Source organism: Rutilus rutilus (assembly GCF_951802725.1).
Source record: "Rutilus rutilus genome assembly, chromosome: 23".
Lineage (NCBI taxonomy): Eukaryota > Metazoa > Chordata > Actinopteri > Cypriniformes > Leuciscidae > Rutilus > Rutilus rutilus.
The window spans coordinates 9997148-10109359 of NC_140233.1; the positions used below are offsets into that span (position 1 = coordinate 9997148).

Sequence of the window (112212 nt, forward strand, 5' to 3'; positions counted from 1 at the left end):
ACACTTAACAACTTGCTGAAACATTCTAAGACTGAACTGAACACACTTTTCAACGACTGGAGCAGATTTTAAACAACGACTGAACGCAACTGTCTCTGACTCGGTACGTTTGGGCATGATCAGTCTTAAGTATTGTGGAAATGCAAATTTATTAAAATGTTTAATTTAGGTTTACATTGAATTTAGCATGTTAAGGTTAGGTATAAATTATGGTTATCAGAGTTTTCTAGCAAAAGACTCTGGTCAGTCCTGTTTTACTGAAACTCTTGGAGTTTGTGTTTTAGCAAGAAAGTCCAGCCAGTCCTGTACTCGGGTCTCAGTGTTTGAATAGATATGCTGAGTGGATTAGGGTGGGCAATGCTCTCAGTCTAAAACCGGTTCCTAAACCTGTCTTTTTCGGTTCCTGCCCCTAAATGTATATAAACTGCAAGAGAACATTCACGTCAGACTTGGTGAATGCAGCTACCGACAGCTCGTGTTCTCAATAAAGAATCCTGCTGAAGAAACAACCAAGTCTCCTGGTCTTTCGATTCTAAGTTCACAACAGTATCAAATTACGCTACATTTATAATCGGCCTTACGTGTCCCTGTCTTGTGTCCCTGGCTTAAAGGGGGGAATATTCACTCCTATTTTTACCAAGTTTGGTGTGGAAATGGTGTGTGTTTGAGTTTTTGTGCATTACTGTGGTGTAGGCTATATGAAAATGTTACATTTTGGGGGGTTTATTATTTTCTTTTGAAGTGTTATATTACCCTCTGTAGTTACTTGTAGGCCTAATTCTATCTTTTATGAGCAAGTTTGGCCAGCTTTTGAGTGAAATCAAATGAGACCAGAAGACCATCCAAATATTTAATAAAAGTATTTTTTTTTAAAGTAATTGGCTATAGTAATAAAATAATGTAGGCCTATAGTGATAGCCTATCCTTAAATGTTGTACATATTAAAGTGCTGAAAGTAAAAACATGAAAAGGAGAAACTCCTCTTGGTGAATGATCTATAAAACCTTTCTCCTATTATCAACCAATCTAAACAATAATTACACCACAAGGCAGTACAGTTTACTAGCATTACAATAGCACACACAGTGCACATCTCCTTGGAAATTTTCAGCCAATATGGACAGAATTCTTTTCATTATCATCATTTTACTTCCAGCAGCTTCACCAAGAGGTAAGTGTTATGATATATAAAATATTTCATGACACGTGCGTATAAATTTAAGGTGACTTTAGCACAAATAACACGATCTTCTTACTTATATGCTTTTTTCTTGAATGCCTTCCGTTACCTTGAGTATTTTATTTTTATATGTTGTATTAGACATCAAGAAATACATTTTGTGTTGTTGCTGGTAAAGAATATTCAGGAAGATTTAAAAACTGAAAGTGACAGTCACAGCTAAGGTGAAGTCAGGTGAATTGGGCTATAAAAGAATAGGTCAGATAAGGTTGGAGTGTCAAAGTCTTTTAAGATCCAACAGGAAAAAATTAACCTGACATAAATTTGCAGATTTAGTTTCCTCAGCCTCGATCAAGTCCGGGTCCTGAGGCTTTTCTTTTTTTTTTTTGCTTTTTTTGGGGCGATAATTACCAAAAATCAAGGGTATTGCAGTAAATGATCTAAAAACATAAAAAACACCCATCTTTTCTTATCGGCAAAACATCTTTAAAACATAGGCCTATGTAAACAATCAGTTTTTTTTTGCCCCATGCTTACATTTACATTTACATTTATGCATTTGGCAGACGCTTTTATCCAAAGCGACTTACATTGCATTCAAGATACACATTTTACATTTTTGTCAGTTCTTGCTTTCCCTGGGAATCGAACCCATGACCTTGGCATTGCTAGCACCAACGCTCTACTGTTTGAGCTTGACAGTGACACCATATAATTTGTGATATTAAATGGTTGCTCGACCTTAATGATGACTAGCTAAAATGAAAAACTCAAAAGGGCTTTTCACACTTGAAATAATTACTGTAGCCCTGGGTCATTCTAAATCCTGTGTAAGAATCCTGTGTTTTCTTGCTTCACGTTTCACGTTTCACATTATTCATAATTTATACCCGCCTGGGGTTAAGCACAGTGTGAAAAGCCCTAATGAATATAATTCAGTTTTTGAAGTTGAAATAACTGTTGGCTATAATGGCATTTTATCCCATTCTAGCTTTCGAACAGTTCAAATCTTTAGTTAATAATCTACCTTTATTATATAGGCTAGGTGTGGTTTTATTGTGGTCACTTGATTACCCAACAACCCATTGTGTCTTACAATGTGTAACGTCTGTTTTTCTTTTCTTTTCTTTTTTTTTAAATTCATCATATGGCAAATAATAATAAATTCAAAACGTAAAAATAAGCTACTACACTTGTTTGTGTTCTTTTAATTAAGTCATGGGTTTCAAATCCTGCTCCTAGAGGGCCAACGTCCTGCAGTATTTAGCTCCAACACACCTGACTAGAAATTTTGTTAACACTTTACATTAAGCTTCTATTTGAAAAGGGTTTTATGAAGGTGTTTTCTTATGACTAACTTATTACAAATGCAAATGCATTTACAAATGCATTATAAATCGTTGATAAGCAGTTATAACTGAATGTATAAAAAGGGTGACTTTAACGCAATACCTGCCAAATAGTGAGCCATTTTTAACTCGACTGAATGTGACTGATGAGAAACACACATGAACTTAAATACCAAAGATATTGAGGTGCACACACCTGAACAGAATGACAACTCATAGGTAACCATGACAACAAAGGGTAAGAGGGAGCTGATATAAAGGAAAACAGGAACTACTAAAAACAAGCTATGAGACCATGAAAACGAAACTAAGACAAGAATGTCTGTTACAATTTTGTGGTTTTCTCATTAATATCGCATGACTGTCACCTTTCTTACTATGTTGCTTACCAGAAATTACCCATGATACTCTGCAAAAAGGTTATGATGCCTATCCACAGCAATGTATAAAAACTGATTCTGTGAGACTAATCAAACAATGAGAAATAAATGGAAAAATAGGTCACAGAACAAAAACGAGATAAACCCACCCAAAAACAAACACAGATAAACCCTGACATACCCGCCTCTCATTTAATGCACAAGACCATGGTTTAATAAAAATGATCTTGTCCCCCCCGGTTATTGCTTAATTTTTTTTTACAGGTTCTCACTCTCTGTGGATGCTTCTAACTTACATTGAAGGAGAAACACAATTTCCAAAATTAACTGCCACATTTATGTTGGATGACATCACAGTAGGATATTATGATTCTGAGGCAAGAAGCTACGTCGCAAGAGGAAATACTACAAATGAAGTTGATGTGGTGGATCCAAATCACCTCAATACCATAAGTAATTATATGATTGCTCATTTTATTAGAAGATCACAATATCTAAGACCCATCAACCACACAAAAAGTAAGTCCATTTGGCTACATTATAGTTTTAATAAAGTTTCTTTTCGTAACAAATACATAAATTCTCCTAATGAACTGAAATGTTAAATATTTGTTTATAATGTCTAATAGTCAAGAGCTAGACTCAAGTTTCTAAATGGTTCCTGTGGCCAGAAGTATTGACACATCTTCTTTTCCATTGCAAGGTCAAGTAGTTTATCAGGTGATGGGTCTTTGTGAACAGCTTGAAAATGATAAACCTGGAAAAATGATCACCAAGAATGCATATAGAGGCTCTACAATTGATGAACTGCATTTTTTGGATGGCAAATTCACATATCAGGGTTCTTTAAATTACACGGCGCAACAAATTAAACCCTCTCTGGAACTGTCCATGTGGCGCCATGAGATGATATACTACCCAGCCTGCATAAAAACCCTGAAGAGTTATCTTAAAAAGAGAGGAACTCAAGTAAACAGAAAAGGTACATATCCATGTATTTTCTTTGATAAAAAAAAAAAAAAAAAACAGTGAAGTTCAATGCAATGATACTATAAGTACATACAGTAACCATTCATGGTTACACTTTATTTGAAAGTGTCTTTGTTACAGTTGAATTATACATTTATGTACTGAGTAATATTAATTAACTACATGTACTTACTATATGGTTAGGATTCGGATTGGTTTAGGGTTAGTTGCATGTAATTATGCATAATGTATAGTAATTACTATAAAAAATAAATAAAGCAATTATAACTACATGTAACATGTAACAAGGACACTGTAAAATAAAATGTTACGCCATTCATTTATATTTATTGGTATATTATCTTATTCATTTTTCTCTTATTGTTTCCTTCTGCAGTGAAACCGCGAGTCAGACTGATTCAGAAAGCAAACTCAGATTCTGGAGGGTTTCGTGTGAGTTGTTTGGCAACAGGATTTTACCCTCGTCACATCAACCTGACCCTGTTCAGAGATGGACAGCCTGTATCTGATCATGAGATCACTGGAGGAGATCTGCTGCCCAATGGTGACGGGACGTACCAGATGAGGAAGAGTCTGGAGATCAGTGCAGACAAACACAAATACAGCTGCTCTGCCACACACCTCAGTCTGGACAACAAACTCCACGTCACTTTAGGTAATAGGATTTTTCAGAAAACATAATTTAACAATCAAAACAAAAATAATTAAAGTCAATATCTCAATCTGTGGTTCATATTTCAGAGTATGATCACGGGGAACCATTTAAATCAGTGATTCCTTCAGTTCTGACGGTTTTGGCTCTGATGATGGTGTTTGGAGCTACAGCTGCTGTAATTGCATGGAAAAGACGAAGTCCAGGTATGATAAGAATTCAAATATATATGGGTTTAGAGAACAACATAATGGAATTTTTAACATAATGGAAATTTCAACTATTCCTTTTAGACAATATATATCCTATACATTTGCTATATATAGTATTTTAATTTTGCTGTTTATAGCTATAGTATAATATTGAATTATTTCTTCATTTGGTGTTTAGATTCATCTAGAAGTGGTTATTCTACTCCATCTAGTAAGTACTTCTAGTTACTTCCTTATTTGTTAAACAGTGTAGTAGTGGAAGTGTAGTAGACTATCTCGCATGTGGCATGATTTTTGTAGCAAAACTGACGCTCGCCGTATGGTGGCGCTTGTGTAAAACTAAACACAGTTTAACTCCACTTTTAGACATTTGCTGCATCCCAATTCGCCTACTCATACTACGCTCTAAAAGTATGTACTCTTCTTGGGAAGAAAGTACATACTTTTTGAGTGTGTAGCAGAAGAGTAGACAAGCATTGGGACATATGATGTCATAAAATAGCGTCTTTAATGGTTGCTCTCTATCGCTTAGTTACAGTTACAACTGGCATGTCCATCATTTTGTTACAGTTAACATCCTCCACATTTCATTTAGTTTAATTTCCTATACCATTTTGGAGAGAAATGCAGTAGCATGTTGATCTGCCAGTTGTGTGTCTTTCATGCGGAGACTCTCCTATTAATGCATAACAATGCATTTAAAAGTTAATGGCCAAACAAATCTTTATAAAAGTTTACATTGTTGTTGCAGATGAAATATTACATGGATAACATTAAATAAATATTTTTTGTCAGCTTAAATGTTGATTATTAGTCACTCAAACCCATTTATCTAAACCTCTCTTAACCGTCAGTCGCACACATCCGCCATTTTTTTTAGTTTTTGCTCACTTTCACTTTTTACTCGTGTTTGCAGTTCTGAACTGAATCCTCCTCCAGAGCGCAATGGGTTGTGGGCAAAATTAGCCATTATAGTGTGCACAGATTCAAACTTCCGGAAAGAGTAGACCATCAGGGGACTTCTGGCTTACTCTTTTGAAATATTCTTTGGAACACATTTATTTTAATCTCACATACTATTTAGGATGGATAGTATGGACATTGGGACCCAGTAATACACTCCTGAACTTCCCTAAGCACTTCCCCACCGCCATTTTGAAGAGCATACAACTTCATCAAGTGGACGAGGGAAGTTTATTTGGACAGAGCCTAACATTTGCATTTACTTCCACATCCCTTCCTCCAATAAAAAGCAATATTCAATATCATGGGTTCAGTTCAGCATTGTAATTTCTTGATTATTGGTTTTATTGTTAAAGTAATATTAAAATATTATGTTAGTTTTGTTTTTCAAAATTTACTGATGTCTTACTGCTAGATTAAGGTCATTGACTAAAGACTTCCAACTTTATTGTGTACAGTAAAATGAGCTGTAATTTCTCATGAACATTCACTAAGAATTATATTTCATTTTCAGCATCTGAAGAAAGCGTGGAAACTAACTAAAAAAAATGATGTGATATCCTGACCCAAAACAACATGGATGAGTGGAGAAACATCTTCAAACAATCAAAATATATAACATATACGGATAAACAGTCAGAAGAATTAAAAAAAATTTATCGAGAGACCTCACACTCTGTTACAGTATTTTTCAAATTAAATTATAGTTACTAAATTAATGCTACACAACTCCCACTATAAATCACTTGTTAAGACTTAAAAGTTGTGTCTTTAATTATATGTCTGCAGTCAGTGCTTGGTAGATTACTTACAAATTGTAGTTGGTTACTGATTCCAAATTTGATGACAACAACTGTAGTTCCCTTTCAACACGGTTCACTCGCATTGTGTCAGTTATCTGACCTGAAGCCTGGTTGATTCTGATTCTGTTAATTTCACAGACAAATGGCATTTCAGCCGGCCAAAACAGGTGGGCTTGGCTGCCTGTTTTGCATAAAATGCAGAAATGCCCACTTGTCAGATCTTTCTCCTTCAGCGCGAAGATCATCTCGCTGCTCCTAAGAAGACTGAAGCCTCTCCACTTGCCTCTTCTCGCCGATGAATCGTGCTCTCGCAGCGGATTAAGACGCTCTGCAAGCAAGATGACTCAGCAGTTCTCTGCTACAGCTGACTGCTTGGCAAACAGCTGATCCTCATCGTTCAGCGGCTCATCGCCGAAGCAGTCCTGAGGCCTCAGGATGGAGGAGAAAGGAGTTAAGTTTCGCAGAGGCCAGACCACCCCCAAAACATCCCTATTTACCAGTGCCTTCATCAGTTCAGGGCGCTGGAAATGCTGAAATTATTGCCGGTTTTGGGACCGCCCTGGCATTTTGCATCCAAACCGCTTCCCGATGTTATAGCAAATAAAAATTAACCAAATCAAATTTTATATTTTCACAAAAAGAGCATTTTTCCTCCTCTCAAAGCTGAAGCAGGCGCTGTTCTCCCGCAACAGAGAACAATTCACATACTCGATTATCTCGATGATTGGCTTCTCATAGCCCAGTCAAAACAGGAGTTATGCTCCCAGCTCCTCAGTTATCTGAACGAGCGGGGCTTCAGGGTCAATTTTGGCAAGAGCGTGCTGCTTCCCAGCCAAAGAATTTTGTTCCAGGGTCTTTGATTCTGCTCAGATGATGGCTTGGCCCTCACAAGAGCGTGCCCTGAAAGTCAGGGGCATGGCGACCTTCTTCAAAGTAGGGTATATTCAGGCCCTCAAGAGGTTCCAGAGGCTGGGCTCAGTTTCCAGGAGGAAAGTGGTCGTCACAGATGCCTCCAAGGCGGCCTGGGGTGCCCTGTGCGACGGTAAGATAGCCTTTGGCTCATGGGTGACCCCTATTGAAATCAAATCATCCAAACTGAAACATCAACCACCTAGAAATGATGGCCGTAGTGGTGGCCTTCAAAGGGTTCCGCTCAGTACTCAGGGGCCATCTTCGGTCAAGCAGATGTGGATCTCTTTGCGACGGAAGAGAACTCCCACTGCAGAATGTTTTTCTAGTAGGAAATTGACACGCTGGCCCTGAAGTGGCTGCGCCAATGCCTTTATGCCTTCCCTCTGGTGGCCCTGCTTCCACAGGTCATCAGTCGAATTCGGGAAGAAGCACGTGCGGTCCTCCTAGTGGCATCACGTTGGCAGAACCAGCCCTGGTTCCCAGAATTGGTACAGCTACTGTCAGCAGCTCCATGGTCATCCGGAGATGTGGAACCTGCATGTATGGCCTCTGGACGGAAGCCGTCAGGCCTTACCCAAGGAGTCATGAGAATGATCACAGAGGCGAGGGCCCCTTCTTCAAGGCGCCTATATGCCTAGAAATGGTCCTTTTTCTCAAGCTGGTGCTCAGCTCGGAAAGTAGACCCCGCTGAATTCGGTACAGAGACAGTTCTCACATTTCTTCAGGAAATGCTGGACAGTGGGCGCGCCCATCCGCTCGCGGAAGACAAGCAGGCACCTCACCCTCTTTGTCCCGTAAGGGCCCTCATGGTGTATACTTACCGCTCTAGCCAATTTCTGCAATCAGAGCAGCTGTTTGTCAGCTTCGGAGGCCGCACTAATCGTCTGCCAGTCTCGAAGCAATGGATTATGGACACGATTTCACTGGCTTACAAGTCTGTTGACTTGTTATGTCAGGTTGTTCCTCCTGGGCATGGTCCAGCGGGATTTCTATCGCCGACTGGTGCTCGCCGTCCACCTTCATCAGATTTTACAACCTGGACATCCCTGCTCTACATGCATGGGTGTTGTCAGTTTAAGATGCTTATAGTCTTTGTTGCAGGCTCCGACCAGCGGTCTGAGCTCTCCTTTTGTTGCTAGTCTAGGGGCTGTCAGTCGAGTGCCCCCTAGCTGTCGGCTTACAGAGCGGCTTCTGTTCTGCGCTTGGATTAAGTTCCCCATAAGCGTCAGATAACTGACGCAATGCGAGTGAACCGTATCGAAAGGGAACGTTAATGGTTACTCAACTTGGTTCTCTGAGATAATGGGAACGAGCATTGCGAGTTTTGTTTTTTGGGGTTTTTTTGTGAGAGGCATCTATTCTCACCACTGATCTATATAAATCAGTAGCAGTTTCTCAATATGCATTCTTGTCTGTACTTGTGTTCTTGTGGACTTGTGAAAGATTTCATTGGTCATGTCAATCACACTGCTGATTTCCTACACAATGCTATGCTACAACTAATGCTAACCCCTAAACCTACCCTACACCCTAACCTTAACCAGTGAAATTGACTGCAGGGCGGGATTTGCACTGAATAGCGTGCTAAAGAAAATGGCAGTTTAGGAGCCGGGCTGTCCGTAACTCCCCAACCAGACCTCACCAGACAATGGAACCTTTTTAGTTGCACTCAGCATCACTACCCCCTTTTATCCTGCAAATCTTGAGCCCGGGACACCCCCGTTGCTTAGAACAGAGCGATAGAGTAAAGCGTTCCCATGTGCTGCACTGGGATGGCTTGTGGTGTTTTCCCTCATATTGTTGAGCAGAGGATCAAACTCCGGTCCGAACGGACCAACTGACCAACATTATAGACTATATTGATCTCTAAAAGCTTGAATATTCCATATGTCTTCCTTTGTTTATTAATTTGAAACAAAATTATTCAAAACTTGAAAAAATCTACACTGATCCTATTAAGTCAGCTTCATGTTGATTTAATTCAGTTCAATATCAGTGAAAATGTTTCAAAAATAATCAATTATGAAACAAAGTTGATTTGGCTATAAAGCACCTCTGCAGAAAATACTGGTATCATCATCCTGCTTAATTCAGTTCAAGTTTTGTACTCATCCAAAAGTGTCAGTGCAGTCATCAATAATAGGCATAAGTGTCTTTTAATTAAACCCCAGCTAAGCAATGCAGAGGTGACCGTGAAACCCAAACGCCCCCAGGTGACGGAGACAGAGAACTGTTATCTTGAGAAGTATTATTTTGTGTTTGATTTAATTAAAAATAACTTCCTGCAATTTGATCCAGCTCTTCTATTTTCATTCTTGCTGCAACCGCTGTTACGTTTATTATTATTTTTTACAATAGGCCAATCATTACAAAATATTTTATGAGTTGAAAAATAAATAACTGCATTTGTCATCTCTGAAGAGTGTTTTCATTCATATAAAGCATGGAACCTATTTCTCTTAAAATTATTTATGATATTTTACACTTGCTTTTAATCTGTTACTTTTCCAAAATAAACTTTTTGTCATTTACTCACTCTCAAGTTTTTCCAAACTGGTATGACTTTATTTCTTCTGTGGAACACAAAATAACATATTTTTTTAGAAATCTCTTAGCATTTGATGAAAGCATGAAGCCAGCATCTTAAAGTTTATTGAAATTCTGTGATCTTTAACTGTGTATTAATAAAGGCTAGATTAATACAAATGTTCAAAGTGTTGTGCAATAATCATTAATCTATGGTTTATGTCCTAAATTTGTTCAATTGATTTGTGCTTAAATGTTAAGACATCTTTAATCCCACCAAATGTATTTTGTTGCAGTGACAGTAGAAGGCTATTCGACAGGATGATTTTTCTAATTTTGCATAGGCTAAATATCTTTTTTATTTTATTTAATACTGCTCTTCAGAACATATTTTAAGTGTTTCCCAGACTACAAAATAAGTACAATTTGCCCTGACAACCAGATATCCCCAATGTTTGTCTTCACTCCCTGCTAAACAAAACTTATGCTGACACCTGGTGGTGTGGATGCAGTATCACCAAACGTTTTCAGTATGTTCAATATAGTATGTTGGATGACGTCAAAGTTGGATATTATGATTCAGAGACGAAAAGCTACATTCCAATACTACAAATGAAGACGAGGAGGTATACCGGTTGATCACATACGTTATGGCATTAGGGAATTTGTAACCTTTCATTCTGGGAAGACTTGCAGGAAGGTTTGAGAACAAAACAAAAGGTGTGTGCCACTGGAAAACATTGAGTGACATTGAAACAAATTTTGAATGAATTATGAATCATGCATGCTATGCTGTAATTTCTTTAAAAAAAAAAAAAGTTATAAACATACACTGAAATGCAAAAATGTGGGTGGTATTTGTTTAGAATATTCTTCTCAGTCTTAACAAGCCCTGTGGTTCATCAGATCAGAATTTGTGTGAGGTGTCAGACAATGACAAACCTGAGCAGTTGATCACAAAGATTGCTTTTGATGGCTCCACTACAGATAAAATACATTTTATTGATAACACATTAACATATCAAGGCATGGATAAACTGACAACACTACATCTAGAGATGCACAAATGGCGTTATGCTACTGTTTACTGCATGTTGCACAATAGGTCTCAGAAAGTACCTCAAAAAGAGAAGAACCTAAGGAAAGAGAAGAGGGAAGTATCCATTGTGTTTCTCCCATCTTCTGAGACTGTAAAAAAGCCATTTTTTTCAATGCAAAATTGAACCTAAAAATGGCTTTTTTCACGAGTGAATAAGTGCTTATAACCTTCAAAAATGTTGATCATCAAGCTCAGGAGATCAAACTAAATATTACTTGTAAGAATTAATAAAATGCTGTGGAAGGAGTCTAAATTCTGTTTCTTCAGTGAATACAAGTATTGTATCATTCATAATATGAATTCCCATATTCATGAGTCATTTTTCCCAAGTGAAACCCAACGTCAGGCTCCTCAAGAAAGAACCTGTAGTTAATGTAGGCTCTTGTTTTGATCATGGTTTCTGACGGAATGTCACAAAAGACTATTTTGGCATCTTTTTTTGTTGTTGTTTGTGCTAAAATAGCCTACACCGAGTTTCTGTTACGAAAAGCTGCAATGAATGCGCACGATGAAAGGAATTGAGAAACAGAAACTGTCTTTAATATCTCCACAGGGATAACTCAGGAGAAATCAAACACAACCAGGTTAATACTGACAATACAGGACAGAGGAACTAAGGAAACACAGGGCTTAAATATGTATACATGAGGAGCGTAATCAGTGTAAAAAACAGGAAAACTAAACAGGGAACACAGACATGCAGACAAACAGGGGAACCAAACACTATGATATGACCAAAACATTGTTCACTTATTTGTGTGGAAGTGTTTTATCTCGCATGTGGCTTAAAAGTCACAGTGCAGGGGATATTTATACCGCTTTCCCATGTGAACATGTTGCATTTACTTCCCAATCTCATCCTCCAATGCAAGCACATCTTTAGTGATCCAATATCTCGGGGTCAGTTCCATTTAAACTTTTTCTTTTTTCTTTAATGTTTTATCATTATGCTATGAATGTTTCTGACAAATGTGAAAGTCAAGTCCTTTTTGTGGTTCAAAGTTTGTCAATCAGATTTTTTTTTTTTTTTTTTTAATGACTGGCTAAATATTAAAAGCTGTGAAGCTCAGTGAACAATTAATATAACTACACAAGGGTGGAACGAGGGTTTATTTCAAAGCTGATCATCTGCCAGTGAGTTTTATTTTTGCCAAATCTTCACACCAAAAGTGAAATGAAAAAGCCTCAAGCTGAAGGAAATACAAATTCACACCTGTACAGTATAGGGCGCTCAATACTCTTAAAAAAAGAAAGAAAGAAACACAATATGTTATGTTTATCTAAAGTAATTTTTGCTTGTTAGTATTGAATTGGATCATTGAAGGTCAGCAGCAAAGACACTGGTTAATAAAGTTTGATTAAACACAAAGTATATTTGTGTAATTTAAGATATTTAATGGAGTTTCCATTTCACTGTTTTTATTTTGAGGAATACTGAATCTGTTTTTGTTCAAGTGAGATGCATGCTCACATTTACTCTAGAACTACAGCAACCATCATGTTTACGCACAACGCCTCTGGACCTTACTTCCGATGTCTCTCAACATGGCGACAGGAGAGCTGTCAGTTAATAAATGGGAAAGCAAACTTATTTGAGTAATGCAAGTTGCTTAAAGGGTTACTTCAGGATTTAGCATTAAGCTTTGTATTAGTAGAAAACCATAGTATTTTAGAATTACCATGCTTTCCACCCTCATATCCCCCTGAGAGGAGAGATTTATGTATTTTTTGTCTGGAAAAAATCCTCCGATGACGCAAAAATCGTCATTTTGCGTCATCGGAGGATTTTCTGGCCAGAGGCTAAAGACTACAGCCAGTAGATGGCGTTGTTCCGCATGTTTTCAGCCCGCCCATACAGGGTGGGATCTCACTCACAGAATGTACACAGTGTCAGCCGTCTTTCTTTGGAAGCTAAGCTAGCAGGCTCTTGTTCTGTGGAGAAAGCTGAATAGTAGGAGAAAGCTGAGTAAGTAACCATCCTCCTTTTCCCGGACTTGTCCGGCGGGCGAGATCGTTCAAAATGTACGGGATTCAGCTTTTGCTTTCTGCGGTCGCTATTCCTTGTTTACATGCACACCTTTTGTTTCAATCTAACTGAATTCATTCCGATTGGTGAATTTGAATGTAGTGTTTACATGAACGCTAAACAAGTGATCGGTTGATGTGCGTTTTACCATTGCTAAGAAAAATTCCCGCTCCTCCGTGAGAGATGGGAGACCCGGCGCGTCTCAGTAATCATGCCACCGGCCTCGCGCTGTTCTCCCGCGGCCGTCAGCCTCGTCCTGCTCGCCACAGTAAACATGATGAATGAATGGCGACTGTAGAACGCAAAAGCCGAATCCCGGACATTTTGGGCTATCTCTAAATCCCTCGCAAACTCATCACGTAGGCTAGCTTTGTTGTTTTCAACAACTGCGCACTCTTACCGGTAGGCGTGGCCTCCTAAGACAGAGAAGCAAGTGCATTCTGGGAGTTGTTGTCTTTCATCCACATAAGCCAAAAATACATTTTCTGGCTTTTCTCGGTCTAGAAAGCTCCAAATTCAAACATTTCTTCACATTTCTTCTACTTAAATGACCTATTTTAAATACACATTCATCTTCCCAGAGGTGAAGTATCCCTTTAAGTATAAGTAACTAAGATATTTTGTTGTATATTTAAAAGTAATGAGTTACTTTACTAGTTACTTGAAAAAAAGTAATCTGATTACATTACTTGCGTTACTTGTAATACGTTACACCTCCGACTTGAAATTGAATATGAATCTGCAGCAGTCAGTTTATACAGAGGTCACGTACAAGTCGGAATTCTCAGAAAATTCCCAGTCTACAAGTTCTAATTACGAGTTCTATGAGGACATGAATGCTTTTTACAAGTTGTAATGTCATAATTACGGTAATTACGATATGGCGTGAAGTCCGTGAACAAATCTTAAACTCCCTACACAACTGACTGCAAACTGCCTCCAACGCCTAGCTTCCTATGATCAACTCCTGAGGATGAAATCGAGTCCCTCCCTACATTTTTTTTTCTTATTCATGTAGCCTTTCCACTCAAAAAAATATTTCTATTTCATGCTGACTTTTATATACAGTTTTGTTAATTGTGTTGTTGTTTTCCATTTCATGTTATATCATAGGCTCTCACTCTCTGTGTTTGCCTGAAATGTACAATAGTCACTTTATGAAATCAAAACTGACAATTATTTTCTGATTGTAACATTTTGGAGAAAGATTTGTAAATGTAATTGTGTTTTAAATTACCTTTATCTCGCCGCAAGGTGTAACCGTTTCTCTTACTGTTCACTCAAACTAAATTTTTATTTAAAATAAGAAACAGAGTTAAAGGTATAGCGGAGGATTTTCCCGAATTTTAGAAAAGAACCGCCCTCTCCACTTTTTGAAAAAATGCACATGCGCAACACTCTACCTGCTCCCGAGAGGGAACGCCTATTAAACGTGTGCACGAGAGAGCAAATTGAGAAGTTTACCGTGTCTACGCGGTGCGTGACTTGTGCCAGGGCTAGCATCGCTAATCATAGCTTACATTAACTTTTACTAGCAGTGATTTTAAATGGATTTCTCCAAATAGCATGCCAAACTTTACCTGTCGAGTAGAAACTTCGCGACTGAGGCATCAGTGGGAAGCCCAACCTGTGTTTTGAGCGCACGCCATCGTGTGAATGAATCTCCCAAAAACACACTGGTCTTGTTTCTATCTTCTGCGGCCTTTCTCTTCTTCTCATACACCTCGTAGACTTTTTTTCTCTTGCGACCCTCAGCCATTTTCAAAGGAATGGCTGAAACCGTAGCTCACCACACATATACACCTGAAAGTGCGCATGCGCAGAGAGCAAAAACTACCTAGGGACGAGCACGTACGACGGCTTACGTAAACATATCACCAGAATGATTGACACTTAGGAGGACCAATAGTCTTGATGATCCACCCGGAAAAAGAAAATCCTCCGCTATACCTTTAAGTTAATTCAGACAGGTTTTTTTTTTTTTTTTATGTTACTTGCACTCGTGAGCGGTCAGGGATTCACTGTCGTCGTGGTAACACTCACCGGGTAACTAAAACCAGCTCTACTTTCATGCCTCTCATATATCACACCGCTCTGGATTCATGATTTCATATATAAACACAACTACCGCCTACAATGGCAAGCAGTTTTAACTTTTATTCATTTCCAGGATATGAATTGTTGATATCAAGAATTTACTTTCTTGATATCAACAATTGAATTCTTGATATCAACAAATGTATGAACAATTTAATTGTTGATATCTGTAATTATATTTTCACTAGTGAAATGTCACCATAGGCTGCCATTCAAAATCAATTGTTGATATCAAGAATTGATTTCTTACTAGTTAAAATGTGAATTACTGATATCAAGAATTCAATTGTCACTAGTTGAAATGTCTATTCTTGATATCAACAACCATCTTGCGCATCTACTTGTGCCTTTACCTGCCCTTGTTTTTTTCTTTTTTTTCTTGACCCATCTCAACAAAGAAGAAAGGTAAGTTTTCTTACTGTACATTCATTAAAGTAAAATCTGAAGAAAATGTTTAAACAACACAATAAAATTTGAATGTCTCGACACAAAGCAACATATTAGTAGATGAGTGGAGAAATAGGCCCATACTCTTTTAAACTGTCAGTAAAATCTACCAGTGGTTTGGTCTGGTTTCAGACAAATGTGAAAGGGGAAGTCAAGGCCTGTTTATGGTGTAAAGTGTCTATTCCAGAAGCATTCTTTTTTTTTTCATGACTAGCAAAACATTAACAGCTGAAAAGTTCAGAGAACACACTCTGCCAAAACTGTCGATTATTTCAGTGTTGATCATTTACAGGTGAGCGCAGACTGACAGCATACAGTATGTGTGTCAGCAATATGGACAACATTCTTCTTTTTCTGCTTTCACTTCCAATGGCTGCTCCAAAAGGTAAGACTTCAAAATACTTATTTAATATTTTACTTCAGTTGGAATATGGAATATGGAAAAATATAGTGATCAAGAGCTAAACAGAACAACAATGTGGCCTATTGCAAGTCTGAAAAGCGCAAATAAAGAAATTTGGATGAAAACAAAACCATATGAATAGTCTACGTGAGCTAGACATTTGAGTTTTTAATATTTGATGTTATTTTTAAGCATGTGATTGACTGAGTTAAGAGACTTAAACCTTTTTTTTATAGTGCTGCCTGCTTAATATATACAGATTTGTTTGTACAGATTTGTCAGTCAAAGACTGAGTAAACGAAACTCGTGAGTAAATGTACATAATGGCTTCAAAATTTCCTGGTTGCATAGCAACTGTTCATTCCATAAAGAACTTTGTGAGGAAGCAAAACTTCTATCTTTTCAGTTGCGGTTGATCAAGGCATATGTATTTGTACAGTCTTGTGTATACATATTTTAATTCCAAACAGCAAATAAAAAAAGGACAAAAAAAAAAAAAAAAAACATTATAACATTTCATATATAAATTGGAAAATGTTTCCATCCATTCAATGCATTTTATGTTATTTTCCACAGGCTCTCACTCTTTGTGGATGCTTGCAACATACATTAAAGGACAAACGCCATTTCCTGAATTTAGCTATGTAGCGATTGTGGATGATGTCACAGTTCTGTACTATAACGGAGAGACGAAGACTCTCATTCTAAGAGGAAATACAACAACTGAAGACGACATGTTTGATTTAAATGCTCTCGTCAGAATAAGTGACAACATACAATCATCTTTTATGGAAAAATTGGTAGTAGCAACAAACAATTTAAATAAAACTTACAGTAAGTACAATCAAAAATGTGTGACATATTAATGGAAACATTTTATAAATTATACAAAAGCAGTCTTTTAGGCAATAATAATAATAAAGTATTATCATTGTTATGAATCACTATGATTGTTGTTGTTGTTTTATGATTTTTAATTGACACTACCTTAAAGCTTTATCTCTTCATTAAAGGTGTTATTGCCCTTCAGAGGCTGGTTTTGTGTGAACTGAGAGATGATGGTGAACCGGGACAAATGATCACACGAGATGCAGTCAGTGGCTCCACCACAGATGAGTTGCGATATGTTGATAAGAACTTCACATACCAGGGTCGTTTAAACGTCTCGACCCAAGTGCTGAATATTCATCTTGAAATCAGCAAGTGGAATCATGAACATTTATACCAACCATTCTGCATCAAAACACTCAAGAGGTATCTTGAAAATAGGAGAAATCAAGTCAATAGAAAAGGTACGAGGACCAGCTAAATGACTGAATAACAAGTGTTCTCTTTTAGATTTAGAATTTTTCAGGTCAATATAAATAATAAAAAAATTCTGTTACCTTTTTTCCACAGTGAAACCCAAAGTCAGGCTCCTCCAGAAAAAACTGTCTTCTGGGTCTCGTGTGAGTTGTTTGGCAACAGGATTTTACCCTCGTCACATCAACCTGACCCTGTTCAGAGATGGACAGCCTGTATCTGATCATGAGATCACTGGAGGAGATCTGCTGCCCAATGGTGACGGGACGTACCAGATGAGGAAGAGTCTGGAGATCAGTGCAGACAAACACAAATACAGCTGCTCTGCCACACACCTCAGTCTGGACAACAAACTGCACGTCACTTTGGGTAATAGTATTTTTCAGAAAACATAATTTAACAATCAAAACCAAAATAATTAAAGTTAATCTCAGAGTCTGTGATTCATATTTCAGAGTATGATCACGGGGAACCATTTAAATCAGTGTTTCCTTCAGTTCTGACGGTTTTGGCTCTGATGATGGTGTTTGGAGTGGCAGCTGCTGTAATTGCAAGGAAAAGACAATGTGCAGGTATGACAAGAACTGAGATATATATATATTAGGTATGACAAGAACTGATATAATATATATATATGTGTGTGTGTGTGTGTGTTTTCAAGTTTTATGGGGACTTTCCAAAGACATAATGATTTTTATACTGCACCACAAACTCTATATTCTGTCCCTTAACCCTACCCTAATATATGTGTGTGTGTGTGTGTGTGTGTGTGTGTGTGTTTGCTCAGTACTAAGCCTATATACAGTACACACACACACACACACACACACACACACACATATATATATATATATACTGTATATGCTTAGTACTGAACAGTCAGTCAATCAACCAATCATTTTTGGGTTTTAGATTCCATTAAAAGTGGCTATTCTACTGCTTCTGGTACGTAGTTTAATACGGTTTTAATATATATATTTTTTTAATATACAGCACTGAATAAAATGAAATTAATTATAGTAAGATTGCTTTTTTTTCATTCATTGTACACTCATTAAACATTCAATTTAATTTTCAGCATCTGAATAAAAGTGTGACATCAACACTTGTGTCACACTCAGTGTCATGAGACAAAACAACACTACTGAGTGGAGAAACGTCTTTTAAACAGCCGACAAATTATATTCTGGCAAAGTGTCATAAGATTTCTTTTTTTCAAGAAATCATATTCTCTTTTTTCCCCACAAATTATGCTCCTGCACAGTCCTCACTATAAATCACTGATTGCATGAAGCCTATAATGTCAAGACTATGTCTGCAAGGGTCATTGTAAATGCTTTGATTTGTTGTCCTAAAATGCAAAGTTGTACAAATGTATATAAATAACCATTAGTGCACTCACCAATAGTTTTAGTAATTTAATTGTTGGTGTTTTTATGGTGTAATATCTGTGCATATTATCTTTTAATGTCATACATTTTATTATTGGAATATAAAAAGTTCATGCTTATAAAATAAGTCATGTTTGGATTGCAAATTCTGAGGAATACAATCACATTGGTATAAATAAAGTGAATTTATACATACATTTTTTTTTTTTTTTTTTACTCTAGGTTAATGCTCATTAAAAGCATAATTTTTATTTCATGTTATTTTATTGATAAACCATTACCTCTTATAAATTCCAGAGGGAAGCCATGATGTATTCGTATGTATTCATTGACGTACAGACTGAAAACTCTGATTCTGTCAAAATCTTGTTCAGTTTGCTTTCAGGTTCTTGGACTTTGTTTTGTTTACATTCATCACAAGTGTTCATTGTTCTAGTTTCCCACCACTCATCAGTCATCATGGACACTAACACCAATCATCACAGCTGTTCGTCTGGTAGTCAATCATCTCTGTGTATTTAAGTTCCTTCCTGTGTTCTGTTCACTGTCCTATATTGTTCGTGTTATGTTTGCACACGGTTTTGCATGTTGGCCTTACATTCTGACTTTGTAATAAATCTGATGTTATTTGGTATTCATCTTGTCTTAAGTGTTACAGTTTCTAGCATTGAAAAGAAAATAAGATTTTTTTAAATAAATGTACGTCTATATCACATGTTGAAAACATGGCACATATTTCGCTTAAGATTATTTACAATGTTTTACACTTTGCTATTAAAAATTACTGTATTTTCTCAGTTACCTTAATGCTTCCTTCACAATTATCCCAGTCTGTGCTGAGATCCGAGATATAAATAAAATTTTGATTGCCACCATTTGTACATTACGTGCTTTAAAGGGGTCATATAATGGTACATGCACTTTTACAACTTGATTGTACTGAAATGTGTGTTGGCAGAGCCTGTACACAACCATCATAAAATGATACAAATCCATCCAGTGTTTTTTTTTTAATCTTCTTATATTTTTTCCCCCATCTCAAATCAAGCCGTTCGATTTTGTGACGTCACAAGATCGGACGCCCCTCCCACGATTGTTGATTGACAGCAGCGTTTCAACACAGACCCGCCCTCGCTCGTGAGCAAGCTGTCAATCATAGTCGGCGCGGTCATTGTTGATACGCTGGAGCACTGTCTATGAGCAGAATGGCGTCTAAGCGATTGTGGTGTTCTGTTCTTGGGTGTAATAAGGAGCACAGCAGTCATTTTGATGTTCCTAAATCCGAACCGCTGAAGACGCAGTGGCTGAGTTTGTTTTCGAAGGGAATATTCCCCACGATCAACAGCAATGCTTTGTTTGTGCAAATCATTTCACACACCAGACTGCTTTATAAACGAGGGTCAGTAACGTTATAAAGCTGGTTTTGCTAAGAAGCTGCTCCTGAAAAAAGGATCGGTACCAACTATTCGTGTTCCTGCTGCACCTCCAGAATAACTGAAGTGAGTGTAATGTTTTATTAACCTTTATATTAATATTTATATTAATCTTTGCAAATCGCTTGCTGCACGCTTCAAGATGAATGCGGCTGTTTACACTCAGGGTACATTACGGCATGTTTTCTTACATTACTAATGAGAATTTTTAATGAAAGTATATTACAAACTTTTAATTTAGACCCTAAAGAATCATATTAGCTTGTACAAAAATGGCATTATATGACCCCTTTAAAAGTGAAACTGTGTGTAACCTTAACATGACTGACGTAACTCTCAATTTAACTGAGGTGATTACAGGAAAATACAACTGGTTGGTTTCAGGAAATACACATTTTTTTTACTTGTTACAAAACTTGTTACGTGACACATACTGAAAATATCTGTAGAGAAAGACAATTTTCACTAGCTATGAGAACAACATGAAATTGTTAGTTTTCCTCTGTGTGCTGTCATTTCCAACAGCTGGTCCTATACAGGATGATTTTCTTTAAAAGCAGGTGCATTCAGGTGTTGTGTAATTTAATTTGTACATGGTTCATTTAAACATTTACAAAATGTTATTGCTTTAGTTTTGTGTAGGATATTAACAAACTGACTGTTTCTCAGATTCATTTGTTCAGTAATTTGATTGCAGGTAAAGATGGCTTTTCATGTTCTCTTTTCTCACAGGTTCTCACTCCTTGCGGTTCCTCGTAACTTACATTGAAGGAGAGATGGCATTTCCTGCATTTAATGTTTTATATATGTTGGATGACATTACAGTTGGATACTTTGATTCAGAGACGAACCGCTACGTTCCAAGAGGAAATACAACAAATGAAGATGAGGAGGTTGATTTTATAAATTATAGTATAACTGAATTTATGCGTCCTTTTATTTCAGGAAGACTTACTGGAAAATGTCATAACAAAACAGAAGGTATGTTCATTTGAAGAAGAAGAAAAAAACAACTGACACAAAAAAGTCAGAGCTAAGCACTGATCTTGGGAATCCTGAAGTCATGAAATAAGATGCTGGAGTGTGTTTTGACATCTGATATCCTTCTCGATCTAAACAGGTCCTGTAGTTTTTCAGATGCTGAGTCTGTGTGAAGTGTTGGACAATGACAAACCCGGGCAAATGATCACTAAGATTGCTTTTAATGGCTCCACTACAGAAGAAATGCGTTTTTTTGATGACATGTTTACACATCAAAGCATAGATTAACCATCAACACTACTTCTGGAGATATACAAATGGCCCCATGTAAATATAGGTTACCCACGCTGCACAACGAATCTCAGGAGTTACCTTAAAAAGAGAGCAACTCAAGGGAAGAGGAAAGGTACTTTGCCACTGTTTTCTCTCCTGCCGTTAAATGCACTGTCAGAGAAGCCATTACATTTTATCTACAGTATGTGTGGTTTTTGAGCCACCTATAAGGAAAGGCACACACAAAAATACACCTTAAAAATCTGTCTCTCGTTTCTTTTTCTATGAGTGAACAGGTGCTTAACCTTAACATGAAGTTCAGGAGGTCAACTGAATATTACTTGTACGAATTGTGTCCTGTAGAATGCTACTAAAATTGTATCACTTATGATATAAAAGAGTGTATTCTCATATTCATGATTCATGTTTTCCACAGTGAAACCGCGAGTCAGACTGATTCAGAAAGCAACCTCAGATTCTGGAGGGTCTCGTGTGAGTTGTTTGGCAACAGGATTTTACCCTCGTCACATCAACCTGACCCTGTTCAGAGATGGACAGCCTGTATCTGATCATGAGATCACTGGAGGAGATCTGCTGCCCATTGGTAACGGGACGTACCAGATGAGGAAGAGTCTGGAGATCAGTGCAGACAAACACAAATACAGCTGCTCTGCCACACACCTCAGTCTGGACAACAAACTCCACGTCACTTTAGGTAATGAGGTGTGAAAATGTAAAATGTACTACAGAGCTGTCTTTCTAATCTGACAGTTTTAACATGTTTGTTTCAGAATTTGATCCTGGTGAACCATTTAAATCAGTGATTCTCCCAGTGCTGATAGTTTTGGCTCTGCTGTTGGTGTTTGGGACCGGAGCCGTCATATATAAATACAGGAGGAGACGAGCAGGTAGGATCTACAAATTAAAATGAGTCTGCAAGATGTGATAGACATGATGCAAAAGATAAAACCAAAATATATATATATATTTTTATGTCATTAAAAAAAATCTTTTTTTTGTTTTTGATGTTCTAGCTTCATCTAAAAGTGATTATTCCGCTGCTTCAAGTGAGTATTTAGTTTTCAATATCTCATAAAAATTTCTTCTCACTTATTAAAATGAAAATGAAATTTTATTTTGTTTTCAGGATCTGAAGAGAGTGTAGAAAAACCACCAATGCATAAAACACAGCAGGAAGTCACAGAGATTATGAAACATCTTTAAACAAGTAAATGAATGATAAATAATTGTGTTTTCAATACATATTTTTTTTAAAGATTGTACTTCCAATAGATCCAATATCTCGGATTTTGTTCTGTAAAATCAATGTTTGCTAAAACACACGGTCACAGACTGACATCTGTCTGGAGGATCAGACATGTTTAAAACATGTCCACATATCTACATTGCAATTTTATATTAGTTTTAGTGTTATATTAATATTAAAATATTATGTTAATTTTGTTATTACAAATGTTTCTGATGTCTTACTGCCATTAAGGTCACTGACTAAAGTCTTCCACCTTTATTGTGTAGCCTACAATAAAATCCATATAATGAGCTGTAATTTCTCTTGAAGAAGATTTAACATTAAAATGCATCATAAAAATGTCTTGCCCCGCAAAACAACATGAGCAGAGAAACATGTTCAAACAATGAACACAATTTTGTCAGTAACCCAAATTTACTATTTACTACAGTAACTTTATTTAAAATAAGAAACAGAGTTAAGTTAATTCAGACAGGTTTTTTTTTGTTTTTTTTTGTTTTTTGTAACGTTACTTGCACTCGTGAGTGGTCAGGGATTCACTGTCGTCGTGGTAACACTCATCGGGTAACTAAAACCAGCTCTACTTTCATGCCTCTCATATATCACACCGCTCTGGATTCATGATTTCATATATAAACACAACTACCGCCATACTTCTGCGTGCCTTTACCTGCCCTTGTTTTTTTCTTTTTTTTTTCTTGACAAATCTCAACAAAGAAGAAAGGTAAGTTTTCTTACTGTACATTCATTAAAGTCAAATCTGAAGAAAATGTTTAAACAACACAATAAAATTTGAATGTCTCGACACAAAGCAACATATTAGTACACTGTAAATGATTTCTGTTGTTTTCACAGCATTATACTGTTTTTCTCAACAGTTTCTTGCTGTATAACAGTATGTTACTGTAGATTTTGTTGCTTTCACAGTATTATTTTGTATTTTCAACAGTTATGTACTGTGCACACAGTTGACAGTATGTTACTGTATATTTTCAATGCATTCTGGGAAATTATTAGTTACTGTAAATCTAAATACAGCAGTGCAAATTGACCGCGAAAAAACCACACACAATTCCACGAGTAAAATTGCTAGCCTACAAACGTTATCCTTACATAAAACATTTTCAGGACTGGGTGACCATTAACAGTCTTAATTTCTGTCAGTGGGGGGTGCATGAGAGCGCATTTGAATGAGTTTTTCTGTTGTGTCAGTTGTGTCAGTCTTTTCTGCCGACCTGGAAGGCTGGAACTTCAGCCCGGTGTTAGGAACTTCGCCATATGGTAAGTAATAAATCTTAATATTTGTATGCATGGATTCTAGCTAATAACTTTAAAATTATTTAGAGAGTATGACCAGGATTTAGATATTTAATTTAATTTATTCTTAACATTTTACTATCAGCTGTGTACAATATGATAGGCTACTCTAGGTTTCAATGTAGTTTGGGGCATTGGTGTTACTGTAAATTTAAATACATTAGTACGAAATGACCGCGAAAAATAACCACAAGCTGCCGTTTTATGAATAACTCTTCAGTTCCCTGAGTAACGTTGAGGGCGCGCAGGCCTTTGCATCGCGTCGCTGTGTCTGTCGGCGAAGTTTTCGCCATAAATATCTGGTTAGTGATGAATCTTTATATATTTTTTATGCAAACTAAATAGTAGCAGGTTATGTTAGTTTAGAAGAACTGCCCGCGGCTTATGTTCTATAACGCCTGTAACGCGGATTTCATCATGTTGATAGCTAGCCTACTTGATTATTAAATGTAATTTTATAAACATAGATTGCATATGTAGCCTCTTATAAGGTCAGAATGATCTAATAATTGTGTTATTTACCATTTTAAGTCGGTGGAAGCGCCTGCGCGTTCATTATAGATATATATATCATAGGCTACCGTTGGGAATTGAAAATCGATATCCTGAAATCGGATACCCAAGGTTAGGATTCGGATTCTTGTTATAAAATTTAATTTTCGATTCCTCTTATTGATTTATTCGCGCTTATTTTTGTCTAAATCAGAATATTCTTTTACACGTCTGTGAGGACCTGACCTGGCGATCTGCCAGGACCTTGTTTGTGCAGTTACCTCAGTCTATGTTCATTCATACACTTTTGTTACAAATTGATCTCTATTAGTAACACCAAGGCTTTTTATTTTGCACAAGTGATGGTTTAGAGCTTTGACTTAGAGCTTATTGTGATGTGACTTATTACAGATGATGCTACATATTGTGATCACTCTTGATTCAGTTGGAAAATATATAGGCTATATATTTTTTTTGTGTTTACAGATTTCTTGTCAGGATAAATCCTGAAAATTCGAAATGAACATCACAGTTCCAGGTGAGCAGAAAGAGTGCGAAGGTTGTTCGGAGGAAGACCATGGCCTTGAATCAGGGACTTTGCAGAATATGATTGGCAAAATCATTAAGGTAGGCTAAGAGTAATATTAGGGATGTGCAGCGGAGCCCATATCTTTAGAAATGATTTGTGTCTGAATCTGTATTTAGAAAAATCCAAAAAGGGTGGAAATGACTTAAACCATACATTTTTCAAATTGATAGTCTGTTTTATAATGTAATTATGTTCCCTTCACAGTTTCCATTTAACAAATATGCCTTGTATAAGTCAAATAATTTGTATTTTTATATTATAATTTTTACACCTCTTTAAATAAGTTTTAATTAAAACATGAAATGGTAAAAAATAGGGTTGAGTGATATGGTCAAAAATCATCTTGATAAAATGTTTCATATCAGTCAGTATTGATAATTATCACAATCAATGTCAAATATTTATTTATTTTAAGTTTTAAATGTTCTCAAACATACATTATATAATGAAGACAACAGGTAAAGTTAAAATATAATGAAATGTAATAGGGGTGGGAATCTTTTTGATTCAACGATTCGATTCAAATCGATTCTTTGGGTCACGATTTGATTCAAAAGAGGCGGTACTTTTGAATTTGGGAATTCTCTTTTGAATCAAATTTCATTTTGATATATGCATAGAATAGATTTAAAATCTATGATCAAATCTAAAATCAAATCTATGCATATATCTAAATGAAATTTGATTCAAAATCGAGAATCGAACAGAAATGATCAGCAGCTACTGTTAGCCCCAATCAAGTGCATTTCAAGCACAGACACATTTCATTTATAAATGGCCGTGCCCACTCTTCCGTGAAAAATAAAGTGGATACCATAGGAAAAAAAAATTCTCCTAAAAAGGTGTTGATAATGTGAGTTAGGTTTTTTTTTATTATTAGTTTTGCCTCTGATTGATTTGTGCTTATCATTCCTTGCAGGATTATCAGAAGTGTTGTCGCTCCTCTACCACTTGACACCATCACTACCCTCCTCACCTGGCCTTCATCCTCACCTGTCTTGCTTTCTTTCTAAGTTTCTTTTTTACCTGTTCAGGATCATTTTTGCATGAATTGAAATACATGAATTGTTCACTGATCTTAATTATTAAATATATATTGTTCATTAGTCTTCTTTTAAAACAGATTTTTATTGTTGTATCATATTACATTATTATTACTAATGTATTGTTTAAAAATACACAATAAACCTTGTTGTGCAGGTAAAGCTTCAATTGTTCTTTTTTCTATTTCCCATTAACAGTTAAAATAATATTCCTACAGATTTTCTACATATTCTACAGGTAACACAGTAGCACTATAAAAGTAATAAAATAAAATAACATTTCATAACTGTATAATACTATACAGTATTATTAAAAATCAACGGTGTAATACTGTGTTTTAACGTGGTAAAAAATTACAGTAAAATAATGTATTTAATTTTACAGTATGCTTAACAGTACTGTATTTAGTGTTACAGTAATTTTACTGTTGAATGAAATACAGCAACTACTGGATAATTGTTGCCAGTAAGTTACTGTTAATTTGACAATACATTTTTTACAGTGTAGATGAGTGGAGAAATAGGCCCATACTCTTTTAAACTGTCAGTAAAATCTACTAGTGGTTTGGTCTGGTTTCAGACAAATGTGAAAGGGGAAGTCAAGGCCTGTTTATGGTGTAAAGTGTCTATTCCAGAAGCATTCATTTTTTTTCATGACTAGCAAACATTAACAGCTGAAAAGTTCAGAGAACACACTCTCTAACTACCCACGAGTGTAGATTATTTCAGTGTTGATCATTTACAGGTGAGCGCTGACTGACAGCATACAGTATGTGTGTCAGCAATATGGACAAAATTATTATTTTTCTGCTTTCACTTCCAATGGCTGCTCCAAAAGGTAAGACTTCAAAATACTTATTTAATATTTTACTTCAGTTGGAATATGGAATATGGAAAAATATAGTGATCAAGAGCTAAACAGAACAACAATGTGCTTCCAGTGGCCTATTGCAAGTCTGAAAAGCGCATATAAAGAAATTTGGATGAAAACAAAACCATATGAATAGTCTACGTGAGCTAGACATTTGAGGTTTTAATATTTGATGTTATTTTTAAGCATGTGATTGACTGAGTTAAGAGACTTAAACCTTTTTTTTCTAGTGCTGCCTGCTTAATATATACAGATTTGTTTGTACAGATTTGTCAGTCAAAGATTGAGTAAACGAAACTCGTGAGTAAATGTACATAATGGCTTCAAAATTTCCTGGTTGCATAGCAACTGTTCATTCCATAAAGATCTTTGTGAGGAAGCAAAACTTCTATCTTTCAGTTGCAAGGCAAGGCAAGGCAAGTTTATTTATATAGCACATTTCATACACAATGGCAATTCAAAGTGCTTTACATAGAAGAAATAAAAATAATAAAAATAAATAAGAATAATTAAAACAGTACAGTACAAACAGTCGGACGAACAGCGGCACAGTGCTCATTCAGTAAATGCATAGCTAAACAGAAGTGTTTTGAGTCTGGATTTGAATGTGACTGCAGTAGGAGCACATCTGATCTCTTCTGATCTGATCTGATAATAGCTAAAAGCAGATTCGCCATGCTTAGAGTGAACCCTTGGTATTTCCTGCATGGTTCTGCTCAGAATCCTGGCGGCAGCGTTCTATGAGCTGACACTGTCTTATGGTCTTTTTGGGAAGGCCAGTGAGGAGTCCATTACAATAATCCACCCTGCTGGTGATGAAAGCATGCACAAGTTTCTCTAAGTCTTGTCTGGAAACAAAGCATCTAATTCTTGCAATATTTTTCAGATGAAAGTATGCTGATTTAGTTATTGCTTTGACATGACTACTGAAACTAAGGTCTGACTCTAGTGTCACACCAAGATTCCTGACTTGATGTTTAGTTGTTTGACCCCTAGAGTAAAGGTATGCGTTCACCTTGAGAACTTCATCTTTGTTTCCAAACGCAATGACTTCAGTTTTGTCTTTGTTTAACTGAAGAAAGTTTTGGCACATCCAACTGTTGATTTCATCAATGCATTTGCACAGGGAGTCAGTGGGGCTGTAATCATTAGGCGATAGGGCTAAGTAGATCTGTTGCGGTTGATCAAGGCATATGTATTTTTACAGTCTTGTGTATACATATTGAAAATAAATTAAAAATATAGTTACAAAACGTACTTAATTAAATTAACATATTAAACACATGCAGCAAATAAAAAAAGGACACAAAATAATAAAACAGACTAACAACTAGATTGATAAAAAACATTATGACATTTCATATATAAATTGGAAAATGTTTCCATCCATTCAATCCATTTTATGTTATTTTCCACAGGCTCTCACTCTTTGTGGATGCTTGCAACGTACATTAAAGGACAAACGCCATTTCCTGAATTTAGCTATGTAGGGATTGTGGATGATGTCACAGTTCTGTACTATAACGGAGAGACGAAGACTCTCATTCCAAGAGGAAATACAACAACTGAAGACGACATGTTTGATTTAAACGCTCTCGTCAGAATAAGTGACAGCATACAAAAATCTTTTATGGAAAAATGGGTAGTAGCAACACAAAATTTAAATAAAACTTACAGTAAGTACAATCAAAAATGTGTGACATTAATAGAAACATTTTATAAATTATACAAAAGCAGTCTTTTAGGCAATAATAATAATAAAGTATTATCATTGTTATGAATCACTATGATTGTTGTTGTTTTATGATTTTAAATAAACTCTACCTTAAAGCTTTATCTCTTCATTAAAGGTGTTCTTGCCCTTCAGAGGCTGGTTGTGTGTGAACTAAGAGATGATGGTGAACCGGGACAAATGATCACACGAGATGCAGTCAGTGGCTCCACCACAGATGAGTTGCGATATGTTGATAAGAACTTCACATACCAGGGTCGTTTAAACGTCTCGACCCAAGTGCTCAATATTCATCTTGGAATCAGCAAGTGGAATCATGAACATTTATACCAACCATTCTGCATCAAAACACTCAAGAGGTATCTTGAAAAAAGGAGGAATCAAGTCAATAGAAAAGGTGCGATGACCAGCTAAATTACTGAATAACAAGTGTTCTCTTTTACATTTAGAATTTTTCAGGCCTATATAAATAATAAAAAAATTCTGTTACCCTTTTTTTCCACAGTGAAACCCAAAGTCAGGCTCCTCCAGAAAGAACTGCCTTCCGGGTTTCGTGTGAGTTGTTTGGCAACAGGATTTTACCCTCGTCACATCAACCTGACCCTGTTCAGAGATGGACAGCCTGTATCTGATCATGAGATCACTGGAGGAGATCTGCTGCCCAATGGTGACGGGACGTACCAGATGAGGAAGAGTCTGGAGATCAGTGCAGACAAACACAAATACAGCTGCTCTGCCACACACCTCAGTCTGGACAACAAACTCCACGTCACTTTGGGTAATAGTATTTTTCAGAAAACATAATTTAACAATCAAAACCAAAATTAATAATGTTAATCTCAGAGTCTGTGATTCATGTTTCAGAGTATGATCACGGGGAACCATTTAAATCAGTGTTTCCTTCAGTTCTGACGGTTATGGCTCTGATGATGGTGTTCGGAGTGGCAGCTGCTGTAATTACAAGGAAAAGACAATGTGCAGGTATGACAAGAACTGATATATATATATGTATGTATGTGTATGTGTGTGTGTGTGTGTGTTCGGTACTAAGTCTATATACAGTACACACACACACACACACACACACACACACACACACACACACACACACACACACACACACACACACACACACACACACATACATATATATATATACTGCTTGGTACTGAACAGTCAATCAACCAATCGTCTTTTTGGGTTTTAGATTCCATTAAAAGTGGCTATTCTACTGCTTCTGGTACGTACTTTAATACTTTTTTTTTTTTTTATTAAATATACAGCACTGAATAAAATAAAATAAATTATAGTAAGATTGCTTTTTTCATTCATTGTACACTCATTAAACATTTAATTTCATTTTCAGCATCTGAAGAAAGTGTGACATCAGCCTTGTCAGTGTCATGAGACAAATCAACACAAATATATATACTGTAAATACCATTGTGCATTCACCAATAGTTTTAGTAATTTAATTGTTGGTGTTTTTATGGTGTAATATCTGTGCATATTATCTTTTAATGTTATATATTTTATTATTGGAATATAAAAAGTTCATGCTTAGTCATGTTTGTATGGTAAATTCTGAGAAATACAACCACAAAGATGGTGTTAATAAAGTGAATATATAGTTTTTTTTTAAATATATTTTTGACTCTAGGTTAATGATCATTAAAAGCATAATTTTATTTTATGTTATTTTAATGATAAACCAGTACCTCAATACCTCTTATAAATTCCAGAGGGAAACCATGATGTATTAGATTTTTGGGTTGAGCAACAAATTGACATACAGTACAGACTGAAAACTCTGATTCTGTCACAGTCTTGTTTGCTTTCAGGTTCTTGGACTTTGTTTTGTTTACATTCATCTCAGGTGTTCATTGTTCTAGTTTCCCACCACTCATCAGTCATCATGGACACTAACACCAATCATCACAGCTGTTCGTCTGGTAGTCAATCATCTCTGTGTATTTAAGTTCCTTCCTGTGTTCTGTTCACTGTCCGGTATTGTTCGAGTTATGTGTTTGCACGTTGTTTCGCATGTTAGCCTTACATTCTGACTTTGGAATAAATCTGATGTTATTCGGTATCCATCTTTGTCTCAAGTGTTACAGTTTCTAGTACTGAAAAGAAAAGATTTACGACTATATCACATGTTGAAAACATGGCACATTTCTCTTAAGATTATTTACAATGTTTTACACTTTGCTATTAAAAATTACTGTATTTTCTCAGTTACCTTAATGCTTCCTCCACAATGATCCCAGTCTGTGCTGAGATCCAAGATATAAATAAAATTGCGATTGCCACCATTTGTACATTACTGTGCTTTAAAAGTGAAACCGTGTGTAACCTTAACATGACTGACGTAACTCTCATGTTAACTGAGGCGGTTACAGGAAATACAACTCGTTGCTTTCAGGAAATACAACTTTTTTTAACTTGTTACAAAACTTGTTACCTGACACATACTGAAAATATCTGTAGAGAAAGACAGTTTTCACTAGCTATGAGAACGACATGAAATTGTTAGTTTTCCTCTGTGTGCTGTCGTTTCCAACAGCTGGTCCTACAGGTAGGATGATTTGCTTTAAAAGCAGGTGCATTCAGGTGTTGTGTAATTTAATTTGTACATGGTTCATTTAAACATTTACAAAATGTTATTGCTTCAGTTTCTCAGATTATTTTGTTCAGTAATTTGATTGCAGGTAAAAATGGCTTTTCATGTTCCCTTTTCTCACAGGTTCTCACTCCTTGCGGTTCCTCGTAACTTACATTGAAGGAGAGACGCCATTTCCTGCATTTAGTGTTTTATATATGTTGGATGACATTACAGTTGGATACTTTGATTCAGAGACGAACCGCTACGTTCCAAGAGGAAATACAACAAATGAAGATGAGGAGGCTGATTTTATAAATTATAGTATAACTGAATTTTTGCGTCCTTTTATTTCAGGAAGACTTACTGGAAAATTTCATAACAAAACAGCAGGTATGTTCATTTGAAGAAGAAGAAAAAAAAAACAAGCATTGATCTTGGGAATCCTGAAATCCTGAAATAAGATGCTGGAGTGTGTTTTGACATCTGATATCCTTCTCAATCTAAACAAGTCCTGTAGTTTTTCAGATACTCAGGCTGTGTGAAGTGTTGGACAATGACAAACCCGGGCAAATGACCACTAAGTTTGCTTTTAATGGCTCCACTACAGAAGAAATGCGTTTTTTTTATGACATGTTTACACATCAAAGCATAGATAAACCATCAACACTACTTCTGGAGATATACAAATGGTAGCATGTAAATATAGGTTACCCACGCTGCACAACGAATCTCAGGAGTTACCTTAAAAAGAGAGGACCTCAACGGAAGAGGAAAGGTACTTTTCCACTGTTTTCTCTCCGGCCGTTAAATGCACTGTCAGAGAAGCCATTACATTTGATCTAGTATGTGTGGTTTTTGAGTCACCTATAAGGAAAGGCACACACACACACACACACACACACACACACACACACACACACACACACACACAAATACGCCTTAAAAATCAGTCTCTCGTTTCTTTTTCTGAGTGAACAGGTGCTTAACCTTAACATGAAGTTCAGGAGGTCAACTAAATATTACTTGTACAAATTGCAAAAAAAGAGTGCTGCAGAAGATTGTTTTTTCTTGAGTGTCATAATTGTTGGTGTCCTGTAGAATACTACTATAAAATTGTATCACTTATGATATAAAAGAGTGTATTCTCATATTCATGATTCGTGTTTTCCACAGTGAAACCGCGAGTTAGACTGATCAAGAAAGCAAACTCAGATTCTGGAGGGTTTCGTGTGAGTTGTTTGGCAACAGGATTTTACCCTCGTCACATCAACCTGACCCTGTTCAGAGATGGACAGCCTGTATCTGATCATGAGATCACTGGAGGAGATCTGCTGCCCAATGGTGACGGGACGTACCAGATGAGGAAGAGTCTGGAGATCAGTGCAGACAAACACAAATACAGCTGCTCTGCCACACACCTCAGTCTGGACAACAAACTCCACGTCACTTTGGGTAATAGGATTTTTCAGAAAACATAATTTAACAATCAAAACCAAAATAATTAAAGTTAATCTCAGAGTCTGTGATTCATGTTTCAGAGTATGATCACGGGGAACCATTTAAATCAGTGTTTCCTTCAGTTCTGACGGTTTTGGCTCTGATGATGGTGTTTGGAGTGGCAGCTTTGATAACTGCATGGAAAAGACGACGTGCAGGTACGACAAGAACAGAAAAAGAGGTCTAAAGAGCCTAGAATAGAAACTTAAAGGAATAGTTCACCAAATATATGGATTAGAACAACTTTCGCGCATGCGTGTGTGTATGTGGTGGTTACCGACTCCTTTAAGAAAAATCCAAAATTGTAGCCTATATATTACAGTTATGTTTTCTAAACAGCAAATCAAAGACAATATTTCCTTTCGTCTTCCTTTTGGTGTTTAGATTCAGATAAAAATGGCTATTCTACTGCTTCTAGTAAGTACTTCTTGTTATTAAGTTATTTTTTAATTTACAGAACTGGATAAAGAAAACCCTTGCATATACTGAACACTCATTAAACAATACTTTTTATTTTCAGCATCCGCAGAAAGTGTGGACACCGCAATGAAATTGACGTGAATGCTATGACACAAAGTGGTATATTCCAAAAAAAGCATATTTCACTGTTACCTACAATTTCCATTATAATTCACTAGTTCACTATGATTTTGCCACTGTCGCACAAGTGACGTATTGTCATGCTGTCATACCTTTCTATTCCTAGACCTAAAAGTGGAAAAAACTATTTAGACAAATGAATAACTACTTTGATCCATTTACACTATGCCAATGTATTCATTTATTTGGTGGTGTAGGTATGATGTAATGTTTGTGTGTATATTCACGCTATTAATTTTTTATTCTAATAATACAAAAAAAAAAATTCTCAAGAACGTTCTCATATTATTAATGCAGAAGGTAAAAAAATAAAAAGGAGCAATAAAAAGATTCTTGGCTAATGATCATGGAACGCAGTATTGTAATCTTTATTTAAAAAAAAAATGTGTTTCATATTATTATATTCAAAATTTGAAACATATTAGATATTCAAGAGGGAACCTTTTGTGAACTGACTTTCTAGACATTAATATTACTGTACAAACCTAAGGAGCTATATTACATAATATTTACAGATGCTGAAGAAAATGCTTGGTAATTTTCTGCTTTTGCTCTGGTTATTTCACTGTTGCCTGGATATGTCATCTGTAGTAGCCAATGCAACGACCTCTAGTGGTCGATTTTTGGTGAGCTTTACAATGACAGAAGTCAGCCTCAGTAACAAACACAAATACAGCTGCTCTGACACACACCTCAGTCTGGACAACAAACTGATCATTGATTTGGGTAATGAGGTGTGAAAATGTAAAAAAATACTACAGAATGTCTTTCTAATCTGACATTTTTAAAGAAAACAGTATAACTATTTAGAGCAGAGAGTAGTTCACCTGTGTGGCAATGGAAAAGAGTCCACAATCACTGTTTTATTTGGCTCTAAGGCCAACACACATCTTCATTTTACCCGACTTTTTTTGGTGTAACAATTGGTGACTGACACCCATGCAGAGGCATCGATGCGTTTTATCATCCCAGCTGCTTCCAAGCGATGTAATTCCTCTGACACAGCACTACGAACAGACAGTGCCAGACCAATATAAACATTCATTAACGCACACATCAGTTATGGTAAAAAGAAACTCAAGCATATTTGCGATGCTAGATGTGTGAGAAGATTGTTCAAGCTCTGAAACTGCAGGTGTGAAGGACAGTGAGGAAGACTCCGCATATGAGCAAGGATATACACTAGTAAACGGAAGTCTTTCTTGTCAAAAAACCTGAGGCGCGTATACATTCTCCTCCCCTTTCACATCTTCCACAATATTTTTAATTTATATTTTACCTTTGAAGTTAAAATAAACCATGCATTTCAACTATTTCAACAGTCCATCTTGCTTTATTAATAGGAAGCGAGGAAATGAAGGTGGATGTACAAGAAAGGAGAAGCACCCTTCGCTTCGACCCTTCGAAGCTGCCCTAAAAGAGGCACAAAAATTATGTTCACACTTTCAGTTTCAGAATTCTTTGTTTCTAAAATGACTGACGCACAGCAAAGAATTAGTGCAGTCATACACTAAAGTTTAACATTCGAGATTCCCTTCGTTCCAAATCAGAATGCAGGCGCAATATTGTGATGGTTAAAACTGTATGTATGTCTAGCTAAAACACTAAACCATATTATAATACAAAAAAATCGCACAACACTGGAGCTGAGATCGGAGTTAGGGAGTGGCGCAAAAGTGCAAAACGTTCAACACTACGCACTAGCCAATACAGGATTTTTTTTCTGTGATTAGGCTAATTATATATTTTTTTATGTAACGATTCCACTTAATGTTGAAGTAGCCATAGTGTTTAACTTGTGTTACAGACCTATAGATGTCAAGCCACATGTTTTGTTGATTTTAGACACATTTTTGAAATGTTGAAATCTATTTAATTTCCTGGTCTTGTGACCTGATGTTGTCACAGCCTCTGTATATATTCATAAACTTTTGGCACACATCTTACATGTGTCTGTTTTTGGAAATAACTTTTTTTATTTTAAACATGTTCTTAAAATATTGACATATATTTAACTTCCTGGTCCTGTGACCTATGTCACACAAGTTGTAATATCTTCACCTACACCTGACACACTTCTTACACAACTTGGATTTAGTAAATATCATTTTTGATGATAAAAAAAAAAAAAAAAAAAAACAGATCTATATAACTTCCTGGTCATGTGACGTGATGTTGCTATACCCACTTTATTATATTCATAAAATATAACTTTGTTTTTGGGAATATGTCTTTTTTGATTTTATATATATTTTTTGAAATATTGAAATCAATTTAGCTTCTTGATCATGTGACGTGTACAAAGGCTTCTGTGTAATTTAAATGTCTGTCAAACATTTTTATTAGTTGCACTATTGCAAATGTTTGTACTATTAACTTGGCACTTTAGAATTCTGTGGGTCCAGGCCTAAGTAGCTTAAAAAAATTATTAACAATACACAAAATAATGTAATTTGTATGTGAATGCTCTACAGGAGCTATAACAACACCTCTTTCTATAAGTTAATAGCAAAAGATTTTAATTATAATAAAAAAATAATAATAATTAAAACAATGTTACATGTTACTGTTTCTAGTGAATGCCCCATTCAAAACTTTACTTGATTTCTTTCTTGCTACTCCACTTAATTAACACTACATCTACATCTATTGTTTGGCGCTATACATATTTTGGAATATTTGAATGATCTTTGTTTATTGTCATGCACTTTTATGACAGACCCTTAATTTTCTCAGTGAATGTCAAACGAAAGTCCAAAATCAAACCATCTTTACTGTAGTTGCAGTAGCATACCAGTGGCATATGTAAGCAAAATGGGCAAAGTTCTTCTGCTCGTTCTGCTTTTACTTCCAGTTGCTGCTCCTAAAGGTAAGATTTACAAAGACTTGTTGCAAACCTAAATTTAATTGTGCTTGCATTTAAAATTTGCACATCAATTTGTTCAATCAAGTTGCACCCCTGCTTCTTCACTACTCAGTAATAGAATTAAACTGGACAAAGCATTAGCAATGACAGTAGCAAAAAGAAACAAATAACATGGAAGATCACAGATTAACAAGTGTAACTGGAAGGAACCGTTAACAGCTATTAGCTAAACAGAACAACGTGCTTCCTGTAGGCCTAAAACACAAGCCTGAAAAGAACAAATGAAAACAAAAGATGATTTGTCTGTGAGTTTGCTTAAAGAGTTATATATAAATTTAACCAGTCATGAATGTATTGTTTCTACAGATTTGCCAGGCAAAGACTTTGAATAGCCTAAACAAAGAAATAGATTTTATGAAACACAAGTGCACCTGGTTCTTTTTCACATAGTTAACTCTTTTGAGGTAATCTGCGTATTTGATTAAAATGTTCTGGTTGCAGCAACTGCTGATCCCAAAAAAGAACTTAAATAGAACACGTCAGTTGTTTAACATCCTACCACAATTTTGTAGATTGTGATGTTTACAATTTCCTGTTTTTCACAGGCTCTCACTCTTTGTGGGTGCTTGCAACGTACATTAAAGGACAAACGCCATTTCCTGAATTTAGTCAGGTAATGAAGTTGGATGATATCACAGTCATGTATTATAACGGTGAGACGAGGACTTCCATTCCAAGAGGAAATACAACAACTGAAGACGACATGTTTGATTCAGATGTTATCCTCACAATAAGTGACTTCATACATGGACACTTTATGGACAGATGGGAAATAGCAAAGAAAAACTTAAATGAAACTGATCGTAAGTATTTCAGTTATGTAGCTACTTGAACTTGATCAAAAGGGATTGAAATTGTAATTGAAACAATATATACTATATACAAATATAGTAAAAAAAAAAAAACTATTACAACTACAACAATAATAATAATAATTAAGGATGTGCCCGAGCCCGAACCTTATTCGTAAGGCACTGATAATTTCTTCAAAACTAATAACGAATTATGCCGAATAATAGAAAAAATATTCGGCAGACACAGTCACAGTTTTGTGGTGTATTGCGCTTAAACGGTCAAATACAAACAACATAATGTCAAAATATCAGTCTTGCCAAGTATTCAGACAAACATAGGCAGTTTGGGAATATAGTTGAGAAAGAGAGTGCATGTTGTGTGACAGTATATTGGATCTGTGCCGTTATTTTTTACAATGAAGACTATCCAGCTCTTTTTTTACATTCAATTTCTTTATTTCTTTCTGTAGTGTTTCTTACCTGAATACTAGCCTACTGTTAGACCCACCTGAAAAAATGCCATGTTAATTTAATTTGTCTCTTTTTTTCTAATCTATTTATTTGAGCCATCATTTGCAATTTGTTTATTTGTAAAAAAAAAAAAATTCCACAAATAAAAAAAATGTGGAAGAAATACAAGTATACATAAATAATTAAATAAAAGTATATATACTCATTTATTTATTTAAAAAAAAATCTTCATATATTTATGTTTAATTTTATTACATTTCGGTGTATATATATGTATTTATTATTTTTGTCAGGATTGAAATTCCATAGATAAGTGTATAGATTTTATATGATATTATAGCTGTCATGATCCCGGTGTTGTGCTTTTGTAAGGATTTTCTCTTTCCACAATTTCTGTGTTCTCCTCTTGTGTTTATTTCCCTTGTTTGTTACCATAGCAACCCTGATTAGTTGTTAAAGGGATAGTTCACCCAAAAATGAAAATTCTGTCAGTAATTACTCACCCTCATTTTGTTCCAAAAAGTTAGTAAAGACATCGTTAAAATAGTCAAAGTGACTACAGTGGCTCAACCTTAGAATACTTTTTGTGCGCAAAAACAAAACAAAAATAGCGACTTTATTCCACTATTCATTTTCTTCTGTGTGGGCCTCTGAGTGAGTTGACAGTGTAACAGCGCAGCGCTTCTGGATTGTACATCAGAACGTAGGCTCACTAGACCAATTTTCAGTTGGTAAACATGGTGACTTTTTTTTCTGGGCGGAGCTTAGGTGGTGGCAGAATGATCCCTCTGGCTGCTTTACTAACGTTAGTTTGCAAGTTTTGTTAGCTTGTTTTTTAATAATGACTGGAGAAAATCCGATTTTATCTTAATGTGCAAGGTCACTCACTGTCCAGGACCGCAACTGTTATTTGCAAAAGTTAATTTTAATGGACACGCTCAGTCAATGGATGGACGATCAGACAGGATTAACGTTAACGCTACCTCCGGTTGAGTGGCCTGACTTCTACACCTGCCTGATAGAGAAACTGAGCGTAAAGAGAAACTGAGAGCATATAAATCTTTAGATGCCTATTACTGTACTAAATGGTCACGTAGGCCTACACGACTTGTGTGGTAGCCTACGACCCGCAGTTCTGCCTAGCCAGCCAGCGCCACGGCCAGACAGAAGACGACAATGTAAAGAGTGACATTACGGTGCAATTTTAAAGATGTGAATATTTTCTAGAAATAAAAATTCCAGATACAGCATATTCATTTTTTAACTATGTATTTGATTACCCTTTCTTACCAGGTTCTTCAAAAAGTAACTGTTATAGTCACAATCAATCAAAACAATGTATAAAATCATAGATGATTTACAAATAATCACAATCATTTAGAAAACATTATGCAAGGCAAGGCAAGGCAAGTTTATTTATATAGCACATTTCATACACAATGGCAATTCAAAGTGCTTTACATAGAAGAAATTAAAATAATAAAAAGAAATAAGAATAATTAAAACAGTTTGGAAAAATAAAATAAAATACAGTACAGTACAAAGTCGGACGAACAGTGGCACAGTGCTCATTCAGTAAATGCATAGCTAAACAGAAGTGTTTTGAGTCTGGATTTGAATGTGACTGCAGTAGGAGCACATCTGATCTCCTCTGGAAGCTGGTTCCAGCTGCAGCTGGCATAATAGCTATAGCTTTTATAAAAGCGGACTCGCCATGCTTAGTGAACCCTTGGTATTTCTAGCTGATATGATCCTAGTGATCTGAGTGATCTGTTGGGTTTATATTCAGTGAGCATATCTGCAATGTATTCAAACATAGTCAGAGAAGACGCATCTTTCTCTCCGATCACATACGTTCCGAAACACTCAAACTGCGCTGCTTTCACAGATGCTTTCTTTACTCCAGTAATGTGCCGCCACATTTTTAGCTAAAATCCAACGAAACATACAACTTCGTTTGAATGTCAAAGAACAACAGTTGCAAAAAAACACAAAAAAAAACAACAAAAAAAAAACCTTCGCCACTTTAGTTACTGTTGCTATGTCCGACAAGCTACACCGCGCTCACGCCAAACCATGATCTCACGCAATGAAAAACACATCGCGCAGCAGAGAGGACACTGACAACACGCTGACAGACAAGACAGTGGTTACTTTTGATATTAAACAAAGTCTCAACGTTAAAATTTGGTCATTTTTAAAGAAATTTAGACAATACCGTTTTGTGGCTCTGTAATGTATCTTGACAGATCGCTGTGGTGCCTCAAGTTAAAGCTGCTTGTGAACCGATCATCTCTTCCTTCTAGTTAATTTATTGCATCAAATAAACATGAATGAACATAAGAAGGAATGTAGTTTTAACTGCGGAAAGATGTCAGTAGGCTTCGCCCGTTTCACACATACTCCGTTTGCAGTGCGTGTGCGGTGCGTGTGCGGTGCGTATTTTTTTCCGTACCCATGTTAACAGGTTAGAGCTTTCACACGGCACACGAATGCAGTCCGTCCATCCGTTCCAGTTGCGGTGCGTATACAGCAGTGCAGAGATCGTTTCCGTACCGAGTCTATTTTTTGCTGTGCTGCAACGCTGAATTAAAGTGACAACGCATGGTTCGTGTTTAAAATGCACACAGATTGACATGAAAATGTAATAATTTTACCATAAATGCATTTAATTAAATAAAATGTAGGTTAGTAATCTTACCATGAATGCATTTAATTAAATAAAACCATTTTTCAGTCATCTTTTTATTTTAAGACGAGGTAAAGCAAGGAAAACTACAATTTACTTAAACAAGGCAACAAAACGACACTCGTGGAAAAACAAGTTGGTTGTGACGTGCAAGACTTTGTATAACGATTTAAATAGAAAAGGTATGAATCTGCTGTTTATGTAAATTAAGTTTTAATTTAAAATGTATGCAATTTTAATATAAGTACATGGTTCAATATTTTACCACTGCGTGAGCAACTTAATATAGCCTATAATCTATATAGAAGTAATGTATTGAACGTTGTGTTACGACCTCTCATAAAAAATATCAACTCTGAGAGAAGAGACTACCTAAACAAGAACAAGTAAACGGCGGAATCAATGCAATTATTTATTTATTTACTCACCCACAACAGACGCCACAAAGACTCACAATAATAACGAACATTCCATCCAGTGAACGAAATATAAAAGCACGGACAACAACTAGCCTAACAAAGAAAACAAAAATACAATTCTAAAGACAATTGTTTAATCTGTCGACGCTTCTATTATTATTATTATTAGTCAGCTCCTTCAATCAAATCACGAACAGGTGCGTCGGAGAGAGCGCACGTACTACACGCTCAAAAAGATAGAGCGACGCCAAGACAGACAAGGGAGGATGTGTACAAAGAGAATATCCTAAAACTTTTTTAAATAAAAGTTGCTGATAGCTTGGATTTGAAATAAAATGAGTAGGTCTATATGTGTTTGTTGTAGCTACAGCCGCGGATCAGTTACGCACTGCAAACGCAGCATATGTGAAAGCACTATAGGGCGTGCTGCTCCTGCACCGCATACGCACCGCAACACGCACTGCACACGGAGTATGTGTGAAACGGGCGTTAAACTCAGTACACTCCGTTTTTTCAAGTTCAAATCCTCCAACGTTGAACTCTCGTGACTGCTTTGTCGGACAAAAAAAAAAAAAAAAAGGCGGATTCGGCGGATTATGATTGGCCAGATCGCCTATCAATCAAACTCCCCGCGAAGGGTCGATTCTCATTGGCTGCCTGCCAATGTGGCAGGTAGATTGACAGTGTTACCCGCCAATTGCAGAATTCACCCGCATTTGGCGTGTGGTCGGGTGTTAATTTCAGGCCCTGGTCGTCAGTAAGTCGTTTCCCATCATGCTTTTGATCAGCGCAGTCGGTGGAGAGCAACTGCGCTCGACTGCAGAATCCGACACGTGCGCCTTGCGGTCGCGAGAGATTTTTGACATACGTCAGCATGACATCAGAGCAAGGCGGACCGCACTCGGACACATTTCTAACCGGCATGCGTCTCGCGCTGATCACCGGTGATCGATTCTGCGCAGATTTTGCTCATCTCAAACAAGCCTTATTTTTGCTGTGCTGCACGCGCTGAATTAAAGTGACAGCGCATGGTTCGTGGTCAAAATGAATACAGATTGACCAGATTGCATCATAAATGCATTTAACCCATAAGAACCCGCAGTGACACGGCTGTCACAAACACTGGTGATTATCTGGAAAGGTCTTTTTAAAGCATTATCCCTGACTTTCAACTCAGGAAGTCCCTTAGTGACATATAAGGAACACCCATAGACAGTAAAATAAATGGACACAGCGACCCCATAGACTTCAACGGAGAAAAGTGAAGCAAATTACACCTAACCTGATTTTAATACATTTCTTGAACAAATTGATAAAAAAACCAGTTGTGAAAATATTGTGGTGACATACGTCACATCGGGCTGTTAACCTTAAACCAGTAGGTAGAATTTTGATGTGACGTCACATTAAGAAAAATGGTAATGAGCTGCTCAATTAATTTATCTGATTCAATTATTTTATTGTTATTTTATATTTTCTGCTGCTTATTTCAAAGCATATTTTAACAAATGTAAACATAAAGATAATGTCAAAATTAATTACATTGTTAATGAAATGTATTTTGAAACTATTTTGCATACCTGTAACTAAAACAAGATGTTGTTATCATATGTTGGTCCTAATTTAGGTTATTTTAACTTTTTTTGTAGTAAGAATAATATGAATAGATTCAGGAAACAACTTGATGTTCAGAATGGGCTGAAAATTATCCAGGGAGATGACAGTGAGTATGAGGGATGTGAAGAAGACATTGATGACCCTGATTACACCCTTAGCAAGAAAGACATGGAGGATGATGAATCAAGTGGGTCTGATTCAGACATTAGCAATAATTGGCTATGACTAGATGGCAAATGCTAGCCGTACCTCTCAGTCTCAGACGACGTCCCACATGTCTCAGTGAGTCTCAGTGAGTTATTGATTTATATATCAAATAAATAAAATACTAGCCTTTATAGACATAGTGTTTAGTAGTAGCCTACTTATTCAAACAACAAGATATTTATTTACCCTTCGCAAAACTTCGTTCAGCTGCTGTCTACTGTGCGGCTGCTGTGGAACTTCAGGATTCAGTGAATATAGAGGGGGCGGAGTTATCAGCATACTGACAGCTTGAGGATCGAATACGATTTACACGAGTTCATTTTAAGAACTTTCATTGGCTAAATATTTGTAAAACAGACAGACGTAAATGGTAACCAATAGCATTGATTTAAAAAAAAAAAAAAAAAAAAAAACACCACCCAAAAAAGGGCACTTCGGAGTGTAAGGGCAAAAAGGGCATGTGCTCTGCACAGGTTGAGCCCTACCTGTGCACGTGCCTGGTATTGAGGTCCTAGGCCATTGAATGATTTATATACCAGTAATAATACTTTAACTGGGAGCGAGTGTAAAGACCTGAGGACTGGTGTGATATGTTCATATTTTCTGGTTCTGCTCAGTGTTCTGTATGAGCTGACACTGTCTTATGGTCTTTTTGGGAAGGCCAGTGAGGAGTCCATTACAATAATCCACCCTGCTGGTGATGAAAGCATGAACAAGTTTCTCTAAGTCTTGTCTGGAAACAAAGCATCTAATTCTTGCAATATTTTTCAGATGAAAGTATGCTGATTTAGTTATTGCTTTGACATGACTACTGAAACTAAGGTCTGACTCTAGTGTCACACCAAGATTCCTGACTTGATGTTTAGTTGTTTGACCCCTAGAGTGAAGGCATGCGTTCACCTTGAGAACTTCATCTTTGTTTCCAAATGCAATGACTTCAGTTTTATCTTTGTTTAATTGAAGAAAGTTTTGACACATCCAACTGTTGACTTCATCAATGCATTGGCACAGGGAGTCAATGGGGCTGTAGTCGTTAGGCGATAGGGCTAAGTAGAGCTGTGTGTCGTCTGCATAGCTGTGGTAAGAGATCTGGTTCTTTCTCATTATTTGGCTCATTGGGAGCATATACAGGTTGAACAGGAGTGGCGCAAGAATTGAGCCTTGAGGAACTCCGCATGTTATGGATGTCCACTCAGACTTATGATCTCCTATACTCACATAACCTCTCTCATCTAAGTATGACCTGAACCATTTTAGGACTATCCCAGAAAGCCCCACCCAGTTTTCCAGCCTGTCAAGAAGTATGTTATGATCGACAGTGTCGAATGCAGCACTGAGGTCGAGTAGTACCAGCACTGATAATTTTCCTGAATCAGTATTTAAGCGAATATCGTTTATTATCTTTATGAACGCTGTCTCTGTGCTGTGGTGCGGTCGGAAACCAGATTGAAAATTGTCAAAGTATCCATTCGAGCATAAGAATTTGTTCAGCTGATTGAAGACAACTTTTTCAATGATCTTGCCTATGAAAGGAAGATTTGAGATCGGTCTATAGTTGCTTAATATGGTCTTATCCAGATTGCTCTTTTGCGATAAAATTTCAAACTGGAGCCTGTACTCCGTCGATTCTTGCACCCAATAACACAAAAAGATGACATTTAATAACAATAATAATAATTTAAGCTCCTTATTATGTAGCCGAATCTGTGCTGGTTTGTATTGGCCGCCTCCAGTTTTCCGTTCGTTTTGCCACCAGCTAACGCCGTGACGTAACTGTGACGTCGGCTCGAAATTGGTCTGTTGGCCGACGCTGTTAATGTGTGTGATGCGTATGATGCTGGCCAATAGTGAGCCTACGTTCTGACGTACAACCCAGAAGCGCTGCGCTGTAACACCAGGTGAACTCACTCAGAGGCCCACACAGAAGAAAATGAATAGTGGAATAAAGTCGCTATTTTTGTTTTGTTTTTGTATTCTCGTCACTTGATAAACTTAAGGGTGAGCCACTGTAGTCACTTTGACTATTTTAAACATTGTCTTTTCTAACTTCCTGGGCCAGCAAGTTTCAAACAGAGAAGCCTATGGAGGAGTGAGATAGTTCTCAGATTTCATCAAAAATATCTTAATTTCTGAAGATAAACGAAAGTCTTACGGGGTTGGAACATAATAATAATAAATTATTTTTTTCTGATTGTGAAATGTCTAGGGAGATCTCTGCATGTGTTGGGATGATTTAAATAGACACTAAAGCTTTATTTCTTCATTAAAGGTGTTATTGCCCTTCAGAGGCTGGTTGTGTGTGAACTGAGAGATGATGGTGAACCGGGACAAATGATCACACGAGATGCTGTCAGTGGCTCCACCACAGATGAGCTGCAATATGTTGACAAGAACTTCACATACCAGGGTCATTTAGACGTCTCGACCCAAGTGCTGAATATTCATCTTGAAAGCAGCATGAGGCGTCATAAAAGTTTTTACCAGCCACACTGCATCAAAACACTCAAGGGTTACCTTGAAAAAAGGAGGACTCAAATCAATAGAAAAGGTACGATAACTTACTCCAAACCAAACCATTCAAGAAATGTGTTCTGATTTACATTTACATCTTTCTGAATTAAATTGAGAATTTTTCAGGGCAATATATATTGAAATGTTTTTCTAACGCAGTGAAACCGCGAGTCAGACTGATCAAGAAAGCAAACACAGATTCTGGAGGGTTTCGTGTGAGTTGTTTGGCAACAGGATTTTACCCTCGTCACATCAACCTGACCCTGTTCAGAGATGGACAGCCTGTATCTGATCATGAGATCACTAGAGGAGATCTGCTGCCCAATGGTGACGGGACGTACCAGATGAGGAAGAGTCTGGAGATCAGTGCAGACAAACACAAATACAGCTGCTCTGCCACACACCTCAGTCTGGACAACAAACTCCACGTCACTTTGGGTAATGAGGTGTGAAAAAATATCTGTGTCTTTCTAATGAGTTTGTGACAACTTGTTTGTTTTTAGAATTTGATCATGGAGAACCATTTAAATCAGTGATGCCCTCAGTGCTGATAGTTTCGGCTCTGCTGTTGGTGTTTGGAACTGGAGCCGTCATATATAAATACAGGAGGAGACAACAAGGTAGAACAGGTAGGATCTACAAAATAAAAATTAACCATTTAGTCTAGTATAGATGTGATGCATTAGAATTTTATTTATTTATTTATGATACAATACTTTATTGCCATTAATAATTCTGCTGTTTTTTTTTTATTCTTTGATGTTATAGATTCATCTAAAAGTGATTATTCTGCTCCTTCTAGTGAGTATTTGGTATTACATTTTATTTTATTTTATTTATCTCATAAAATGCTCACTTCTGCTCAGTAATTAAAATTTAAATACATTTTATTTTCAGAAACAACATCAACACATAAAACACAACAGGAGACCTCACATCTTTGAACTAGTGATGAATGATCTACCAAGAAGGCTTCTAATATAAAAACAATGGGATTGCCAATATATTTTATTGCAAATATTAATGTTAACAACAATTTTGACAAGTTTTCTAATAAATATTGAAATTCTAACTTCATTTTCAGCAACTGAAGACAACGTGGATAAAACATAATTAGGTTAATGAACATAAATGGGCAATAATAGAAAGCAGATTATAATGCAGCTTATCAATGGAATTAAATGGCTTATATCCCATAATAGCATCACATGTATTTCATCGTCATTATACGGTATTTCAGTTTGTTTTTTGTGTACTTTTCTGTACGGTTGTGTATAAGGTAAACTGATCTGTGCTTTTTTTCATTACATGGATTGTCATTAACAAGCTCAAATTAGTCAGATTTAGTCATGGTGAAATGTATAATTTCATTACTAGTGAGAAAGGAATGTCTTAATGTGCAATTTGCCCTGATTGTTTGCATCAAACAAAAATATCGACATTTTAAACTGATAAACACTGCCATTTTCCATCGCATGCTATGTACATACTAAAATGTATATCAGTAAATATGTTTTTCACGATGACACATCAGGTAGAAAGTTTAGCTCACTTCAAATATTCTCACGTTCAAAGAAGTCATAATGATCAACTGAAGCAACAACATCTTGTTTTGACCTGTGTGTTTAAAGTTCATAATCTGACATAACTCAGATGTTCACTGATCATTTTCCAGGAAATAAAATTGACTTTGTTACCCGACTCATGTCAAAGTTGCTTTAGTGAACAACATTTTTCTAATGGTTGGGTTTTCACTAGTCTGAGAACAATATTTATTTGTTTTTCTGTATGGGTTTGCAGGCATGATTTCATAGGATTTGCTTTCAAAACAGGTGCAGTAAAATATGTTTTTATAATTCATACCCACTGAATGTTTATTAGTTGTTAAAACTGCATGTGGAATCCTTGATGGGTAAGGTGAAAAATGTACAACAACATAACCGTTTACAGGGTAGACTAATTATTATTAACTATAGGCAACAGCATGACCTATTATACTGACATTGTTTGGCTGACATGTACTAGAGGTATGGTTAGTTTCACTGGTTACCTGCTATTGGTTCACATCATTTTCAAAAGAAATTTTTTTTTCTTTTCACTTTCATGAATGTCATTGTATTTGCAGTTGGGACTTTTAGTCTGAATGTCAAAAACAATCCTTGCCTTGGCTTGTTGATACATAGATAAACAGATCAAATAGAAAGAAAGTCAGTCAGACATACAAACAAGACATTGTCAAGCAAAACAAGTCAACACAGAGATTTTACACACTATTTTTCCAATATTACCACCATGTGTTATTCACATTCTTTAAGTTGCTCTACTTTAAACTGCCTGTTGCTGAATAAAGATTGAAACTAAAACAGATAAAAGGAACCTCCAAGTTTGACAACATTTGTTGTGTTTGCAAAATGGCCCAAAAGTAATACATATGCAAACGTACTAAATGCTATGAGTTAAATGAACAAAACATTTCAGCTACACAGAAAGGAAGTATAAAACTAAAACTGAAGTATGTATGTCAAGATATCAAGATATGCACAAACCTGATTTTCCAGTTAGTTTCTTGAACACATCGGTCTATATGCCACATTCGCAACAATATGGAGCAAATTCTGCTGCTTTTTGTGCTTTTACTACCAGCAGCTGCGTCAAAGGGTAAGTTCTCAGATGACTGCAGCATAAAATGTATTATTGCCTTATATATTTTTTATAAAGTTGTTTAGTAGTCAAATAAATAACCACAAAAACGGACTCTATTTCAGACTTTCTCATATAAGGATGTTATAATCAATCATAATCTTTTCATGTTGTATTTTGAATATATATGGACATAATCTCAAGTCACATTGATATAGTATGTGTACACAAACACAGGACACCAGACCGACATTTTTAAAAGTCTATTGAACATTATGCTTCATTTACAGGTCAAAATACAGAATAATACAGTTTCATTGACTGTTTTGGTTGTTGTTTCTCACAGGTTCTCACTCGTTACAGTTACTTGCAACTTACATTAAAGGGCAGTCACTCTTTCCTGAATATAGTATCACATTTATGTTGGATGACATCATGATTGGATATTATGATTCAGCGACAAACCTCTACATTGTGAGAGGAAATACAACAGAAGAAGATGATACATTCAATGAAAATTATCACAAGGTTATAAGTGAAGATATGTACAAGTTTATAAACTATAGACTGGAATTACAATTTGATAATCATACAAACAGTAAGTAGAGTGTTTTACAATCTATGTTGCAAAGTATGTTAAATATGTTTCATGAATAATGTCTCAAAGTATTGATTAACTTTCTGCAAGAGGATAATGTTATGTCCCCACAACACACACACACACACACACACACACACACACACACACACACACACACACACACACACACACATATATATATATATATATACAGTGGGGAGAACAAGTATTTGATACACTGCCGATTTTGCAGGTTTTCCCACTAACAAAGCATGTAGAAGTCTGTACATTTTATCATAGGTACTCTTCAACTGTGAGTGACGGAATCTAAAACAAAAATCCAGAAAATCACATTGTATGATTTTTAAGTAATTAATTTGCATTTTATTGCATGACATAAATATTTGATACATCAGAAAAGCAGAACTTAATATTTGGTACAGAAATTTTGCAATTACAGAGATCATATGTTTCCTGTAGTTCTTGACCAGGTTTGCACACACTGCAGCAGGGATTTTGGCCCACTCCTCCATACAGACCTTCTCCAGATCCTTCAGGTTTCGGGGCTGTCGCTGGGCAATACAGACTTTCAGCTCCCTCCAAAGATTTTCTATTGGGTTCAGGTCTGGAGACTGGCTAGGACACTCCAGAACCTTGAGATGCTTCTTACGGAGCCACTCCTTAGTTGCCCTGGCTGTGTGTTTCGGGTCGTTGTCGTGCTGGAAGACCCAGCCACGACCCATCTTCAATGCTCTTACTGAGGGAAGGAGGTTGTTGGCCAAGATCTCGCGATACATGGCCCCATCCATCCTCCCCTCAATACGGTGCAGTCTTCCTGTCCCCTTTGCAGAAAAGCATCCCCAAAGAATGATGTTTCCACCTCCATGCTTCACGGTTGGGATGGTGTTCTTGGGGTTGTACTCATCCTTCTTCTTCCTCCAAACACGGCGAGTGGAGTTTAGACCAAAAAGCTCTATTTTTGTCTCATCAGACCACATGACCTTCTCCCATTCCTCCTCTGGATCATCCAGATGGTCATTGGCAAACTTCAGACGGGCCTGGACATGCGCTGGCTTGAGCAAGGGGACCTTGCGTGCGCTGCAGGATTTTAATCCATGACGGCGTAGTGTGTTACTAATGGTTTTCTTTGATACTGTGGTCCCAGCTCTCTTCAGGTCATTGACCAGGTCCTGCCGTGTAGTTCTGGGCTGATCCCTCACCTTCCTCATGATCATTGATGCCCCACGGGGTGAGATCTTGCATGGTGCCCCAGACCGAGGGAGATTGACCGTCATCTTGAACTTGAACAAGTGTGTGGACAGGTGTCTTTTATACAGGTAACAAGTTCAAACAGGTGCAGTTAATACAGGTAATGAGTGGAGAGCAGGAGGGCTTCTTAAAGAAAAACTAACAGGTCTGTGAGAGCCGAAATTCTTACTGGTTGGTAGGTGATCAAATACTTACGTCGTGCAATGCAAATTAATTATTTAAAAATCATACAATGTGATTTTCTGGATTTTCGTTTTAGATTCTGTCACTCAGAGTTGAAGTGTACCTATGATAAAAATTACAGACCTCTACATGCTTTGTAAGTGGGAAAACCTGCAAAATCGGCAGTGTATCAAATACTTGTTCTCTCCACTGTATATATATATATATATATATATATATATATATTCAGATTCAGGGGTTGTATATTAGCATTATATTACATCAGTGTACTGTAAGAGAAAAAAAGTCAGTCTGGTGAAGTGAAGACTCACTTTCCTCCTGACTCACAGATCTTGAGGTTCATCAAACACTGGTTCACTGTGAGCTCTTGGACAACATGAAGTCAGGACAAATCACAGCCAAGGGTGCTACAGGAGGATCCACTGTAGTTGAGCTGCGATTTCTTAATAAGAAGACAATTTTCAGTTCTTCGTTCAAGAAGGTCAAATCATTTGAGACATTTCTCCAAGATCATTATGAACAAATTTACTACTCACTTTGCATGAAAACTCTGAAGGCTAACCTTAAAATGAGAAGAAATCAAGTCAATAGAAAAGGTAAGTAAAAAGCACATTTTAATCAGCATTCTTTGATGAGCAAATAATAATATACTGTACATTTAACATACATTCAGCATAACAACATGTTTCTGGAACAAATCACTTTAACATATAAACAGGTTTGTTTTGTTGTGATATATTACACTCATTTTCTTCAAGCATTTCAAATTAAGTTTAAAAAAAAGTTTCATGGGTAAAAAATGTGTTCAACTTATAAAGATAAGAGCATATCAGGAACACACACACACACACACACACACAAAGCATATTTTAAAATCTTCATTATAAATGTACATTTTGTATCATATTAACAGCAATAAGATATTCCCGCTGTCACTGCCTGGCTTTGTCGTGGTAACATTCCATGTGAAGCTAATGAGGAAATGACTTGGTCTTTCATTTCTCCCTTTTTATAATTAAATATTTCAAATTATTTTTTAATAATTTTAATAAAAAGTAGGCTACGTTCATAACACTAGGCCTATATGTTGTGTTACAGTAAAGGGGGGTGGTGGCTTTGGAGGAGGACGAGGTGTTGGCGAAGGGTTGGTGAGAAGGGTAGGCGAAGGGCTGGTAAAGGCAGGCGGCAGACACCAGGGAGGATCAGATCGAGGAAGCAGCCAAGGTTGAGATGATGGGTGAAGTGCCCAGGTGGTGTTGACCCAGAGCTTAGTCTGGATGAAAGCCCACGGGAGAGTCGAGGGAGGAGCCAGGATGGAAACTTGGCAGGCAACATCCGGGGGACGACCGACGGAGAGGGAGCCGTAGTCAGGGGACCCCGAGGCGAGGGCAAAGAGCCGATGTTAACGAGCGACATCGCTGGCACTGGAGAGGCGATGCCGTGGTGACGAGTGTCGGAGGCGGAGCCAGATTACACGAGGGCTGAGGCGGAGCCGGTGTGACGGAGGACAAAGACGACGCTGAAGTGAAGGAGGAGCCCACTGAAGCCGTAGGAGTGGGTGAAAGGAGCGCAGAGTATGGCCTGCAAGTCCGTGGCGGAAGCAGAGTGACGACTGACCAAGGGTGCGCCGGTGGGTCGAGGGAAACCCGGTGGAGCTGCAAGACAAAGGGTATCTGGTGGAGTCGAAGGTGGGAGGAGCCGACAGGTCGACGGGCAAATGATTCAGGGTGGGAAGCAGTACCTCCAGGGCATTCCCTTCCTCTTTGGGCTCTGGCTCATTCATCACGGTGGACGGTCGCTATCCGTCTGTGGGGGGCTAAAGCGATCTCTCAGCGGTCGAGGGTGGTGGTGATCTGGGCTCTGGGTCTGGCTGTGTCCTGGATTGGGGACAGACGCTCTCCAGACACCTGATAATGGCCTCCCTCCAGTTTAATCCAGAGGTGTCTGGGAGGTCAACGGGATGGTGATAGTTGGCCCCGATCCAGAACAGAGATGTGAGGGTCTCGTCATCGAAGGGTGCGGTGATGGCAAGACAACAACTGCTCAGTGAATGTCAATAACCAAAATACGTTTGGTTTTGTCTTCCATGTACCTCTACAGAAGTTTACTTTAATGTAGTTTACTATTGCATTCCAAACCCTGACATGCATCATGTTTCCAGGGGTGCATTTATCCCTCTTTTCAACTTTCTTCAATAGTGAAACCCAGAGTCAGACTCATCCTGAAAACAAACTCAGATTCTGGAGGGTCTCGTGTGAGTTGTTTGGCAACAGGATTTTACCCTCGTCACATCAACCTGACCCTGTTCAGAGATGGACAGCCTGTATCTGATCATGAGATCACTGGAGGAGATCTGCTGCCCAATGGTGACGGGACGTACCAGATGAGGAAGAGTCTGGAGATCAGTGCAGACAAACACAAATACAGCTGCTCTGCCACACACCTCAGTCTGGACAACAAACTGGACATTGATTTGGGTAATAAGTGCACATGAGACTAGTGCACATAATATATCTGATAAATGAATGTCTTTGTGACCTTAATTGTCATATTTCAGAGTATCCAGGGGAAACGTTTGAGTCAGTGCCTTCTTCTGTGCTTGTGGTTTGGATACCGGGGTTGGTGTTATTGACAGTGGCTGTAATTATATGGATCATTTTATGGAGAAAACGGCATTCAGGTAATACAAGAAATTAAACTGTAAAAAAGACGATAAGGGATAGTTCCTATATGAGATGACATATAAAGATCATTTTGTAAATAATAATGTGGTTAATATTTTTTTAAATGATTACTGTCCGTTTCCTAATTTCCTGAGTTTTGTTGTTGCTTCCTCTAAAGGTGACTACTCCTCTGCTTCTAGTGAGTATTGTCATGTGTTCATTTTTCATGTTATGACCCCCGGTCATACTTTAATTTGAATTTACATTAACATTACATCAACTGTAATTTTAATTGAAAATAATATTTCCTAACTATCTGAACTTCCTTTTCAGCAACGGCAGATTCATAAGGTTTATAGGTAAAATAACATGATTGGCTTAAGAAAGATATGTATGTGTGTGTATTTCTTTTTTCTTTTTTCTTTTTGTGAGAGAATTTATTTTACACAATGTGAAAATATGCAAAATTGGATCTTTGTAATTACTGAAATGTTGTTAAAATGCTCTTACATTTATTATGTAGTGTGTAGAATTAGCTACTGTTTAATACTCCTGTTTAATACTGTTAATGTCTATTTTATTTTCTCATTTTACATTACTTTATATTTTGTGGCTCATTTTTGTGCTAACTTCAATCAATATGTGATTGTTCATCCAGATTATTTTTATTTTAAATAGCTCTTCTAAATAAAGCTAAGCCTTGCAAGTAAAATACAATTTTAAAGTTATAATGTACAATATGTTACACAATTTTTGTTCATCAAAACACACAATAAATGTTTAGATATTTGTTCTTTTCCCTCAATTTTTCTAATTATTAATTTATGCAACAGTAATATTTTCACACTATTTCAATGTTTAAAGTAACCTTCATACATTTTCATTTTCCCACTAATTTGTTTATGTGACTAACCTAGTGAAAAATAAATATACTTAAATGTATTTTAAATACATTTATTTTATGCTAAGTATACTACAAATACATTTACATATTTATGTACTTAATATTAATACCCTGCAATATTGTTCTTTTAGTATACTAAATTTGTATACTTAAAGTCTGCTAAATTGGAACAACTAATGTTGTACTTAGTTTACTTTAGTTATCCAGAAATAGTGCTGAAGTTCAACTAAAGATATACGGAATATATGTTAATAGATTTGTAGTTTACTGAAGGAAATTACAACTTTACTACTAGTACATTGATATTAGTATACTTATTACATAAAGTATACTTAAAAATACTGTAGGCTAAGTACTGAAAAGTCAATCAACCAGTCTTTTCTGGGGATTTAGATTCCATTAAAAGTGGATATTCTACTGCTTCTGGTAAGTAGTTTAGCTAATAATATATTTTTAAATACTGCATCAAATGAAATTAATTACAGTAAGATTATGTTTGTTTTTTTATTCATTCTACACTCATTAAACATTTAACTTCCTTTTTAGCATCTGAAGAATGTGTGAGTGACGCATCAAACTCTGTCAATGTCATGAGACAAATCAACACTACTGAGTGGAGAAACTTCTTTTAAACAGCCGGCAAAATATTTTCTGGCAAAGTGTCATAAGGGTTTCTTTTTTTCCAAGAAATCATATTCTCTCTTTTTCCACTAATTTAGCATATTCTAATCAGTATGTTCTTGTGACTAAGCCTACACAATCCTCACTATAATTTACTGTTTGCATGAAGTCTAATGTCAATATGTCTGTGGTCATTGTCAATATTTTGATTTGTTGACCTAAAATGCAAAGTTGTAGAAAAGTATATGTACATAATTAGTAGTAATGTACATAATTACTACAAACCATTAGTACACTCACCACCAGTTTTATTCATTTAATTGTTGATGTTATATGTGCTGTGTATATTATCCTTTAATGTCATACATTTTATTATTGTAATTAAAAAATATAAAAAGTTCATGCTTTTAAACAGTGAAACTTAGTTTAAAGAGTAACTCTTATGATCGCATATCTGTGTCTTCCTTCTCTGCTAAAAAATACAGACATAGGCCAGGTTTCACAGACAGGGCTTAGATTAAGCCAGGATTAGGGCTAAGTTAAATGAGGACATTTGAGTAGTTTCTATAAATGGGCCTTAGAAAAAACATTAGGTGTGTATCTTGAAACAAAACAATGCACTGACATATTTTAAGATATATGTTGCTTTCAGTTGAAACAGCTCAAACATGCATATTAGTCTGGGACTAGGCTTAAGCCTTGTCTGTGAAACCAGAGGCTAGTGTCTTAAATACAGTATCATGCAATAGTGTTCAGTTACTGATGCCATTGCAGACATGTGCTTTTCAAATTTTATTTAATGGACAAAAGTATCTGTCATGTTTTATTCCACAAGGATGATGGCGACAAACGTAGAAGATCCAATTGCAGTGTGGTTTTATTGAATAACACATAAGCAGGTGTTCCAAAATGAGACAACACAACGAAACAGAGTCCTAGGCACAAACAATACCGGACAATGAACTGAAGAAACTGAGGGACTTAAATACACAAGGTGACAAACTCAAATGCAAACAGGTGTGCTCTAAAACCAAGATAACTAATGAAAAGCAGAAACAAAGGAAACAGGAAACAAAGAGGAACATACTAAAAGACTCAGGGTACGTTTACACGACAACAATGTACTAAAAACGCAAACGTTTTTCCTTCGCTTTTTTCGTGTACATACTGTATGACAACGTTGCAAAACAATCCCGTTCACGCGGATCCACGAAAATGACCAAAAATGCTGTATTATGCTGCCAGGCCAGTAGATGGCGATGTCACTTTGTAAAGAAACTATGCGTCTATAGACTGAACATGTAATACGTATGCACATGCTGTCACTGTTTTCTCAAATTCACATTTTTGTAGTTTTGTAGACGATTACGGTATCGGTTTCAAAAACTTTCACTTTGAAAACTGTTTACAAAAGTTTTTGTTTTCAGGCCCCTGAAACGCCATTGTCATGTAAATGAACGGCCAAACCGCATAAAAGTTTTCTTTTTTTAGTTGAAAACAGTGTGTAAACGGCACCTTAGTAAACAAAACCAAAACAGACGAATTGTGACAGTATCCAGTAAAAAGGAGATTTATGGATGTAAAACGAGTAATATTTGACTCATATCTCAACATGTCTGCCTCCATGAGATGACTCGCTTCTTGTAAAATAAATCACTGTATTTGTTAAATCGCTGAAGAGTGGAGTATTCATAAAGCAACTATTTATCTTAAGATTATTTATTATGTTTTACACTTTGCTATTAAAAATGACTGTGTATTTTCTCAGTTACTTTAATGCTTCTTCCACAATTATCCCTCTGTGCTAAAAGTATATATCTGAGATTTAAATAAAATTGTGATTTAACAACATTGTACATTGCTATTCTTTAAAAGTGAAACTATGTGTAACCTTAAAAAAAGTGACATAACTCTCATGTTAAGGTTGTTCCAGGAAACACAACTTGTTTAACTTGTTACAAACCTTACCTGACACATACTGAAAGTGTCTGTATAGAGAAAGACATGTTTTAACGAAACAACATGAAATTATTGGGTTTCCTCTGTGTGCTGTCATTTCCATCGGCTGTTTTTACAGGTATGATTTCATAGAATTTGCATTTGAACCAGATTCTGTTCTGTTCAGAACCAAGTTCTTATGTATTTTAATTTTTTACAACCCTTTTATTGTACACATTTACACAAGCTTATTTTTTTGTTGTAGGATCTCAACATACTGCCTTTGTCTCAGACTCTGAAAATGATTTTTTTTATAGCTTTTCTCACAGGTTCTCACTCCTGGTGGATGCTAGCAACTTACATTGAAGGAGAGACGCCATTCCCTGCATTTAGTGTTTCATATATGTTGGATGACATTACAGTTGGATACTTTGATTCAGAGACGGACAGCTACGTTCCAAGAGGAAATACAACAAATGAAGATGAGGAAGTTGATCACCTAAGTCATAGCATAAAGGAATATATCCGTCCTTTTATTTTGGATAGACTTGCAGGAAAATTTTATAACAAAACAGCAGGTAAGTTCATTGAGACAAATATCATAATCTTTTAAAGCACTGATCTTGGGAGTCATGAGGTCAGTGAGTCATGAAATAAGATGCTGGAGTGTGTTTTGACATCTGATACCCTTCTCGATCTAAACAGGTCCTGTAGTTTTTCAGATGCTGGGTCTGTGTGAAGTGTTGGACAATGACAAACCCGGGCAAATGATCACTAAGTTTGCTTTTAATGGCTCCACTACAGAAGAAATTCGTTTTTTTGATGACATATTGACATATAAAGGCATAGAAAAACTATCAACTATAGTTCTGGAGATATACAAATTGCACCATGTAAATATAATCTACCCACGCTGCACAACAAATCTCAGGAGTTACATTAAAAAGAGAGGAACTCAAGGGAAGAGGAAAGGTATTTCACTGTTTTCTCCCCTGCATTTACTGTATATGCACTGCCAGCCCATAAAAGCAATTACATTTTGTGTGGTTTTTGAGTCACAGATAAAAGGAAAGGCACACAAAAAGATAGCCTGAAAATGAGCTTAAAAACATTCAGTCTCTCTTGTTTCTTTTTCTATGAGTGAACAGATGCTTAATCTTCACAAAATGTTAATCAACATTATCTACGAGTTGAGAAAATGTAGAAAGAGTGCTGCATTTTTTTATTTTTTTAAGTGCCATAATTGTAGGTCTACTGAATGCTAAAAACTGCTTCATAAATGAATGTATTCTCATATTCATGATTCATGTTTTCTGCAGTGAAACCGCGAGTCAGACTGATCAAGAAAGCAAACACAGATTCTGGAGGGTTTTGTGTGAGTTGTTTGGCAACAGGATTTTACCCTCGTCACATCAACCTGACCCTGTTCAGAGATGGACAGCCTGTATCTGATCATGAGATCACTGGAGGAGATCTGCTGCCCAATGGTGACGGGACGTACCAGATGAGGAAGAGTCTGGAGATCAGTGCAGACAAACACAAATACAGCTGCTCTGCCACACACCTCAGTCTGGACAACAAACTCCACGTCACTTTAGGTAACGAATTGGGTTTGAGAAAATAATAAAATCTCCCAGTAGTGTTTGTCATTTGTTTGTGTCCTTTTTAATGTGTTTGTTTTTAGAATTTGATCCTGGTGAACCATTTAAATCAGTGATTCCCTCAGTGCTGATAGTTTTGGCTCTGCTGTTGGTGTTTGGGACCGGAGCCGTCATATATAAATACAGGAGGAGACGAGCAGGTAGGATCTACTCTGGAAGGAATGAAAAATACCTAGACTGCATCCGAAGTCGCACATTTCCTTACTATACAGTAGTGGCGAAAAACAGTATGTGACAAAAGAAGTATGTGCAAAATAAAAGAGTAGGCAAAAAGTACCCGGATGACCTATTACTCCCGGCAAGATTCTGAAGTGCACATATAATGGACACTTTACTATCCCATGAGGGCAGGCCACAGTAGAGAATTTGTGAATGGCATGCAGTGAAACAACTCAACTGACGCTGGCAGGTCACATGATCCAGATTACATTCATACTACACTCATACTATATAGAACATACTTTTTTAATGGTTGCAAAGTAATAACTTGTTCAAAATAAGTATACAATCTCAAGAGAGTATGCGATTTCAGACGCAGCCCTAGATATATCCTCAAGGAATTTTTATTAATGCTTTTTAACTTTCTTTCATATTCTAGCATCATCTAAAGGTGATTATTCCTCTGCTTCGAGTGAGTAATTTGTTTTAAATATTATTTTTGTATTATTATCACATCAGAGTGCAGTAAAGAGTAAAATGTATTGTTTACAATCACAGTTGATTACTGGATGCTATAAATATTATATTTATTTTATAATTTAATAATGTATTAGTTTTCATTCGCACATTCTGTTGACTAATCAACATTTTATTTCATTTTCAGCATCTGAAGAAAGCACTGACTCAAAATCAACACATGAAGCACAAGAGGAAGTTACACAGATGAGTGAAGCATTAAGTAAATGAATGAACTAAGAACCTCTTCCAATTGTTAAATTAAGATGATTGGATTATTGTAAAAAGTAAAAATAGTAACAGTAATAATTCAGTACATATACAATCTTGTGATGACAAACAAATCTTTTTTAACATTTTATACAGATGCTCATAGCATTGCCTGCATCTCATTGCTTCTGTAAAGAAAATCATTTTAGACATTTATGTCATTCATTAAAATCCCAAAAGTATTTCACCATACAATGTAAAAAGATTATTGTTATACATTTTACAAGAAAATACTATTTCAGTTTTCTACTAATGTTTAATTCAGTGTGTTACTTGCTTTTTCTTTGTATTATTGGTGACATTTACTAGAAATTTCTGAATAGAAATGGTTTCAAAGTAAAACTATACACCCTTTTTTCAGTGTAGTAGCCAATGAATTCATTGTTTCTTTTTGCAGTGAATTTTAACCAGTTGTTCCCAAGGTTATTATTTAATTAAGTCATTTTTTGTATTTGTGCTCACTAAAACGATTTTATTATAGCAGAGTTTGAATATGGTTTTCAAAAATGTATGAGGAAAAAACAAAGAAAATGCAATTTTTCCATATATTTTAAAGCATTTAATTGAAAAAGACAATAAATAAGCAATATATACAAATGTAATCAATAGAAAAATATGTTATCTGATAAATAATTACAATTAATTAATGCAACAAACAAATAAAGTCTTGTTTTTGGCATATCCTCTCTGTGTTCTTCATTGATAAAACTGATGGCTGTATGTAGCATCATGTGTTGTTGTGCAGGGAAACTGTTAAAAGAAGAAAAAGGGAATTCAGCACACAATTAAATCACTGTGCAACAAACAAATAAAACTCTTAGTCATTATTAAATAAACATTCAGTATCAGTGTAAAGAAAAGCCTCCTTACCATATAGGATTGTGCATCTCTGAAGTGTGAAGTAGAAGGAAAGTTGTTTTCCATGTGTTGTGTTGAATCACTGAAGGCTGTGAATGTTGGACAGTTATCTTCATTTATTACTCATCTTTGTCTTAAGTGTTACAGTTTCTAATATTGAAAAGAAAAGATTTTTTTTAATTCGTTAAAATTTTATATGTTTCGTTATATGTTTTTAAAAAACGTTATATGTTTCACATATTTCTCTTAAAATTATTTACAATGTTTTACACTTTGCTATCAGCTGATACCTAGCGTTCACGCCATGAGCTCCATTCAGTCACTCAAACTACATTTGTTACATGTTTGTAATATGGTTGTAAAGATGCTTCAGGAGAGTGAGGATCCATTTGCAGTTTTATTATAATCTTGGTCGTACAATCAGGGTCAATCACCAGCAAACACAACAGTAGAGATAAGGCAACTCGTAATCCAGAAACAGGCATAAGGTCAGGGCAGGCAGCAAACTTACATAAATCAGTCCAGTATAGAATATAGTCCAGGGCAGGCAGTAAGAATCAAGGTTTGAATAGACAGTCCAAAAGTAATCCACAGGAAGACAAAACACGGGAAGAAGATCAGGTGCAAAGTAATCAGTGCCAGTATGTGGGAAATGTAGTTCAAATGGTTTAATATTCAGGAGAGGGTTCCCTCTGGTGGTGAGCAGGAGGAACCGCGGGAGTCTCATTTGTGACAATGGTATAGTTTATAACTTGAGTGTTGTCTTGGTTTTACACATATCAACTATATCTGTTCATTGCTATTCACTTACATTCCACATTCTTTGCTCAGTTGTTTTGTATTGCTACAAATAGTCCATTAATAGTGGATGCATATTTATAAGACCGGCCACACACCTCAGTCATCATGGACAACAAACTAGACGTCACTGGGTAATGGGACTGGAGGCCAAAACTGAAATGAATGTTAAATCATTCAGTGAGTCTATATAGAATAGATCTGATGATTCACATAAATACAAAAGGTATTTTAATTCATGATGCAATATTACATATTTTACTTTTATTTTATAGCTTCAAACCGTGATTATGCTTCTAGTGAGTATTTTATTAATAATATACATTTTATTTTAGGAATGTTTATTTATTTTTAATATATTTTTTACTTTTGCTTATGACGTTTGACCACACGTTACTGTCTAAAGAATTGTTTTATTGTCTATTGTTTTATTTTCACATCATAAAATAATTGATCAGCATTTTAAGTCAAAATGAGCCCATGCATTTAGAAGTTTATGTGATTTTTATCTTTTCTTTCTTTCAGCACCCATAACACTTATGATTTGAAACAAATGATTAGCTATATTAACATGATAAAAGTTTATAAAAAAAATTATAGGCCTATATTAATTATAATCACACACACACACACACATATATATATATATATACACACACACACACACACACATATATATATATACACACACACACACACACACACATATACATATATATATATATATTAATATATATATATATATATATATATATATACACACAAAACTTTTTGTGTGAATACAGTGACTGGTTTCATTTGAATTAATGATTGATTACTTTAGGCTATTAAACACAGAAACAGTTCACTTGTTGCCAGATTTGCCACTACTGGTCTAACGATCAGGGGTGCGTTTCCCGTACAAGTACAACTATATAGCTCGCTGCTTAACTACCATAGTACGATGCATCGATGGGAGAAATCAGCTAGACACGACTGTTTCCCGAAACCGTCTCGCACGTGGTGGACTAATACTTATTTTAATTAATCTGTTTGAGATCGAATTAACGCTAGATTTTGTCATATAAGCTACAGACATGGCATCTGAAGACCATTTCAAATTTTTCTCAGTTATTTTGCTTTATTACCAGACTCAATATTTGTCTCGTTCTTACATAGTAGAGCGTTCGCACATGCGCAGTCTTCAAAAACGTTGCTTTAAATCTCTTGACAAACTAAAAGACGTAAATTACATTTGTATGTATTCTAAATAAATAACACGGGTTGTACTGAATGTCAGCTTGCTTATTTTGCTAAAGATAAGGATTTATTCAGTCTACATCTCATGTAAACTAGAAACTATGCTTCTAACCACAGCTCGAGAGCTGTCGTTCCCACCACACAAGTTTGCGATGCTGTTTGCGAACGTTAGTTGGAACGATGGTTTCGGGAAACACCAAATCGTTGAACTATGCTGATAACGACGGAACTTGCGACCATAGTTGGCTAACGATGCTTTCGGGAAACGCACCCCAGGATGTCTCACTGAATTATCACCTTCTCTTGTGTGTTCCTGAAAAGGGAGGAGCTCTATTGCAGGTCTGCCTGTAAATAAACAGTCAGTCGAGACAGATACAGTATATTTCACTTACGGATTTGAGGATCAAAATATATGCATTAAATATCCAAGACATGGCTATAATTCTGATCCTGCTTGCTATAATTCTGATCCTGTCAGCTCCAGCAGTTACTTCCAAAGGTAAGATTTCAATCAAGAGCTACGTAAAGGTTAGTTTGTCAACTTGTAATGTGCCTGAATTCACACGTAGGCTTATGTAAAAAAAATTACATAATAAACGATGAACTAAACGCAGCTGAACGATTTTCCCCACTTGTAGCCTATTTCACCATGAATGTAGGCGAATATTAGGTTTTTATTTCTTTGAATAGTTTATTATTTATATGCAAGTCAGCAGTGAAAAAATCTGCCCCGGTATGTCCTGTCCTGTCTTGAGGCTCCGTACCCAACTTCTGAAATACACGTAAACATGTTTCTAAATCAAATTTCTTAAGTGGATTACAGGGCATTAAATATTTCTTTTCATTCTATCTTTCTTATTTTTGCTTTAAATCTGGTATTTACATAGTATTTGAATTATTGGAGCATACTGATTTCAATAGTTGGAAATATCCATTAAACACTGTTATTTTTCCACAGGTTCTCATTCTTTGTGTTTGCATTCAACATACATTAAAGGAAAAACACTATTTCCTGAATTTAGTTACACATTGATGTTGGATGACATTGTAGTAGGACAACTTAACTCAGAGACATGGACATATGTTCCAAGAGGAAATACTACAAATGAAGATGATGTGATTGACCCACAAAATATTCGCATCATAAGTAAATATATGTATGATGATTTTGTGGAGAGATGGATTGTACTGGATGGTGGTAACCTTACAGACAGTAAGTAAAGATGATCTCAAATATTGTTTGAAATACAAAACCACAAACACTGTGTTGAACACTGCTGTCATATCAGTACTATAGTGCAGCTCGGTAAGCTCACATTTTTTGGGAATATCCCACTGTTCTCATTTGCCTCACCCTGCAGGTCTCAAGGTTCAGCAAAAGATGGTTCTGTGTGAACTTCTGGACAATGACAAGCCAGGACAAATGATCACCAGGAGTTCTTCCAAGGGATTCACCACAGATGAGATGAGTTATCTTGATGGCAATTTTACTTTCAATGGAGCTTCTTATATCACACAGCAAGAGCTCAAACCACGTCTGGAACTGTCCATGTTGCGCCATGAGCATTTGTACTACCCAGCTTGCATAAAAACTCTGAGAAAGTACCTAAAAAAAAGAGGAAATCAAGTTAAAAGGATAAGTACGTATTAAAATCACGCAGAATTAGCTTATAAGATTATATAATATAAAAATATGTGAATATAGAAATATTTGAATTAACAGTGCTTATATTTTTAAGTCCTGTGTTCTAAGTTTAACAAAGCAAAAATTAAACAGGATTTCTTCTGGACAGTCATCTTTGAATGGTGTAAAATTCACTGATATGCATTTATTTCCTTTTTTCTTTCCCTTTCTTGTATAGTAAAACCCAGAGTAAAATTAATTCAGAAAGCAAACTCAGATTCTGGAGGGTTTCGTGTGAGTTGTTTGGCAACAGGATTTTACCCTCGTCACATCAACCTGACCCTGTTCAGAGATGGACAGCCTGTATCTGATCATGAGATCACTGGAGGAGATCTGCTGCCCAATGGTGACGGGACGTACCAGATGAGGAAGAGTCTGGAGATCAGTGCAGACAAACACAAATACAGCTGCTCTGCCACACACCTCAGTCTGGACAACAAACTGCACGTCACTTTAGGTAATGAGGTGTGAAAAAAAAGAAAAAAAATACTACAGACCTGTCTTTCTAATGTGTTTGTGACATTTTTAACTTGTTTGTTTTTAGAATTTGATCCTGGTGAACCATTTAAATCAGTGATTCTCCCAGTGCTGATAGTTTTGGCTCTGCTGTTGGTGTTTGGGACTGGAGCCGTCATATATAAATACAGGAGGAGACGAGCAGGTAGAACAGGTAGAACAGGTAGGATCTACAAAATAACAATGATCCATTTAGTCTAGATGTGATGCATTAGAAAACAAAATATGTATTTATTTATGATACAATACTTTATTGCCATTAATAATTCTTTTTTGATGTTATAGCTTCATCTAAAAGTGATTATTCTGCTCCTTCAAGTGAGTATTTGGTGTTAAATTTATTTTATTTTATTTATCTCATAAAATGCTCACTTCTGCTCTGTAATTAAAATTAAAATAAATTTTGTTTTCAGCATCTGAAGAAAGTTTGGAAACAACATCAACACATAAAACACAACAGGAGACCTCACATCTTTGTGATGAATGATACCAGGAAGGCTTCTAATATAAAAACAATTGGATTGCCAATATATTGTATTGCAAATATTAATGTTAGTCATATATATATATATATGTATGTATACAGTGCCCTCCACAATTAATGGCACCCCTGGTAAATATGATCAAAAATGGCTGTAAAAAATAAATCTGCATCATTTATCCTTTTGATCTTTCATTCAAAAAATGTGCAAAATTCTAACCTTTCATTGAAGTAAAAGAATTGAAAGTGGGGGGAAATCACATTATGAAATAAATGTTTTCTCCAAAACACGTTGGCCACAATTATTGGCACCCCTAGAATTTTTTACGAGTAAAAAAAAATATATATTAAAATATCTCTAAAATATCTCTGAAGTATATTCCCATTAATATTTACCTTTTTTTAGCACACCAGGGTGACTAGGAACATGAAATTGTCCAGCTATGACTTCGTGTTTCACAGGAGTTTAAATATGAGGAAACACAAAGGCCAAATCCCCTTAATCATCCATCACAATGAGTAAAACCACAGAATATAGTTCTGATGTGCAGCAAAAGATTGTTGAACTTCACAAAATAGAAAGTGGCTGTAAGACAATAGCTAAAGAATTGAAAATCCCCATTTTGACCATCAGGGCAATAATTAAGAAGTTCCAATTAACTAAAGATGTTACAAATCTGCCAGGAAGAGGACGTGTGTCTATACTGTCTTAATGCACGGCGAGGATGAAAGTTTGAGTGGCCAAAGACTCTTCAAGGATCACAGATGGAGAATTGCAGAGATTAGTTGAGTCTTGGGGTCAGAAAGCCAAAAAAAAAAAAAAACCTACATCCCCACATGTTGTTTGGGAGGGTTTCAAGAAAAATCCTCCTCGCTCCTCCAGAAACAAACTCCAGCAAATTTAATTGTCAGACATGACTGGAACTTCAAACGGCACAGGGTTCTGTGGTCAGATGAGACTAAAAAAATTGCTTTTTGGCAGCAAACACACTAGATGGGTTTGGTGAACACAAGGATAAAAAGTACCCCATGTGTACAATTTAATATACCGTTGGATCTTTAATGTTGTGGGCATATTTTTCTGCTTTCTTGTTCAGATACATGGCATCGTGGATTCTATCAAATATCAACAGATAAAAAATCAAAACCTGACACCTTCTGCTAGAAATCTTATAATGGGCCGTGGTTGGATCTTCCATCAGGACAACAATCCAAAACAAACATCAAAATCAACACAAAAATTTGTTGCGGAGCACAAAATGAAGCTTCTGCCATGACCGTCCCAGTCCCCTGACCTGATGAGTGGGCTGAACTGAAGAGAAGAAGCACAAACATGGATCTGGGAATCTGAAGGATCTGGAGAGATTCTGTATGGAGGAATGGTCTCTGATCTCTTGTCAGGTGTTCTCCAAACTCATCAGGCATTATAGGAGAAGACTCAGAGCTGGTATCTTGTCAAAAGGAGATTGCAAAAAGTATGTAATAAAAGGGTGCCAATAATTGTGGCCAGCGTGTTTTGGAGAAAAACATTTATTTCATAATGTGATTTCCCCCCCACATTCAATTCTTTTACTTCAATGAAAGGTTAGAATTTTGCAAATTTTTTGAATGAAAGATCAAAAGGTTAAACGATGCAGATTTATTTTTTACAGCCAGTTTTGATCAGATTTACCAGGGGTGCCATTAATTGTGGAGGGCACTGTATATATATATATATATATATACAGTATATATATATATATATATATATATATATATATATATATATATATATATATATAAGACCCTGGACCACAAAAACATTGATGTATGGTTTGTTAGAATTGGACAATATTTGTCCGAGATACAAAATATTTGAAAATCTGGAATCTGAAGGTGCAAAAAAATCAAAACATTGAGAAAATCACATTTAAAGTTGTCCATTTATGTTCATGATTTGCTGCATTCACTCACAAAAAGATTTTGTTTATATATATATTTACGATAGGAAATTTACAAAATATCTTTGTTACTTAATATCCTAATGATTTTTGGCAACGAGAACAGCCTCGATGTATGTCCAGATCACACACTGCCAGAGCGACCAGTGATTCAGCTCACATCCAATCTGAAACAGACAGCGACTTTACAGGATGATGAATACAATGTGGAAACATCACAAAAACAAAACAAAGCCACATTAAGCCATTGGTGATGACGACACCTGTATAATTTCTTATCCCAATTAAAAATTTATATTCTTGAAGCAGCTGCTGAATTATGGTGAATTAGATGAGTTATATTTAGCCATGGTGAAATGTATAATTTTATTATAAGTGAGAAAGGAATGTCTTGATGTACAATTGTACGCAATTTGACAAGCAAAAATATCGACATTTTAAACAAAGAGAAACATCTTAACATTATTTATGATTATTTATGTTTTACACTTTGCTATTAAAATTGACTGTGTATTTTCTCAGTTACTTTAATGCTTCTTCCACAATTATCCCTCTGTGCTTAAAGTGTATATCTGAGATTTAAATAAAATTGTGATTTAACACCATTGTACATTGCTATTCTTTAAAAGTGAAACAATGTGTAACCTTAAAAAAACTGACATAACTCTCATGTTACGGTTGTTCCAGGAAACACAACTTGTTTAACTTGTTACAAACCTTGTTACCTGACACACACTGAAAGTGTCTGTATAGAGAAAGACATGTTTTAACGAAACAACATGAAATTATTGGGGTTTCCTCTGTGTGCTGTCATTTCCATCGGCTGTTTTTACAGGTAGGATTTCATAGAATTTGTGAAGGTCTTATGTATTTTAATTTTTTACAACCCTTTTATTTTACACATTTACACAATCTTATTTCTTTGTTTTTGTTGTAGGATCTCAACATTCTGCCTTTGTCTCAGATTCTGAAAAGAAAAAGATTTTTTTTTACCTTTTCTCACAGGTTCTCACTCCTTGTCGGTGCTGACAACTTACATTGAAGGAGAGACGCCATTCCCTGCATTTAATGTTTTATATATGTTGGATGACATTACAGTTGGATACTTTGATTCAGAGACGGACAGCTACGTTCCAAGAGGAAATACAACAAATGAAGATGAGGAGGTTGATCACAAGTCAACTCATAAAGAAAAGATTGCGTACTTTTATTTTGGATAGACTTGCAGGAAAATTTCATAACAAAACAGCAGGGGCCTGTACCATGAAGGTAACTGAACAAACTCGGGGTTACAGGGTTAGTTTTGAGTTGACAAAATCAAACCGAGGCAATCAGGCTTTATTGGTACCATGATGCAGCTCATCAACTTTCTCTGTCAACTCAGGCTTTGATCTTTAAGCTATGATTACTCCACGCGCGCGTGCACATAAAAGAGTGACGTCGACACTGAACAGCCAATCGCGGGTAGAGCGAGAGCGATATATTTTTCCGCGGAGGAGCAAGAGATAGTCATTCATAATTACGATGAATTTAAATATGTATTTCAAGCTCGAAACAATACGGTCTCTGTGCCAAAGCAAGAGAAGACTGTTGGAGAAAGATTGCTGATTGTTAATGTGTAAGTTAAACAAATACGTTCTATATTTATGTAAAATTATGTATATATGTATGTGTAGCCTATACGTGTAATAGCCTATAGCCTATTATTATAATATATAAAAATGTGCGTGTACTAAGAAAGATTAATATTCATTGATTTTTAGATGCAACCCCAACTCCAAATGTTCTTGGCAGCAGATAAAGAAAAATTTAAAATATAATTCAAAGTGGTGAGTATTTACCACAACCTTTTATTACTTTTGTGAACATTTTATCACAAACACTTGTTTGCAGCAAACAGAAATAAAGAGTTAAATTCAGAAAACCAGAATACACTACTGGAGGAGTTGGCTCTGAGTAGGCAATAAGGGGCGGCCGATTATGGATGGGATTACAGGTGCTGTACAATCTGACCCTGGTGCTGGCTCCTCTAAGCAAGTAACACTGGGTACGTGTGCAATACATTACTACTTTAAGTTTTAAATATGGCTGACTGTATGTTCTGCAGTAGAGGGAAATACAGTGTCTCTGTTGAAGCCAGCACACACACACACACACACACACACACACACACAGTCTCCCACACAGAGGTCAGTATGCAGCAGACAGAACACCAAACATAACCTGCTTTACAACAGTTATGCTTTACATTGGCCGATTTATTTATTTATTAGGGTGGAGGAAATGAAGACACTGTCTGTGTGTTCTGAGACAGTTGCTGATGTGAATGCACTGGGTTTTTTATTGTGGCAAACATTTGAATGTGTGGCATAAAAAAGGGACTGGCCCTTACACATCTCTTTTATTGTAGGATTTTTCACAACCTGCCCCAGAAACTGAGGCCTCTACCTCAATGGCCTTCAGAAGAAATGTGTAAGGATTTACACAGTCCTGTGTTTGTAGGAAGTCAAGGAACTTTTTGTGATTTGAGCCTCCAGAAAACTTGTAATGATCATGTTTGTGGTGGAATGATGTTTCAGGTGGAAACAGACTCAGTCAGGGCCCTGTACAAAAGGAGACTTGAACTAGACTGTTCACTAAAGGAGCTGGACTGAGCTGAGGAGGCTCCCAAAAAAAAAAATGGAGATCAAACTGCTCGATAAAACTGATCTCATATATGCAAACTTATTTAACCAAGTAACACTTTAGTATGAATATTTATTAATGCAACTTTGTCTTGCTCTCTTTCTCCCTCCCATCCCACAAAACCAATAAAACAGTTTGAGACCTATCTGCAGTTTCAATGTGCTTTATTAAGTGTAATATTGTATGGTGATTGCATCTACATCTGCACCAGCTGGGTGGTCCGCTCTGGTGACTCTGAAGCGCCGAACACAGTTGAAACGTACCTTTAGGAGGCCAAAGGTCATCTCTATCTTCACTCTGGTTTTACTGAGGGCCACATTGAAATGGTGCTGTGGCTCTGTCTGAGGGTCATGATAGGGGGTTATTGTAGGTTTTTCTATCTCAGTTCAAATTAAGTGTTTTGTACTGTACCAAATTTAACTTGCTTTCCTCAAAGCGCTGACACAACAAAGACTCACAGAAATTTGTGAGTCAAGCACTGGAGCCAGACCATTTGGCATACAAACTTGTGATCATACGTTCATGACCACCACAAGTCGTCTGCAGATGAAATGTTTAGTAGATCATTGTTATATCTGTTAATGTTACTATTAATTTAGTTTCATCTCACAGAAAATAATCATCTCACATATTCACATCTCTACCTGAACATTAAGGCTGTGATAGGACTTCCTATTAACATAATCTGCCTCATGTTCCCCTAGAGCAGTGGAGATTGGAGCAATAGACTGCATACATGTTGCAATGACTCTAGGGAATCCTATCATAAGATTAACAGAATAATAATAAAGATTTTAAATGATTCTTATATATTATTTTTCAAAAATAGAAAAAAAGCACTCCAGAAAAAAGGGCACTTTCTCTCCAGTAATAAAAAGGGCAGGTGCTCAAGCCCCCTTTGATGTCTATGTGTGCACGTGCCTGCTTAACATGTATTGTATAGTAGCCTACATTTGTGAAATTTGCTTTAAAAAAAAAAAAGTGTTCATGTGATGTCACCCAATCAATATATCTTACCGGCAATTTTATAAAAGCCCTCTTTTATGGACATGGTCGATAAATGTCCGGGGAACACTAATGAAACTATTCAAGTACTCCTGCAGAGCGACTTTGCGAATGGTTTGAAAAACCGTGTTTTCCCCTAGCTTCTGTGTGTCACCCACCGTGCAAGAATGTACCATTTGCAAAAAAAAAAAAAAAAAAAAAAAATCCAATGCAATATTTGCCGTACAGTAAGTGCATGAATTCGACGTGTTAAATTCTTTATGTGCGGCTCAAGAAGTTCGCAAAGATAAGACATTCTTTCCGCGGAAAATCTGTATCTTTCATACAATAACTATCAGGAAAGGCAAGGGGATTTTGTCATGCTAAAAACTCTTTCTTTACGAAGTGCTCGTCTAACAATTTGCGCTGAGATGTCACAGGATTTGGAAGAAAAGGTGAAGTCATTGCAACAGACACTGGGAATAAGTTACGTCACCTATATGTTTCTTTGCTCTCAGCTGATTGGTCAAACTTCAGTCTGCAATCTTGAATCCAGAACATAACCTGCCCCGGAGCAGGTTAGCCGTGCAGCGTAAGATACCATGGCAACGAACACCGATTAAAGCCAAGCTACTTTCATAGTACCTAAAACCCAGGGTTGGTGGAAACTAAACTGAAACATAGCTGGCTAGCCACCTAAACCGGCTTCATGGTATAGGCCCCAGGTAAGTTCATTGAGACAAATATCATAATCTTTTAAAGCACTGATCTTGGGAGTCATGAGGTCAGTGAATCATGAAATAAGATGCTGGAGTGTGTTTTGACATCTGATATTCTTCATAATAAACATGGATGTGTACATCCAGATTACATTCATAATACATACACTCATACTATAGAACATACTTTTTAATGGTTGTAAAGTAATAACTTGTTCAAAATAAGTATACAAACTCAAGAGAGTATGCGATTTCAGACGCAGCCCTAGATATATCCTCAAGGAATTTTTATTAATGCTTTTTAACTTCCTTTCATATTCTAGCATCATCTAAAGGTGATTATTCCTCTGCTTCGAGTGAGTAATTTGTTTTAAATATTATTTTTGTATTATTATCACATCAGAGTGCAGTTAAGAGTAAAATGTATGGTTTACAATCACAGTTGATTACTGGATGCTATAAATATTATTTTTATTTTATAATTGAATAATGTATTAGTTTTCATTCGCACATTCTGTTGACTAATCAAAATTTGATTTCATTTTCAGCATCTGAAGAAAGCACTGACTCAAAATCAACACATGAAGCAGAAGAGGAAGTTACACAGATGAGTGAATGCACTAAAATGCAAATTAATTACTTAAAAATCATACAATGTGATTTTCTGGATTTTTGTTTTAGATTCCGTCACTCACAGTTGAAATGTACCTAGGATAAAAATTACAGACCTCTACATGCTTTGTAAGTGGGAAAACCTGCAAAATCGGCAGTGTATCAAATACTTGTTCTCCCCACTGTATACACACACAAAACTTTTTTTGTGTGAATGATACAGTGACTGGTTTCGATGCAAAAAAAATATATTTGCATCACGATAAGTGTATTTTGATTGTCAAAACATTTGGTAACTAAACAGATTTTTATTAAGTTCCATTTTAGTGACAACATGTTTCAACATGGTACAATGACTGGTAGGCCACTGTTTTTATTATTGCTTGATTTAAAATGTACAAATTTCACTATTTCAATTCAATTAAATTCTTGTGATTTTATTCCAATCTTGATTCAATATCAATTCATTTAGATATTAGGAGATACATGTTAATAGATAAAGGTTAAAAATAGCAACTCAAATATAAATATAATGCGTTTTTATTATAATAACATCGTAATAATATTTTAATGATATAAGTAAAAATATAATATGTTAATATAGTGCACATGATAGGCTATTTAATTCAATTCAATTCACATTTATTTGTATAGCACTTTTCACAATACACATCATTTCAAAGCAGCTTTACAGAAAGTGCATGAGTCCATATTATAATTTAGAGTGATCTGTTATCAGAGGAAACTGTCTAAGTTAAGTATTTCAGAAATGTACATATACAAAGTCACAGCTAAAAATATATTCATTTAAACAATGTAATAATTTAAAGCAGAAACAATGAGCTCATTGAAGTAAAGAATACTTGTTTGTTAACAAATGATTATGACATTTAGAAAATATAGCATTGATGCAAAATTTAACAAAATAGGCTACTCCTCTCTATAGCAATTTTTTTCTAGCCAACTAACGTGCTATGGTCATTAAATAGCTTTCCTGAGGTAGGCCTAAATGTTATGTGACATATCAACCCAGTTGTTTTATTGGCCATTTCCACGGGTGAAAAACACTGATTAATCGATATTATGTACGAGGCATCGGTAAGTTGTACTGTATCTTTCAACATACCTATTGTTCATTCGTGTTTATTTACTATTAACTAGTAGTAATAAGAGTAGAGATGATCGGTTCACGTACCGCTTGAACTGAGGCGACAGTGATCTGTCACGTCAAGCGCCAAAATGTGATTTATTGTTTGAATTTCGTAATAAAATTGACATAATTTGAGAGGTTCATTTTTGTTTCATATGAAAAGTCTCACAAAGACAAACACAAATACAGCTGCTCTGCCACACACCTCAGTCTGGACAACAAACTCCACGTCACTTTAGGTAATGAGGTGTGAAAATGTAAAATATACTACAGAACTGTCTTTCTAATCTGACAGTTTTAACATGTTTGTTTCAGAATTTGATCCTGGTGAACCATTTAAATCACTGATTCTCCCAGTGCTGATAGTTTCGGCTCTGCTGTTGGTGTTTGGGACTGGAGCCGTCATATATAAATACAGGAGACGAGCAGGTAGGATCTACAAATTAAAATGAGTCTGCAAGATGTGATAGACATGATGCAAAAGATAAACGATGCGAAAGACAAAACCTGTTTGTGGTGCAAAGATTGCCTAACAGACATGCATTTTTTTAATTTTTTTTGCTAGCTAAATATTAAAAGCTATAAAGTTGAGTCAAAACACTCACTAACCAAGGGTGGAACAAGTTTATTTTCAAAGTTGTGAGTGTGTCAGAAATATGGACAAAAGTTTTCTGCTTTTTCTGCTTTTGCTTCCAATTGCTGCTCCAAAAGGTAAGATTTCAAAAGAATTCAATAAAACCAATTTTTGTAAACTTTAATTAAATTTTGCTAGCTCGTAGAATCTTCTTTGGACACGTCTCCTCAATCAAACCTCACTGCTTGCTTCTACAAGTTTTAAGTGTACTTGCATACTGAGTTGTTCATCAATATACAGCTAAATAGAACAACCATGTTCTTTCAGTTTATCATTGTAAGCCTGAAAAGAACATTAAACGGAATTGTAAATAAAAAACAAACTGATTACTCTAGACTTTCAAAGTTTGGTGTTATTTTAAGATGGAGTTAAGAGATTTTTTGGCCTGTTTAATGAATGTGCTATTTGTTTCTTCAAATCTGAAATAAAAGTACATGTTATGAAACACCAGTACACCTTTAAATGGTTCTTTTAACACCTTTTTGACTCTCGAGAGTCAGCGTATTTAGCATCTAAATTTCCTGGTTGCACAAAAACAGCTGGTTCTATAAAGATGTTTCTGTAAATATTTAAACTGCTCTGGCTTGCTGTCCACAATGAGTCTTGAGCGAGAGAACTGAGAGAATTGTCACTGACTGGTTTTAATTTATTCAATGCAACACTTAGAATTTAAATTTAAATACATCAAACATTTGCTAACAATTCTAAAAACATATCAATTCTTTTAGTTGTTGTTTACAATTTCCTGTTATTTTCCACAGGCTCTCACTCTTTGTGGGTGCTTGCAACGTACATTAAAGGACAAACGCCATTTCCTGAATTTAGCTATGTAGGGATGTTGGATGATATCAGAATTATGTACTATAATGGAGAGACGAAGACTCTCATTCCAAGAGGAAATACAACAACTGAAGATGATGTTTTCAATTCAAATGTTCTCATCACCATAATTGACTACATACAGTCCTCTTTTATGGAAAAATGGGCAATAGCAACCAAAATTTTTAACAAATCTGATGGTATGTATTATAGAAGAGTAGGTTTTAATAGAAATATTCTATACTTTAAATTATTATTATGATGTTGTTGTTTGGTTGAGCATGTAATGGATTTTTTTTTTTTTATTGACACTACCTTAAAGCTTTATCTCTTCATTAAAGGTGTTATTGCCCTTCAGAGGTTGGTTGTGTGTGAACTGAGAGATGATGGTGAACCGGGACAAATGATCACACGAGATGGTGTCAGTGGCTCCACCACAGATGAGTTGCGATATGTTGACAAGAACTTCACATACAAGGGTCATTTAGACGTCTCGACCCAAGTGCTCAATATTATTCTTGAATTTAGCATGAGGCGTCATGAAAGTCTTTACCAGCCATTCTGCATCAAAACACTCAAGGGTTACCTTGAAAAAAGGAGAAATCAAATCAATAGAAAAGGTATGATGACTGACTCGCAGCTAAGTTTAAAAAAAAAGTTATGATTTACATTTAGCATTTTTCAGACCAGTATATATTGAAATAATATCTTTCTGTTACCTTTTTTACCCCAGTGAAACCGTGAGTCAGACTGATTCAGAAAGCAAACTCAGATTCTGGAGGGTTTCGTGTGAGTTGTTTGGCAACAGGATTTTACCCTCGTCACATCAACCTGACCCTGTTCAGAGATGGACAGCCTGTATCTGATCATGAGATCACTGGAGGAGATCTGCTGCCCAATGGTGACGGGACGTACCAGATGAGGAAGAGTCTGGAGATCAGTGCAGACAAACACAAATACAGCTGCTCTGCCACACACCTCAGTCTGGACAACAAACTGCACGTCACTTTGGGTAATGAGCTCTTACAGAAAACACAATCTAACAATCAAAACAAAAACAATTGAAGTCAAACTCTCAGTCTGTGGTTCATGTTTCAGAGTATGATCACGGGGAACCATTTATCAGTGTTTCCTTCAGTTCTGACGGTTTTGGCTCTGATGATGGTGTTTGGAGTGGCAGCTTTGATAACTGCATGGAAAAGACGACGTGCAGGTACGACAAGAACAGAAAAAGAGGTCTAAAGAGTCTAGAATAGAAACTTAAAGAATAGTTCACCAAATATATGAATTAGAACAACTTTCGCGCATCCAAAATTGTATATATTACAGTTATGTTTTCTAAACAGCAAATCAATAATTCCTTTCGTCTTCCTTTTGGTGTTTAGATTCAGATAAAAGTGGCTATTCTACTGCTTCTGGTAAGTACTTCTTGTTATTAAGTTATTTTTTAATTTACAGAACTGGATAAAGAAAACCATTGCATATACTGAACACTCATTAAACAATACTTTTTATTTTCCGCTTCCGCAGAAAGTGTGGACACAGCAATGAAATTGACGTGAATGCTATGACACAAAGTGGTATATTCCAAAAAAAAACATATTTCACTGTTACCTACAATTTCCATTATAATTCACTAGTTCACTATGATTTACTGTAAGCCACTGTTGCACGTATGGTATTGTCATGCTGTCGTACCTTTCTATAGACCTAAAAGTGGAAAAAACTATTTAGAGAAATGAATAGCTACTATGATCCATTTACACTATGCCAATGTATTCATTTATTTGGTGGTGTAGGTATGTAATGTTTGTGTGTATATATTATTCTTTCATGTTATTCATTTTTTATTGTAATAATAAAAAAAAATCTTTTTCTCAAGAACGTTCTCATATTATTAGTGCAGAATGTAAAAACATAAAAAGGAGCAATAAAAATATTCTTGGCTAATGATCATGGAAAGCAGTATTGTAATCTTTATTTATTTTTTAATTGTTTGTTTCATATTTTATTTTATTCAAAATTTGAAACATATTAGATATTCAAGAGGGAACCTTTTTTGAATTGGCTTTCTACACATTAATATTACTGTACAAACCTAACTCACTGAGTCACCTAAGTCACTGTACAGATGCTGAAGAAAGTGCTTGGCAATTTTCTGCTTTTGCTCTGGTTATTTCACTGTTGCCTGGATATGTCATCTGTAGTAGCCTATGCAACGACCTCTAGTGGTCCGATTTTTGGTGAGCTTTACAATGACAGAAGTCAGCCTCAGTAACAAACACAAATACAGCTGATCTGACACACACCTCAGTCTGGACAACAAACTGATCATTGATTTGGGTAATGAGGTGTGAAAATGTAAAAAATACTACAGAATGTCTTTCTAATCTGACATTTCTAAAGAAAACAGTATAACTATTTAGAGCAGAGTGTAGTTCACCCATGTGTGGCAATGGAAAAGAGTCCACAATCACTGTTTTATTTGGCTCTAAGGCCAACACGCATCTTCATTTTACCCGACTTTTTTGGTGTAACAATTGGTGACTGACACCCATGCAGAGGCATCGATGCGTTTTATCATCCCAGCTGCTTCCAAGCGATGTAATTCCTCTGACACAGCACTACGAACAGACAGTGCCAGACCAATATAAACATTCATTAACGCACACATCAGTTATGGTAAAAGGAAACTCAAGCATATTTGAAGTGGTGAAGTTAGGAAGCGAGGAAATGAAGGTGGATGTACAAGAAATGAGAAGCACCCTTCGCTTCGACCCTTCGAAGTTGCCCTAAAAGAGGCTCAAAAATGATGTCTGTTCGCTTTCAGTTTCAGAATGCTTTGTTTCTAAAATGACTGACGTCCTTTACACGCACAGCAAAGAATTAGTGCAGTCATACTGCGTTGTTCAACACTGTAAAGTTTAACATTCGAGATTCCCTTCGTTCCAAATCAGAATGCAGGCTCAATATTGTGATGGTTAAAAGTAAACTGTACTGTATGTCTAGCTAAAACATTAAACCATAATACAAAAAAATCGCACAAAACAGGTACAATATATTCGGTTCCTGAAATATTTGATTCCAATGGGTGGAGCTACCATGAATATTCACGAGACCATTGCGTGGGCGGGGCGACCAATAAAGCGAATGGAACAGAAATTATTAGCGTGAGCGCCTCAGATCGCTTTTTATTTTATGGATTATTTATTTCAAACAGCCTGGTAATAAAGTTGAACGAAGTTAAGCTTAAACTACTCAAATATTTTTTTTTATAAATAATTCATCGTTTTGTAGCATGTGTTTCTCAGTAGACTACTCTGAGTTTACCTGAACTATTACATACCTGATCCTGTAGGAGGCGTTGGAAGACAATAAAGGCATATTTCTCCAAATTTCTCCCAGATTAGTTGTTGCTGACATTCTATGATAAAGAACTGTTCGTTTATCATGAATTACTGATATTAAGCTTTTAAAATGTGATTGCTGGTTAAATAAATATTTACAAATCTATTCTTGCGTTTTATTCTGTCTCCCAAAGTTGTCTGCATATTATTAAAATAGCCTTTAAATTATAGGCTGATAGCTCAAGACAACATAAGAACTTGGAGTTGCATGTTGCATGCTTTGAATGTTGCTTTATAGTCTACTGACTCAACTGAAAATAGTTTTGCTACACAACCTCTACTTTATCCAAGGTTATCATAAATTATAAACTTCAGATTAATTAACAGTTGTTTCCTCTAGCAATGCTTTAGAACGTTGGTCAAATTAATTGATAATAATGAAGAACCATTAATCATAAAAAATTAGGCCTACATCTTATCAGTTTAGTAATGTTATCATTCTTATGTAATCTTTTTGTAAACAAGTGAACACAAAAACACACTGGTGTAGAAGGCATGGGTATACCAAAAAAAATAAAAAAATAAAAATAAGGAAAGCTATAGATACATATTTGAATAATATAAGAAATATTTTATTAGTCCTGCTATAGTAATTTTGTCACCAATCTTGGCTGTTACTACTGAGGTCAGAAAAGGGAAATAGGCTATTACTACAGCCTTAAATGCAAATAATAAACTAGGTACTATCAAAACTACAAATTGCACAAACGAAGTATAACATTACTTTAGTTGGACCCTTGCTTTGTATCAATACAATTGAAATAATTATCATATAGGAGTAGTTTAGGACAAACCGCGATCTGAGGCGCTCACGCTAATAATTTCTGTTCCATTCGCTTGTATTGGTCGCCCCGCCCACGCTATGGTCTCGTGAATATTCATGGTAGTTCCACCCATTGGAACCAATAGAGAAAAAATATGTATGGTAGTCAATGGCGAGAGACAACTTATCTTTTTATTCTGTCTGAACTGTGCCCTGAATTACACATATGATGTTTGTCAATTTAAAAGATAATTATGAAAGTCAAGAAAGTCGCAGTTTGTCATAAAACAGAAGAGTAACATTTAGTTTTATGTGAAAATCGCTCAATGAACTACATCTCTCGTCTCGCATTATATACGTCACCAACATGCATCGTATGTGTGCAGTCTGGTACAAAACACTCAGGCATGACGGCGTAACGTTGCGATTATAACGTAAGACTATAGAATAAAATTACAGATGTTAGCTTCAGTAAAGTTGAGAGAAAAGGTATGACGTCACATGTGCGCCTTTTGGGTTTGTAGTCTTTGTAATTATGTATTTTCACAGTCTTATACCTCAACAGTTTTACATCAAACTGCAACTTTCTTGACTTTAAAATATATCTTTTAAATTGACAAACATCATATGTCTAATTCAGGGCACAATTCAAACGAGATCAAAATATTTGTTGTCTCTCACCGTTGACTACCATACAATATTTTTCCGAAATAAGGCCCCATGGTGGTCCACCGGAAGGGGAGGGACTTAGGCTCTCTATAGGCAGAGAATGTCTAATAAGGCGAGAAGTTTCACTCTCAGTACACTTCCGGCTTCTGAACTGGTTGCAGTTCCACTCTGATTCCATATGAGGGCGCTCACAGGACGAGTGCAGAATGAATGGAGGTCAATGGCGCTATACCAATCAAAATCCACTTTTCTCAGGATATAATTTTTTGTCTAGTAATTTGAATGTTGTATTCGAAAGGAGATGCAAAGAAATTACACATTGCTGGGTGTTCGATTTTTTAGAGTCACTTATTTGCTTAAATTTTTTTTTAAAGTGTCAATGACGTCATACACATCGTACGACCAGAGGTACTGCTTTACGGCAATCCTTCAGTCACTTTGGTGCTTTCTCGCTCTGCACTTTGTTTTCTCTCGAGGCATCGACAACACAGCTGACACAGGTAAACACACCTGCTAGAAGAGTTTCTGTTTTGTTTGTTTCTGGTCCCGCTTCGGATGCCACAATGCCATCAAGTGGTATCTCTGGTCGTAATCAGTCCTTCACTGACCAATCAGCGTTCATTAGCAGAATGTTAGCGTGTTATGGGCAACAACAACTCAACCTGTAAGAAATTGAAAGGACATAAGTACTCGTTCATTCATCTTTCGACCTATAACCCATGTTGAACTTGCAAAACCTACACTCAAATCTGAGATTTCTCAACGGCAATCGGGTGAAAGAGGCAAATTTAGCCGTCTAGCCCCATTGACTCCCATTCATTCTGCACTCATGGCGAGCGCCCCCAGTGGAACTCTGGTGGAACTACAACCAAAATTCGGTACAATAGGACTTAAAGGTGCTCTAAGCGATCCCGGGAGACGTTACTTCTTGTTGACATTCGAATTGTTGTCAAACAAAACGGAAGCTAGCTAGACCCTCCCTCCTCCTCATCCCGTCTCCTCCCTCCTCCCCTCCCTTCCGACATAAAGGAAAGTCAAAATAGTCACTACAAACAAAGTTAAGTTTTACTGATACTTCATTCAATGTGTAATGTCGCCAAGTTAGAAAAATGCTTTTATATATTGCAGAACAGAATGCAGAAAAAGAGAAACATTATCTTAAAATCGTTTCGCCACCTGAGGTTATAACTATAGCTCCCATACAAGGACGCAATAATAGCAAGATAACGTTAGCTTCGCGTTTCCCAGTGTCGAGTGAGCATAAACAACGGCGGCGGCGTAAACAAATTTAGTCAAAGTTGTCAATAGCCTATAAATGAACATTCAAACACGTCAAACAGTGGATGAAAACAATCGTTCACACAAATTGTCGCCCTACTGTGAATTTGCTTGATCATTTACAATAGAGATTGATCGCTGCTAGAAACATACATGTTGTATTCACCAAAGTTAACGCTGACTGCATAGTTCTAGCTAATTACATCCTTGTGTTGGTTTGGCGAACATGAACGTCAATTTAGAAAGAAAAATGGATTTACCTGTTCTGCAAAAACAGAGCAACTATGTCGGATTGGAAGCCGTTCTGCCGGCGGAGTTCTCGCCACCTTTCGAAGGTTTTTCCGATGTAAATTCGGGACTTCGGGCGTTCCTTATCCTTGTTCCTTATCCTTGTCCCTCTTCTTTGCAATTTGTTCATCGGAACGTCGTCTCTTTGGTCGTGTGTCGGCCATAATTCAAACTTCCCTCTTCATGCTTCTCTGTTCTCTCTCCTCCACACCCCCTTCACGTGCACGCGCACTAACCCTCCAAACCCCACCCCCCAATACTTCTTGTCGGTTATTGGCTGAAACACTGTTTATTATGTTTCGTGGTGCGGGTGAGCCCAGTTTGTTTTTGTTGCCGTTTGTGGAGCCTGTGGTGTCTAGGGAGACCGCGTTTTTTTACAGTGTGTTCAGGGGACAGGCAGCTAGCGGATAGTGAGGAGATGTTTGCTGTATGTGACAAAAAATGTTTTGGCCTAAAAAACGCGTCGCATCACTTAGAGCACCTTTAATAGGGAGTGGGCAGGCTCTCCGTAGACGGGCTCCGCTATAGGCTTGTTTGAGATGAGCAAAATCTGCGCAGAACCGATCACCGGTGATCAGCGCGAGATGCATGCCGGTTAGAAATGTGTCCGAGTGCGGTCCGCCTTGCTCTGATGTCATGCTGACGTATGTCAAAAATCTCTCGCGAGCGCTAGGCGGAGGTGTCGGATTCTGCAGTCGAGCGCAGTTGCTCTCCACCGACTGCGCTGATCAAAAGCATGATGGGAAACGACTTGCTGACGACACAGCTTAATGCTCATTGGTTTAAACAACTGTGATGTATTGTTCTCTTTTAAAATGTTTGATTTTAAAACTCTAATATCATGTTTTATGTGTATATGTTATGTGTGAATATTCCCAAAAGTATCTGACAGTGCGATCTCTTTGGGTTATGCAATTTAATTTTTATAAAAAAATAAAATAAATAAAAACACATATGTCTGTATTAAAGAAAAAAATATTGATAAACATGTATTTGGAATGGAATTAAATAACAAGTACTTTGGGTGTCTTGGTCATTTTATTTATTTTCATATAAAAGCAACAGAACTCGAATTACATCCAGTTTATTAGCAACACTGTGCACGAGCGTGAATCCCGCGATATCCATCTTTGATCTCACAGGTGTCAGATCCACTGCGAGAAGAGAGAAGTGTCCGCATCTCAAACAAGCCTAAATATTTCAGGAACCGACTATATTGTGACACCGGAGCTGAGATCGGAGTTAGGGAGTAGCGCAAAAATGCAAAACGTTCAACACTACACAGGAATTTTTTTTTTTTTCTTTCTGTGACTATATTAGGTTAATTATATATATTTTGTAACGATTCAACTTAATGTTGAAGTAGCCATCAAAATTGTGTATGATATGTGTATTATAACTATTTAATATATAGTTTATGCTTAAATAAATCTATTTAACTTCTTAGTGTTACAGACCTATAGATGTCAAGCCACATGTTTTGTTGATTTTAGACATATTTTTCAAATATTGAAATCTATTTAATTTCCTGGTCCTGTGACCTGTCACACAAGTTGTACTATCTTCACCTACACCTGACACACAACATAACTTGGATTTAGTAAATATCATATTGATGATTTAAAAAAAAAAAAAAAATCAGATTTATATAACTTCTTGGTCATGTGACCTGATGTTGCTACACCCACTGTATTATATTCATAAACATCTGTCACATATCTTACATCTTTGTTTTGGGGAATATGTCTTTGTTGAAATATTTAAATCAATGTAGCTTCTTGATCATGTGACGTGTACAAAGGCTTCTGTGTAATGTAAATGTCTGTCAAACATTTTTATTAGTTGCACTATTGCAAATGTTTGTACTATTAACTTGGCACTTTAGAATTATGTGGGTCCAGGCCTTAGTAGCTTAAAAAAATTATTAACAATACACAAAATAATGTAATTTTTATGTGAATGCACTACAGGAGCTATAACAACACCTCTTTCTAATAAGTTAATAGCAAAAGATTTTAATTATTATTTTTTTTGTAAAAACAATGTTACAATGTTACAACTTTACTTGATTTCTTTCTAGCTACTCCACTTAATGAACACTATTAGCTACATCTATTGTTTGGCGCTATACATATTTTGGAATATTTGAATGATCTTTGTTTATTGTCATGCACTTTTATGACAGTCCCTTAATTTTCTCAGTGAATGTCAAACCAATGTCCAAAATCAAACCATCTTAACTGCAGTTGCAGTAGCATACCAGTGGCATATGTCAGCAAAATGGGCAAAGTTCTTCTGCTCGGTCTGATTTTACTTCCAGTTGCTGCTCCTAAAGGTAAGATTTACAAAGACTTGTTTTTTTTTTCATTTACAATGTGCTTGCAATTAGAATTTGCACATCAGTTTGTTCAATCAAGTTGCACCCCTGCTTCTTCACTTACTCAGTATTAAACTGGACAAAGCATTAGCAATGACAGTAGCAAAAAGAAACAAATTACATGGAAGATCACAGATAAACTAGTGTAACTGGAAGGAACCGTTAACAGCTATTAGCTAAACAGAACAATGTGCTTCCTGTATACAGGAATAGCTAAAACACAAGCCTGAAAAGAACAAATGAGAACAAAAACAAGATTAGGCAGTGGGCAGAGTCCGTCTATCTCGTAGTTGATAGTTACCCAGCAGGCAGCAGCTGTCTGTTTCCAACGGCAATTATTGCACATTAAAGTATAAAAATAGATTTAATTTCATGTGCAACAATTGCCGTTGGAAACAATCGGTAATCTGTTTGTGAATTATTTATATATATATTAGGGCTGGGGGAATTAACGCGTTAATCTTTGCGATTAATTTGAGATGTTTAACGCGTAAAAAAAAAAAAAAAAAAACACAATTAACGCAGCACTTTTTTTTGCCTCGTTTTAATGATTTCCTGTTGCGGCTGCTATTGAAAAGGCAGAACATATGCCGTTCCGTGTTCGGCGATCAGGTTTCACTCTCGCGCAGCTTTCATGAGCTGGTCTTTTCCGCTCCGTGTGCGCACCGCGATCTCCGTTCTCTCTCTCTCTCTCTCTCTCTCTCTCTCTCTCTCTCTCTCTCTCTCTCTCTCTCTCTCTCTCTCTCTCTCTCTCTCTCTCTCTCTCTCTCTCTCTGTGTGTGTGTGTGTGTGTGTGTGTGCTCTCTGCTCAATGTTCCGCTCTGTGTTTGCGCTGCGCGTTCTGCTCTGTCGTTAACGGCCCAAACGCTCCAATCATGTAGCCATACCGATCACGCACTGGAAAAGCAAAGTCCGCTCAAATAACGTAAAATTTCTCAGTAGTAGACTTCTGTTTGCAATAGCCCTACTGAGCTGGTATAGTAGTCATGCTGGGCAACAAGTAAAATGACCTGCTCTGATCACATGCTCTGGTAATAATAGCTTTGTAGGACTATATTTTATTTTGATAATTAGTAAAAAAAACTGTTAAATTGATGTTGATTGATTGTTGAAAAAGAATAATATATTGATATATTGATGTTTAATATTATTTTAAAAGGGCTATTTTTTCCCTGTGTTGTTTAATTTAATTAGGTGATTCTAAGTTAAAATATTAATGATTATATATATATATATAAATTTAAGCAGTCATGAATGTATTGTTTCTACAGATTTGCCAAGGCAAAGACTTTGAATAGCCTAAACAAAGAAATAGATTTTATGAAACACAAGTGCACCTGGTTCTTTTTCACATGGTTGACTCTTTTGAGTTAATTTGCATATATTTGATTACAATGTTCTGGTTGCAGCAACTGCTGATCCCAAAAAAGAACTTAAAAAGAACACTTCAGTTGTTTAACATCCTACCACAATTTTGTAGATTGTGATGTTTACAATTTCCTGTTTTTCACAGGCTCTCACTCTTTGTGGATGCTTGCAACGTACATTAAAGGACAAACGCCATTTCCTGAATATAGCTATGTAGTGAAGTTGGATGATGTCACAGTTCTGTACTATAACGGTGAGACGAGGACTTTCATTCCAAGAGGAAATACAACAACTGAAGACGACATGCTTGATTCAAATATTATAACAAATGGTTTAATAATAAGTGACGACATACATGGACAGTTTATGGACAGATGGAAAATAGCAAAGAAAAACTTAAATGAAACTGATCGTAAGTATTTCGGTTATGTTGCCATTTGAACTTGATCATGTAAGGGTGGATTCCTGCAGTGGTTCAAGCTGCAAGACAGCCGAATGACTAAAGAAACGTTATTAGCAAGATGGTAGAAAATTGCACATTTCTTGTCTGTTCCACCCACTGCCACTTATACCAACGACGGAAATAAGTGCAGTTACAATAGCTTAAAATGTGGGAGAGCGTTGCTATAGAGAGTGACAATATTGTATTGCAATAGGTAGCACTTCAAAGTCAATACCAAATCAAAACTAGTTAGCACATTAGTTTAATGTGACAATTCAGACCCCCAAAGTCCAAACATGTTGGCCTACAGGCCTAGATCACTATCCGAAACCCCTGTGCCTTTAGGACATCCAAATGGTCCTTGTGGTAGAAAGAGGGGGTTGAAACAGTAAAGCAAATATCTTTGTTCATTTAAAATATCTTGGATTATTTTCAATCCTACAATTCGGCCCCTGGCACCATTGGCCACACACATGGAGTCCAAAGGTGACACAATCCATAAAGACATGCTTTCTGTTGTGTGTAGTTGCATCTTCAGACTTTTCGTCCAGGCCTGTGATCTTAAAAGAGCATATAGCACAACAAACAGCAAAAGCAGACACATGGCATTTTTCATTGGTCAGAGGATTGATATGGTCAGATTAAAATTAGTCTCTGGCAAAAAGCTTTTCTTCGGAACACCAATTAAGATATTTCTGATGAAATCTGAGAGCTGGATCACTCCTCCACAGTGAAAGTGAAAAGTGAAAGTGACACGTGACGGCCAAGTAATTTGACCTCTGCATTTAACCCATCCAAGTTAATGCACACACATTAGGAGCAGAGTAGTGAGTAGTTAACACACACACACTGCAAACGTGGATACACACCCAGAGCAGCGGGCAGCCTTTGTGTGGGGCCCGGGGAGCGATTAGGGGTTAGGTGCCTTGCTCAAGGGCACCTCAGTCATTTCCCACCGGTTCTGGAATCGAACCAGCAACCTTGGGTTACCAGGTTACTTCTATGTAATCGATATCTGCTGTCCCAGAAAAGTTAGTAAAGACATTGTTAAAATAGTCCAAGTGACTACACTGGCTCAACCTTAAGTTTATCAAGTGACAAGAATACTTTTTCTGCGCAAAAAAAAACAAACAAAAATAACGACTTTATTCCACTATTCATTTTCTTCTGTGTGGGCCTCTGACGTGAGTTCACGTAGTGTAACAGCGCAGCGCTTCTGGGTTGTACGTCAAAACGTAGGCTCACGACGCTGGTCGTGTGTGATGCGTATGATGCTGGCCAATAGTGAGCCTACGTTCTGATGTGATTACTGACAGAATTTAAATTTTTGGGTGAACTAACCCTTCAAAAGAGTGTAAACTGAATGAAATGACCACAAATCAAGTAGCCGTGTTGCTGTCTCGGTGCGTCCAACGCTATCTCACGACCAATTCGTACGAATTCGTACGAATGATAAAAAGTTGGCTAATTCGTACTAATTCGTACGACCTCACTCGTACGAATTTGTACGATTTGTCTAAACCCACGTGATGGGTAGGTTTAGGGGCGGGGTCAGGGGTAGGTCATTCGTATTAATTCATACGAATTGGCCAATTCATAAAATATGTACGATTTTGCAAAAAACTTACTAATTCGTACGAGTCAGGTCGTATGAATTCGTACGAATAAGCCACCTCGTAGAATTTGTACGTTTTCCCGTGAGATCGGGCTCGTGCGTCTGCAGAATTCAGACCTTGGCAAGAGTAGTTTCAACTAAAATACAACATCATACACATTTTCTAATATTTGATATGCCAATTTAAATTATTTAAACCTTGTATGATATGATAGGCTAGCATTTCGGCTGTGTATTTATAATATGTTCAGATTTGCATTTATATGCACAGTAAAACTTGTTTTAGCAGTTTTCATTAACTGAATATTTGTTATCTAATCAGCTTTTTATAGAGTCTGATTCCTCTTATTTGTGGATGATCGTACTGCCATATCTGTAGTCTGAATAAATAAAATAAAGCCTGAAAATAAAGATATTTAAATAAATACTATATAAAATAATAGCCTAATTATTCAAGGAATATTTATCATACAAGGCATATTTGTTAAATGATAACTGGGAACTGATATACATTTAAAACGTCCGGTTAAAGCCGGGCCTATTGCCAGTGTGATCTGAATACAGATACAAATAATTTTGAGATTGTTAAAGATGCAGCATGCAGATACAAATATTGGCTTTGCTGCACACCCATAATAATAATAATAATAATAATAATAAAAATAATAATAGTAATAATAACGATAGAAATAATAATAAATTATTTTTTTGTGATTGTGAAATGTCTATGGAGATCTCTGCATGTGTTGGGATGATTTAAATAGACACTACCTTAAAGCTTTATCTCTTCATTAAAGGTGTTCTTGCCCTTCAGAAGCTGGTTTTGTGTGAACTGAGAGATGATGGTGAACCGGGACAAATGATCACACGAGATGGTGTCAGTGGCTCCACCACAGATGAGTTGCGATATGTTGACAAGAACTTCACATACCAGGGTCATTTAGACGTCTCGACCCAAGTGCTCAATATTTATCTTGAAATTGGCATGAGGCGTCATGAAAGTTTTTACCAGCCACACTGCATCAAAACACTCAAGAGTTACCTTGAAAAAAGGAGGATTCAAATCAATAGAAAAGGTATGATAACTTACTCCAAACCAACCAGTCAAGAAATGTGTTCTGATTTACATTTACATCTTTCTGAATTAAAATGAGAATTTTTCAGGCCAATATATATTAAAATTATTAAATTTTTTTCTGCAGTGAAACCGCGAGTCAGACTGATTCAGAAAGCAAACTCAGATTCTGGAGGGTCTCGTGTGAGTTGTTTGGCAACAGGATTTTACCCTCGTCACATCAACCTGACCCTGTTCAGAGATGGACAGCCTGTATCTGATCATGAGATCACTGGAGGAGATCTGCTGCCCAATGGTGACGGGACGTACCAGATGAGGAAGAGTCTGGAGATCAGTGCAGACAAACACAAATACAGCTGCTCTGCCACACACCTCAGTCTGGACAACAAACTGGACGTCACTTTAGGTAACTAATTGGTTTTGAGAAAATAATAAAATCTCCCAGTAGTGTTTGTCATTTGTTTGTGTCCTTTTTAATGTGTTTGTTTTCAGAATTTGATCCTGGTGAACCATTTAAATCAGTGATTCTCCCAGTGCTGATAGTTTTGGCTCTGCTGTTGGTGTTTGGGACCGGAGCCGTCATATATAAATACAGGAGGAGACGAGCAGGTAGGATCTACTCTGGAAGGAATGAAAAATACCTAGACTGCATCCGAAGTCACACATTTCCTTACTATACAGTGGCGAAAAACAGTATGTGACAAAAGAAGTATGTGCAAAATAAAAGAGTATAGGTAAAAAGTACCCGGATGACCTATTACTCCCGGCGAGATTCTGAAGTGCACATATAATGGACACTTTACTATCCCATGAGGCCACAGTAGAGAATTTGTGAATGGCGTGCAGTGAAACAACTCAACTGACGCTGGCAGGTCACATGATGCAGATTACATTCATACTACACTCATACTATATAGAACATACTTTACTTTTTTAATGGTTGCAAAGTAATAACTTGTTCAAAATAAGTATACAAACTCAAGAGAGTATGCGATTTCAGACGCAGCCCTAGATATATCCTCAAGGAATTTTTATTAATGCTTTTTAACTTCCTTTCATATTCTAGCATCATCTAAAGGTGATTATTCCTCTGCTTCGAGTGAGTAATTTGTTTTAAATATTATTTTTCTATTATTATCACATCAGAGTGCAGTAAAGAGTAAAATGTATTGTTTACAATCACAGTTGATTACTGGATGCTATAAATATTATTTTTATTTTATAATTTAATAATGTATTAGTTTTCATTCGCACATTCTGTTGACTAATCAAAATTTTATTTCATTTTCAGCATCTGAAGAAAGCACTGACTCAAAATCAACACATGAAGCAGAAGAGGAAGTTACACAGATGAGTGAAGCATTAAGTAAATGAATGAGCTAAGAATCTCTTCCAATTGTTAAATTAAGATGATTGGATGGATTATTGTAAAAAGGAAAAAATAGTAACAGTAATAACTCAGTACATATACAATCTTGTGATGACAAACAAATCTTTTTTAACATTTTGTACAGATGCTCATAGCATTGCCTGCATCTCATTGCTTCTGTAAAGAAAATCATTTTAGACATTTATGCCATTCATTAAAATCCCAAAAGTATTTCACCATACACTGTTATACATTCTACATGACAATTCTATTTCAGTTTTCTACTAATGTTTAATTTCAGTGTGTTACTTTGCAATATATAATGTATTCGGTAGAAAAATATGTTATCTGATAAATAATTACAAATAATTAATGCAACAAACAAATAAAGTCTTGTTTTTGGCATATCCTCTCTGTGTTCTTCATTGATAAAACTGATGGCTGTATGTAGCATCATGTGTTGTTGTGCAGGGAAACTGTTAAAAGAAGAAAAAGGGAATTCAGCACACAATTAAATCACTGTGCAACAAACAAATAAAACTCTTAGTCATTATTAAATAAACATTCAGTATCTGTGTAAAGAAAAGCCTCCTTACCATATAGGATTGTGCATCTCTGAAGTGTGAAGTAGAAGGAAAGTTGTTTTCCATGTGTTGTGTTGAATCACTGAAGGCTGTGAATGTTGGACAGTTATTGTCCGATATTGTGTTTGCACGTTGTTTCGCATGTTAGCCTTACATTCTGACTTTGTAATAAATCTGATGTTATGTGGTATTCATCTTTGTCTTAAGTGTTACAGTTTCTAATATTGAAAAGAAAAGATGATTTTTTAAAATAAATTTATGACTGTATCAGATGCTGAAAACATGGCACATATTTCTCTTAAGATAATTTACAATGTTTTACACTTTGCTATTAAAAATTACTGTATTTCTCAGTTACCTTAATGCTTCCTCCACAATGATCCCAGTCTGTGCTGAGATCCGAGATATAAATAAAATTGTGATTGCCACCATTTGTACATTACTGTGCTTTAAAAGTGAAACCGTGTGTAACCTTAACATGACTAACCTAACTCTCATGTTAACTGAGGCGGTTACAGGAAATACAACTTTTTTTAACTTGTTACAAAACTTGTTACCTGACACATACTGAAAATATCTGTAGAGAAAGACAGTTTTCACTAGCTATGAGAACAACATGAAATTGTTAGTTCCCTTTCGTAAAGGGAACTCCCGCTGCATCAATACTCGATACTTTGTGGAATGCCTTCGGCATGAAGCATCTGAAGTCAACTATGGAACTATTCCAATCTCGATTGGTGTAGTGTCATTACGTCACTCGTGACGTCGCATGTGACGGTGATCCGGAAGCTACAAAAGGGTCACAGGAACCAGGAAATGTTAGCTTCTGGTCTTCAGGCCTCTACGCCGGAGTCTGCCATTTTTTCCCGATCTCCACACCGAGGTGTTGAGATCGTGGAATAAGCCCTTCTCCTCAAGAATATCTGGCCCCAATGTCCATCTATATTCTAATATAATGGGTGCCAGGGAGGAGGGCTATGGGGTGATGCCCAGCGTTGAAGAGTCGTTTGCATCTCATCTCTCCCCTGACGCTGCATCATCCCTGCGGGCTCCGGCGCTTCCCACCAAGCCCTGCCGTACAACATCGGCCTTGGTTGGGAAGGCAAATATGGCGGCAGGTCGGGCTGGTAGTTGTCTGCATACGATGGGGCTGTTGCAGGCATACCAGGCCGACCTCCTCAAAGAGGTGGACGACAGTGGGGAGGTCACCTTCGACGACATCCGCGAGATGCGTCGAGTGGTCGACTTGTCACCCGTGCTACCAAGGAGACGGCCCGTGCCATCGGCCGCTCCACGGCAGCTCTGGTAGCCACGGAGAGACATTTGTGGCTGAATCTGTCGGGCATCGGGGACAAGGACAGGGCTTGTCTCCTCGATGCCCCAGTTTCTCCTTCTTACCTTTTCGGCGACGGTGTCAATAACGCCGTCGATAGGTTTCAGGAGGCGAAACGACAGTCAGCCGCTTTTAAAGAGCTTATCTCCCGCCGTCGCTCCAGGTCTCGTGGGTCTGCTGCCAGGGGGCAGTCCCACGAGGTCGCCGCCAGCTCCTCACACCTGTTGAGGCAGAAGGAGAGTGTTGAAAAGCTTATCAATATAGGGTTCTTCCTTTCGGCCTAGCCTTATCCCCTCGCACCTTCACTAAATGTATGGATGCGGCCCTTGCTCCATTGAGACTTCAGGGTATCCTTGTCTTAAATTATATAGATGACTGGCTCATTTCAGCTCAGTCGAAAGAACTGGCAATTCAACATCGAGATGTTGTTTTGCGTCATCTGAGGTGCTTGGGGTTGAGACTCAATGTGAAGAAAAGTTCCTTAACTCCTCTTCAGAGGACTACGTTCCTGGGAGTAGAGTGGGACTCAGTTACGATGCGGGCACAATTGTCTCGCGTGCCTATTGGCTGACCTGCGGCAACTGCAGCAGCCTATCGAGAGAGGCCTCTCGTGACGTCAGATCCCCACTGCGTCACGTCCCGCCGAAACAGGCGCGGCTTAGGCCTATAAATACGGCTCGACAGGCTGATAGAATCTGATTTTTCATCTCTTCAGCGAAGCTCACACATCGCTGGATCCGGAGAGGAAGAAGCCGCGCCATCTGAGAAAGCCTTTCAGCGGGACGAGCCACTGCACCTGAAGCCGCTGGCCGCGCCGCCTTCAGTTGCCGTTCCTGCTGCGCTATCCGGCGTTATATCCTTTTCTCTGCTACTGTGTTTTGTGTGTGTGTGTGTGTTCGCCGCCGCGACACACACTCTCATTGCACTTAAAGAGCCGGGCGTCTTTTTCAAGATGCCCCTTTCCTGTGGCTCATGTCGAGCCCCACTCAGCGACAGGGATCACCACGTTATCTGCGTTTCCTGCCTGGGTGAGGATAACGCAGCTCTCGCGCTCGCTGACGGCGGCTGCCCTCACAGCAAGCTACTGCCTATGGTGACTCTAAGGACTCGCCTGGCATCCTTCTCTGAGACTGCACCTCCGCCCGCCGCGGTACTGCACCATAAAAAGCGCCGTGCCCAACGGATCCCGGAACCTCCCCCAACCCGCAAAAGCTTGCCGGTTCGCCCGCCTGCTTCACCCGCTTCTCTAGAGTCTCTTCCTGATGGACAGCGGCCGCCGTCTGCCGCCGCTTCCGTTGTGGATATCGACAAAGAAGCCGCGCCTGTGGGGGATGATACCTGCTCTATCCCGGTGTCGGGCAGTGAGGATTGGGCGAGCTCTGTGGATCTCGCGCCCTCTGCTCGCGAGCCGTCTGGGAAAAGAGCCAGCATCGAAGCAGAGCTGATGCGTCTACTCGCACAGGCCGCGGTGAGCCTTGGCCTAGAGTGGTCAACGCCTGAGCAGCCTGCGCACAACCGGCTGGATGGATTTTTCCTTCAAGGGGACCACGCTTCGCCGACTTCTATACCCGCGCCTTTTCTTCCTGAGCTTCATGAAGAAGTCGCTAAGTCATGGAACGTTCCCCTCTCAGCCAGAATGCGTTCCTCTGTCTTGCTGGCATTCTCCGCGGTTGACGGTGCGGGATACCATTCTTTTCCGCTGGTGGAAGAAGCCATAACGGCTCATCTTTGCCCGCCTCTGCTGGACGGCGTGCTAAGTTGGCACTACCTTCCAAAGCTTGCCATACGACGTCAACCATGCTCAGCCGCGCTTACACCGCCGCTGGACAGGCTGCATCGGCGTTGCACACGATGGCCACCCTGCAAATCTTCCAGGCCGATCTCCTCCGAAAACTGGATGAGGATGGACCGGAAGCGATTTGCGTGCCGGACTTAAGGAGCGCCACGGACCTCGCTCTCCGTGCCACTAAGTCCGCTGCACAGGCCATAGGACGGAGCATGGCCTCTCTCACCGTAGCTGAGAGACATTTGGGGTTGACGCTCTCGGAGATGTCTGATTCAGAGCGCTCTGCATTCCTCGACGCTCCCCTCTCTTCTGCCGGCCTCTTCGGATCTTCCGTCAATAATTGTGTGGAAAGATTTGCTGAAGTGCAGAAAGCGTAACAGGCCATGAAGCACTTCCTGCTGAAGCGCTCCAGCTCCACAGCAGGCCGTGCGAAACAGCCGTCTGCTCGAAGCTCACAGCCACAGCCTCCGCCCACCGCCGCCACTTCGCAGCGCCGACAGGCCCGGGACTCGAGACCACGCTCTCGCTCTGCTAACCGCCGGCCCCCTCCGCGTGGGCCCCGGCCTAGGATTGCGGTAAAGCCCGAGGCCTCAAAGTCGTCCTAGCACGTCTAGGGAAACGACGGTGTTCAGGTCTCGCTGCGGCCAGACTTCCACCAAAACTTCTCGCTCGTTCAGTTCCAGAAAATGAGACTGTTCCAGTGTATTTTGCAGTAAACAAGCCGGAACCACAGCCCGCTTGCCTGCACACAAACGCCGTTTTTACGGCGACCCAGATAAATCCCATAAAGAGTGTATTTTCTGGTATTCCGGCCACGGGCGAGGGTGTTATGAGTGTAGTAAAAATGCCAGCTCAGTTCTCATTCCTACACACAGACACAGCCCGCCACAAGCCAGGGCTCGCACACATGAAATCGACTCAGGCTGATGGGTTATCCCTGGCACCCATCATGTCCTGTTGATGAGATATTTGAGTATATATGAGTATATAGGAGCTGCTTCCTGCTCGTCTTACTCCCTGGAAGAGTGGTGGTGCTGCCCCCTCTTAATTGCTAGCGTGGGAGTCACTCAACATTATTCTTGCCCGGTACTGAGGTGCCTGAAGGCAATATAATGATTCTTCAGGATTCCATCCTCCATCGCATGTGTCGGATGGTCAAGATCATAGCCTTGGAGGTTCCTATGTTAGGCCTCAGGCTAAGAGGAGTCAATCCATCTAGTTATGTATCAAGGGTAGGAACTATCTCCCTTTATTTGGTTATCTAAAGACCATTCATTTCTGAAGTACAAGGTGCGCTTTTGCCTTCACCTCTTATCTAATACTTTCTACTGTCTGGGGTTCCCATCCATGAGGTCAGTCAAGCCTCCGGCTCCAGACCTCCCCTTCTTACACCAAATCTTAAGACAAGCTAGTTTGGATCTGCCCTCTATTTATTCTATCGTCCGTGAGTGTGCCAGATGCTTTACACCAGGGCGTTTTTCTCTCAATGTGGCGGCGTGGGTATTCGTTCCCCAAAGTATCGAATATCGATGCAGCGGGAGTTCCCTTTACGAAAAAGGGAACGTCTCGGGTTACTGTTGTAACCCTCATTCCCTAAGTAGGGAACGAGACGCTGCATCCCTCGGCCACACTTTTCGCGCCCCTGAGAACAACTTGCTTTGACCAATCAGAAGCTAACATTTCCTGGTTCCTGTGACCCTTTTGTAGCTTCCGGATCACCGTCACATGCGACGTCACGACGATCAATACACCAAGCGAGATTGGAATAGTTCCATAGTTGACTTCAGACGCTTCATGCCGAAGGCATTCCCCGAAGTATAGAGTATTGATGCAGCGTCTCGTTCCCTACTCAGGGAACGAAGGTTACAACAGTAACCCGAGACGTTTTCCTCTGTGTGCTGTCATTTCCAACAGCTGGTCCAACAGGATGATTTGCTTTAATTAAGCAGGTGCATTCAGGTGTTGTGTAATTACATTTTTGTACATGGTTCATTGAAACATTTACAAATTGTTATTGCTTTAGTTTTGTGTAGGATCTCAACAAACTGACTGTTTCTCAGATTCATTTGTTCAGTAATTTGATTGCAGGTAAAGATGGCTTTTCATGTTCCCTTTTCTCACAGGTTCTCACTCCTTGCGGTTCCTCGTAACTTACATTGAAGGAGAGATGGCATTTCCTGCATTTAATGTTTTATATATGTTGGATGACATTACAGTTGGATACTTTGATTCAGAGACGAACCGCTACGTTCCAAGAGGAAATACAACAAATGAAGATGAGGAGGTTGATTTTATAAATTATAGTATAACTGAATTTATGCGTCCTTTTATTTCAGGAAGACTTACTGGAAAATGTCATAACAAAACAGAAGGTATGTTCATTTGAAGAAGAAGAGAAAAACAACTGACACAAAAAAGTCAGAGCTAAGCACTGATCTTGGGAATCCTGAAGTCATGAAATAAGATGCTGGAGTGTGTTTTGACATCTGATATCCTTCTCGATCTAAACAGGTCCTGTAGTTTTTCAGATGCTGAGTCTGTGTGAAGTGATGGACAATGACAAACCCGGGCAAATGATCACTAAGTTTGCTTTTAATGGCTCCACTACAGAAGAAATGCGTTTTTTTATGACATGTTTACACATCAAAGCATAGATTAACCATCAACACTACTTCTGGAGATATACAAATGGCCCCATGTAAATATAGGTTACCCACGCTGCACAACGAATCTCAGGAATTACCTTAAAAAGAGAGAAACTCAAGGGAAGAGGAAAGGTACTTTTCCACTGTTTTCTCTCCTGCCGTTAAATGCACTGTCAGAGAAGCCATTACATTTTATCTAGTATGTGTGGTTTTTGAGCCACCTATAAGGAAAGGCACACACACACACACACACACACACACAAATACGCCTTAAAAATCTGTCTCTCGTTTCTTTTTCTATGAGTGAACAGGTGCTTAACCTTAACATGAAGGTCAGGAGATCAACTAAATATTACTTGTACGAATTGCGAAAAAAGAGAGAATAAAAGCGTAAAAAGAGTGGAAGCAGAAGATTGTTTTTTCTTGAGTGTCATAATTGTAGGTCTCCTGTAGAATACTACTATAAAATTTTATTACTTATGATATAAAAGAGTGTATTCTCATAGTCAGACTGATTCAGAAAGCAAACTCAGATTCTGGATGGTTTCGTGTGAGTTGTTTGACAACAGGATTTTACCCTCGTCACATCAACCTGACCCTGTACAGAGATGGACAGCCTGTATCTGATCATGAGATCACTGGAGGACATCTGCAGCCCAATGGTGACGGGACGTACCAGATGAGGAAGAGTCTGGAGATCAGTGCAGACAAACACAAATACAGCTGCTCTGCCACACACCTCAGTCTGGACAACAAACTGCATGTCACTTTAGGTAATGAGGTGTGAAAAAGTAAATTATACTGACAGTTTTAACATGTTTGTTTCAGAATTTGATCCTGGTGAACCATTTAAATCAGTGATTTCCTCAGTGCTGATAGTTTCGGCTCTGCTGTTGGTGTTTGGGACTGGAGCCGTCATATATAAATACAGGAGGAGACGAGCAGGTAGGATCTACAAAATAAAATGAGTCTGCAAGATGTGATAGACATGATGCAAAGGATAAAACCAAAATATTCTTTTTTTTTTATGATACCATTGTCATTAAAAAAAATCTGTTTTTAATGTTCTAGCTTCATCTAAAAGTGATTATTCTGCTGCTTCGAGTGAGTATTTAGTTTTCAATATATCATAAAATTTTCTGCTCAATTATTAAAATGAAAAATGGAATTTTATTTTGTTTTCAGGATCTGAAGAGAGTGTAGAAAAACCACCAATGCATAAAACACAGCAGGAAGTCACGGAGATTAGTTAATGATCATTAAAAGCATAATTTTATTTTATGTTATTTTATTGATAAACCAATACCTCAATACCTCTTATAAATTCCAGAGGGAAACCATGATGTACTGTATTAGATTTTTGGGTTGAGCAACAAATTGACATACAGACTGAAAACTCTGATTCTGTCACAGTCTTGTTTGCTTTCAGGTTCTTGGACTTTGTTTTGTTTACATTCATCACAAGTGTTCATTGTTCTAGTTTCCCACCACTCATCAGTCATCATGGACACTAACACCAATCATCAGCTAACACCAATCAACACCAATGTTTGTCTGGTAGTTAATCATCTCTGTGTATTTAAGTTCCTTTCTGTGTTCTGTTCACTGTCCTATATTGTTCGTGTTATGTGTTTGCACGCTGTTTCTTATGTTGGCCTTACATTCTGACTTTGTAATAAATCTGATGTTATTTGGTAATCATCTTGTCTTAAGTGTTACAGTTTCTAATATTGAAAAGAAAAGATGATTTTTTTTTAATTAATTTATGACTATATATCACATGCTGAAAACATATTTCTCTTAAGATTATTTACAATGTTTTACACTTTGCTATTAAAAATTACTGTATTTCTCAGTTACCTTAATGCTTCCTCCACAATGATCCCAGTCTGGGCTGAGATCTGAGATTTAAATAAAATTGTGATTGCCACCATTTGTACATTACTGTGCTTTAAAAGTGAAACCATGTGTAACCTTAACATGACTAACGTAACTCTCATGTTAACTGAGGCGGTTACAGGATATACAACTCGTTGGTTTCAGGAAATACAACTATTTTTAACTTGTTACAAAACTTGTTACCTGACACATACTGAAAATATCTGTAGAGAAAGACAAGGAACATAAAAATACATGTTATGAAACACCAGTACACCTTTAAAGGGATACTCCACTTTTTTCGGAAATATGCTCATTTTACAACTCCCCCAGAGTTAAACAGTTGAGTTTTACCGTTTTAGAATCCATTCAGCCGAACTCCGGGTCTGACGGTACCACTTTTAGCATAGCTTAGCATAGATCATTGATTCAGACGAGTCCAGTAGCATTTCTTTCAAAATGACCAAAGAGTTTCAATATTTTTCCTATTTAAAACTTGACTCTTCTGTAGTTAAACCGTGTACTAAGATCGACGGAAAATGAAAAGTTGCGATTTTCTAATGCAGCAGGCGTAGTGATATGACGCAGCGCCTGAAAATAGGTCTAATAGGTTAGACAAACTTAGTCCCGGTCACGTTGGAAGAAGTTACCGAGCTGGGGACTATTTTCAGGCGCTGCGTCATATCACTACGCCTGCTGCACTCATGGTACGGCCGCACAGTTCCTTGATTATTACGCTGGAATGAGAGTATAGTTCCTAGCCATATAGGCTTAGAAAATCGCAACTTTTCATTTTCCGTCGATCTTAGTACACGGTTTAACTACAGAAGAGTCAAGTTTTAAATAGGAAAAATATTGAAACTCTTTGGTCATTTTGAAAGAAATGCTACTGGACTCGTCTGAATCAATGATCTATGCTAAGCTATGGTAAAAGTGGTACCGTCAGACCCGGAGTTCGGCTGAATGGATTCTAAAACGGTAAAACTCATCTGTTTAACTCTGGGGGAGTTGTAAAATGAGCATATTTCCGAAAAAAGTGGAGTATCCCTTTAAATGGTTCTTTTAACACCTTTTTGACTCTCGAGAGTCTGCGTATTTAGCATCTAAATTTCCTGGTTGCACAAAAACAGCTGGTTCTATAAAGATGTTTCTGTAAATATTTAAACTGCTCTGGCTTGCTGTCCACAATGAGTCTTGAGCGAGAGAACTGAGAGAATTGTCACTTAGTGGTTTTAATTTATTCAATGCAACACTTAGAATTTAAATTTAAATACATCAAACATATGCTAACAATTCTAAAAACATATCAACTGTTTTAGTTGTTGCTTACAATTTCCTGTTTTTCACAGGCTCTCACTCTTTGTGGGTGCTTGCAACATACATTAATGGACAAACGCCATTTCCTGAATTTAGCTATGTAGGGATGTTGGATGATATCAGAATTATGTACTATAACGGAGAGACGAAGACTCTCATTCCAAGAGGAAATACAACAAATGTAAGCTTAGCGTTAAGTTCTGTCAGGAAGACTCAATCAGCGCGTCATGAATTAACTCACTTCTAACCAATCATGTGTTAACACTCTCAGTATAAAAGAATGGTACTTACATCCGTCTGAGTTCGCAGATACTGACGGCGCCAATTACCTCCATCCTCCCCAACCACCTCCAAGATGGTCCTTTCCCTCCATCCTTCCCACCACCACCACCAGGATGGTCCCTTCCTTTACCTCCAGGGGGTCGGCTGCACCCCTGCCTTCATCTTCAGGCGGGATTTGCAGATTCCGTTACCCTCGCATTGCTTGCTAAGGACGGGGCCTACGCCAAAGACTATGCTTGCTGAGCTATTAATAAATTTACTCGTTATATCATTTTATCTCCCGAGTCTTTCTGGTAGAACTGAAGATGACGTTTTCATGAAACGTCATGCGTCATTAAAGTTTTTACCAGCCATTCTGCATCAAAACACTCAAGGGTTACCTTGAAAAAAGGAGGACTCAAATCAATAGAAAAGGTATGATGACTGACTCGCAGCTAAATTTAAAAAAAAAAAGTTATGATTTACATTTATTGAAAAACTTGTTTTATTCATTTACTTGTTGATGTTATGTGCTGTGTATATTATCCTTTAATGTCATACATTTTATTATTGTAATTAAAAAATATAAAAAGTTCATGCTTTTAAACAGTGAAACTTAGGGCCCTTTCACACCTACCTCGTTTGGTCCGGACTTTCGGACTTTTCAGTTTGGTCCGAATCAAAATTACAGGTGTGAAACCTCCCCCGGACCACGGTCCGGACCAAACAGACGAAATTTGGTCCGACGAAAAGGTAGTCTCGGTCCGGATCAAACTGAGCAAAGGTTTGGTTCGTTTCTAGTGTGAAAGCATTTTCTGTATGGTTCGGACTTTCAGACTATTTACAGGAAGTTCCGGTGGTTCCCGCGTAGCCTAAACAACTGAAGAAGAATATTTATGTGCAGATCTTAATAATAACAGTGTAGTGGCAACGATATGCGTCTGGGGCCTGTTTCAGAAAGGAGGTTCAACCAACTCTGAGTTAAAACTTGAACTCTGAGTTGACTTACCCTGAGATGGGAAACTCTGAGTTTTCGGTTACAGGACAGCTGAAATTAGTTAGTTCAATCAACTCTGAGTTGACTGACTCTGAGTTAAGCGCGTGCACCACAACTATAAAAAGCCATTATCAATGGAGTGCAGATATGAGTCACCATGGCAACAGCGCCAGACAAAAAGAGGTATTTCTCTTATTATGTAATATTTTTCACCATTAGAACTGGATGTGCTTCTGCAAGCATATGGAGAGTACAAATACATATTATTATTATTTTTTAAATATCAGCTCCGGCAGCGAAGGACAGAGTTAGCTAGGGAGAAAATAGTTGCTCGAGTCAATGTGTACGTTTACATTTTAATTACTGTTATACAGTGATGGGTGTAATTAATTACCAAGTAATCTAAATATTGTAATTTAATTAAAGGGTTTACTCTTAATTCTTGTGTAATTTAAAGTAAAATCTGATGTTATTGCATTAGACTATGGAACATTTCTGTATATTTAACATAAAAGGTATATTTTTATACCTTATTTTATATAAATATATATATATATATATATATATATATATATATATATATATATATATATATATATATATATTATTGTAAATGCTCTCCTTGTATTGTTCAAGTGGTTGAGGTTGATATGGGATTTAGTAATTAGTAATAAGTAGACAAATACTTTCTAAAGATAGTCATTATTACATTAATCTAATTACACTGTTGAAGATGTCATTTGTAGTTAGTAATTAACTATTTAAGTAACTATTTTAGAGTAACTTACCCACATGTTATAATATCTGAGATGAAACTGGAAGAACAGTATGTTATTCAGCCTAATTTTAATTTTCATGTAGGTGCAATCCTGCAGGTATTATGGCAGTAGCTGAAAATTAAATATAAAAACATAATTCAATCAGGTAAGGCTTGAGCATATCATGGGTGTAGGCTACCTGACTTTACAAACATTTGATTATTAAGTAACTGAATAGCATCCAGTGTCTAGCAGTGCAGCAGAGCCAGTCACTCCTGAAGATCCAAGGGCCTTCATAAAATGTAAGAGGTTTATATATGTGTTATTTTTTGGCTATTTTTGATATTTCCATTTATTTTACTTTGGGTTATGTTTTTTTGTTTGTCCCAACAGATTCTGATGGTAATATCTGTCTTTTGGAGCCCCCTGTCCCAACAGAACCCCAGGCAGTCGTAAGTCGCCTACTCAATACACCAGAAATTAAATAGTGTTATAAAGTGCACTCGACCAAATGCTCATCTTCACAGGACGACGGGGATAAAGAGTTTCTGCTGCCACAGAGAGGCCTACAGAGGTAATGTTAATATTATGTGTCTACACATCAAACAATCTACACATTCAGATTTTTTCAAATTTTTATGTGGATAATCTAAGTTTAAATCTAAGTATAAATGGGTATTCTTATCTCTCCCTCTGCCCCCAGAGTGTGGAAGAACAGCTGGAGGACGGTCCATCAACTTCTGCTGCACAGATGAACACAGTTCAGTGATTTCCAGTAAATGCCACAGTTGAATTCTGTAGAATTTGTTTAGAACTACATTATGTAACTCTAATCTACTACTGTATTTTCAGTTGCCAGTTAAGGAGTTATATAGACTTCATCTTATTAAAAAAAAATAGAAAAAAACTGCAGTAAAAATAGCAATATTTTATTTATTAATAAAATATAAATTGTATTAATAAAAATGTACTGAAAGAATGAATGAGGTGTTTAAACACCGCTTCCCCTTTAAAAAAGGGGAGGAGACCGATAGAAACTCTGGGTTTACCGAAGAAAACCTGCTCCCGACCAGGTTAGGTTCACAGAGTAAGTTACCATGGTAACTGACTCTGAGTATAAGTTACCTCTCTTTCTGAAACGGGCTTGACTTACTCTGCTTTCTCAGGTTTAACATACCTCCCATTCTGAAACAGAAAACTCAGAGTTTCCCTCATTTCAGGGTTAACATACTCAGAGTTTTCACTTAACCTCCTTTCTGAAACAGGCCCCTGTTCATTCATTCTTGTCAAAGTTACCCGCCGAATTGACAACACACTGACGTCAGACGCACGTCCGTTTACAAACCAATCAATGTCAAGATGCAGCCCATATAGATGACGACAGGACGCAAGTACGTAATGTAAAGTTCTTTAGTGCGCTCGCATAATTGCAATGTGAAACCAAACCAAAACTAACCAAATGTATACAATGTATCAAAACATGACCTTTGGTTCGGACCTTGGTGCGGACTTTCAGGTGTGAAAACGGCCTAGTTTAAAGAGTAACTCTTATGATCACATATCTGTTTCTTCCTTCTCTGCTAAAAAGAACAGACAAAGGCCTGGTTTCACAGACAGGGCTTAGATTAAGCCAGGATTAGGGCTAAGTTAAATGAGGACATTTGAGTAGTTTCTATAAATGTGCCTTAGAAAAAACATTAGGTGTGTATCTTGAAACAAAACAATGCACTGACATATGTTAAGATATATGTTGTTTTCAGTTGAAACAGCTCAAACATGCATATTAGTCTGGGACTAGGCTTAAGCCTTGTCTGTGAAACCGGGTGCTAGTGTCTGAAATACAGTATCATGCAATAGTGTTCAGTTACTGATGCCATTGCAGACATGTGTTATTCAAATTTTATTTAATGGACAAAAGTATCTGTCATGTTTTATTCCACAAGGATGATGACGACAAACGTAGAAGATCCAATTGCAATGTGGTTTTATTGAATAACACATAAGCAGGTGTTCCAAAATGAGACAACACAACGAAACAAACAATACCGGACAATGAACTGAAGAAACTGAAGGACTTAAATACACAAGGTGACAAACTCAAATGCAAACAGGTGTGCTCTAAAACCAAGATAACTAATGAAAAGCAGAAACAAAGGAAACAGGAAACAAAGAGAAACATACTAAAAGACTCAGGGTACGTTTACACGACAACAATGTACTAAAAACGCAAACGTTTTTCCTTCGCTTTTTTCGTGTACATACTGTATGACAACGTTGCAAAACAATCCCGTTCACGCGGATCCACGAAAATGACCAAACATGCTGTATTATGCTGCCAGGCCAGTAGATGGCGATGTCACTTTGTAAAGAAACTACGCATCTATAGACTGAACATGTAATACGTATGCACATGCTGTCACTGTTTTCTCAAATTCACATTTTTGTAGTTTACACGGAGACGATTACGGTATCGGTTTCAAAAACTTTCACTTTGAAAACAAAGTTTTTGTTTTCAGGCCCCTGAAACGCCATTGTCATGTAAATGAACGGCCAAAACGCATAAAAAGTTCTTTTTTTAGTTGAAAACAGTGTGTAAACGGCACCTTAGTAAACATAACCAAAACAGACAAATTGTGACAGTATCCAGTTCACGAGTTCACACTTACAAATAAGTCAGATAGAATAAATGCGTATTTGGCGTGCTGTCCGAGGAGAGGGCTCCAGGCTCGGTATTTGGCCCGAACCCAGAGTACTCCCCCCGTATTCCTGGCTGTAAAAGAACAAGCCAAGAGTGAGGAGTCGGGGTGGTGGAGGGATGCTGAAAACTGTCAAGGAAGTTAGGTGAGTTGACAGAGTGAATATATATATATATGCTTCCTCTCATGCTGATAGGGTAGACATGGTAATTGTTTGATGAGTTGATTGATTGATTGATTGCTTGATTATTTGAACGTGCTCCTCCCAAACTTTGTTAATAAAACATCATTAAAAAGGAGATTTATGGATGTAAAACGAGTAATATTTGACTCATATCTCAACATGTCTGCCTCCATGAGATGACTCACTTCTTGTAAAATAAATCACTGTATTTGTTAAATCGCTGAAGAGTGGAGTATTCATAAAGCAACTATTTATTATGTTTTACACTTTGCTATTAAAAATGACTGTGTATTTTCTCAGTTACTTTAATGCTTCTTCCACAATTATCCCTCTGTGCTAAAAGTATATAGCCTATCTGAAATTTAAATAAAATTGTGATTTAACAACATTGTACATTGCTATTCTTTAAAAGTGAAACGCCAAAAAGTGGCATAACTCTCATGTTAAGGTTGTTAAGGTTGTACTTGTTACAAACCATGTTACCTGACACATACTGAAAGTGTCTGTATAGAGAAAGACATGTTAGAACCTGAAGCTAAAATAGGTGTTTTTCACATAATTTTATTTTTTGACTGTAAAATTCTAAAACAATGTGCTATCTTCATGTGCAAGGTGTCATCTTTTTCAGAAAAAGATAAGCTTTCAACAAATTACAGTTATTGACCATTATTGTGTGTGGTGAGTTTGTAAATAGAATTTAAACTTTCAAAAATAAAAAAAACGAGAATAAATTTACTGATTTTTATTTAGAAAAAAAACCGACAAAATCATGAACGAAAGAAACTAACACTTTAAAGTTGAAAAGTGAACTATAATACATATATACAAGTCTTTTTTGTGACATTAGGTTGCACAGTTTTTTTCATACACGCACACACACATACTTGCACGCATTCATAGGCACCCACACATACACATGAACGCACTACATGCTTAGATACGTGAAAGAGTAATGGTCATCCGCCTCCCAAATTTCATTAAAAATCATCCCAATCCCCTCTTCTGCTGTCTAACACTTCTTTCGCCATGTATTTGTTCGTTTCTTTTATTATTTTATGCAATCCAAAACACTCTAACCTGCCGCGCGTCGTCTCTCTCTGTTCAAATCCTTCCATCCCGCGCTGCTGTCATTTGCAGACAAAAATTCATGACCTTACCGTAATACGCCGTATATTGGCGAAAAGCGTATGATGTCTACTTTCATGAACTATTTGAATTATTTTGATAGTGCAAACGGTTGAAGAGTTACAGTGACATGAATACAGCTTGGGTCAGCTTGGTTGGCTGTGTCGTCGACGACACATCCGGTTTTAAAGGGTGTTAACGAAACAACATGAAATTATTAGTTTTCCTCTGTGTGCTGTCATTTCCATCGGCTGTTTTTACAGGTAGGATTTCATAGAATGTCAACCCTTTTATTTTACACATTTACACAATCTTATTTATTTGTTTTTGTTGTAGGATCTCAACATACTGCCTTTGTCTCAGATTCTGAAAAGAAAATTATTTTTTATATACCTTTTCTCACAGGTTCTCACTCCTTGTCGGTGCTGACAACTTACATTGAAGGAGAGACGCCATTCCCTGCATTTAATGTTTTATATATGTTGGATGACATTACAGTTGGATACTTTGATTCAGAGACGGACAGCTATGTTCCAAGAGGAAATACAACAAATGAAGATGAGGAAGTTGATCACATAAGTCAACTCATAAAGAAAAGATTGCGTCCTTTTATTTTGGATAGACTTGCTGGAAAATTTTATAACACAACAGCAGGTAAGTTCATTGAGACAAATATCATAATCTTTTAAAGCACTGATCTTGGGAGTCATGAGGTCAGTGAGTAATGAAATAAGATGCTGGAGTGTGTTTTGACATCTGATATCGTTCTCGATCTAAACAGGTCCTGTAGTTTTTCAGATACTGGGTCTGTGTGAAGTGTTGGACAATGACAAACCCCGGCAAATGATCACCAAGATTGCTTTTAATGGCTCCACTACAGACGAAATGCATTGTTTTGATGACATGTTCACACATCAAAGCATAGACAAACCATCAGCACTACTTCTGGAGATATACAAATTGCACTATGTAAATGTATATTATCCACGCTGCACAACGGATCTCAGGAGTTACCTTAAAAAGAGAGGAACTCAAGGGAAGAGGAAAGGTATTTCACTGTATGTGCACTGCCAGCCCATAAAAGCAATTACATTTTTTACAATTACAAGTCTCTCTTGTTTCTTTTTCTATGAGTGAACAGATGCTTAATCTTCACAAAATGTTAATCGACATTTTCTACTAGTTGAGAAAATGTAGAAAGTGCTGCAGATTTTTTTTTTTTTTAAGTGTCATAATTGTAGGTCTACTGAATGCTAAAAACTGCATCATAAATGAGTGTATTCTCATATTCATGATTCATGTTTTCTGCAGTGAAACCGCGAGTCAGACTGATTCAGAAAGCAAACTCAGATTCTGGAGGGTTTCGTGTGAGTTGTTTGGCAACAGGATTTTACCCTCGTCACATCAACCTGACCCTGTTCAGAGATGGACAGCCTGTATCTGATCATGAGATCACTGGAGGAGATCTGCTGCCCAATGGTGACGGGACGTACCAGATGAGGAAGAGTCTGGAGATCAGTGCAGACAAACACAAATACAGCTGCTCTGCCACACACCTCAGTCTGGACAACAAACTGCACGTCACTTTAGGTAACTAATTGGTTTTGAGAAAATAATAAAATCTCCCAGTAGTGTTTGTCATTTGTTTGTGTCCTTTTTAATGTGTTTGTTTTTAGAATTTGATCATGGTGAACCATTTAAATCAGTGATTCCCTCAGTGCTGATAGTTTTGGCTCTGCTGTTGGTGTTTGGGACCGGAGCCGTCATATATAAATACAGGAGGAGACGAGCAGGTAGGATCTACTCTGGAAGGAATGAAAAATGCATCCGAAGTCGCACATTTCCTTACTATACAGTAGTGGCGAAAAAAAGTATGTGACAAAAGAAGTATGTGCAAAATAAAAGAGTAGGCAAAAAGTACCCGGATGATATTACTCCCGGCGAGATTCTGAAGTGCACATATAATGGACACTTTACTATCCCATGAGGCCACAGTAGAGGATTTGTGAATGGCGTGCAGTGAAACAACTCAACTGACGCTGGCAGGTCACATGATGCAGATTACATTCATACTACACTCATACTATATAGAACATACTTTACTTTTTTAATGGTTGCAAAGTTGCTTTGCTCAAAATAAGTATACAAACTCAAGAGAGTATATGCGATTTCAGATGCAGCCCTAGATATATCCTCAAGGAATTTTTATTAATGCTTTTTAACTTCCTTTCATATTCTAGCATTATTCCTCTGCTTTGAGTGAGTAATTTGTTTTAAATATTATTTTTCTATTATTATCACATCAGAGTGCAGTAAAGAGTAAAATGTATTGTTTACAATCACAGTGGATTACTGGATGCTATAAATATTATATTTACTTTATAATTTAATAATGTATTAGTTTTCATTCGCACATTCTGTTGACTAATCAACATTTTATTTCATTTTCAGCATCTGAAGAAAGCACTGACTCAAAATCAACACATGAAGCAGAAGAGGAAGTTACACAGATGAGTGAAGCATTAAGTAAATAAATGAATTAAGAACCTCTTCCAATTGTAAAATTAAGATGATTGGATTATTGTAAAAAGTAAAAATATTAACAGTAATAATTCAGTATATACAATCTTGTGATGACAAACAAATCTTTTTTAACATTTTATACAGATGCTCATAGCATTGCCTGCATCTCATTGCTTCTGTAAAGAAAATCATTTTAGACATTTATGCCATTCATTAAAATCTAAAAAGTACAGTATTTCACCATACACTGTAAAAAGATTGTTATAGCCTACATTTTACAAGAAAATACTTCCGTTTTTCTACTAATGTTTAATTCAGTGTGTTACTTGCTTTTTCTTTGTATTATTGGTTAAATTTACTAGAAATTTCTGAATAGAAGTGGTTTCAAAGTAAATCCTATACACCTTTTTTCCAGTGTAGTAGCCAATGAATTCATTGTTTCTTTTTGCAGTGAATTTTCCTTGTTCCCAAGGTTATTATGTAATTAAGTCATTTTTTGTATTTGTGCTCACTAAAATGATTTTATTATAGCAGTGTTTGAATTGTTTTCAAAAATGTATGAGGAAAAAACAAAGAAAATGCAATTTTATCATATATTTTAAAGCATTTAATTGAAAAAGACAATAAATAAGCAATATATACAAATGTAATCAATAGAAAAATATGTTATCTGATAAATAATTACAAATAATTAATGCAACAAACAAATAAAGTCTTGTTTTTGGCATATCCTCTCTGTGTTCTTCATTGATAAAACTGATGGCTGTATGTAGCATCATGTGTTGTTGTGCAGGGAAACTGTTAAAAGAAGAAAAGGGAATTCAGCACACAATTAAATCACTGTGCAACAAACAAATAAAACTTAGTCATTATTAAATAAACATTAAGTATCAGTGTAAAGAAAAGCCTCCTTACCATATAGGATTGTGCATCTCTGAAGTGTGAAGTAGAAGGAAAGTTGTTTTCCATGTGTTGTGTTGAATCACTGAAGGCTGTGAATGTTGGACAGTTCTGGACGTTGTCTTGCACGTGTTCCTCTGGCCCATCCAGACACCAGGCTTCAGTCTGAAGCCTTTCTGAAGTATCTTGTGAGAAGCATCTTGGTGATGTTTCATGGTTGCAAGTCTCAGACTGTTCCAGCTGAGCAGAAAGATACGAGATGTAGCTAATAGTGAGGCGAAGGGTCTCAATCTTGGTCAAGGTTTGTCCAGGAGGAGCCACAGAAGGAGGTAGGTAGTTTCGGACGTGATGGAGAGCTTTGGTCAGATCCCTCATCCTGAGCTTCTCTCTTTCGCTGGCCGTCTGACGCTTCGTTCCAGGGTTTTTGGACCTGGAACGTCTGTTTCCCTCAGCAGGAAGAATTATTCTGGGTTTTTTAACAGGTATGCAGTCGATGTTGGGTTTCCCTGCAGCCTCCAGTTGTCCTCCAGATCTCCAACAGCTCGCAGGAGGAGAAAAACATCCAGAATCAATGGAGGAGCTCGGAGAAAGACTTCCACAGGCACTGAAGTACCCAGCATCAACGCTGGTAGGTGATTCAAACTGGAATTTGGCTCCCTGGAGCATATAAGGAGAGAAGTTAAACTCCATGGTTGTGATCTTTCAGCTGAGGAGATGTTTCCTTCTGGTTCTCTGGTACCTGAGTGAATGCTAAAGAGCTGGAGGCAGAAGCCCAATATATCCAGGATGAAGAGGTGTGATGTTGCACCTCCACAAGGCGCTTAAGAATTTCAAAGCGGCAGAGAGACGTCACACCAGGGGCAGGGGGTCTCTGGGAAAACTCACATCACTTCAAGCACAGGTGGGAGGTGGTAAAATAACATTCATCGGTGCAAGACAAGTTCAAGATACATTCACAATTAAAGAGTTTTTTTCATTTATTTTTATTAATTTAAGTTCAGTACTATGTCACATCATTAAAAAAGCAATCAATGTATAAGTTCCTTTTTTTATAGTTTTAATCAGCAATGCAAAGCTAGGCAAACAAAACAATGCCATTCAATTTTATGTTCCATGTTGCACCAAGTTAGGCAAGTCTTGTATTTTATTGTTTAATTTATTTCATTCTTTTTTTGCGCTTCATTTTTACACACACACACACACACACACACACACACACACACACACACACACACACACACACACACACACATGTTGGGTTTTCATATTTCATGTGGACTTTCCATAGACATCATGATTTTAATACTATACAAACTGTATATTCTATCGCCCAACCCCTAAACCTATCACAGAAAACTTAGTCAAAAACACAATTTAATACGATTTATAAGCTGTTTTCTTCACGGTGACGAAAAAAATGTCAAGGGTTTCAAATATTGCCATCTTTAGACATTTTGTCCCCATAATGTAGGGAATACCTGAACCACACACACACAATTTCTGCATTTTTACATAAAAAACAAAAACAAAATTTAGTATGATTTATAAGCTTTTTTCCTCATGGGGACCAAAAAACAATGTCCCAAAAGTGGAAATTTGGTCCCCATAATGTGCAATCTAAAAAAAATTTTAAACCCATATTAGGGTCATATATGGACAAACCCCACCTTTGGTTTAAATTTGTAATAACTTTTTAAAAACCTGTTAAGTTTGTCCATATTTGACCCAAACATGACTTGAAACAACCCAGTGTTTTTTAGAGTGGGTTTACCATGACCACATTTATTTATGCATTCATTCTTTATACAATTGTTTATTATTTGTTGTAAATGTAAGTTAAGAAATTTAAATGTCTTATGTTCTGCTTTTTATAAAATAGCCTACTTGCTCTCTCAGAGTAACACATCTTTTCGTGAAGTGTGTAGCCTGTAATCTGTCAGCTGTTCACAGGTTTGTGTTTAGACAACTGACTTTTACCTTTTATGACCTCATGGGAACTCAAGAAGGATATAAAAATAAAATAACTAAAAAACGGCATATTTGAAATGGTTGATTTTTAAAACACAGGTTTACTTAACTCAGTTTTACTTTTGTATAAAAATGTAAAATACATGATATAGAAAATAATAAATGTTACTCTGAATTATATAATACATAAATATGATTTTTTTTTATTATTATTATTAAAAGCAACTAGTGCAAAATCGCTGTTTATGACGCATCTGCTTTTCGATTTGAAGCCAGATGAAATATTGCTGGTTGTACTGTATATGCAGTTGTTGTTTTCTTCTCTGAGGTGTAAGGTGAGCTCTTCCTCAGGCCTGGGCTTGTGGATTACAGCTTCAGTGTGAGTAGCTCTGAGGAAATGGTTCCCAGACCACAACGTGTCACTTTTGGCTCCTTCCTGCCCCGTGCTGACCTCAAATAATTAGATTTGGACTGTTCCCAGACAACACACTGATCTGAGACAAGATCAGAAGAAATGACATTAAAAAATGAGAAAGTTCTAAATTCTGAACATGAGGTTAGAAGGGATTTCAAATGTCCATCTGACATAATAGTCATGGTTTCTGCATTTAACACGGCCTACTAGATTAAAAAAATATAGCAAACTCACACAACGCGAAACTAAATAGCAAACGCAAACATTGTGCGCTCAACTCAATTAAAAATGTCACTGGTCACCGTTAATTCACCGAAATGTTGATTTAAAGTCTCAGACCTCCCTTCAAATGAGTTGACTTCTCCCTTTTCAAAGCGTCTTAGTTTTTCCTAAAGCATCAAAGGTCGATTAGCACATCAATGTGAAGTGTTTTTCTTATCCTCGGTTAAATGTTGATTTGAGGTAAACAACTAAATTGTCTAAATCCTTTCCTCCCAGTGCTCTGTAAACTGTGTATTGAGTTGTACATTAGCATATCAGTCACAGGGTCAAGGGTATCTAAAGCAGAGGCCTAGTTCTAATTACTCAGTATCTCGCACCTCGGGACGGTCCTGAAACGCATGCAGCGGCCCGACCCCTCTCGCATTAGAGGATTATGAAGATAAGGATGCATGAAGTTCAGGCTTTTGAAGCCGGGATCATCCACTCCAGACTTAGAGGTGCGAGATGCTCTTTTTTGTTGACCTGTAGTTCATTAAGAAGAGCTTTTATTTGCACAGGCCTGATTAGAACTTAGCTGACGGTGAGGCTTTTGTGGAATGAGCTGGAAAGGCTTTGGGAATATCATGTTATTTCTTTTGTTTTATTTGTATAGTAGAGTTTAAATATAATTTAGCTACAGGGAAAAATGTAATCTGAAAATGTAATGTAAAAAACTAATATAAGTATAAAATATTCATGATTTCAAAATAAATGTTACATGTTATTTAATTTTATTATAATAATATACAAAAAAGATTATTACATATAATATTTTAATAATTTTTAACCTTTTTTTCTGATCAAGATACAAGCTGTATTTAAGTTTCTGACTGATTTGAGTTTTTCTAAATATATTAATGCAATTTAATGATGTAAATGAGAAATTAGACATTTATTTAGCTAATTTAAAACTACATTTGCTTTAAAAAACAAAATCAATTTTGAGATGAAAGCAAAATAAGCATTTTTTCAAATATTTAAACATTATTCAAATATTTAAAAATATACTGTATATGCTAATTATGTGACCTGGCCAAATATAAAGGTATATACATATTTTAGTATGCTTGGAGAGAAAGATGTTCCAATTAAAGGGATAGTTCATTTAAAAATTTAAATTCTGTCATCATTTACCAATCTTTACCATAATTTACAATTCTGTCAGGTTGTTCTAAACCTGTATGAGTTTCTTTGTTCTGATGAAGAACAAAAATATCTTCACATAAAAGAAGATATTTTGAAGAATATTGGTAACCAGACAGTTGCTGTTCCCCTTTGACTTCCATAGTATGAAAAAAAAAACTATGAAAGTCAATGGGGACCAGAATTACCAGCCAATAAGAAAAAAATGTCTAATTACCAGCATTCTTCAAAATATCTTCTTTTATGTTCATCAGTAGAACAAAGAAACTCATACAGGTTTAGAACAACTTGAGGGTGAGTAAATAATGACAGAATTTATATTTTTGGATGAACTATCCCTTTAAGAAACTTCTATCTGTCTCATTTAGTCCTTTAGACCACCAGAGGGCCTCAAAGTTTTTTTTTTTTTTTTTTTTTTTTTTTGTAAAATAATAATCTAAAAAAGGATGTATAAGTTAAATGTCGTTCTTGATGTACAAATGTTCAAGAATAGTATCTTTTTAGGGAGCTTTTCTAGACATTGTCGCCTTTAGTTTACTCAATATGGCACTATTTCCAGTGAAGCTGCTTTGGAAAGTTTTGAACTGCTATTATGAAAAGTGATGTGCAAATAAAGTTGAATTGAAGTGAAATTATTCTAAAATTGGGAAGAAAATCTTTTAATGTTTTGGCTTTTTAATAACAAATAAAAGTCAATTATATCATGTTTTGAAGAACACGTCTTTATCACACTTAATATATTTATTGACATAATTTTCTCACAATTTATACATGGACACATATAGCTGCCTTTATATATTAGGAAGCATTTAACCCTCAAAAAAGGGATCATAATATTTCAATTTTGTCTTGCTTAAGCAATTGCCCTGTGCTGTTTTTCTTTTTCTTTTTGTTGGGTTTTAACTGCATATTAAATTACTATCTGCTGGAATCTGTGGTTAATACTGGCTACAAAAGCCCATTATCAGGATTTGGGGTGTAATTTACATGTTAATGACTAAGGTGAGACTCAAAGCTTCTCCATTAGCACTGTAACTGCCTGTCACTGGGGCCTTTTTTAGATTTCTTTAATTCTCTCCCGTGGCCTCATGGGATTGCAAAGTGCCCATCGTATGCACTTCAGAATCTCGCCGGAAGTAGTATCATCCGGGTACTTTAGCCATTTTTTTTTTTTTTTTTTGAGTAGGCTACTGTG

General features: G+C 36.9%; 12 protein-coding genes, 2 long non-coding RNA genes and 1 pseudogene across 22 annotated transcripts; 13 read left to right on the forward strand and 2 right to left on the reverse strand.

Annotated features, from left to right (window-relative positions):
* Positions 1-3632: 3632 nt before the first annotated feature.
* LOC311282802 (major histocompatibility complex class I-related gene protein-like) lies at positions 3633-7389 on the forward strand (the record flags this gene model as incomplete). Its single annotated transcript, XM_084396810.1, has 5 exons — positions 3633-3891; positions 4276-4554; positions 4641-4757; positions 6913-7074; positions 7193-7389. 5 exons carry the CDS (start codon positions 3633-3635, stop codon positions 7387-7389), a joined length of 1014 nt encoding a protein of 337 aa, XP_084252936.1.
* Positions 7390-15911: 8522 nt separating this feature from the next.
* LOC311282652 (major histocompatibility complex class I-related gene protein-like) lies at positions 15912-32636 on the forward strand. Of its 2 annotated transcripts, XM_084396556.1 has the most exons (8): positions 15971-16021; positions 16616-16873; positions 17053-17331; positions 17438-17710; positions 17797-17913; positions 20898-21146; positions 21286-21552; positions 32512-32636. In XM_084396556.1, exons 1-7 carry the CDS (start codon positions 16006-16008, stop codon positions 21432-21434), a joined length of 1341 nt encoding a protein of 446 aa, XP_084252682.1. In that variant the 5' UTR covers positions 15971-16005; the 3' UTR covers positions 21435-21552; positions 32512-32636. The 2 variants fall into 2 exon arrangements, with proteins under 2 accessions (XP_084252683.1, XP_084252682.1); XM_084396557.1 differs by lacking the exons at positions 20898-21146; positions 21286-21552; positions 32512-32636 and adding exons at positions 18254-18286; positions 18420-19429 and having other exon boundaries at positions 15912-16021.
* LOC311282803 (class I histocompatibility antigen, B alpha chain-like) lies at positions 21464-23463 on the forward strand (the record flags this gene model as incomplete). Its single annotated transcript, XM_084396811.1, has 5 exons — positions 21464-21473; positions 21856-22134; positions 22211-22327; positions 22454-22486; positions 22567-23463. The coding sequence occupies 5 exons, from the start codon at positions 21464-21466 to the stop codon at positions 22641-22643; spliced, it is 516 nt and encodes a 171-aa protein (XP_084252937.1). The 3' UTR covers positions 22644-23463.
* Positions 27401-31096, forward strand: LOC311282653 (major histocompatibility complex class I-related gene protein-like). 2 transcript variants are annotated; one of them, XM_084396559.1, is made up of 6 exons: positions 27401-28677; positions 28852-29130; positions 29239-29511; positions 29598-29714; positions 29941-29973; positions 30100-31096. In XM_084396559.1, exons 1-6 carry the CDS (start codon positions 28404-28406, stop codon positions 30138-30140), a joined length of 1017 nt encoding a protein of 338 aa, XP_084252685.1. In that variant the 5' UTR covers positions 27401-28403; the 3' UTR covers positions 30141-31096. The 2 variants fall into 2 exon arrangements, with proteins under 2 accessions (XP_084252685.1, XP_084252684.1); XM_084396558.1 differs by having other exon boundaries at positions 29598-31096.
* A 3549-nt stretch (positions 32637-36185) lies between the features above and the next one.
* LOC311282657 (zinc-alpha-2-glycoprotein-like) lies at positions 36186-46770 on the forward strand. Its single transcript, XM_084396566.1, has 7 exons — positions 36186-36304; positions 36907-37164; positions 44828-45106; positions 45229-45507; positions 45573-45698; positions 45838-45870; positions 45967-46770. Exons 1-7 carry the CDS (start codon positions 36250-36252, stop codon positions 46011-46013), a joined length of 1077 nt encoding a protein of 358 aa, XP_084252692.1. The 5' UTR covers positions 36186-36249; the 3' UTR covers positions 46014-46770.
* Positions 46771-48061: 1291 nt separating this feature from the next.
* LOC311282658 (major histocompatibility complex class I-related gene protein-like) lies at positions 48062-53207 on the forward strand. Its single transcript, XM_084396567.1, has 6 exons — positions 48062-48307; positions 50071-50337; positions 51940-52218; positions 52299-52421; positions 52583-52603; positions 52738-53207. Exons 1-6 carry the CDS (start codon positions 48130-48132, stop codon positions 52752-52754), a joined length of 885 nt encoding a protein of 294 aa, XP_084252693.1. The 5' UTR covers positions 48062-48129; the 3' UTR covers positions 52755-53207.
* Positions 53208-55902: 2695 nt separating this feature from the next.
* Positions 55903-58435, forward strand: LOC311282656 (major histocompatibility complex class I-related gene protein-like). Its single transcript, XM_084396565.1, has 7 exons — positions 55903-56006; positions 56185-56445; positions 56573-56839; positions 57187-57465; positions 57552-57668; positions 58127-58159; positions 58352-58435. The coding sequence occupies exons 1-7, from the start codon at positions 55952-55954 to the stop codon at positions 58432-58434; spliced, it is 1095 nt and encodes a 364-aa protein (XP_084252691.1). The 5' UTR covers positions 55903-55951; the 3' UTR covers position 58435.
* Positions 58436-59140: 705 nt separating this feature from the next.
* LOC311282660 lies at positions 59141-59910 on the reverse strand. Of its 2 annotated transcripts, none has more exons than XR_014625969.1 (3): positions 59843-59885; positions 59344-59420; positions 59141-59223 (listed from the first exon to the last, which is right to left on the reverse strand). It is a non-coding gene; the product is annotated as an uncharacterized lncRNA (long non-coding RNA). The 2 variants fall into 2 exon arrangements; XR_014625970.1 differs by having other exon boundaries at positions 59160-59223; positions 59344-59481; positions 59843-59910.
* Positions 59911-61071: 1161 nt separating this feature from the next.
* On the forward strand, positions 61072-71078 carry LOC311282804 (class I histocompatibility antigen, Gogo-B*0101 alpha chain-like; the record flags this gene model as incomplete). Its single annotated transcript, XM_084396812.1, has 8 exons — positions 61072-61867; positions 62327-62581; positions 62730-63008; positions 63231-63509; positions 63597-63713; positions 70701-70733; positions 70926-70988; positions 71059-71078. The coding sequence occupies exons 1-8, from the start codon at positions 61801-61803 to the stop codon at positions 71076-71078; spliced, it is 1113 nt and encodes a 370-aa protein (XP_084252938.1). The 5' UTR covers positions 61072-61800.
* LOC311283268 lies at positions 66720-68818 on the forward strand. Its single transcript, XR_014626041.1, has 5 exons — positions 66720-66824; positions 66995-67607; positions 67753-67818; positions 67883-68036; positions 68400-68818. It is a non-coding gene; the product is annotated as an uncharacterized lncRNA (long non-coding RNA).
* A 2827-nt stretch (positions 71079-73905) lies between the features above and the next one.
* LOC311282805 (major histocompatibility complex class I-related gene protein-like) lies at positions 73906-74848 on the forward strand (annotated as a pseudogene). The gene is made up of 3 exons (XR_014630348.1): positions 73906-74212; positions 74326-74604; positions 74691-74848. The product of XR_014630348.1 is annotated as a major histocompatibility complex class I-related gene protein-like (transcript).
* A 7355-nt stretch (positions 74849-82203) lies between these two features.
* Positions 82204-88490, forward strand: LOC311282654 (RLA class I histocompatibility antigen, alpha chain 11/11-like). Of its 3 annotated transcripts, none has more exons than XM_084396560.1 (7): positions 82204-82332; positions 83888-84154; positions 86597-86875; positions 87002-87280; positions 87367-87483; positions 87941-87973; positions 88166-88490. In XM_084396560.1, exons 1-7 carry the CDS (start codon positions 82278-82280, stop codon positions 88246-88248), a joined length of 1113 nt encoding a protein of 370 aa, XP_084252686.1. In that variant the 5' UTR covers positions 82204-82277; the 3' UTR covers positions 88249-88490. The 3 variants fall into 3 exon arrangements, with proteins under 3 accessions (XP_084252686.1, XP_084252687.1, XP_084252688.1); XM_084396562.1 differs by having other exon boundaries at positions 82236-82332; positions 86614-86875; XM_084396561.1 differs by lacking the exon at positions 87941-87973.
* A 5313-nt stretch (positions 88491-93803) lies between these two features.
* On the forward strand, positions 93804-96511 carry LOC311282659 (uncharacterized protein). Its single transcript, XM_084396568.1, has 4 exons — positions 93804-95364; positions 95420-95536; positions 95663-95695; positions 95777-96511. The coding sequence occupies exons 1-4, from the start codon at positions 95271-95273 to the stop codon at positions 95842-95844; spliced, it is 312 nt and encodes a 103-aa protein (XP_084252694.1). The 5' UTR covers positions 93804-95270; the 3' UTR covers positions 95845-96511.
* Positions 96512-103270: 6759 nt separating this feature from the next.
* Positions 103271-107057, forward strand: LOC311283440 (major histocompatibility complex class I-related gene protein-like). 3 transcript variants are annotated; one of them, XR_014626067.1, is made up of 6 exons: positions 103271-104070; positions 104213-104461; positions 104589-104855; positions 105119-105397; positions 105484-106066; positions 106259-106322. XR_014626067.1 is itself a non-coding variant. In XM_084397831.1 (6 exons), the coding sequence occupies exons 1-6, from the start codon at positions 104016-104018 to the stop codon at positions 106339-106341; spliced, it is 1050 nt and encodes a 349-aa protein (XP_084253957.1). In that variant the 5' UTR covers positions 103271-104015; the 3' UTR covers positions 106342-107057. The 3 variants fall into 3 exon arrangements, 2 of the variants coding, with proteins under 2 accessions (XP_084253957.1, XP_084253956.1); XM_084397831.1 differs by having other exon boundaries at positions 105484-105600; positions 106259-107057; XM_084397830.1 differs by having other exon boundaries at positions 105484-107057.
* mespab (mesoderm posterior ab) lies at positions 106636-107920 on the reverse strand (the record flags this gene model as incomplete). The annotated part of the gene is made up of 2 exons (XM_084396813.1): positions 106636-107128; positions 107246-107920. 2 exons carry the CDS (start codon positions 107918-107920, stop codon positions 107075-107077), a joined length of 729 nt encoding a protein of 242 aa, XP_084252939.1. The 3' UTR covers positions 106636-107074.
* Between the last annotated feature and the right edge of the window lie 4292 nt (positions 107921-112212).

Excerpts from the sequence above, each read along its gene's own strand:
- LOC311283440 (XM_084397830.1), top strand. The coding sequence starts at position 104,016 with ATGAAATTATTAGTTTTCCTCTGTGTGCTGTCATTTCCATCGGCTGTT. Across the intron at positions 104,071-104,212 it reads TCCATCGGCTGTTTTTACAG|GTTCTCACTCCTTGTCGGTG; the intron begins GTAGGATTTCAT and ends CTTTTCTCACAG. Across the intron at positions 104,462-104,588 it reads ATTTTATAACACAACAGCAG|GTCCTGTAGTTTTTCAGATA; the intron begins GTAAGTTCATTG and ends CGATCTAAACAG.
- LOC311282657 (XM_084396566.1), top strand. The coding sequence starts at position 36,250 with ATGGGCAAAGTTCTTCTGCTCGTTCTGCTTTTACTTCCAGTTGCTGCT. Across the intron at positions 37,165-44,827 it reads AAACTTAAATGAAACTGATC|GTGTTATTGCCCTTCAGAGG; the intron begins GTAAGTATTTCA and ends TCTTCATTAAAG. Across the intron at positions 45,871-45,966 it reads TGATTATTCTGCTCCTTCTA|AAACAACATCAACACATAAA; the intron begins GTGAGTATTTGG and ends TTTTATTTTCAG.
- LOC311282653 (XM_084396558.1), top strand. The coding sequence starts at position 28,404 with ATGTTATTTTCCACAGGCTCTCACTCTTTGTGGATGCTTGCAACGTAC. Across the intron at positions 28,678-28,851 it reads AAATTTAAATAAAACTTACA|GTGTTCTTGCCCTTCAGAGG; the intron begins GTAAGTACAATC and ends TCTTCATTAAAG. Across the intron at positions 29,512-29,597 it reads CAAACTCCACGTCACTTTGG|AGTATGATCACGGGGAACCA; the intron begins GTAATAGTATTT and ends TTCATGTTTCAG.
- LOC311282659 (XM_084396568.1), top strand. The coding sequence starts at position 95,271 with ATGAGGAAGAGTCTGGAGATCAGTGCAGACAAACACAAATACAGCTGC. Across the intron at positions 95,537-95,662 it reads ATACAGGAGGAGACGAGCAG|CTTCATCTAAAAGTGATTAT; the intron begins GTAGGATCTACA and ends TTAATGTTCTAG. Across the intron at positions 95,696-95,776 it reads TGATTATTCTGCTGCTTCGA|GATCTGAAGAGAGTGTAGAA; the intron begins GTGAGTATTTAG and ends TTTTGTTTTCAG.
- LOC311282652 (XM_084396556.1), top strand. Across the intron at positions 16,874-17,052 it reads CAATTTAAATAAAACTTACA|GTGTTATTGCCCTTCAGAGG; the intron begins GTAAGTACAATC and ends TCTTCATTAAAG. Across the intron at positions 21,147-21,285 it reads ATGTCATAACAAAACAGAAG|GTCCTGTAGTTTTTCAGATG; the intron begins GTATGTTCATTT and ends CGATCTAAACAG.
- LOC311282656 (XM_084396565.1), top strand. The coding sequence starts at position 55,952 with ATGAAATTATTGGGTTTCCTCTGTGTGCTGTCATTTCCATCGGCTGTT. Across the intron at positions 56,007-56,184 it reads TCCATCGGCTGTTTTTACAG|CTTTTCTCACAGGTTCTCAC; the intron begins GTATGATTTCAT and ends TTTTTTTTATAG. Across the intron at positions 57,669-58,126 it reads ATACAGGAGGAGACGAGCAG|CATCATCTAAAGGTGATTAT; the intron begins GTAGGATCTACT and ends TTCATATTCTAG.
- LOC311282658 (XM_084396567.1), top strand. The coding sequence starts at position 48,130 with ATGTTGGATGACATCATGATTGGATATTATGATTCAGCGACAAACCTC. Across the intron at positions 48,308-50,070 it reads ATTTGATAATCATACAAACA|ATCTTGAGGTTCATCAAACA; the intron begins GTAAGTAGAGTG and ends CCTGACTCACAG. Across the intron at positions 52,422-52,582 it reads ATGGAGAAAACGGCATTCAG|GTGACTACTCCTCTGCTTCT; the intron begins GTAATACAAGAA and ends CTTCCTCTAAAG.
- LOC311282654 (XM_084396560.1), top strand. The coding sequence starts at position 82,278 with ATGGGCAAAGTTCTTCTGCTCGGTCTGATTTTACTTCCAGTTGCTGCT. Across the intron at positions 82,333-83,887 it reads TCCAGTTGCTGCTCCTAAAG|GCTCTCACTCTTTGTGGATG; the intron begins GTAAGATTTACA and ends TGTTTTTCACAG. Across the intron at positions 86,876-87,001 it reads GATTCAAATCAATAGAAAAG|TGAAACCGCGAGTCAGACTG; the intron begins GTATGATAACTT and ends TTTTTTCTGCAG.